Genomic DNA, 144,179 nt, shown 5'->3' with positions numbered 1-144,179 from the left:
TTTCAAGAAAATTGAAATCATACCAAGCATTTTCTCAGACCACAAGGGACTGAAGCTAGAAACCAGCCCCAAGGAAAAAAACTCAAAACACTCAAAATCATGGAGATTAAATAGCATGCTATTAAACAATGAATGGGTCGAGAATGATATTAGGGAAGAAATCAAAAGGTTTCTGGAAACAAATGAAAACGAACTCACAACAACCCAAAACTTATGGGACACAGCCAAGGCAGTCCTGAGAGGGAAGTTCATAGCGATACAGGCCCACCTAAAAAGGCTAGAAACATTCCAAACAAACAACCTAACCCTACGTATACAAGAACTTGAGAAACAACAACAAAGGCAGCCCAGAGCAAGCAGAAGGAAGGAAATAACCAAGATCAGAGCAGAATTAAATGACATAGAGAGTAAAAGCACAATTCTAAGGATCAATGAATCCAAGAGCTGGTTCTTTGAAAAGATAAACAAAATCGACAAGCCTTTAAGCAGACTCATCAAGAAAAAAAGAGAGAAGACCCAAATAAACACAATCAGAAATGAAAGAGGAGAGATTACAACAGATACCACAGAAATACAAAGGATTGTAAGAAATTACTACAAAGAACTGTATGCCAAGAAATTTGAAAACCTAGATGAAATGGACAACTTTCTAGAAAAATATAGTCTTCCAAAACTCAATGAAAAAGAAGCAGAAAGTCTGAACAGACCAATAACAACAAAAGAAATTGAAGTAGTAATCAAAAAACTCCCAACACACAAAAGCCTGGGACCAGAGGGTTACATAGGAGAATTCTACAAAGCATTTAAGGAAGAGCTAACCTCTATCCTTCACAGACTATTCCAAAAAATCCAAAAAGATGGGAGTCTCCCAAACTCTTTTTATGAGGCCAACATCATCCTAATTCCAAAACCAAATAAAGACACAACAAAGAAAGAAAACTTCAGGCCAATATCACTGACGAACATTGACGCTAAAATCCTCAACAAAATACTGGCAAACCGCATCCAACAATACATTAAAAAGATTAAACACCATGACCAAGTGGGATTCATTCCAGGGATGCAAGGATGGTTCAATATTCACAAATCAGTAAATGTAATACATCACATAAACAAAAGAAAAGACAAAAACCACATGATCATATACATTGATACAGAAAAAGCATTTGATAAGGTATAGCACCCATTCATGATAAAAACACTCGGCAAAGTGGGAATTGAGGGAGCATTCCTCAACATAATAAAGGCCATATATGAGAGACCTTCAGCCAACATCATTCTCAATGGGCAAAAATTAAAACCTTTTCCATTAAGATCAGGAACAAGACAAGGCTGTCCACTTTCACCACTTCTATTCAATATAGTACTGGAAGTTTTAGCCACAGCAATCAGACAAGAAAAAAGAAATAAAAGGCATCCAAATCGGAAAGGAGGAAACAAAACTGTCACTGTTTGCAGATGACATGATAGTATACATAGAAAATCCTATAGACTCTACCAAAAAACTGCTTGACCTAATAAATGAATTTGGCAAAACAGCGGGATACAGAGTCAATATCCAGAAATCAAAGGCATTTCTGTACACCAACAATGAAACAGCAGAAGCAGAAATCAAGGAAAAAATCCCATTTGAAATAGCAAAAAGAAAAAATAAAATATCTAGGAATAAACCTAACCAAAGAGGGAAAAGACCTGTATTCAGAAAACTACACAACACTGAAGAAAGAAATCAAGGAAGACACAAACAAATGGAAACATATACGGTGTTCATGGATTGGAAGAATTAATATCATCAAAATGTCCATACTACCTAAAGCAATTTACACATTCAATGCAATTCCTATTAAAGTACCAGTGGCATATTTCACAGCCATAGAACAAACACTTCAAAAATTTATATGGAATTATAAACGAACCCGAATAGCTGCTGCAATTTTGAGAAAGAAGAGTAAAGTAGGAGGAACCACAATACCCGACACTAAACTATACTACAAGGTTACTGTAATCAAAACAGTCTGGTACTGGCATAAAAACAGGCACATGCACCAATGGAACAGAACAGAGAGCCCAGAAATAAACCCAAGTCTCTATGGTCAATTAATATTTGACAAAGGAGGCAGCAACATAAAATGCAGTAAAAATAGCCTCTTCAACAAATGGTGTTGGGAGAACTGGACAGCCACGTGCAAAAAAATGAAACTCGAGCACCAACTTACACCATATACAAAAATAAATTCAAGGTGGATAAAAGACTTAAATATAAAACGTGACACTACTAAAGTCCTAGAGGAGAACGTAGGTAGGAAAATCTCAGATATTTCACACAGAAACTTTTTTACTGACTTTTCCCTTAGAGCAAGGGACAAAAAGGAAAGAATAAACAAATGGGACCTCATCAAAATTAAAAGCTTCTGCACAGCTAAAGAGAACAGTATCAAAATTAAAAGAGAACCAACTGTATGGGAAAACATATTTGCCAATGACACCTCAGACAAGGGTTTAATCTCCAAAATATATAGAGAACTTACAAGAGTGCAGTCGAAGAAGACAAGGAATCCAATTAAAAAGTGGGCAAAGGACTTGAACAGACACTTCTCCAAGGAGGACATACAGAAAATCCAAAGACACATGAAACAATGTTCAATATCGTTAGCTATCAGAGAGATGCAAATTAAAACCACAATGAGATACCACTTCACACCAGACAGAATGGCCATCATAAACAAAGCGACAAACAACAAGTGTTGTAGAGGTTGTGGAGATAAGGGGACCCTAGTGCACTGTTGGTGGGACTGCAGGCTGGTACAACCACTATGAAAAGCAGCATGGAACTTCCTCAGAAAACTAAAAATGGATCTGCCTTTTGACCCTGCAATTCCACTGCTGGGACTCTATCCTAAGAATACTAAAACACCAATTCAAAAGAACCTATGCATCCCAATGTTCATAGCAGCACAATTTACAATAGCTAGATGCTGGAAGCAACCAAGATGCCCATCAGTAAATGAATGGATCAAAAAACTGTGGTACATTTACACAATGGAATTCTATGCAGCAGAAAGAAAGAAGGAGCTCCTACCCTTTGCAACAGCTTGGATGGAGCTGGAAAACATTATGCTAAGCGAAATAAGCCAGGCAGTGAAAGACAAATACCATATGATCTCACCTTTAACAGGAACCTAAATAACAAAACAAAGAAACAAGCAAAATATAACCAAAGACACTGAAATAGAGGACAGGCTGATGGTGACTGGAGGGGAAAGAAGAGGGAATTTAAGGGGACAGTGGGAAGGGTTCACAGGAACAAACTTAAAGGACACATGGTCATAGACTAAGGGAAGGGTGGTAATGGGAGGGAAGTGGGGAGGGTGGGAGAGGGGACTGGATTGGGAGTAAAAAGGAGAAAACTGTATTTGAACAATGATTAAAAAAATAATAATAATAAAAGTAAAAATATATAAAAAAAAGAAAGATAAAAGGGAGATGAATCAAGATGGGAATGTAGAAAGCATTCATTTTAGCCTACTCCGAAGAATCTGCCTACCTTTGTGTCCACACTAGCACAGATTGGTGTGGTACTGTACTGGCCTGTGGGAGTTATACTTAAAATCCCAGGATCTTTGCTGTACTAACTCATGTTGGAACCCTTGTTTCTGGACCAGATTCTGGGGGTAGAAGTGTGTTTCCAACTCCTGCTAGATGATAAAGCAGCAGCTGTATGGGACTCTTCGTAGGAAGCAGCTGCAGTCTGGAAATCGCCGTCATGGGTTTTTTTTTTAGAGACACAAATTCCCTGAAACTAGACATTCACCCTAGGCTTTCTCACAGATCTGGTATGTCTAATCACATGTCCTCCTTTCTCTGCCCCAAGTGCCAGACTGATGGTGGCAATAGTTGTTTGCTCTGGCCTCTTGAAAGGTCCCTCATGCCTCCTTGGTGACCGAATCATTAGAATCCTCATGTATTTCATTTATGTGAGTCATTGTTTGGTCAAAAGAAGAGCTCTCTTCAGGATATGGAAGCAAACCCACTAATAATACAAATTAATCATAGAAAATGTATTTGTTCCTTGGTGTTTGGTAGTAAACTAAATATAAGCTAGGATATTGTATGAAAGTAGATATTCCCCTTTGTTGAACATCATGGAGAATATTTTGACCAAGATTTTCATAAAAATCAAAGTGCACAAGTAATTTCCATCAAAAATTTATAAAGTCAGCATCAGACTGCTCAGGTACTTATATATTCCACAATCAAGTTGTATTGACTTTACTACTAAATCTATGTCTTTCTATTTATTCCAGTATTCTTTTCTAACCCTCAGTAAACTGGTGTTTTTTGTACCATTTTTATTGTGGGTTTTATTTTGGTTTTGGTTTGTTGATTACTCATGTGAATAGGATCTTTTCTCTGTAAAATTTTTAAAAATATAATTGTATTATAATGATATTGAAATTTTCTATATTTATTTATAATTTGTCTCATTACTGTAGTTTCTTTACTATCAAGTGTAGTATTTTTTAACAGTGTGTATTTTTATTTACATTATTACAGTTAGGGATATTTATTATTATTACTTTAACTTTATTAGTTAAAAAACTGAGGTTCATAGCTGTTTTTTCAATATACAGTTAGATGGTAGAACAGATTTTACATTCTGGAGATTACCAGCATCTTTCCCTTGAAAGTTTAAAAGAATTCACCTATAAAAGTCTAGAATTGACACATTTATTGTTGGCAATACCTTGACTTTCTTTCAATTTGCCTTTTGATTAAATATTTATTTCAGATCTTCATTAAACTTTTCTAACTTATATTTTTTAAAGTTTTCAAATTTATTAACTTTGTGCCTTATAAATATTTACCTTCATAGTATTTTATCTATTTGATATCTGTGATTATACACATTTTCTAATGCATGAAATTATGTTTTTTATTTTATTTTAATCATTGTTTTTAAGTGACCTTTTATTTTATGTTAGACAAGCTAAAAATTTGTACTATTAATTATTTATGAATCCTAATTTATTAATTCTGTTTTGTTATTTTTAGATTTTTATTTTTGTTTTATTTTTCTTATATTTACTGTTTTTTTTCTTGTTTTGTTATCTTGTTTATTTTTTTCCAATTCCTAGAGTTAGTACATTTTGTTTTCATTCCTATTTGTCTGGAAATTAAAGTATTTATGAATATAAATTTTTCTTTTATATTGTGTTAGCCATTTCTCATAAGCTTTAACTTGCAGTGTTTGTATTATCATTGCTCTCTAAAAATACATACTTTAAGGACTGATGTTTCCTTTTCTTCCAAGAGCTACTTAGGACAGGACAATAAAATTTTCAAGTGATTCTGGATTATTTTATTAAGTTTTGGTAATTTATTTATAGTTTTGTAGATTCATAGTCAGAATGAATCTACATGGTTCATACAATTCTTTTATTAAATATATTTTATCGATTATGCTATTACAGTTGTCCCATTCCCCCCCCCCTTTATTTCCCTCCACCCTGCACACCCCATCCCACCCACATTCCCCCCAACCTTAGTTCATGTCCATGGGTAATATATATAAGTTCTTTGCCTTCTACATTTCCTATACTGTTCTTAACCTCCCCCTGTCTATTTTATGCCTACCATTTATGCTACTTATTTCCTGTACTTTTTCTCCCATTTCCCCCTCTCCTTTTCCTCACTGATAACCCTCCATGTGATCTCCAGTTCTGTGATTCTGTTCCTGTTCTAGTTGTTTTCTCAGTTTGTTTTTGGTTTTTATTTTAGGTTCAATTGTTGATAGTTGTGAGTTTGTTGTCATTTTATTGTTCATAGGTTTTGATCTTCTTCTATTTCTTAGAGAAGTCCATTTAACATTTCATACAGTAAGGGCTTGGGGACAATGAACTCCTTTAACCTGACCGTATCTGGGAAGCACTTTATCTGTCCTTCCATTCTAAAGGATAGCTTTGCTGGATAGAGTAATCTTGGATATAGGTCTTTGCTTTTCATCACCTTGAGTTCTTCTTTCCAACCCCTTCTTGCCTGTAAGGTTTCTTGTGAGAAATCAGCTGACAATCTTGTGGGAACTCCTGTGTAGGTAACTGTCTCCTTTTCTCTTGCTGCTTTTAAGATTCTCTCTTTACCTTTAATCTTGGGTAATGTAATTAAGATGTGCCCTGGTGTATGCTTCCTTGGGTCCAACTTCTTTGGGACTTTCTGGGCCTCCTGGACTTCCTGGAGGTCTATTTCCTTTGCCAGATTGAGGAAGTTCTCCTTCATTATTAGTTCAAATAAGTTTTCAATTTCTTACTCTTCCTTTTCTCCTTCTGGCATGCCTATGATTCAGATGTTGGAACAGTTAAAGTTGTCCCAAAGGTTCTTAAGCCTCTCCTCATTTTTTTGAATTCTTGTTTCTTCATTCTGTTCTGGTTGAATGTTTATGTCTTCCTTCTGGTACACAACATTGATTTGACTCCTGGTTTCTTTCCCTTCACTGTTGGTTACCTGTACATTTTCCTTTATTTCACTTTTCATAGCCTTCACTTTTTCCTCTACTTTTTGACCATACTCAACCAATTTTGTAAGTGTCCTGAATAGCAGTGTTTCGAAGTGTGCATCTGATAGGCTGGCTATCTCTTCATTGCTTAGTTCTTTTTCTGGAGTTTTGATTTGTTCTTTCATTTGAGCCATATTTCCTTGTCTCAGTCCACCTGTTATGTTGCATGGGGTAGAGCCCTAGGAATTCAGCAGGGCAGGGCAACTCACATCACTGCGTTGTGGCACTGCATGTGGGGGAGGGGTTTGAGAGGGAACAATGCTCCTTGTTCACCTCTCTGCTGGCTTTCAGTAACGTCCCACTTCCTCTACCCACAAACTAATTGAACCCGTCTGGTATTGATTCCCGGGTGGGTGGGTTTGTGTACATTCTAGGACCCTGTGCATCTTTCCAATGGATTCTCCTGTGAGGCTGAGTTTCTCTCACCACTGCAACCCCCACAGGTTTTCTCAGACAGAGGTTTTGAGGCTTTATTCCCCCACATTGGAACCCTGGGTTGTGCAGTCTGTCTCACTCCCTAGTTGTTCCTCCTGGTTTATTCACAGTCAAATGTAGGACTGCCCACTCTACCGGCCACCACCTCATCTGCTTTGCCAGCTGCTTGCCTTGCCTGCCCTAGTCCTCTATTTCCTGCCTTGCCCCGAGTCCTCTCCACCCCTCTGCCTGGCTCCATACCTCCAATAGGTCTGGATGAATGTTTCTTTTTTAACTCCTTTGTTGTCAGGCCTCCATACAGTTCGATATTCTGTTTAGTTTTGGTTCCTTTTTTGTTTTAAAATTTGTTGTTGTCCTTCTTTTGGTTGTGTGAGGAGGCAAAGTGTATCTACCTACACCTCCATCTTGGCTGGAATTCTGGTTCATACAATTCTGTTTAATATATGGCATGCCTATTAAGTTCTCATTACTAATTTTATTATTTAAATTCTGTCTATATGCTTTTACCCCTTGTTTTTCCTATTTGACTTTATAATGGTTAATGACTCAAAAGTAATTATGTTTCTGGTAATTTTTCCTGTAATTTAAAATATTTTTAATTTATCTATTTTAGTGGTGTTTGGAAGGCACAAATATTCCTAATTTTATTTTTCTTTGTGGACACTAATTTGAATTAAGAGTATTCATTTGATATAATATTTTTGCCTTGAATTTTACTTTTGTATTAACATTACAATATTCTTACTTGGCTTGTATTTGCACAATTTATTTTTCCACCCCCTTTATGCTTAGACTATCATTTTAAACAAAATATTTTATTTCAATAATTTGAAAAGTCAAATAGTGTTAAAAAGCACACATACACACAGGTATATATTATAAATATATCATAAATATATGTTTAACTCAACTTTATGCTTACTTCTTCAAGTCCCCAGAAGCAAGTTCTTCAAAGGGTTCTACAAACTTAACTGTTATTGTGATTTAATCTTGGAAAATAATAGATATGCTCTTTTTATTTGTCTATTTCAGAACTTAACTTTTGGCTCCCTATTATTTAGCTCATGTATACCCCCTCTCCCCTTACCCACATTCCCCCAATGTAATTATTATATTTCAATTTTTGTCAAATCCATATTCAGTGTTTTCATTATTATAACTATGTAGATATTTTTTTTACCACCAAACAGACCTTGTACAACTTTTTATTTTTTTCTTGGAGTTAATAATTGCTGCCACTTTTTAATTTGTTTTTGCCAGGCACTTGGGGTATCTGCCAATTTAGCACCTCTATAAATAAAGCTCACAGCTTGAAGTTTTTTGAACCACCCAGATGATGTTAATTTAAATAGCAAGTCTATGAGTGTGCTGGCTTGTGGTTTCATGCTGAGGAGTGGAGGCTGCTCATAAGTTTACTTACTAACTCAGGAGTTTACTTACTCCCCGTAAGGACACAGCTCTATGGGAAACTGTTTCCTATTAGTTTTCCACCTTAGAGGAGTCCTGGGTTTTAATTCTGTCTTGTGGCCTCTTCCTTCTCTATCCCATAGGGATGACCTACTCTCCTCCTCACAATCTAAGTCATCTGTCCTTCCTTGTTCTGCTTTCCATCTTCATATATTGCTGTTACACTTGCTCTACATGTCACCTGGTTTTACCCAAGTAGAATTTGTGATTGTGTCATTTTTTAGTTGTTGAAGCCTTTCTAAGAAGAAAAGAAGGCAAAAACAAAATGCCTTCAGGTTACAATCTTGAAACAGGAATTCCCAATCTCCTCATTTTAAAAAATTATAATATTTTTCTTTTTTATTTTTTTAACTTTTTTGAAGGATATTTTATTGATTATGTGATTGCAGTTTTTCCAATTTTTCCCCTTTATCCCCTCTCCATCCTGCACCCCAAAATCTCCAGCATTCCCCACCATGGACTATGGGTTGTACATATAAGTTATTTGGCTTCTCTGTTTCCTTTACTATTCTTAACTCTCCCCATCTATTTTATGCCTACCAGTTATGTTTCTTATTCCCTGTACCTTTTCCCCAACCATATTTTCCCTCCCCTTTCCCACTGAAAACCCTCCATGTGATCTGCATTACTCTGGTTCTATTCCTGCTCTAGTTGTTTGCTCAGATTTTGTTTTTTAGGTTCAGTTATTGATAGTTGTGAGTTTGTTGTCATTTTACTGTTCATAGTTTTTGATCTTCTTCTATTTCTTAGAAAAGTCCATTTAACATTTCATATAATAAGTGCTTGGTGATGATAAATTCCTTTAACTTGAGCTTATCTAGGAAGCACTTTATCTGCCTTCCATTTTAAATGAGAGCTTTGCTGGATAGAGTAATCTTGGACATAGGTCCTTGCCTTTCATGACTTGGAATACTTCTTCCCAGCCCCTTCTTGCTTGTAAGGTCTCTTGTGAGAAATCAGCTCACAGTTTGATGGGAACTCCTTTGTAGGTTACTGTCTCCTTTTCTCTTGCTGCTTTTAGGACTCTCTCTTTATCTTTAATCTTGGGTAATGTAATTAAGATGTACCTTGGTGTGTGATTCCTTGTGTCCAACTTCTTTGGGACTCTCGGCTTCCAGGACTTCCTGGAAGTCTATTTCCTTTGCCAAATTGGGGAAGTTTTCATTATTTATTCAAATATCTTTTCAACTTCTTGTTCTTCTCCTTCTGGCACCTCTATGATTCTAATGTTAAAGTACTTATAGTTGTCTCAAAGGTTCCTAAACCCCTCCTCATTTTTTTGAATTCTTGTTTCTTCTTCTGTTCAATTTGGATGTTTATGTCTTTCTTTTATTCCCAATCACTGATTTGATTCCCAGTTTCCTTCCCTTCACTTGTGGTTCCCTGTATTTTTTGCTTTATTTCAGTTTGGATAGCCTTCATTTCTTCCTTCATTTTGCAACTGAGGTCAGTCAGTTTTGTGAGCTTCCTGATTACCCGTGTTTTGACCTGTGCATCAGATAGTTGGTTATCTCCTTGTCACTTAGCTCTTTTTCTGGAGTTTTGATCTGTTCTTTCATTTGGGACATATTTCTTTGTCTTGGCACACCTGTTACTCTGTAAGGGGGTCAGAGCCTTAGGTATTCACCAGAGTGAGCCTCTTTGCTGCCTTGTGGTGCTGTGTGTGGGGTAGGGGTCTGAGAAGGAACAATGTTGCTTCCTCAGCTTTTGGTCTGCTCTAGCCCCATTTTCCAATAAACTCTTGTGTAAGACTGGGAGTTTCTCCTGTCATGGAAGCCCCTTCCATAGTTTACAGCCAGCTTTGAGTCTTTAATTTCCCATTCAGCCAGCCTCACCTCTCCCTCACAGTCTGCCACCTTGCTGAGGGTCCTCTCCATTCAGCTGCCTCTCTCCCATCTTTGCCCCTCCTACCAGTCTGGGTGAATGTTTCTTTACCTCCTTGGTTGTTGGAGTTACATGAAGTTTGATTTTCTGGCATTCTTGGTTGTTTTTGTTTTTAGATTGGTTGTTATCCTTCTTTTGGTTGTGGGAGGAAGCAAAGTGTTTCTACCTCCACCTCCATCTTGACTGGAACCTTCCCCATCAGAAATTATATATTTTTTAAATTATAAATATTGATTTCTAAATCAAAAATATTTATTTTGTATAAACAAGAAAAAATAAAAAACAACAAAGCAAATAAAATACATGCTACAGAACATTACATGCAATGTTATATTATTCATGTAAATGTTTTCAAACAAAATATATATGTATGTTTATATATGAGTGCATGTATGTGTGTATCCACATATTACATGTGCTCATATAGTTTATATACATATACTATGTGTTTGTGTATACATATTTACATATGAAAGTATAGAATTGTGGACTGCATATCACCAAATTCTTGATAATATTTGCCTCTGTGGAAGAAGGATGGATGGGAGTAGTTATTTTAGTAATTCAAGCATAACAAGGACCAGCAATTAGTATAAGCAGGAGTAAAGTAGAAATAAATATAAGGACCACTTGTATGGACTAATCTGTAGGACTTAATGGTACTTCATACAAAAAATAAAGAAAGTAATATTTTTAGCTTGGAGATTTGGAGATATAATGATGATAGTTTTTGCTGCTACTAGAAATTTGGAAATGGGACCTGATTTTAGGAAAATGATGGAGAATTTATGTATGTTTATATTTTAATTACAAAAGTCAGTCAACAAATCTTTATTGAGCACCAATGTATATGCAGAACCTAACACAGTGACAGGCAGATATAGCAACTTTTCAAAAATTATGAACCAAATGGTTAAGGATACAAGGTACTATGCTATTGGTTGGACATACAGGGGAAAACCAGGCAGGCTTATTATCCTTGTGGAGCTTTGGAACCTAGAGGATAACAATAGACATTATAAGGACATATACAGGTGTGCTAAAAGAATCTGCAATGTTGCTATAGAGGCCAATGGCAGGGGAAGTGACCCACTCTGGGAGACTCAAGGATGCTTCAGTATGGAAGGAGCCTTTAAGGAGAGGTTGAATGAGACTCTACCTGTTCTGTCTTGGGCAGAGGCTCTATGGGAAAAAGTAAGAGCTGGAGTCAGGTGAAACATGTGGTAGGAATGGCCACCATGTAGAGGAGATACCTTCATGAAGACTCTGAGAACAAAGACAGCAGGCAGATTCTTGGACCCAAGAAGTGTAGGTAGTGCTGAACTAGAGCAGAGACAGTGGACAGGAACATAAAGAGCTTTCTCTTCAACCTTGAGCAAGGCCGTTCCTAGTGCATACCACATGTGGGTTGTGTAAGAGGGTCCTTGCCAAACATAGCGGCACTTGAGTGTCTGGGTGATGATTTATAGAAGAAACTTCAGCCTTCCTAAGGTCAGAGTCCCCATGAATATCAAAATGCTTTGTCCCGCAGTGCGAACATGACACTCAGTGTGTTCTGAGGTTGTCAGTGCCTCGTCAGAGAACTGGGAGCGGGAAAGAGCAAAGGAGGAGAAACAGCTGGGTTCAGTTACACTGAAGATACATATAGTTTAGAAATAAATTATCTGTCAAAGCGTGTTTTGTTTCTTGCTTATTCCAACATGTTTGAAAATGTTTGAATTGTTTGGCTGAGGCCAGAATTCTCTAAGGATCAGGCTTTCACTTCCCTGCCTGTGTCTATTAACACTTGCAGCCCTTTTCTGCTTGGTCTTGCATGATCTGAATCATACAAAGTAAGTGTGTAACCTAACCTACAGCTGATGAAGCCTGAGATACCCAATGTAAACTGTACCAAACTGGCATGTTTCCAACAGCAAAAACTGGTAGCCCTACCTTCAGAGATAATACAGGATCCTGTAGGGAACCCGTTCGAGAGACGTGGAAATGTGGCTCAGCACCCATGTGGAGAATGGGGGGGGGGTGAGTCAGCACACAGGACAACACCCATGGAGAAGTTCTCTGGTGGGAAACCAGGCCTGCATTATACCTAGGCTGCTTTGTGACTTGCTCTTGCTAAAACTCTCTCACCCTGAGTTCAGGCAGCAAGCGCTTGCTGTATTATCTTTAAAGTAACTTCCTGAAGTCTGTGCTAATTCTCCCAAGGACTGAAATGTAACCAGACGTGCTACTCTTGTCATTCCCTTACATTTGCAACATTTTTCAATGGACTGAATTTAGGAGTTTGGGTCATGGCAGCCCTCAGGTTCATCCTTGTCTTAATCCTTATTTGTGCTTCATGATATATGATATCATATAATATATATATATATATAGGTTATTTTCTTAAGATTGCATTTGGAAACATCAAATAGTAGGTTTCACAGACTTAACCACTGCAATTGAATTTAAAAACAAAAAAGGGGAGATGTTGGGAACCTCCCTGCCTGGTTTCAGAAGCTATAACCCCCCCTCCCCATGACTAAGGCTGAGTGAAAGACCTTCGGACCATAAGCCGCTAAGAAGACAAAGCTTATCTCCCCAGCAGAAGCTCCACTTCTGCTCCTTTTACTTCACCCATAACTGGCCCCCAGTACTTGATCGGTTAGCCAATGACAGGTAAGATTCCCCACCGGGGGAATGATCTAAGACAGGCATGATCACAGGAAGGCCCTAAGGAAGGACTTGGGGGGCTATAGCAAAAGGGGGTGATGGACCCTCAACCCTCGGCTTTGACATAGCCTGAGTCCTCATTGTGTCTGCAAGAAGTCTTCTAATCTCTTGGCTGCCTTAGTTCCCCTGCCTGACTTAAGCCTAAAACAATGACAGAGGGTGGTACAGCCCTGTGCCCATAAGCGCAGGTTCCCAGGGTGATCAGGCCTAAGAAAGAATACATAAACTCTGTGAAACCTTTGCTAAGAATGCCCTCAATTAAATGATAAGGGTCTGAGCAGGAGATGAGTTTGTTTCCCAAAGTTTTGTAGCCCCTTAGCTAACAGACCCTGACTCAGAATAAGCCCTCACAGTTCTTTGTATGCCATTGTTTGATCCTTACTGCCTGACAATGATTAATGAGCTTTACCTGTATTTCTGTGCATAATGAAACCTAATAAAAACCTGTCAAGGCAAGGATCAGGGCGCTCTCCCCTTGAGAGAGCAGCCGTGCCGACCCTTTTCCTCCACAGGACTCAGTAGTCCATGTGAAAGTATTCCATCTCATCCATAATGCTGTGGACACTGCGGGCCAGTGTCCATGTCAGAATCTGACAATTCCAAATCACCTCCCTGCCATTACAAGGGTACAGGCCACCATTAACTTTATCTTGATTATTACAATGTGTTCCTAAGTAGTCTCTGCTTGTGCCCTTGACTCCCCTGTGGTCTAAGTTCAGTACAGCAGCCAGAGATTTATTTAAAAGGTTAATCAGATCCTATTCCCTCTCTGTTTATAATCCTCTCATACCAAGGCTCTCCAGAGAAATAGAATCAATAGGATGCATACATACATAGAAAGAGATGTCTTTTAAGGGATTGGCCTATATCATTATGGGGGATGACAACACCAAAATCTTCAGGGTGGGCAAATCTACAGTCTGTAGACTTATTAAAAACAATCTACTGGCAGAATCCTCTTTTACTCAAGAGAGTTCCCTATTTTGTTCTAGTCAGGCCTTCAACTGATTGAATGAGGCCTATCCACATTATGAAGGGCAGTATGCTCCACTCAAAGTCTACCGATTCTAATGTAACCCCTATATGTAAAGCCCTCATGAAATATCCAGAATATTGCTTGACCATATGCCTGGACACCAGTGCCCAGCCAAGTAGACAGACAGAATGATCTTTCACATCTCCTAACAAAGGCCTGCAGGTCCTCAGTGATGGTTCTCAGTCCTGGATGCACAAAGGAATCACCTGGAGGGGTTTAGAAATCACTGATTACTGGGGCCCAACTCCAGAGAGCCTGGACTATGATGTTTTTGAAAGTTCTGCAGGTGGTTTTAAAGTATAGCAAAGTCTCCGAACAATTTCCCTATGTAACCAGCCCCTCCCACCACTATAACCTCCTGTTTTCCTCCTTGTTGGATTTCCCACAGCCAGGCCAACCTATTCTCTGAACACTAAACACACACACACACACACACACACACACACACACACACTCCTACTGCACACCCTTTGCCAGGGCAACATGGCACCTCCTTCAGGGATCTTCTAAATGCCATCTTCTCTGTGAGACCTTTCTTGACCACTCCATACAACATATCAACTGCAATGCCTACCCTGGCTTAATTTTTCTCCTTTACACTACCATCACCTGAAACATTGTTATATTTACTCATTTATTGTTCTTATGTCTGCCTTTTTCTGCCAGAATATAAGTTCTATGAGGATAGAGACTATGTTCAACTTATTGCTGAATTGATCCTCATGCTTAGAACAATCACAAGGTTTTGGTAATTGTTTGTTGAATTAATGAAAGAGTGATGGATGATTGCAGACTTTTCCCCTTTCAACTTTTATATAACCTAGAACACCTTGATGTTATGCATTTGAACCTATTTTTGCTACCACCACAACCCCCCAATGGAATGCCATGCCTTCAAAGAGAATGGAATGGTGGTTGCCAGAGGCAGGATAGAGGGGGAAATGGGGAGGTGTTGGCCAAGGGATCCAAAGTTTTACTTATGCAAAGTGAGTGACCTCTGGAGATCTAATGTACAGCACAATGAGTATAGTTAACAGAACTGCATTGCATATCGTGATGTGCTAAGAAGGTAGATCTTAAGTGTTCTCATCACAAAGAAAGAATGGTAATCATGTGAGATGATGGATATGTTAATCAGCTATATTTTGGTGAACTTTTCACAATGTATACCTACATCAAAACATCAGGTTGTATACCTTAAACATATGCAATTCCTATTGGTTAACTATATGTCAAGAACACTGAGAAAAATAAATAAATAAAAGTTGCCATGCTATCAAAATAGAATCTTAAGTTCTTTCAGCAATACTTACTTTAGCAGAAGCAGGAGCTGAATCAGGGTGAAGTGACTTTTTTTATTTCTACTCCAGAGTCCTTTCTTCCTCAGGCCAAGAGGGGCACATCTCCAATATGTTAAACACCACAGGTAGAAATCTAAATTAACTAGTAACCATATTTCCATTTGACTCCAGTGTGGGCTGGTTGGTTGAACAGGTGTGGCTGCTGTGCTGACTCAAGAACCCAGCTCATTATCACAGCTGGGAAGTCTCCAAAGGTAGGACCCTCCCATTCTGCAACATTTCTCCCCTATTTTTAGCCTATAGAATGTTCTCATTGGGCATTTGTTAAATTTATGTTATACTGTTTAAATGTTTCACAACCTTTCAGAAAGGCTTTGGAAGGAACTAATAACTAGTTAGAGTCAGAACTAGAGCTTGGATGGAAGAATATTGACTCTATCAGTTCACAACACAAAGAAACTTCAGGGCTCAGGGAATTCCAGAATCCCCCTTCAAATGTTCCCTGGGAGGACATTCCTAATAAAAGCCTTGCACAGAATCCTTGACTCGGGTCTGCTAAGGAAACAAACCTAAGACACCTAGTGCCAAATACAAAACAGTTGTTCAGTATATTTTTCCCCATGAGTAAACAAATAAACAAATGATTTTTTTCTTTAAAATGTAAACTAAGTGTAGCCTTGTAATAAAATTTCTCTATTAGGACAATTGGCATAAGTGATAATACACATATAATTGAGAAAGAGGTACTTTTTTTCACAAGCTTTACATGATTACATGCAGCTTTCTTAAAACTTAAGCTTCTCTTTCTACCCTTGTTTGTTCTTTGGTGCATTGTCAAGTGCTGCAAAGTCTATCAAATTATTTATTTACATGAGAGGCTTATCCATTCTGAACTTGGTGAACCATACTACTTTCATGAAAGTAGGATCCATGTAAAGCTGTAGAATAAGAGCATTGGAGATACCTGCCTTCAAACTCATGCTCCATTCCCCCTGACTGCTCTCCTTCAGTTCTAATGCTTAGGGAACTGTCTTGTACCTCTCTCTCATTCTCATCTCTTACTGTCTTCAGCAACAGGTCATCAAGTCAGACTCACCTGTGGAGGATGCAGACTCTGTGTGTGAATGTGTTTATGTTGTGAGTGATGCGAAGATACCAACAATGCATAGAGAGAGATGGCTGAAATTCCAGAACCTTGAATTTGTGGAGCAGTAGGGAGAAAGAGAAATGAGTTCTGAACTAGGGTCTTGAAGAAGAAGATGCTGTGGGTAAATACAAAGATGAGAGGAAGGTAATTTTCAAAACTAGCAACCATATGTGCAAGAATTTGGGATGCACAAAAATGACAGAGAAGTTAGGCTTAAATAGAAGATGAAATAGTTAGAATTTTCCCCTAGGTTCAGTCTTGCTCTGGCATTTCACTCTTCCTCACCCTGCATTTTCATCAACTATCCAGCTCCACCTTCAATGCTTATCTCTCCACCTCCAAGTATGGTAATATGAGCTGATAAAGATCAGACACACAGATTTAAAACCACATCCTTTGTACTTATGATGTGGCCCAGATCACACTTGCCTGATTTTCAGCACAAAGCAGGGAGAAGACACATAGTCAGATCTGTTAAGGAGGAGAATGCCTGTTATCAAATCCTTATAGTGAGGGAAGAAATGTAGACCCGTGAAGGGAAGAAAGGACCAGCTAGACTTTGTGGTTTTTGAAGAGCCAGACATCCAGCAGAGATGTAAAAATGTGAAACAGCCATGGTTGGATAGCTGAGTTGGTTGGAGCATTGTCCCATACACCAAAAAGTTGCTGTTTCAATCCTCTGTCAGAGTACATACCTAGGTCCTGGGTTCAATACCTGGTTGAGGCATATATGGAAGGCAACCTGTTCATGTTCCTCCCTCTCTCTCTCACATTCTCTTTCCTTCCCTTCCTCTCTCTCTAAAATCAATGAAAACATATCCCTGGGTGAGGATTAAAAATAATAATATAATAAATTAAAAAGTGATGCAGTAAAAAAGAATACTGGCACCTGAGAATACAGAAAAGAAGACTCTGAAGTCATGTTGGAATAATCATACTGGGAAAATAAGAAATGACATGACTCCTAGTGCAAATTTACTTGACAGCAGAGTGAATAAAAATGAGAGCAAGGTAGGATTGTATGCATTAACATTTCCAATGGCAGGAATTGTCTGGAGCAAAAACAGTGATGAAAGAAATGAGTGTAATCCATGGCAGGGAATGGCAATGTCTCTGAAGTGGAGGATACCAAAAGGCTGTACCTTGGTGTCCCATATTTACTGAGCATAACAAAGTAATCCAAAGCTCAATAGCTAAAAAACTATAATCAGTCCCTTTATTTGTCTATGATTCTTCAATTAGAGCAATGCTCAGTGTGGACACTTTGCAATGGACTAAACTGTGTTCCCAAAAGAAATGTTTTGAAACCCCAATCCTCAGTATTGAGGAATGTGACAATTGAAAAATGGGTCTTTGCAGATATCATAAAGTCAAGATGAGGTCATTACAGTGGGCTTTAATATGATGGCTGGTTCCATGTGAGAAGAAGGAACTTGAGCACAGACACAGAAGGAAGGTGGCCAGATGAAGGTGGTGGCAGAGATGGAGGGATGTTTCCATAAACTGAGAATGCCCAGAGCTCCAGACTTGGGGGAGATGAAGAAGGCTCCTCAGCTAGAGCCTTCAGAGGGAGCATGGCCCTCTCAACATCTTGATTTCAGACTTCCAGCCTCCAAAGCTGTAAGGCAATAAATTTCTGTTTGTTTTAAGTCACCTGGTTTGTGGGTCCTTGATCCAGCTATGCTAAGAAACTAATACCCAGTTCATCTGTGACCCATGTGGCATCAACTAAGGAGGATAGAGTAGAACACAAGCATCCATGTCCAAGATGGTCACATCCACATAGCTGAATAGTTGGTGTTGGCCACCAGCTGTGGTATAGCTGCAGCTGTTGGCTGGGAACCTGAGTTCTCCACATGAACTCTCAGCATGGATGGCTCAGGCTTCACACAGTCTGAAGGTCTTAGGGTGAGGACTTTTTACATGATGGATGGCTCCCCCCAGACACAAAGCAAAGCTTCTGGGCCTTCAAAAGGCATAGGTGAAGAACTGCATCAGCAGCCATTCTACCACATGCTGTTGGTCACAGGGTAGCCAGATTCAATGGGGAGGACACACTAAAACATAAGTGACAAGACAAGTTCACTGACAAAGGGGAATACAGACAGCCAGAAGACCTCGCTGAAGGAAGGTAACAATGAAGGCTACTGTTGCTTGGATGACCCCTTCGCTTGATGACCTATAAGGGGTCAAGTCCACTGCTCAAAGGCAGTGTCAGCAATTGGCAATAACAAGATTGGTACCCTGGTTTGTCTAATTCTGAAGCTCGTGTTTTTGACATTGCAATGCCTCTTAATTTATCAGACATTGAGTATTCACACCCACCAAACATAATTACATTTGCCTTTTGTACAATATTGTTGATCCTCACCATAACTCTGAAAGATAGTTTCCATAGGTGAAAACTCACAGATCTCAGGTTCCTAAAATTAAAACAGATGAGCATGTCTGGGTCTTGAAACAAATTTCTTGATGAACATTTTTCTCTTGGTTAGAATTCAAGAAATGTGCCTTTGGAATGACAGAATTCAATCCCTCCCAACTTGATCATTAATTCCACTAGATTAGTGGAGTCTAGGTAAGATCCCAAGGAGTTTCTCTCCATTCAGAAGTATCGATGATTGAGTAGCCATAACATGCATTGCCTGGAAGGCTCCACTGGCAGCTAGAAGGTCCAGGCTTTGAATCTAGATCATATAAACTACATCACTGAGAGCTGATCGCTTACCTTCCCTAGATTTCAGTTTTCTGTTCTGTAAATGAAGATAATGATGCCTACATTTGAGATATCACTAAGTGGCTTGAAATCTGAAAAGAGCACAATTTTGGAATCATAGTGATATTCCCATAATGTTTGTTTATGGTTCAAGGATAATAACATCTGCCCTGCCTTTCCCAAAGCATTAGAGAAGAATAACTTGTATGAGCAGCTATAAAAGTATGCATATATGTCAGCTAAATGAGAATGGTCACTGTTTTTACTTTCCTAGATTATAAGTGAAAAAGTATGTTGCAGTTGGCACATTGGGTCAGGATGAAATCCATGAAAAAATGGCAATAAATTAGCTTTTTTTGTATGTATTCTTTAAGTTTCACTAAGAAAGAAGGCTAAGCAGAGCTGGTTTAGACAATGAAAATGAAAAAGAGTCTCTCCCACGCTGGGCATTTTTGAATCAATGCCAAGCGAGAGTGTGGACAAGGGGATGCAAACCCAAAGGAGGTTTCCCAGATATCGGGCCCTGCATCTCCAATCAAGAACTGCCACCACTTCCTCTTTGGGATGAGGCCACAGACCTCCAATAGAGCTCACATATTCTCTCAACTGCCCCTCCCTGCACCCTCTGCAACAGCCCTAGAAAACTGTGGTGGTCACTTTCATAGATGTTTCTCCCATCCTTCATGTTCTTTGTCCCAACATGGCTTTTGAGTTCCTTTAAATTTCAAATGAGAATTATTCTCTTTCTGAAATGTCCAGGCTATTAAAGGAAAGGTTCTAAATGGTTTTAGTCAATTAAGTGCAAGAAACATTTGTGACCACCAGCTTGGAGTCAGGCACTTGAATACTATCTTTGGCCAAAATAAATATATAAGTCCTGTCTGTGATGGCATCCAGCAGCCTCAGAGAGAAAGGCTGTAAATAAATTTACACTTTACTATCACTGATCACTTTCTTCCCCCAGCCCATAAATGTACATTTAACATATAAAATGTTAATGTCCCACATGACTGACTGACAAATAAATATTTGGCAGAAATCAGGATTTGCTTGTACTGAGAAGAGGCCAGGCCAACTGCTTCAGAGTGCCTCCCTACCCTCCTTCAGCTCAGCAGGACAGCCTCAGGTCCCAGGAGTATCTGCCCTTTCCGATGCTGACAAACTAGCACAGTGTGTCTCCAAAGAATGGCACTACAACAGCAGACAGTTTTTCAGAGATGCATGGACGAATGCTTTCTATTTTGATAGTTATGTACTTAATTTAATGTGTGTCTAAAAATTATTACAATCAAATGAAGTCAATTTTATCTTCCACATCATTACTTAGAATCAGGTTAATAAAGTTTGTATGTTCCTACAGAGTCCACTTAGGGAAAAAGATTAAATATTCTTATAGATGGCACAAATAGAAGAAATCATGAAAGTGGCATTTCAGTGACTAAAGGTTTGGGACCATTGCTGTAATGATTTTGCCAAAAGTTGCCACATAATGTTAACATATGTTAAGTGGTCTCTATAGCTGTGCTACATGTGAAAATACCTATACTATGGTGATTATATAGGTCATATATTTTCAATCTTGATTTTAAATCTTCTATGTATTATCCCCATAAATCACTGAAACGTCCTGGAAATTTAGACATTTCAACATTTAAACTACAGTTCTGAGGTAAACAGGTCAAACAGAACATACCTCAGTAAAAAACCCTGTACCCTGAGTTTTGGGAATGTAGGCACATCCACATGAAGTCTTCAAACGTTTGAGGGCTGGAGTTAAAGTTCATTGTAGTTGTGTATGTGGCAAAGTTTCACGTACCTGTTCGACCCACCTACCCCTGGAGCTTCTCCATTCCTCTCATGATAAAGATAAAAGGAGGTTTAATTCACTTTTATTCAAATTAAAATAGTTGTCTTCTTTACTGATTACAAAAGCTAATTATTGTCAGTGTATAAAAATTAGACAACTCATATGAACAGAAAGAAAACCATTTAAAGCACCTATATAATTCCAATACCCAGTTCATCACTTTAAAGATTTTGGTGATTATTCTTTACGATTTCTTACAGCACATGTGTTTCATACACCCATATTCATACAGATCATTTAAATAAGGTTCTTCTGAATTCATTGCCTTGTAACTGGCATTTCTCACTCAGCAAAATGTTGTGCTAATCTTTTAATGTCCTTAAATACATTTGTATACCAGACTGATGTCTCTTTCATGTAGAGGTACCATACATAATTTAAGCAAACTTTCTTGTTGAAGTCATTTCAGTTTTACACTGTTATAAATAATATATCAACAAAATCTTTGTACCCTTATTTATTTCCTCCTGATAAATTCCTAACTGTAGGATTTATGAGTCAGAGGGTTGTTAGGTTGAGTGCCCCAGGAAATAGTTTATGAGTGCAATATAAGTTGTAGGGAACCGTTTGCACGAGGAACATTGTTGAGTGTTGAGGAGAGAGGAACTAGAACTAAAAAAAGGAAGTTGTTGAGCTGTGATGAAGCCATGACAAAGGCCTCAGCAGAGTGCACAGGGAGATTTAGACCTCTGATGGCCCTTCAGAATTGTCCCACACTGAGGCAAGGTGGGCCAGATACCCACCCCACGTTAACCAGTCAGTAACTGCATGTGGCTCCCAACTGGGCTGGTCCTCTTTGGCTGAGGGCAATTCCCATAGAGCAGCCCATCTGAAAACCTGAAGTAGAGTCGGGGCTCCCAATAGCTGGGGAGGTAATTGTCCAAGTCCTGCAGAGGGGCAGGGTCCTGGGGAGGCAGCTCTGGGCTGTGCACCACATTATGGGTGTAGACAGGCAGATATTTTTAAAATTTGATGATATCAAACTGCTCACCCAGAAGGTTCTATCAATTTTCATTGCCATTAATGCATACAAGAATGACCTTTTCCTGCTCCCTCATAAAATCCAATGAGTGGCAAGATAGCAATATGCCCTGGGAGCATGTAGCAGGGGATCGTAACTTACCAGCAACCTCACTCATTGGTCATCCTTTAATGATAGATTCATGGGTCTTACCTTGTTAAAAGAAATGTATGATTATAACCCTCAAATGGAGGCTTAATGCTATTTCCAAGCAATCATATAATATTTCAGTTATTCAGTCTTTCCCTCACTCTCTTAGGCAAATAGATTACACCTCTCTCTTCTCAGCATCCAATATCATAATCTGTCCTACTGCACTGAGAAACTTGAAGAAATCAGTATAAACTTTCAGAAACTCCCACCAAAATATCTCTACATGGACCAGAATCTATAACCTGTATCTCTTCTGTTAAGGCAATAAACTCTGCTTATTCTTATCTAAGGCTGAAATGCACCTAGAAATTTATACCCATTACTCCTTGAATACAGTGGGAAGGATATTGAGGCAGCAAGTGTGCTCTCTCTCCTCTATATCTTCCATTTCCCTCCCCAGGGCCTCATTCCCATCAGGAGAAAAGTTGCAATTATTTTCACAACAACAACAACAACAAAAAAGAGTCTCCCTTGACTCCACTTCTCATCTAACTATTACTCCACTTGTCAACTCTCCTTTGCAGCAAAATAACTCAAAGAAGCTGTTTCTACTCCTTGTCTCCAATTACTCTCTTTAAATTTCCCCTTAAACCTGAGCCAGTCTGACTTTACATACACAACTTCCCTTGACTTTCCTCCTTCTTCTCTGGCTCTATTTTCTCTGTCCCCTGCATTGGCCTCCTCTCCTCCCAACTTATAAATGTTGGAAGCCCTCAGGGCTCAGTCTCTGGAGCACTTTTCTCCCTCTCCATCCCTCCACTGGTGATCTCATTTGGTCTCACAGCTTTGAAGACAATCCATATGCTGAAGATTCCCACAATTACATCTCCAAATTGGGCCTCACCCCTAGACTCCAGGCTTAGGTCCAACTTCCTACTTGGCATCTTTTATCCTATGTCTACTATTTACTTCACATTATAAATATCCAAAACCGAACGCCTGATCTTGCTCATCAAATCTCTTTCTTGTACTTTCTTCCCTATCTCACTTAATAGCAGCTCTATTATTCTAGTTGCTGAGGCCAAAATACTTACAACCCTCCTTCACTCATCTCTGACTCATAATTCAGTCCACAAGGCAATCCTGTGGGCTTTTTCATCAAAGCATATCCTGAATCCATGCACTTCCTACCACTTCTGCTGCAACTACGCTGGCCCCAGCCATCCTCATCATCTCTCTCACAGCTGATTCTCAACCCAGCAGCCAGAATGATGCACTTAAATGTACATCAAGTTACCTCACTCTTCTATTCAAAACCCTCCAATGGCTCAGTAGATGTCCTTACGGGAATGCACAAGGCCTGTATGATCTGTCTCCCACTACCCTTGGCCTCATCTTTTATTGCTCTCACTTATGATCCCTTCATTTCAGCCACCCAGGCAAGCCCAGTCAATATTCTTTGACCATGCTAGGCATCCCCTCACACTGAGGCCTTGGAACTGGGTCTACCTCCACAAAGAGTCCTCTTTTATCAGCTCATCTCCAACCTCTTTCAAGTCCTTGTTTAAATATCACTGGCACAGCAAGGACTGCAATGATCTGTCCACTTTAAATTTCAACCCTGTAGGGGACACACTTGGGGTATGCAATGCCAGTGCCTGCTGCCAGCTTGAACTCAGCCTATTGAAAACACTTCCAGTGTTCTGGCCAAGTACATGTTCGAATACCTCAATGCATTGCTGCTCTGGAGCCACAGAACATCTTTCCTTCTACACAGGTACAGCCTGAAAGTTTGGAGGAGTTCAAGTTCCCCGGGAGCAACCCTTAACCAATGAAGGGTAAAAACCCCCAAGTTCTCCATTTTGCCACAGGACAATTCCTCCAAGGGTTCCCATATGGAGTAACCAGTTCTTCAACGTGCCCTTAATTGGTCTTCCTACTTTAGGTCACTTCCTGGGGTCATCTCCCAAATAAACTCCCCACTATCAGGTGCTGGTGTCAGGCTCTGCTGGGGGGAACCCAAACTAAAGCAAATCCTCCCACAATGCTCCTGAACTTCACACCTAGCTCTTTTCATTTGTTTTGTTTTGTTTGTTTGTTTGTTTGTTTTTGTTTTCTATAGCACTCATTGATGTCCTACCTACAGCGTAACTTACACATTAATTGTTTATTGTCATTCTATTGCACTAGAATAGAAGTGCCATGAGGACAGGGAATTTTGTTTGTTTTGTCCATTGGCCTATCCTTAGTGCCTAAAATACTACCTTGCACATAGTAGGTTCTCAATAAATATGTGTTGCATGTTAAACTACCTTGCCCACTCTTCAAGCAAGGATACCATCTTCTAACACAGTATTAGACAAATCTCACATCCACCACATATTAGCTGGATGACCTTGAATACATTAACCTCTCTGAGACTCACTTTTCTAATTAGTAAAGGGGTGCAATAGTGTTTACTTTGCCATAAATGCCTTTATCAGAAAAAAGAAATCTAGGAAAAGTCTGAGCCAGTAATGACAGTTCCCCTCCCTGTTTTCAACCTGCTCCTGTTGATCAATAAATCATGGTTTAAGTGAGTTAAACCCATGACACAGAATCTTCTCCTTCTATGAATCTTGACTGTGTGAAATTCTTCTGGAGCATCTTCTTACACACAGCAGAGGTCAGGAAGCCGGGCTTCTTCCAATCCCCTAGTGAAATGCCAATTAGAAGGACATTACCAGCAGGAAGAGCTACTGGAGAAAACCACACACTTATTCCAAAACAAAGATCACTCTGTATGTCATAAAAGCTCAGAAATGTCTTCCAGATGTTGCATACTGGGCCTGCACAGATGTTTCCAATGTCAAACCATAAATGTTAGAAACAAAACATTTGTGCCCCACAGATGTAGCGATTTAATTATATAGTGCATGTGATAAATCTTTGGGTAATAAAAGACCACAAACTGGCCACATTACATTTTTTATCTGATTTTTCCCCTCCACACTGGAGTTCTTCTGGGACACTTCAAGGTATTTCTTTGAATTTGAATGCACAATCACAGGGAAAAAGTTGGATGTACATGAAAAGATGTATTACCAACCATACTGAATCCTTTTGATTTGATGTCTACATGGTCTTTGACAGCCAGGAAGCAACATCGTGACTGATGATAGGCAGCTTCAAGGCTTCCAGACGTCAGGCAATGTCCCCTGTGAGAGTGCTGAGTCACGTACACGAAGGTCTAATTGAACACTCTGAGTGCTATGGGAATGAGATCCACTATGAGCTCAGCAGCAGCTCATGATTCCCTGTTGAAGCCACTCTGTTTCTGACATCTAGAAAATGGGACCTTTCATCACCTTCAAGTATGTAAATATATGTGTGTGAACCTATGAGAAGGAAAGACAATACATGTATAAAGTGGAATTGATGTGCTCTCCAACCCCCCCACACACATGCATGCAAACACACAACCACTTCACATGGAGCCAGCACAACCAAAGAAATGTTACCCACCATGTACATGGGAGGTAAGACAAGGAGCAAATACAAATATTGCTACATGGTCTAGCATATTTTCTCAGTGATCTCCCTCTTTCCAACACATTCTCTTCTCCCTTGACCAATTAATGGCTAAAACACTGCATTTATTCTTGTATGCTTTTGTACAACTTCTTCAACATGTGGCAGGGCTGGGAAGTTAATTTCCTGGGAAAGAAATACACAGCCTGGCCGTGGCATTTTACATAGTACCTAGAAGAGCTGAAATAAGTCCACTGATCAAAATTCCATGTACAGTTATCTTTCCAAACTAGGTATGTTTTGCAGAATCTTCACTTAAATGCAAAGGATGGACATACCCCTGAATTCTCAGAAGGCAACCACATCCCTCTGTGTGGAGGCCCTACTGATTTTAGCCAGCCTCCTTCTCTGGTGTACATGTGATGAAAGTGTGGCCTACACAGCACTGGCTGGTTCAGGGAGATTCTCCTCTGAAGCCCACCTCACCCAAAGACATGGCTGGAAATTGCTGGGAACATTTTCAGCACCCTCAAAACCCATCAACAGGAGCTCTTAGCCTGCTTGTCTTCAAACATTATGCTGGCACCAAAAAGTACTTTTGAGAACAGAAAAATGTTCTACAATTGAAGATTAGTCAAACCAATACTAGTTCCCTACTAGTACCAGATAATGCAAGGAGAAAAGGAGAAACTTTAATCAGTCTGAAAACACATTTCTTGCCTCTTTAGGATCCTAACAGGATTAAAAAGCTCTACAAGTTGGCAAGCCCATGGCTATGTTTTCTCAAGATGGCTGACAAGGTCTTCTCCTGGGAGGTTAGCATGTCCAAGGGTAAGGCAGCATCCTTCCCCCAAAACAGGTCCTTCAGGGCTGAAATAAGCAGCCATTTGTGCAGCATTCAGTCCAACCCCATGGCCTTGAAATCGTACACAGATTTGTATGCAGTGGTGCTCTGAGGGGTTTTTGTAAATGATTTCATATGTGGCAGACAGGGCTGGCATCTCTTCCAATGTTGAGTGTGCCTGGCACCGGGTGCCTGTGCTCTGCATATATGATCTTGCTCAGACCTCACAGCCACCTGTTGCTTCCATGACCATGTGGCAATAATAATTCTCTTGTTCTTTATTATGGTCAGTTATGTGAAAGGAAAAGAGACAGAAAAGAAGGGACATTTAAAGGATCTAAAAACACAAAGGAACACCTTAAGAGATACTAATAATACCTGACATGGGTTGTACAAGACACAAAGGCAAGTGCATCACAGAGACTTTCTCATTTATTTCTCACCTGTCCCCCAAATCCCCTGTGATGTAAGGCATGAGGAAAGCATTTTAAAGATAAAGAAATGCGGGCCCATTAAATAATAAAGACATTTAATAATTTGCCTTCTGTCACACAGTTAAAATGCAATATGTCATGGACAGGAAGAGACAGCCCTTCCTGAAAAGTATCCGTAAGCTGTCACCTTTTAAAATACTACATCTATGGACATTCCTTTTTAGTTCTTAACAATAGGACTCTCCAAAACACATCAATCCCCCATGAGACTGTAACCACCACTGAGACACTTACTGTGTTTGTTCATGCTGCCAACACCACCTTCCCAACCCACTGTTACTGACACACAACAGTTACTTAGAAAGTGTTTACTGAGTAAGTAAAATATTATTCATTAACCTCTTCTTACATCTCTTTTGGCAGTCCTTGCACCAATCCTTCCAATGGCTCCTTCAGTGTCCTTTAGCTCTGGACCTTTGTTCCAATGCCTAATGTCATCACTGCCCCAGCAAGACACAGCCCAAGTAGAAAGCAGTTACACGTTGTAAAATTGGTAATGCCCCAAGGGCCATGCACATCTTTTAGCCAAGGATGCAGAAGAGAGAATTGTGCAACAATACAATTCTTGACTCAGTAGTCGCTGTTTCCCATTTTGGTTTGGTCATGGCTGGGAGAGGCCAGAGGAACCTGAATAAGAGAAAACCCAGGTCAGATACAATCATGTAAGGGGAGTATTGACCCTGCAGAACTTTCCTTGCACCCCTGAATGAGGCCCTCTCCCCAGTACCAGCCACCTACCTCAAGACAGAAATTTATAGCCTGAAATATCTACAGGAGAAAAAAATAAAGGCTGAAGATAAATTAAGGACCCATCATAAAAAGCTAGAAAAACAAAAATAAACAAGAAATTGAACACAAAGAAAATGGAGGACTGGAAGTACCTCAGATAAAAAGGCAGAAAAATAAAAAGGTTAAAAGTACAATACAAGACAACCTAGAGCAAATAGAAGGAAGGAAATAACCAAGATCAGAGTAGAATGAGATGACATAGAGACTAAAAGCACAATTCTAATGATCAATGAGTCCAGGAGCTGCTTCTTTGAAAAGATAAACAAAATCAACAAGCCTTTAAGCAGACTCATCAAGAAACAAAGAGAGAAGACCCAAATAAACACAATCAAAAATGAAAGAGGAGAGATTACAACTGACACCACAGAAATACAAAGAATTGTAAGAAATTCCTATGAAGAACTGTATGCCAAGAAATTTGAAAACCTAGGTGAAATGAACAAATTTCTAGAAAAATATAATCTTCCAAAGTGTCGCAGGTTCGATTCCCAGTCAAGGTACATGCCTGGGTTGCAGGCCATTACCCCCAGCAATCCCACATTGATGTTTCTCTCTCTCTCTCTATCTCCGTCCCTTCCCTTTATAAAAAAATAATAAAATAAATAAAATCTTTAAAAAAAGAAAGAAAAATATAATTTTCCAAAACTCAATGAAAAAGAAACAGAAAGCCTGAACAGACCAATAATAGCAAAAGAAATTGAAGTAGTAATCAAAAAACTCCCAACACACAAAAGCCCTGGAACAGATGGTTTCAAGGGAGAATTCTACAAAGAATTTAAGGAAGAGCTAACCCCTATCCTTCACAGACTATTCCAAAAATCCAAAAAGATAGAAGACACCCAAACTGTTTTTATGAGGCCAACATCATCCTAATTCCAAAACCAAATAAAGACACAACAAAGAAAGAAAACTTCAGGCCAATAGCACTGACGAACATTGATGATAAAATCCTCAACAAGATACTGGCAAACTGCATCCAACAGTACATTAAAAAGATCATACACAATGACCAAGTGGGATTCATTCCAGGTATGCAAGGACGGTACAATATTCACAAATCAGTAAATGTAATACATCACATAAACAAAAGCAAAGACAAAAACCACATGACTATATCAATAGATGCAGAAAAAGCATTTGATAAGGTACAGCACCCATTCATGATAAAAACACTCGGCAAAGTGGGAATAGAGGGAGCATTCCTCAACATAATAAAGGCCATCTATGAGAGACCTACAGCCAATATCATATTCAATGTGCAAAAATTAAAATTTTTTCCACTAAGATCAGGAACAAGACAAGGCTGTCCACTTTCACCACTTCTATTCAATATAGTACTGGAAGTTTTAGCCACAGCAATCAGACAAGAAAAGGAAATAAAAGGCATCCAAATCGGAAAGGAGGAAACAAAACTGTCACTGTTTGCAGATGACATGATAGTGCACATAGAAAATCCTATAGACTCCACCAAAAAACTGCTTGACCTAATAAATGAATTTGGCAAAACAGCGGGATACAGAGTCAATATCCAGAAATCAAAGGCATTTCTGTACACCAGCAAGAAAACAGCAGAAGCAGAAATCAAGGAAAAAATTCCATTTGAAATAGCAAAAAGAAAAAATAAAATACCTAGGAATAAACCCTAACCAAAGAGGGAAAAAGACCTGTATTCAGAAAACTACATAACACTGAGGAAAGAAATCAAGGAAGACAAAAAAACAAATGGAAACATATATGGTGTTCATGGATTGGAAGAATTAATATCATCAAAATGTCCATACTACCTAAAGCAATTTACACATTCAATGCAATACCTATTAAAATACCAATGGCATATATCACAGACATAGAACAAACACTGCAAAAATGTATACGGAACCATAAATGACCCTGAATAGCTGCTGCAATTTTGAGAAAGAAAAGCAAAGTAGGAGGGATCATAATACCTGATACTAAAGTGTATTACAAGGCCACTGTAATCAAAACAGCCTGGTACTGGCATAAAAACAGGCACATGCACCAGTGGAACAGAACAGAGAGCCCAGAAATAAACCCAAGTCTCTATGGTCAATTAATATTTGACAAAGGGAACAGCAACATAAAATGCAGTATAAAAATAGCCTCTTCAACAAATGGTGTTGGGAGAACTGGACAGCCATGTGCGAAAACAATGAAACTAGAGCACCAACTTACACCATAAACAAAAATAAATTCAAGGTGGATAAAAGACTTAAATATAAACTGTGACATCATTAAAGTCCTAGAGGAGAACACAGGTAGGAAAATCTCAGATATTTCATGCAGAAACTTGTTTACTAACATGTCCCCTAGACCAAGGGACATAAAGGAAAGAATAAACAAATGTGATCTCATCAAAATTAAAAGCTTCTGCACAGCTAAAGAGAACAGTATCAAAATCAAAAGAGAACCAACTGTATGGGAAAACATATTTGCCAATGATACCTCAGACAAGAGTTTAATCTCCAAAATATATAAAGAACTTACATGACTCCACTCTAAGAAGACAAGCAACCCAATTAAAAAGTGGGCAAAGGACTTGAACAGACACTTCTCCAAGGAGGACATACAGAAAATCCAAAGACACATGAAACGATGTTCAATATCGCTAGCTACCAGAGAGATGCAAATTAAAACCACAATGAGATACCACTTCACACCAGTCAGAATGGCCATCATAAACAAAGCAACAAACAACAAGTGTTGGAGGGGTTGTGGAGAAAAGGAGACCCTAGTGCACTGTTGGTGGGATTGCAGACTGGTACAACCACTATGGAAAACAGTATGGAATTTCCTCAGAAAACTAAAAATGGATCCGCCTTTTGACCCAGCAATTCCGCTGCTGGGACTATATCCTAAGAACCCTAAAACACCAATAAAAAAGAACCTTTGCACCCCAGGGTCCATAGCAGCACAATTTACAGTAGCTAAGTGCTGGAAGCAACCTAGGTGCCCATCAGTAAATGAATGGATAAAAAAATATGGTACATTTACATAGTGGAATTCTATACAGCAGAAAGAAGGAGCTCCTACCCTTTGCAACAGCATGGATGGAGCTGGAAAGCATTATGCTAAGAGAAATAAGCCAGGTGGTGAAAGACAAACACCATATGATCTCACCTTTAACAGGAACCTAAATAACAAAACAAAGAAACAAGCAAAATATAGTCAAGACACTGAAATAGAGGGCAGGCTGACAGTGACCAGAGGGAGGAGAAGAGGAAATTTCAGGGGAGAATGGAAAGGGTTTACAGGAACAAATTTAAAGGACACATGGACAAAAACTAGGGGGAGGGTGGTAATGGGAGGGAAGTGGGGAAGAATGGGTGAGCGTGCTGGAATGGGAGTAAAAGGGAGAAAACTGTACTTAAACAATGATTAAAATAATATTAAAGAAAAAGTACAATACAAATATGATATGAAAACTTTATGCCAATACATATACAAATTTAGGTAAAAGTGAGAATTTCCTAATAAAACCAAAATTATCAAATGGTCAGAAAATATGAATAGTTACATATCTTTTTTATTTTATTTTAATCATTCAATTGTAACTGTTCAATTACAGTTTTCTCCTTTTTACTCCCAATCCAGCCCCCCCTCCCAACCCTCCCCACTTCCCTCCCATTATCACCCTCCCCTTAGTTTATGACCATGTGTCCTTTAAGTTTGTTCCCGTGAACCCAACCCACTGTCCCCTGAAATTCCCTCTACTCTCTTCTGTGGTCACTGTCAGCCTGACCTCTATTTCAGTGTCTTTGGTTATATTTTGCTTGTTTCTTTGTTTTGTTGTTTAGGATCCTGTTAAAGGTGAGATCATATGGTATTTGTCTTTCACTGCCTGGCTTGTTTCGCTTAGCATAATGTTTTCCAGCTCCATCCAAGCTGTTGCAAAGGGTAGGAGCTCCTTCTTTCTTTCTGCTGCATAGAATTCCATTGTGTAAATGTACCATAGTTTTTTGATCCATTCATTCACTGATGGGCATCTTGGTTGCTTCCAGCATCTAGCTATTGTAAATTGTGCTGCTATGAACATTGGGATGCATAGGTTCTTTTGAATTGGTGTTTTACTCTTCTTAGGATAGAGTCCCAGCAGTGGAATTGCAGGGTCAAAAGGCAGATCCATTTTTAGTTTTCTGAGGAAGTTCCATACTGCTTTCCATAGTGGTTGTACCAGTCTGCAGTCTCACCAACAGTGCACTAGGGTCCCCTTTTCTCCACAACCTCTACAACACTTGTTGCTTGTCGCTTTGTTTATGATGGCCATTCTGACTGGTGTGAAGTGGTATCTCATTGTGGTTTTAATTTGCATCTCTCTGGTAGCTAGCGATATTGAACATCGTTTCATGTGTCTTTGGATTTTCTGTATGTCCTCCTTGGAGAAGTGTCTGTTCAAGTCCTTTGCCCACTTTTTAATTGGATTCCTTGTCTTCTTCGACTGCACTCTTGTAAGTTCTTTATATATTTTGGAGATTAAACTCTTGTCTGAGGTGTCATTGGCAAATATGTTTTCCCATACAGTTGGTTCTCTTTTGATTTTGATACTGTTCTCTTTAGCTGTGCAGAAGCTTTTAATTTTGATGAGGTCCCATTTGTTTATTCTTTCCTTTTTGTCCCTTGCTCTAAGGGAAAAGTCAGTAAAAAAGTTTCTGTGTGAAATATCTGAGATTTTCCTACCTACGTTCTCCTCTAGGACTTTAGTAGTGTCACGTTTTATATTTAAGTCTTTTATCCACCTTGAATTTATTTTTGTATATGGTGTAAGTTGGTGCTCAGTTTCATTGTTTTTGCACGTGGCTGTCCAGTTCTCCCAACACCATTTGTTGAAGAGGCTACTTTTACTGCATTTTATGTTGCTGCCTCCTTTGTCAAATATTAATTGACCATAGAGACTTGGGTTTATTTTTGGGCTCTCTGTTCTGTTCCACTGGTGCATGTGCCTGTTTTTATGCCAGTACCAAATCAATCAAATCAATGTTTTGATTACAGTGGCCTTGTAGTATAGTTTAGTGTTGGGTATTGTGATCCCTTCTACTTTACTCTTCTTTCTCAAAATTGCAGCAGCTATTCAGGGTCGTTTATAATTCCATATACATTTTTGAAGTGTTTGTTCTATGTCTGTGAAATATGCCATTGGTATTTTAATAGGTATTGCATTGAATGTGTAAATTGCTTTAGGTAGTATGGACATTTTGATGATATTAATTCTTCCAATCCATGAACACCATATATGTTTCCATTTGTTTTTTGTCTTCCTTGATTTCTTTCCTCAGTGTTATGTAGTTTTCTGAATACAGGTCTTTTCCCTCTTTGGTTAGGTTTATTCCTAGGTATTTTATTTTTCTTTTTGCTATTTCAAATGGAATTTTTTCCTTGATTTCTGCTTCTGCTGTTTTCTTGCTGGTGTACAGAAATGCCTTTGATTTCTGGATATTGACTCTGTATCCCGCTGTTTTGCCAAATTCATTTATTAGGTCAAGCAGTTTTTTGGTGGAGTCTATAGGATTTTCTATGTGCACTATCATGTCATCTGCAAACAGTGACAGTTTTGTTTCCTCCTTTCCGATTTGGATGCCTTTTTATTTCCTTTTTCTTGTCTGATTGCTGTGGCTAAAACTTCCAGTACTATATTGAATAGAAGTGGTGAAAGTGGACAGCCTTGTCTTGTTCCTGATCTTAGTGGAAAAAATTTTAATTTTTGCACATTGAATATGATATTGGCTGTAGGTCTCTCATAGATGGCCTTTATTATGTTGAGGAATGCTCCCTCTATTCCCACTTTGCCGAGTGTTTTTATCATGAATGGGTGCTGTACCTTATCAAATGCTTTTTCTGCATCTATTGATATAGTCATGTGGTTTTTGTCTTTGCTTATGTTTATGTGATGTATTACATTTACTGATTTGTGAATATTGTACCATCCTTGCATACCTGGAATGAATCCCACTTGGTCATTGTGTATGATCTTTTTAATGTACTGTTGGATGCAGTTTGCCAGTATCCTGTTGAGGATTTTATCATCAATGTTGGTCAGTGCTATTGGCCTGAAGTTTTCTTTCTTTGTTGTGTCTTTATTTGGTTTTGGAATTAGGATGATGTTGGCCTCATAAAAACAGTTTGGGAGACTCTCATCTTTTTGGATTTTTTGGAATAGTCTGTGAAGGATAGGGGTTAGCTCTTCCTTAAATGCTTTGTAGAATTCTCCTATGTAACCCTCTGGTCCAGGGATTTTGTGTGTTGGGAGTTTTTTGATTACTACTTCAATTTCTTTTGCTGTTTTTGGTCTGTTCAGGCTTTCTGTTTCTTTTTTATTGAGTTTTGGAAAATTATATTTTTCTAGAAAGTTGTCCATTTCACCTAGGTTTTCAAATTTCTTGGCATACAGTTCTTTGTAGTAATTTCTTACAATCCTTTGTATTTCTGTGGTATCTGTTGTTATCTCTCCTCTTTCATTTCTGATTGTGTTTATTTGGGTCTTCTCTCTTTGTTTCTTGATGAGTCTGCTTAAAGGCTTGTCGATTTTGTTTCTTTTCAAAGAAGCAGCTCCTGGACTCATTGATCCTTAGAATTGTGCTTTTAGTCTTTATGTTATCTCATTCTGCTCTGATCTTGGTTATTTCCTTCTTTCTGCTTGCTCTGGGCTGCCTTTGTAGTTGTTCCTCGAGTTCTTGTAGATGTAAAGTTAGGTTGTTTGTTTGGAATGTTTCTAACCTTTTTAGGTGGGCCTGTATCGCTATGAACTTCCCTCTCAGGACTGCCTTGGCTGTGTCCCATAAGTTTTGGGTTGTTGTGAGTTCGTTTTCATTTGTTTCCAGAAACCTTTTGATTTCTTCCCTAATATCATTCTCGACCCATTCATTGTTTAATAGCATGCTATTTAATCTCCATGATTTTGAGTGTTTTGAGTTTTTTTCCTTGGGGTTGGTTTCTAACTTCAGTCCCTTGTGGTCTGAGAAAATGCTTGGTATGATTTCAATTTTCTTGAAATTCTTGAGGCTTGTTTTGTGTCCTATCATGTGGTCTATCTTTGAGAATGTTCCATGTACATTTGAAAAGAATGTATATTTAGCTTCTTTTGGATGGAGGGCTCTGTATATATCAGTAAAGTCCATTTCCTCAAGGGTACTGTTCAATGCCACAATATCTTTGTTGATATTTTGTTTAGAAGATCTGTCCATTTTTGATAGTGGGGTGTTAAAATCTCCCACTATAATTGTGTTGCTGTCCATATGTTTCTTGAAGTCCTCTAAGATTTTTTTTATGTATTTCCGTGCTCCTATGTTGGGTGCATATATATTTATAATATTTATGTCTTCCTGATGGATTCTTCCCTTGAGTATTATGAAGTGACCTTCTGGGTCTCTCTTTATGGACCTTTTTTGGAAGTCTATTTTGTCTGATATGAGTATTGCTACCCCCGGCTTTTTTTTTCCTGTCCATTTGCTTGGAAGATTTGTTTCCAGCCCTTCACTTTCAGCCTGTGTAGGTCTTTTATCCTGAGGTGGGTCTCTTGTAGATAGCAGATATGTGGGTCATTTTTTCTTATCTATTCAGCTATTCTATGTCTTTTGATTGGAGCATTTAATCCATTTACGTTTAAGGTTATTATTGATAGGTACTTATTCATTGTCTTTTATGTACGTGTGTACCTCTCCCTCTCCCTCTCTCTCTCTCTCTCTCTCTCTCTCTCTCTCTTTTTTCCTTCCCTTCCTTAAAGCAGTCCCTTTAGGATCTCTTGCAGAGCCGGTTTGGTCGAGGCATATTCTTTTAGACTTCTTTTGTCTGGGAAGCTTCTTATTTGGTCTTCTATCTTGATCGAGAGCCTTGCTGGATATAGCAGCCTTGGTTGCAGACCTCTGGTTCTCATTACCTGGAGTATTTCTTGCCATTCTCTTCTGGCTTGAAGTGTTTCCATTGAGAAGTCAGCTGTTAGCCTTATTGTGGCTCCCTTGTATGTTACTTCCTTTTTCTCCCTTGCTGCCTTTAAGATTCTCTCTTTGTCTTGAAATTTGTCATTTTAATTATGATGTGCCTTGGGGTGGGTCTCTTTGGGTTCCTCTTGATTGGGACTCTCTGTGTTTCCTGGATTTGTGTGACTTTTTTCTCTCATCAAATTAGGGAAGTTCTCCTTCATTACATGTTCAACTAGGTTTTCTATCCCTTGCTCTTCTTCTTCTCCTTCTGGTATCCCTATTATACAGATATTATTACATTTCATATTGTCTTGCATTTCTCTTAATCCCTCTTCATTCTTTCTGAGCCTCTTTTCCTTTTCTTGCTCTTTCTGGATGTTGTTTTCTACTTTGTCCTCCAGCTCGCGAATCCGATCTTCTGCTTCATCGATCCTGCTTTTCATTCCTTCTACTGTGTTCTTCAGTTCAGAAATTGTATTCTTCATTTCCTCTTGACCTTTGTTGAGAGTTTCTATTTCCTTTGTCATGTTTATATAGTTTGTAGTGAGGTTGGCGTAGTTTCCCTCTAATTTCTGAAAGCTCATTGTGAGTTCATTGAACTTCCTGGTAATCATTGTTTTGAACTCACTATCAGATAGTTGAGTTGCCTCTATTTCATTTAGCATTTTTCCTGAGGCTTCCTCGTTTCCCTTCAATTGTGGGTTGTTTCTTTGTTTTCTCATTGTTCGTGGGTTTCTTCTTTTTTCTTCTTGTTTCTTAAATTGATCTGTTCTGATTCCCTGAAATTATGGTGTGAACTTCTGTGGTAGAATATTTGTGAGATTCAGTGGTGCAATCTCCTTCGTGTATCCTGGTGTACACAGCTTCCCCTACTCTGTTCATTAAAATTTCTCATGCTCAGGTGTTCAGGCACCGTGCTTTTGCAGACCTGGACCTGGAGTCAGAGACCTGGGATGAAGCGCCAGTTCTGCCTCTTCCTAATTCTTTATCTTCTGAGTCATATCTTTTAAAGAAATTGAGTCCGTAACTCAAAGTTTTCCAGCACAGAAAACTCATCCAAATAGTTTTAGCATTTTATATTGTGAAATATGAAAAAACAAATAACATAGATCAGTCTTACAAATTCTTACAGATAATTGATAACATGTGAAATTCCATAACTCTTGTTATAAGATCAGCATAACGTTCATGCTGATGAGGACAATCTCAGAAAAGAAAATTATGGGTCAATATTTGTCATTAACATAGATACAGTAATCTAGATAAAATATTAGGAAAACAATTAAACATTGATTCAGAAAAAGAATACACAATATATTATGACCAAGTTGAGTTTATTTCAGACATGCAAGGTTTATTCAGCATTCAAACATCAATCCAGAGGAGATAAATGGTAATGGAAGAAATATAATAAATAAAATGATGTAAAAAAATCAATTCAGGTAAATCATACCATTAGCATAATAAAGGAGCAAATTTGTGATCATCTCAAGAGAGGTAGAATAAAATTTTGACAAAATCAACATTCCTTCATGATAAAAATAAAAAAACCCTTGGCAATCTAAGGTACACATGGAACTTTCTTAATCTAATAGAAGGTATTAATCAAAATCCATAGCAAAGATCATACTTAATAGTGAAATATTGAAAATTTTCATCCAGAGGTCCAAAACAAAACAAGCGTGTCTAGATGTATTGTACTACAGCTCATTCAGGTCAATAAAGGGGACATAAAGTACATAGATTAGAATGAAAGAAAAAACTATTCACAGACAACATGGTTTTATACTTAGATAACCTGAAAGAATTTACAGCTACTCTACCAGAGTCACGAACTGATTTTACCAAAGTTGCTGGATACAAGGTCGATATATAAAATAATCAAATGCGTTTCTATATGTTAGTAGAATATATAGGGCGAGTTGGTAAGTTTTGTTACGCAGATTCTGCTGGTGTTGTCTCTGGCTAGCAAGGGTCTCAAGTTGTCCCTGGTAATTAACTTTTGTCCTTGGTAGAGAAGGTGGGGGGCAATTTTACAAACATATGCTTTAGGCAAACATATTTTTAGGCAAATAGGGAAATAGAAGACAGCTTTCTTTGTGTTTTTTCCTTTTAAATTAATTTACTGGGGTGACACAGGTAAACAAAATTATACAGGTTTCAGGTGCACAATTCCACAACATATCATCTGTACACTGTATTGTGTGTTCACCACCCCAAGTCATCTCTGTCCATCATCATTTGTCCCCCTTTATCCTCCTCCACTCCCTGCATCCTCTTTTCCCCTGAGAAACCACCACACTGTTGTCTGTGTCCATAAGTTTTTTTTATTTAATTTTCTCTTTGCTCAATCCCTCCACCCCACTCATGCAATCCCCCCAATAACTTTCAGCATTCACTCTATCTTTGAGTCACTATTCTGCTTATCAGTTCATTTTGTTCAATAAATTCCACATATGAGTGAAATCCTATGGGACATGCCTTTCTCTGACTGGCTTATCTCACTTAGCATAATGTTCTCCAAGTCCATTCATGCTGATGCAAAGGGTGAAATATCCTTTCATTTTATGGCTAAGTAGTATTACTTTGTGTAGATGTACTATAATTGTTTTATCCACTCATCTATAGATGGACACTTGGGCTGCTTCCAAATTTTGGCTACAGTAAATAACACTGCAGTAAACATAGGAATGCATATATTCTTTCAAATTAGTGTTTCAGGTTTCTCCAGGTAAATTCCCAAAAGAAGATTCACTGGATAATATGACAGTTCTATTTTTAATTTTTTGAGAAAACTCCATATTGTTCCCACAGTGGCTGCACCAATCTGCATTCCCACCAAGAGTGCACGAGGGTTCCCTCTTCTCCACATTCTCACCAACACTTGCTGTCTGTTGCTTTATTGATGGTGGCCACTCTGTCAGGTGTGAGGTGGTATCTCACTGTGGTTTCAATTTTTCATTTCTCTGATGATTAGTGACATTGAGCATCTTTTCATATGTCATTTAGTCATTTGTATGTCCTTATTGGGACAGTGTCTATTCAGGTCCTTTGCCCATTTTGTTCATTGGATTGTGTGGTTTTTGGTGTTGAGTTATATGAGTTCTTTATTAATTTAGGAAATTAACCCCTTATCAGATGTATCACTGGCAAATATGTTCTCCCATTCAGTGGGTTGTCTTTTCACTTTGTTAATAGTTTCCTTTGCTGTGCAAAAACTTTTTAGTTTGATGCAGTCCCATTTGCTTATTTTTTGTTTCCCTTGCTAAGGAGATATATCAGAAAAGATATTGCTACAAAACATGTCTGTGATTTTAGTACATGTTTTCTTCTAGGATTTTTATGGTTTCAAGTTTTATCATTTAAATCTTTTAACCTATTTTGAGTTTATTCTTGTGTATGGTGTCAGAAGGTGGTTTAGTTTCATTTTTTTTTTGCTTGTATTTGTCCAATTTTCCCAACAACATTTATTATTAATAAATAGACTATCCCATTGTATATTCTACCTCTTTGGAAAATATTAATGGACCATAAAGATGTGGATTTATTAATGGGTTCTCTACTCTGTTTCATTTGTATAGATCTGTTCTTATAGGTTGACATTAGATAGCATGATTCCTCCACTTTTGTTCTTCTTTCTCAAGATCACTGTGGCTTATCACTTCTCAGCTTTTTGGCTTAGATCAAGTGAAGATTGTTGCAGCTCTTCAGGGTCTTTTGTGGTTCCATACAAATTTTTGGAATATATGTTCTCATTCTGTGAAATACTTCTTGATAGAAATAGCATTAAATCTACAGATTGTTTTGGGTAGTATGGACATTTTAATGATGTTAATTCTATCCATGAATATGGTATATGCATCCACTTATTTTTATCTTCTTCAGTTTCTTTCTTCAGTGTTTTGTAATTTCTGAGTACAGATCTTTCACATCCTTGGTTAAATTTATTCCAAGATTTTTTTAATGCAATTATAAGTGGGATTGTTTTCTTAAGTGCAACTGATTTCTGGATATTTATTTTGTACCCTGCTACTTTACTGAATTCATTTATCAGTTCTAGCAATTCTCTGGTGAAATTATTAGGGTTCTTTCTATATAGTATCATATCACCTGCAAATAATTACTGTTTTACTACTTCCTTTCCAATTTGGATGACTTTTATTTTTTTTCTTCTCTGGTTGCTATGGTGAGGACTTCCAGTACTATCTTGAATAAGAGTGGTGGAAGTGGACAGCTCTGTCTTGTTCCTGATCTTAAGGGAAATAATGGTAGTTTTTGCCTATTGAGTATGATGTTTGTCATATATGGCTTTCATTATGTTGACATATGTTCCCTGTATTCACACATTGCTGAGAATTTTTAAGGTAAATGGGTGCTAGATTTTTATCAAATGCTTTTTCTGTGTCTATTGATATGATCATGTGATTTTTATCCTTCATTTTGTTTATGTGGTGTATCACATTTATTGATTGCAGGTATTTTACCAACCTTGCATGCAGACAATACAGCCGAATTATCCATAGTGTTTGATCTTTTTAATGTATTTCTGGATCCTGTTTACTAATATTTTGTTGAGGATTTTAGTATCTATGTTCATTAGGGATATTAGCCCACAATTTTCTTTCTTTGTAGTGTCTTTATCTTGTTTTGGAATTAAAATAATGTTGAAATCATAAAATGAGCTTGGGAGTCTTCCCTCCTCTTGAATTTTTTGGAATAGTTTGAAAAGAATAAGTGTTAGTTTTGTTTAAATGTTTGCTAAAATTCACCTGTGAAGACATTGGATCCAAGACTTTTGTTTGTTGGGAGTTTATTATTATTATTATTATTATTATTATTATTAGTCCTTCAATTCTACTAGTTATAATCTGTTTATTCAGATTCTCTCTCTGGGATGTCCAATCTTTTGGTGCCTCTGGGCCACACTGGAAAAAAAAGAGTTGTTTTGGGCCACACATTAAATAGATAAACACTAACAAAAATGGATGAGCAAAACAAAGGTTTTAAGTAAGTTTACAATTTTGTGTTGGGCCACATTCATAGCCATCCTGGGCTGTATGTGGCCTGTGGACTGTGGGTTGGACACCCCTTCATCTCATTCTTCTTGATTCAGTTTTGGAAAATATACAATCTTGTATGTTTCTAGGAATTTATCCATTTTTTCCAGATCATCCATTTTGTTGACACATAGTTGTTTGTAATATTTTCTTACAATTTTTTATATGTCTTTGGTGTCAGTTGTAGTTCTCTTTCATTTTTTAATTTAACTTATTTAGGTCCTTCTTTTTTCTTAATGAGTCTAGTTGAAGTTTTTTTCTATCTTGTCTATCTTTTCAAAGAACAAGTTCTTGGTTTCACTGATCTTTTGTAAGTTTCTGAGACCCTATTTTGTTTCTTTCTGCTTTGATCTTTGTAGGAGACCATTCTGCATGGCGTGGGCCCAGCTCCCACTTGGAGATGCACAGAACCCACATCCACGGATAGGTTCTCCCCTGGGGAATCAGGCCTGCATTGTATCTAGGCTGCTTTGAGACTTGCTTTTGCTAAAACTCCCTCACCCTGACTTGAGACAACAAGTGCTTACTGTAACTTCCTAAAATCCATGTGAAACCTTCCAAGGGTGAGTGTAACTGGTTCAACTACTTTTCCCTTTTCATTTGCACATATCCTTCTTCTGTGATGTGATTAGCAGCACTGGCTCCTTTGTTTTCTGTAAAAGGTAACCACCTAAAGCCAACCTGTGCATAATAATTGAGGGCCATCATGTAATGTGCCAAAAACCCAATAAAGGCCAGTCACAGCAAGGACCAAAGCTCTTGCTCCCCTTGAGAGAAAAGCCATGCTCACCCTTTTCCTCCACAGGACTCGATAGTCCGTGTGAATGTCTTGTGTCTCATCCACAATATGGCAGACCCCACGAGCCAGGGTCCACATCAGATCTTTATTATTCCCTTCCTTCTACTCACTTTGGGCTTTGTTGTATTTTTCCATTTCCTTTAAGTGTGAAGTTAGATTGCTTATTTGAGATTTTTCTTGTTGTTAAGGCCTGTGATGCTATGAATTTCTCTTAGGACTGCTTTTGCCGTGTCCCATAGATTGTGGGTGGTTGTGCTCTCATTTTCTTTTGTTTCAAAGTATCTTTTGATTCGTAGCTTATTCTTATTGTTAATCTCTTCATTGTTTAGTAACATATTATTTAACCTCCATGTCTTTGTGTATTTTTCAGTGTTTTCTTTTTGATTGATTTTTGGTTTCATGCCATATTCTCAGAAAAGATGTTTGATATGATTTTAATATTCTTAAATTTATTGGAACTTGTTTTGTGTCCTAACATGTTATCTGTCCCAGACAATGATTCATGTACACTTGAATAAAATACATATTCTGCTGCCCTGGGGTGTAATGCTCTGAAAATATCAATTAAATTTGTCAGATCTATTGTGTCATTTAAGGCCACTTCTTCCTTGTTGGGTTTCTGTCTGGAAGATCTATCCATTAATGTCAATACTGTACTAAAATCTCCTACTATGACTGTGTGAATGTCAATATTTTCCTTTATGTCCATCAAGATTTGCTTTATGTTCTTAGGTGCTCCTATTTGCATGCATAAATGTTTACAGGGTTTATATCCCTTTTTGGATCACTCCCTTTATCATTGTGTAGTATCCTTTGTCTCTTACTATAGCTTCTGTTTTAAAGTCTATTGGGCCCTGGCTGGCATAGCTCAGTGGATTGAGCGCAGGCTGCGAACCAAAGTGTCGTAGGTTCGATTCCCAGTCAGGGTACATGCCTGGGTTTCAGGCCATGACCCCCAGCAACCACACATTGATGTTTCTCTCTCTCTCTTTCTCCCCCCCTTCCCTCTCTAAAAAGTAAATAAATAAAATCTTTAAAAAAAAAGTCTATTGGATCAGATGTAAGTATTGCTACCACAGGATTTTTTTTCCATTTCCATTTGTATGAAATATATTTTTCTATCCCTTTACTTTTAGTCTATCTATATCTCTTGTTCTGAGGTAGTTCTCTTGTACATGGTATATATATGAGTCTTGTTTTTTTTATCCATTCAGCTACCCTAAGTCTTTTGATTGGAGCACCTAAGACATTTACATTTAAAGTGATTATTATGGAAACATGTATTGTCATTTTATTCTTTTAACCATTTGCCTCCAGTTTCTTCTTGTTCTTCTTGTTTTTCTTCCTTTGCTTGTTCTTCTTTTTGTTGTTCTTCTTTTCCTCCTCTTCCTCCTCTTCTTCATTCTCATTCTCATTCTTATTCTTATTCTTCAAGAGGATACTTTAATATTTCTTGTAATACTGGTTTGGTGGTAACAAACTCCATTAGGTTTTTATTGTCTGGAAAGCTCTTTATTCATCCTTTAATTTTAAATGAGAGTCTTACTGGGTAGAATAATCATGGTTGTAGGTCCTGGGTTTTCATCACTTTGAATATTACATGCCAATCCCTTCTAGTCTGAAATGTTTTGGTTGAGAAATCAGCTGATAGTCTTATGGGAACTCCCTTTTAGGTAACTATCTTTCTCTTGCACCTTTATAGATTCTTTCTTTTTCTTTAAACTTTGTTATTTTAATTATTATGTGACTTTGTGTGGGCCTTTTTGGGTTCATCTTGTTTGGGACTCTCTTCATTTCCTGGACTTTCATGTCTTTTCCTTCACCAGGTTAGGGAAGTTTTCAGGCACTATTTCTTCAAATTGGCTCTCAATTCCTTGCTGTCTCTCTTCTCCTTCCAGTATCTTTATGATGCAGATGTTACTTACTTTTCATGTTGTCTGAAATGTCCCTTCAACTATTCCCATTTTTTGTTGTTTTTTTTCATTTTGCTGTTTTATTGGTTGTTTTCTGCTACCTTGTCTTCCAAATCACTAATTCAACCTTCTTCTTCATCCAATCTATTTTTTATTCCTTTTAGAGTATTCTTCATTTCAGATATCATATTCTTCATTTCTGACTTATGCTTTTATGTGGTTTCTATGTCCTTTCTTATGCTTCCTATCTCTATTGAAGTTCTCACTAAGTTTCTTGAGCATCTTTATACCATTTTTTAATCTATATCTGGTCAATTTTTTGCTTTTATTTCATTTGACTTTTCCTCCTGATTTTGGCTGCCTGTTTGTGTTTGTTTCTAAGTATTAGGTAGATCTGCTATGACTCCCACTCTTGGTAAGTTGGCCCTATATAGTAGGTGTTCTATGGGACCCAGTGGCACAGTCTCCCTTTTCACCTGAGTTGGGTGTTCCAGGAATGTCCCTTGTGTGGGTTATGTGGACCCTCCTGTTGTAACTGAGTCTTGATTACTATTGGCTTATTTGTTTGTGGGGTTGACCCTCAGCATGGCTGACTGTGAGGATCAACTTGACCACAGTGCATGAGTTGCTGTGCAGTGGCTGACTACACAAAGCAGAATTTGCCTCAGCAGGGCGTGGTGCCTGCCAAGATGTCATTTTGGATATGCCATTTGTGAAGATAACTGGATCCTGCTTAGATGTGATCTAAAGCTGGTCACTGGGATGCTGGGATAGGGCCTCTTAGGAGGGACTCTGGTGCAATCCAATGTCAGATGTTACCTGTGATTGGCCCTGGGAAACATGTTGGGAGTTGCAAAGTAATCTACAATTTGTGGCTATCTCTGCTGGGCCTTGGTGTGTGGGGGAAGGGCCAAGTTGTGCGCGAAGGCTGGCTTTGACCAACATCAGGCTCAGGGGCTGGCCAGCAAAAGTCCCAAGACACCTGGATATTCGACTCTGTCTGCCTCCACCTACCGGCTGCCTGATAAGCTGAGTAACTGAAAGTGCTTCTTGTGGCACTCAAATTGCATGATGTCAATTCTCAGCTAGCTACCAGGTACAGGTGAATGGCATTCACCAGATTGATGCAGGTTCAAACTTAGTGCCAGTGTTGGATAGCTGCTCAGTAAATGTCCTAGGGCATAGGTGGCAAATACAAGGCCCATGGGCCAAATCTAGCCTTCCACCTTGTTTTATCCTGCCTGGCACCTTGTTTCTACCTGGCAACAGCGCCTAGCTCCTTAACCCTCATTAAGGAGTAGTTACATTTATACAGTCCTAAAATTACATTCGGCCCTTTGAAGGCAACTGCAGGGCTGATGTGGCCGCTAGTGAAAATGAATTTGACACCCCTAGGACCTAGGGTATACCAAGTGTAGCCACCATTTGCCAGATAGATGCCTGCAGAACTTTGTAATGGGCAAGGATTCATAGAATCATCATGGTGAACTCAGCAGCACTTATCAGGCACAAACAGACCAACATTTGGCTGCGTGAAGGGAGGGCTCTGCACCAGATGGTTGTGCAAATGAAAAATGGCCCCTGTTCTAGAGCCACACAAATTAATCTGTTCAAAATTCTGCTAGGAGCCTAAGCTCAACTGGGTGGAGCTGCCAGGAGATGGGAGGGTGGGGCTAATGAATCTCCCATGAGGGGGATTTGCTGGTCAAACCTGGGAGAAGGTGGGAGAAGTGGCCCCTTCCCCAGAGCCACACCACTCAGTCTGTCCTCCATTTTGACCAGACCTCAGCATAGCGGAGCCACCAGGAGTTGAGAAGATGGGCCATCTGGTGCCCAGAAGGTGGAGCTAGAGGAAATCCCATGAAGGGGATGTGTCAGTAAGGTTCATGGGAAAGCGGGAAGAAAGGCTGCCTTCCCAAAACCACACTAGTCACTGATGCCTCCTGAGTCTGCCCAGACCTCTATACACAGGCCCTGACAACCGACTCCTCAGCAGAGCATGAGCTGCACAGAGTGGGGTGACAGGGAGTCTAGAGGGTGGGGCTATTGCATTTCCTCAAGCTGATACCATAAGGAGGGGAGTGTTCCACCCAAAAAAGATGGCATCTGTGCTATGAGAGAAGGACTCAGCACTGGAATCCCAGCAGCTGCTCCCTCAGCTCTCTCCCCAGAGCCACAAACCCCAGTTTCTCCTCACACAACCCTAGTCCACTCCACCTTCCCTCCCACAGAGCCCAGGCTTTATGGCTATTAAATAAAGCCATAAATAAGTGGTTTTATTTATGAATGATAAATAAAATCAAATAAAATTCAAAATAAAGGAGATTCACAAAGAAAAATAAATAGTAAAGATAAATTAATAAAAGTTATAGGTCAAGCTGAATGTGAACATGATTAATTACTATATAAATGGCTGAGATTATCATATTGAATTAAAAAACAAAATCCAGATATGTGTTGTTTATAAGGAACACTCTTAAAAATAAAAAGAAACATTAAAAATAGAGGGATGAGCAAAGATATGTCAAGTAAATGTAAATGAAAAGTAAGCAGAGATGACAATATTAATATCAGACACAGTAGAACTCAAGGTTAAAAGCACTAAACAAAATAAGGAGAACATCATTTAATAATAAAAGACAATTTATAAAGAAAAAATAAGATCATCAACCTGCATGTTCTATGAAAATGTGACACCTAAGTATATAATATTAATTATTAGAGATTGAAAGAATATTTTATTTAAAAAACTGTACTGGAAATTTTTAAGGTTTTTCTTTCAAAATCAGATAGTCTCAGTGTACATAAAAATAAGGGGTTTTTTACACAAAAATAATTGAATAATACATGAAGATTTTTTTCCTCATATTTGTGGCCACTTTTCAAATGTCAGTTACATATTGGCCACAAAGAAATCTCAACAAATTCAAAGAAGCAGAGAGTTCTCAGGCTACATTCTCTGATCATAATCCAATAAAATTAGAAATAAAAAATATGACTGAAAGACTTTCACTACTTGTAAATGAGGAAACACTCTCCTAAGTAACTCTTGGATCAAAGAAATAGGAAATCACAATTGAAATTACAATCTAGTTAGATAAAAAAAAAGAAAAGAACATATCATACCAAATATGTATTGCAGTGGAAGCTATACTCAAGAAAATTAATAGCCCTAACTGCTTTTATTGCTCCAGATAAAAATTAGAATTAATTTGTTTAAAACTAGAAATAGAAGAAAAGTAATAAATAAATCAACAAGTTTAATTTTGGGGAACTATAAATAAAATAGGCAAACTTCTGACAAGTCTAATCAGGGAAAAGGAAGTAACACTAAAGAAAGTGAAATTAGATTCGAGAAATAGAACATAGCAGTAAGTACAAAGTATAAACACCACATTCCAATCAATCCATGAGATTTCTACAACTGATGAAATTTACAATAACATGGAAAAAATAAAACTGCGAAAAGACCTCCTTGCAAACCCTGAAAACCTGAGTAGACTAAGGACTTGAAAATTTTTTCAAAAAATTTGCCATCTAACAAGGCCCAGAGCTAAAATTGTGTCAAGGTGAAAATCAATGTATCAAGTTCCAAAAACTCACAGGAATATATAAACTCTTCAGAATCCTGATTCGTTGACTGAATTTAAAAAATACTGTCACACAAAAGAGAAATTATAGGTCAATCTAATGTATATAAGGCAAAACAAATGAACAAAACCAAGGGAAATTAAATTAAATACTCTGAAAAATAATTCTTCAGATTATTAAAAATACATCCCCCCTTAACCCATTAGGGTCTGGTTAAAGGATGCAAAATGATTCTCAAAGAAGAAATCTGACGATTAAATATATCTCACACTTATATTTCAGCAATGGTAAAACCATCATTGAAATTAACACTCATTATTACAAGAATAGAAACTGTAAAAACCCCCTATAAGGATTACTACTCTTACATTACTTGGTACAATTCTCTGCATATATGGTGGATACCCAATGATGTTCACTCAGGAGAATTGATAGCTGAATGCAAAACGAATGGTCTAGTCAGTATGCAGCTCAAAGGAGAGAGGCTCACCAAAGCCTGCATTGGTCAGGGAAGGGTCTTGGTCAGATTTATAACATTTTCAAAGGAGAGAAGAGGTCATTCCCCAACGAGGAATGTTAGAAGCCCAGAATTTGGACAAGCAGGATGAAGGAATTGTTAGGAGACTGTTCTTTTCTCCTGTGTGCACAGAGAGTCATTAAATGTTAGTCAGAATATGGGATGTACTGCGTTATATTTTACAGAGATTCATCTGAAAGGAGTACATTTTTTAAACATAAGACCTGCAACACGAGAGCAATTAACAATCTAAATTTAATAGTTTGGCCCTGGCTGGTGTAGCTCAGTGGATTGAGTGCAAGCCTGTGAACCAAAGCATCGCTGGTTTGATTCCCAGTCAGGGCACATGCCTGGTTGCAGGCCATATCCCCAGTATGGGGTGTGCTAGAGGCAACCATACATTGATGTTTCATTCCCTCTTTCTCCCTCCCTTCCCCATCTCTCTGAAATAAATAAATAAAATCTAAATAAATAAATAAATAAATACATACATACATACATACATAAATAAATAAATTTAAAAGTTTATGTCAATGCCAGTGGTCTGAAGGAGTAGGAAGAGGGGAGGAAGGTGCCCTTACAGGCTGTAGAGACACGCCCCTCGCTCTGGTTCTCCAAAGCCAGTCCATCACCAAAGCTTCCCGATCTGACACAGAAATCTCTCAAATCGTAGTCCACTTCTCTTTGTTACCATCACTTGCACTCTCTCCCACCTTGACTTTCTTATCTAAACTGTCAATAATTTCTCAAATGTGTTTTCCACATTTACTCCAGTCAGTGCCCTTCAAGTCTGTTCTTCAAACCAAGGCGTGGACAATTTTTAACTGAAAGTATAATATTCTCTCTTTCTCTAGGTTTCTCTCTGTGTGCCTCACTCACTGTCTCACTTTTTGTGTCTGTCTCTGCCTCTTTGTCTCTGTCTCTCTCATGCATATACACAAGCACACTCAACAAGTATTTGTTGAGCTCCTTACATGTTCCAAATACAACACTATACACTGGAAACAGAAATTTTGATTGTCCTTCCCTTCCTCACAGAGATAATATCTAATAGACAAGGCAGCATCTAAAGCCACAGTATAAAAAGTACGCCAGCTATACACAGCTACAATCAGGAGCAATGGAACAGGGAAAGAGGCTGTGGCAGGACAAGGGTAATTTTTTAGTCTGGGAGCAGGGAAGGCTTCCCTGAGCGGGTGAACTTGAACAGGTGATAATTAAATACTTAATGGTGTTGTAAGCACAGATGGAAAGGAGAGGGAAATTGAGGGCTACAGAAGAACATTCACCTTTCCTTTCTGAGAACTTGTAGTTTCACATGGGGCTTCCCTGTTTCTTGGAAGATTTTTAAACCTATAGCTTGACTGCAATCAGATTGATTCCACTTATATTCCAAGCCCTGAGAAGATAATAAAATTCTTCTCGAGACCAAGTGATTGGATTTGCCTTGCTAATTTTAGAATGTTAAAAAATGTTGGACCACAAGAATAGAAACTATATTGGAAACCACATTCTTCAGTTGACCCTTTTTTAGGTAAATAATAGACACTTGGCTCTTAGTGGCTATATTACACATAGTTTCCTTAGATTTTTCTAGTACTAAACCCTTTGGAAATATATATAACTGGCTTAGAAAAATAAAATGTGTCTCTCTTTCTGTCTATCCCTCTGCTGTTGTTGGTTTTTCCACTTCTAGAAGCTTTTATAAAGAATTCTCAGGGAAATTTAAATTAGGTAGAAAGAGCCCCCTCTCTGGCCTGACCTCAGCTTCCAGCTTAATTCCAAAAAAACTTGTCACAGTCCAGATGAGAAAAAGAACCTACAGGGATTCTTTGTCCTGAATGAACATCCTAGAGCCAGTTTTTTGCCTACAGGTGTGTAAATGAAATATGCATTTGATCACTTAATGTGTGAATGTCTTGGGATGTTTAAAAACTTACATATTATACCAAAAAATGGGGCCTTTTCTCAGAGTTGGCATTCTGAAATGTTAATACCGTTGCAATAAAGTTCAATATTCTACTTTTTACAGGATATCCCAGAAAAGATCTTTTGTGAAGGTTTTTCAAGATCCAAAAGAGGAACCATATAGTAAAATATGGGGCTCGGGGGAGGTAAAAAAAAATGGGATAGTTGTTCTAAAACTCATTAGCATCATTTGGAAATGTGGAGGCTATTGTAATCCCTCGGTGAATTTGAAATAAACATTAAAAACCCCAGGTGCTTGAATAAACAATTCCAAACAATAAAAAGAAAGGCTAAATGAAAAAATTTTTTACAAATAGAAATGCAAATGTGGACAACAGGAAGAGCTCCAGAGGTGCTTTCTTACAAATATGCAGCCTTTCATAAAACAAATTTTACCTAAAAACTGTATCTCCCATGATGTATGGAGGTTCTTTATTTATGTATTATTAGGAGAAAAGTTATACCAAAAACAATTTAAAGAACACATTGCAAAAGACCCCAGAGCCAATAAGAAAGGGCTATTATTTCAGGGTGGGTTTTGTTAAGCATATCAAATAAGCCTGCTTTTGGGGTGATGAACATGTTCTAAAACTGATTGTGGGGATGATTTTCATTGACTTACACACTTTAAATTAGAGAATTGTTTGGAATGTGATTTGTATTTAAATAAAGCTAATACCTATATCAACTTTATGTCATATATAAATACATTCCAGCTTACGTGGTTAGAAGCAAAATTTGGGCTGGGAAAGTTTCAAAGAACCCAGAAGTTTACAGGATTGTTTGCTTTTTTTTTAGATTTTTTTAAATTTTTCTTTTTTAGAGAGAAGGGGAGGGAGGGAGAAAGAGAGAGAGAAGAATATCTCTGTGAAAGAGAAACATAGATTGGTTGCTACTTGTTTGCACCAAAACTTGGGAACCTAACCCTCAATTTAGATGTATGCCTTGACGAGGGATTGAACCTCCTACATTTCACTTTGTAGGATGACACCCAAGCCACAGAGCCATGCCAGTCAGGGCCAGGATTGGGGTTTTAACAGCCTTTGAGTAGAGCAAACATTAAGACCATTTGAGTGAGTATCTTTCTGTCTCACGTACCTTCTCTGTATTTTATCTCCTTTTTCCTTGAACGTCTCCTCTCCACTGTGCACCACTCCTTTTCACAGATTCTCTTCCTAGGTAGCACTGTGGTACTTACTGCTTGTTCAGAATATTAAATTGAATAATGGATGTACAACCTGTTTTAAGTATTTTTTTCAAAGTTCTTGATTCCCTAGCCAAACTTGAAGATCTTTTATGATTTTCTTTTTGTTTTGTTTTGTTTTTTTTTTTTAATGAAAAATGATGTTGCAATTTTTCTTCTGGGCAATGACAGAAAGTACGTGTATGTTTCAGGAAACCTCTGTTAAAGACTCATGCCATATTAAACATCTCAGAATTTGATTTTTTTAAATCCACAGGCAGGTTATGTCAATTGGCAAGTTCAGTCTGGTAAAGTGAAACAGGTCACTTTCTTGATTTAAAAGATGCCGGGATTATTCTTGGGTCTCAAATGCTTGTAAGGAATCATCAATATTTGGGCTTTGGCCACAAGAAACTCACTTCACATCATACTTAAACTTCTTAGTCAAAATTCCTCTTTAAATAGAACCTTTTTTCCCCTCAAAATTCAGAGTTCAAACTTAGAGAATAATTTCAACCAGAGGGAGAATACTTGTGAGGTCAAAGGGACTCTCAAGGTCATAGACATCTATGGTAGTGAACTTGTTTCATAAAGCTTGGCCATGTTAATGAAGTCACTGAGCTTCCTGGAAATTGTAACTAAAACCCTCTATTTTATAAGATTGCAGTGCATTTTTTGGAAGGGAAATGAGAGGCTCTCCTCCCTCCCTCCCTCCTTCTCTCTTCCCTCCTCCATCCAGAGCACACTGGCTCCAGGAGAAGAACCTCCCCAAAGGTCCATCATTTCATTAAGGCCTTTTTTTTTCAGGCATGAGCTCATTGCTTTCGGTTAAATAGTAATAAATGATTTGCAAGGAGCAACTTACATCAGTGCCTTATAAATAACCACCAATGGCTGCATCTGACTTACTTAAAATATTGACTCAGACGCTGGATGCACACAAGGGCACCAGCTCTGCAACCTCTCAGTCCCTTTCTGCCAGACAAGTTACAGTAAGTCGACAGCATCTGCCAAAAGGACAGTGGCCCAGCATTCACAGATACAGAGCCATCACTGTGCCCTGGGGAGGAAAGACAAAAGCAGGGGACCATGTTCCTGGGGTAGTTCAGTCCCTGTGAGTTTTCCCTATCAATTCTGTTGTAAATAAGCAAACAAGAGTCTCCTGCCCCACTGCCAGAGCCCTTCATGTATAGAACCCTTCGCAGGCTGCCCTCAAGAGCACTCACATGGAAAGGGCTGATTTGACACTGTCGAATGCTCAGAGAGCCTCTTTCTGCTGCTTGTGCATGAGGAAGAATGTATTTACTTGCAAACAGGGCTAAAATTGAAGGGTCTGGAAGAACAGAACATGGTTTTACAGCTTAATCACATCATCCAATGATGCTGAGAAGTTTTCCAAAAATACTTATTTTTAGGAAGAATGTGAAGGATGGGGACTAAGGGTCAAAAGGCCTGAGCTTAAAAACTGTCTACCCTTTACTAGCAAAGGTGCTGAACGGGCTTACTCCAATTTGATCAAGACATGAAGCCTTGACACAGTTTGCTCAGCTGCCCACTGAGATTGCCTGAAATGCCTCTTCCACCCACTTCATAGGCTTGTTGTAGGGGTCCAATGAGAGTGCCAACAGATAAAGTGCCATGCAGATGTTAGGTAGATAGACTGCATACCCATGTATGCACCTGAAGCCATTCCCAACACATGGGTATAGGACTACTAGAATCGGAACTATATCTTCGATCCTATAGTAGACTAAAGTATTGATCCAGACCCTTCTGTTCCTGCATCCATGCCCTTCACTATATAACTTTGCAACTCTTCTCACTGAAGTCAGAGTATACTTCCCTTATGGTGGCCAATGCTCCTGGTTTTGCATGGATGTGGCTTTCAGTGCTAAAACCAGAAAGGTTACCAGCATCCTGGGATGAGCCACTCAGTGTAAAGAACTTTCCCAAATTTTGCCTTTAGGCCTGGCCATCTAACTTGCTTTGACCAATGAAATTATAGCAAAAATGTCACAAAGTTTGAAATATGCTTGAGTGGTGATATTTGAGCTCCTGCACCTCTGCCATTTCCAAGAGAAGAGCATCCTCCCCTGGATTTCTTGCTGCCACTTCAGCCTGTGTTCCAGACTAAGCATAGGTAAGTGTAACTAGCAGGAAGAAGCCACACACAGATGGACCAGTCTTCATGTGGCTTAGATCAGTTTACTCCCAGCTGACCCACTGATAAGTGAGACAGGACCAACGATGGGTGTTTTAAGATCTGACTATTGGGATGATTTGTTACACAGCAATAATTAATTGTTATACATCATACGTTTTTTTCTACCTCAATTAATCTTACTTTTTCTATCTTCAGATATGAGTCCCAAATTCTACTCCTTTTGAGAAGGGTAGTTTAAGTCCTGCTTTCGTGGTACAGACTTCTCAGCAATTTCCTGTCTGTTGCACAGAAGGAGAATGGCAACCTCACAATTATTCACTTTGTAAAATGAAAGTGTGTGTATATGCTTGAGTGAATGTAAACCTCAACGACACATACTATGAAGGGTTGTGCTATATTCCCCTCAAAGGACTATTCTGAATGTCAGAAACCAGTATGTCCAAAAAACAAGCTTGTGATTTCAAAAAAAGGTAGAGGACAAGAGACATGTGCTTGACACCCCACTCCATAACCCTCCACAAAGGCCTAAGACTAACAAAAAAAGGAAAATTCTTCATCAGTGATAGAAACACAAAATAGAGGGAGTTATTAGTTGTCCCTAAAATGCTCATCTTCTCTTTTTAAATCCTTTTGTTCTTCTGCAACATGTGAACGTTTCTAAAACCTGCACTTCACCTCACCTATATATTTGCGGTGCCAATTCTAGCTTTCCTAAAAAGCAAATTTCTGTAAGTTCTCCAATACAAAGCAAGTGCTGTACACAATTAATGGTTATTATTATTATGTGATTATTAAAATCATGCCTTGAATGTATATGACATAATTTGTTGGGGGGGGGTTCATGACATATTTGGAGAAAAAGTAGGTTAAAAGCAGCATGCCCCCCTTTGGGGAAGTCTCTGTGCATGCAAATTCAGCATAGACTAGGGTGAGGTAAAGGTGGTTATCGCTTAGAGCTACAGAAGCATGTTGTGTTTATTTTCTTCTTTTCACATAATCTTATTTTTCACTTTTTCTCCAAATTATATATTTATACTCTAGGGAACAAATTTTTAAAAACTAAGGTATTTTAATGAATTAAATGTTAATTTCTTGTTCTTCTCTTCCCCAAGACCCCCAGAGGCAAGGACCCTTCCTGCTCACCTGTCTGCTGCACCAGTCCAGGTCTCTCTCCAGCTCAGATTCCATTTTGCTCAACCTCCTCAGAGTCATTCTGGAGCTTTCACTCCATAGCCAGGCAGGGCTCAGAGCTTTGGCAACCCTCTGCTCCCTAATGGGATAGAAACCTCCAGCAATTGTAGAGGGCAGGGTCTCTGATATGGGTGCAGAAAGACTGGGGAGACTTAAGTCACATGGGGGATTGCCCAGAGAGGGTCAGTCTGGGCAATGAGAGTCTGTTTTCAAGTAATCAAACCAGAACTTTTGTCTTTTAAGGTGTGTGTGTATAGGATTAATTCAGTGTCACAGAAAATTGTTAACATTGGCTATGTTTCTGGGTTATTGGAGCCCTAACAAAGAGGAGAAAAATCTGTAAAGGCTCAGCTTAACTGTAAAGAAACACAAATTACAAGCATTTATGTGATCTGGTCACCATTCATTTGTTAAAGCCTCTCAGCACTATAACAGTTATCCATATTGTTAAATATGTGCAAGTTGCCAGATTAATTCTGTTGTAAATTTTAATTAATTGCAACACAAAACTGTTGGCATGTGCTCAGTCCTCCTAGTCAGCCATCCCTGCAGCAGTATCATCTGCTCCCAACCTTGAGAACTTCAGAGAACATTGGTCTTGAGGGCAAGACGGGTCCAAACACTTAAACACACTTCACTTTTTGTGGGAGTATCACTGCGATACCAATCTGGTAAATTTCTCCAAATTTTAAATACAAAAGTTGTTTGGTTTCTTCAGAAGCTAAAATGCCTTTCTTATTGTTTTTGACATTTCCCAATTACTTATTGTTCATCATTTTGCACCAATATACCAACCAGATGGCTTATTTTCATCTTATTTACACTATTTTTTCCAGCCAAACAGTATTAATCCAACAGTATAAACTTATCCATGTAAACTTCTTACTGCCCAAGACCTACAGCAGCCTATTCTCTTCCTTCTTGCCCTGGTTGGGTAACCACGTGGTCCTCCGTCCCCCTGTCCAGATTCTGCACCCTGAGAGCTGTTTCATCTCCCTCCAGGGTCTTCTCCCCTTTCCACTGAAGCCTTGGTGGGTGGTCTTCAGAGTCCAGGCTTGGCACCGCCTCTGTTTCAGAACACTTCCTTCTCTTGAAGTAGCTGTTAAAGAGATCATTTCCTGAGGTAGAATCACTCACATATATAGATGTCCTGACCCAGCAGAATGTGGAACTTACAACATCCATCATTGGTCCTTGTCTTTCACTTTTACTGCCCCTGTTGTTGTGTGACTTAATCAATCAATCAATTAATCGATCCACATTTACTGAAAGGCTAAGAGGTGCCTGGTATTTTGCTTGGACTTTAGAGAATACTAAAAAGCATAGACCCTAATCTAGGGAACCATATATCTATATATGTATTTGGGGAAGGGAAAGTAGGGGGCGGGGGAATTAAAGTGCATGAAACAAAGGGGAAAATCACACACACAAGCACACACACATTCAGTTTGATGGACTATGCATATAGTAAGATACAGTGAACCAAGAGGGGTGACAGGAGGTTAGAGAAAACAGGCTGGAGGAAGATGGATTTAACTGGACTCTGAAAGATGGGTAAGACTTAGATATGAACCCAAAAGAAGTTTGATCTTGATGGAAAAAGTGACAAAAACCCCTTTAGAATTTCTGGTAAAGGAGTGTTCTATGGCAAGCTGAAAGTTCTGTACTAAAAAGACTTCTGTGGTGGTTCTCTGCATGAAATACTGGAGGTAAAAGAATTAGGGAAATTTTAGAATCGCTCCTACTTAAAAAAAAGGCCTCTAACATCTTCTCATTGCCCACCAATTCAAACTCTTGTCTCCAAGCTTTCAAGACTGATAGAAATGGTGGTTGGTTTTCAGGACTGAAATTGAAGCAATTAGATATGGATTTTTACAAAACACCATAGACCACAGAGCTTTGGCATTTAAAGAATAAAGTGACCAACTAATTATTCATCTCATTTTGCAGGTGAAAATGATAATGCTCAAAGAATTTAAACACAACCAAAGTCTTGAGGACTAGGCACCCTGTACTCCAAATCCGTAATATTCCCAAAGGTAGCATGTGGATGACCCTCAGGGTCAGAAGGGAAATACATCCATAAGGAAGATTCTTTATATAAATTATCCTGATAGGAAGTCTTATATGAATTTTCTTAGTTAAAAAACCATGTCAAGAGTTCCCCAACAAAGACAATAGGGATTTCAGCTCTATACAACAGAATAAAATGTTCAATGTAACCAATATTGCTCTTGGTTAAGATAAATATATATGCCTAAACCCAAGTGTTACTTTATGATATGAAGAGTAGAGGAAAAGAAAAAAATTTCAAGAATATATGCCACCAAAGAAAACAGAAGCAAAAAACACCACTATGAACAAAATATGAGAATGTCTTAGGAGACTAGATGAGATAAAGTACTAATTAAGATGATGACATCTTATTTCTACTTCGTTAAGAAAAAGTTCCAGGAAGCAAAATGTTTCTCCTCTTAACTGTTCTTCCTGAAGCCAGAATACATCCTAAAATTGCTAAGAATTCCAGACACTCAAACAAGAGGTTCTTTCTGATAACAAAGACCTTCCTTCATCTGGCTCTATCTTACCTGTCTGCCCACATGTCTCCCAAACCTCCAGCTGGTTGTAGCCTCCATCTAAGTGAACTTTCTCATATGCCCCTACGTATGTTCTGCTTATATCTCCAAGACTTACCCAGCCTTCCTCTTCCAAAATGGCTTGCTCTCTCTACCCTGCCTGTTTAAAACTCCTGGATGCTAGCTCAAAACTAACTTTCTCAGGAAGTCTTACCAGCCTACCTGCCCTGCAGCCAACACTGGTTAAAGTCACCCTGTCGTCTTGTGTTGTTCCTTGACCACACATAACCATCTTTCTCACTTATATACTCTTTCAAGGCAGGAAGAGCAGCTAACATATTTTCCAAATGCCCCAATAGTATGAAGCTCAGCATTAGTCTTCTAGATCATTTTAGTACCAGCCCCATACATAAATCCCCTCAGACATCATCTAGTAAATACTCTCTAAACAGAAACAATAGAAACTTGAGCAGTCTTGAATTTGCTGAGGTTTCCAAATCTTGCACAGAGTTTATTGCAAAACAAGTAATTGAACTAGATCCTTGGTTAAACCTGCTTCAAATCTACAGAACTACATTTAACTCTTTGTTTTAGACTTACAGAGAGGTAACCAAATGTTAGTATCCCTTTTTGCCACTGCAAGAAAAGCAGTCAAATGAAAAGACACTGAAAACAGTATTTGTCAAGGACTGTGATAAAGCCCTTTTCCTAAACATATAGTTTGGATGGCAAGGGGCAAAGAGGAAGAATGAAAGAGAGCTTTACAATAAATCAAAAAAAGGGAGCTGAGTGATATGCAGCAACTCACAGCAGTGCAGGACACTAAGACACAGAACATAACTGACCATTTAAAGGTCAACTGGAAAACTCTTGGGAAATGGAGCACACACTTAGGAGAATTTGCCCAGCTCATGAGCAAGAGCCTGGAATGAGAGAGACTTGATAAAGAAGGACTAGTCAAGAGGGAGAGAATCATTATATCAATATTTAGACTACCACAGGGAGACAGATGAAACCTGGAAGAGAGGGGTGAATTTGTGGTCCAGAAAGAAAGGACTAAGCCACCCGGGGCCTGCAGGAAAGGAAGTGAGCTAGTTGGTTCGAGACCAACTTCAATCTGGAATATTTGAGAGCCACATTAATGCCTTAAGCTGTCTTCAAAGAGTACAGGTAATAATATTATGGGGTTAGTCTACATCTCCCAGACTTCTTCTGACTATGAGATATGTATATTATATATATAATTTTTACCTCATAGTCATAACTAGCACACTTCACTATCTTTGGGGAAGACCCTTGGATGGTAGAACTGAACATACTGCAATCTGGAGTTTCCCTGAAGCTCTTTGCTCCTAGAAGTATCTGTTAAGAGTATTAGTAGCAGCAGCTGTATGTTGATAGTAGTATATAATGCTCCAAATATCATTCTGGCTTCTTCTAATATGGCATTAGTACTGAAGAGGACCCTGGCTGCTCTGAGCAATACTCGCTGAAGTGTCCTCAGGCTGGCTGGCGGCTGCCCTGAGAAGGGCCAGGACGAAGAGCAAGCCACACAGGCTTTGGCAGTGCAGGGCTGGCCACCAGGACAGAGTTCTGCAGGAATGAGCCTGTGATGAAACCACTATAAATCTCTGTTTAAAAATTCTTGTTAAGTTTTTTGTTTTGTTTTGTTTGAATGTTGCTTAAACATCTTCAGTTCTGGAAGAGAAGCGAGCTCTTGAGTTCCTCAGTTCTAAGGAACTCCTCTACTGAAGCCCAGTGTGTCTGATGAAGTATAAGAATCTTGATAAAGAAAACATTAAACAGAAACTAAGTGTTTAATGTAAAAACCTGGCAGCTGCGTGTTCCTGTTACTTAGATCTACCTGTCGAGAGATGGAGGATTTCCCTTTGTTTTGGTTGGAAAATTCCTGTCCTTTGATTGGAAAAAACACTGTCACTGGGGTTCATTTTTTTTCCAGTATAGAGATACATCTTCCTAAATGTTACGTCTCCTGTTTGTACGCCTTAGAGAAAATGCACAGGCTGTCTCAGGGAACACTGGCACAAACCTAATTAAGGGCCAATTAATATCTGCTCAGACTTACTTTTGTTACTTTATGGGAAAATGTACTGGAGGTTCAAGAAGAGAAAAACAAATAGAGACAGCCTTGAGATTAAAGTCAAAACCGAGTCAGATCCTTTGATGCTAAAATGACCTTTAAGGTCAAAGTCAGAGGCGGTGCCTAGAACAGGGTCTGGTCTACAGTAGGTGCTCAATATATGTCTGTTGAATGAGGGAGAGGTCGAAGCTTGAGAATAAAATAAGAGATGCTATGTTCTGTTGAAAGGACTGAACTGGGAAAAGGTACAGGGAAGCAGCATCTAATCGTGAGGTTAGACGTGTATGAGCCTTTGAGCCTTTTAGAAAACACTGACATTATTACATATAGAAATGCTTCCCAGATGTTGCCAAGGTATACACAGGTAGTAACAACACACTGGCTTAGATGAAATGGAATTCACGCAGACCAGGGCAGCTGGCACTGCAGCTGCAGTCACACAGGGCTGCAGCCATCCCTCCCAAGAGCTGAGGACATCAATGTCCTGGCAGATCTGTCACCTTCTTGTGGCACATCATCATGCCTCAGCACACTGTTTGGGAAGCTCTATAATACCATGGGCTTTCACTTCTCTGCTTTTACCTTTTGTAGTGATTCTTCTTAAGACAATGAATGATATTATCGCAGTGCCTAAAGCCCCATCACCACATATTGAAAGTTTCTCCTAATTGCAAGTAAAGTCTCAGAGGGAATGAATTATCCTGAAATTAAATCTAAAAATATACTTGACCCCAGAAAATGTGGTAATTCCACCCCCAACCACCCAATTATTGAATATCATGTTTTTACCAAGAAGAACCTTCAGCTGTTTCTACTTGTGACTTTCTAAATCATCCTTTTTATTTTAAGCCTCAGTTTTTGGATCCAGGGCTCAGGCTGTCCTCTGCTCCTGTCCAGTAAGTATCAATTCTGATGATTTTCACCAAACACCAGTTTCATCTTCCTCTGTCACAGTGCCAGTCCCCATCCCCAGCAGTGTTCTTGCAGTTAATGTAGCCTTGGGACAGGATTCTTGCCATATGACTACATCTGGAACAAAAAATAATAATAACAAATAGATGTGCCTCCTCTCTGCTCCCTCTCCTTGTACATGGGTTTGACTGAGATGCAACATGAAACGAACCTGGGGCCCCAAATCACCCCCTGTAGGAAAGCTGCCCACCTACTAGGACCAGTCGCCTTAAACTGTTATGTGAGTGAAAGATAAACTCCTACTGTCTCTCAGCCCTTGAACAACTTGGGTCTATTGGTTACAGCAGCTAGCATTACCATAACTGACACATCTCCCTTCAGCTGAGCCCTGTGAAGCTTCACTGTCTGAGTCACTCTGTTCTTCATTCCCTGGGCCTTTCCCATAACCACATTGCAGCCATCTCACAGTATGTCCAGGGCACAAGAGCCTGCTGATCAGACCAACCGCAAAGGGTGACTGCCATAGCTGCCCCTAAGTTACCTGGGCCACAACCAAACTCCCAGTCTCCTGGCCCCTTGGACTGACAGCTTTATCCTAGGCCCATTCAAATGAGTGGAATCTCCCATCTGTTTTATTGGCTGACACCATAAAATGCCATGACCTCAAATGAATTTTATGTATTTCTACAAACATAACATTTCTTGCCATTGTTTAATTTGAGATGTCTTAGGGATTTATTAATAGTTTCATAAAGATATTTTCTGTTTTATCTGACTGAAGTATTTGCCTAGGATAAAAAATATTCTTTTTTCCATGCATTTTTTATTCTCTATTTGCTCTTGGCATACATGAGGCATTAACTCCAGTCTTGACTCAAACCCTAGGTAAAACACATCCTTAGGAACACAAAGTAAATGGGTCAGACCCCAAAGAAAGGAAATGAACACAAAAGATGATTGTTTTTCATAAGGTTACTGTACAAATGAAAATAATTTAGAAGCAAGCTGGAACAAGTTATCAGAACTGTCCGAGGGCACACCACTCCAAGTGGGCTGGAATCATGTGAGAACAAGAGGGAAATGCAGACTCCCAGGCCTTTTGAATCAGCTCTGCACTTGAACAAAATCTCCATGTATTCAGTGTGCACATTCAAGTGTGAGAAGTGCTGGTCCAAGTGTCAAAGAGATACGATGGCATAACTGCCCTTCAAATCACATCCTGTCAGGCATCTTTAACCTGAGTAAGAAAAACATCAAGGCCAACTCTCTACCTAACTGATTCTACTGGACCTTAAATCTTTTTGGATGAACTCAACCTAATGGGCCTCCCTGTAACTTAGATCCTGCATCTACACCTTAAAATTATTTCCACTTAAAAATGCAAAGTGACTAGTTAAATGCTGGAGGAATCACCAATTTCCTATCTTTCTGTTATCCATATACATTTGAGGAAACTGTGGATCAGATTTAGGGTGGGGGAGACAGGAACTAATCTTGTGGGGAGGAGGAAAAGAGAAAACAATATTATAAACATGGTGGTATGATCTTTCTAGTTTTTTAATAAGTATTCTTAAGTGGCAAAATGTGTACATAGTGTTTAAATTATTTTTTACTTAACAATATAAACTACAGGACTAACAATGTCCTGTATAAATAAATATATTTTTAGTGGTTGTATGATATTTGTTCAAAGGATTTTCTATAATTTCTTAATCCATACCTGAATGCCAAAGTTAGCTGCTAACTTTTCACTGTTCTAAAAAATACTCCAAGGATCACTCTTGCATGAATTTTAATCCACATCTCTGATTTCTCCTTTGAGATAAATCCTTACAATTCTTTATAGTGAAACTTTAAAGCCATATGAAATTTACCTTGTTTTGAGATATAAAATAGCATTCAATTGTCTTTTAATACTTGCTCCATCACCATTATTAGATAATCCACAGTTTTATGACATAATCAAATACTATAAGCTCTTACCCTTTTGCAACCAACCTCATGCATTTTCCATTCAGTTTTACTTACTGTAGATATGGAACATACTTCTATTTCTAAAAGCAAAGATTTATTTTTTATTAAGTTTATAGGGGTAACTGGGTTAATAACATCATTTTCAGGTATATGAGATTATAATTTGAAATCTGTGTACTCTCTTGCATGCTCATGACCCAGAGTCTGGTTTCCTTCCCTTACTGTATTTTGACCTGCTTTACCCACAGCACTCCCCCCACCTCCATGCTCCTTCCCATCTACTAACCAGCATTTTGTTGTCTGTGTCTATGAGAATGTTTTCATTGGTTTTGTTAGTTACTTTTTGTTTTATATTCTACATATGAGTGAAATCATACAGTTTTTATCCTTTTCCAACTGACTTATTTCATTTAGCACAATGCTCCATGTTGTCACAAATGGGAATATTTTTTTCTTTTTATGGTTGAATAGTATTCCATTGTGTGTATATATACCATATCTTCTTTATCTAATCATCTGTCAGTGGACACTTAGGTCTTTTCCATGTCTTGGCTATTGTAAATAATGCTGCAGTGAACATAAAGATATATAGATAGAGCTTTACAAAGAATGTTTTCACGTTTTGGGAGTAAATACACAAAAGAGGAATTGCTGTATTATATGGTGTCAATTTTTATTTTTTATTTCAAGATACTCTTTGGCTATTTCAATCTCTAAAAAAAATTACTAGATTTTTTTAATTACATTAACATACCAAACAATTGAAGGGGCATTGTCAGTACTATACCTTCTCATTCTGAAATGTGATATCTTCCAATGAAATAAAACCTCTTATGTAGCATAATAACATTTGGTCATATTTTTGTGTATCCTGAACATTTTTTCCTTAAATTTAATTTTAAATATTTATATTGTTTTTGTTATTAAGGATGAGATTATTACCTAAAGTTTGCTCTTGGCATATAGACCAGCTATTGATTTTACACACTTATTTTATAACTGGCCACCTTAGAGACTGTTTTCACAGTAAGTGTTTCTCATTGATTTGCTTGGCTTTCCCTTAAATTACCTACAAAGCTATGACAATTTTGACCTCTCTTTTCTAGTATTTAAACCTCTCTCCCCATTTTCTTCCTTTCTTTTCCTTTTTTCCATTCTTATTTTTTCCTTTTACATTTTCACCATACTTATTTAACTTTGGTTTAAAAAATAGGACTTATATATAGGGTATGGCATTGGTCACTGGTGTGTTTGTTTTTCAAGTTTTAGTATTAGGATTTTGGTATTGTTGGAAAGATATCCATTTTGATACACTTTGGAATCATTGCATTAACATGAAAACATTTTATTTATAGAATACTTGAAAGAACTTGTCCAAATGTTATTTGATTCAGAACTTTGACCACATGTAAAACTATATTAATAGATTTAGTCCAGTTATTTTCAGCCTCAACTTGACTTGATTTTAAGTAGATTTTAATCCTCAAATCTGGACGGCCTAGATTTTTTAACTTTTTAATTGAAAGCTAAATATATTTTAGTTTTTTCCAAGGGCAGTTTATTTCCCTTTATCATATATAATGTATGTTGTCCTTTTGTAACTGAAAAAAAGTGGAGGATCAGCTGCCTGCTGCAACAAGAGCCAGACTCGTGAGGCAGGTGCTTGTGCAGAATGAAGGAGGTTTATTCAGGTGCAGCTCAACCTGGGGAAATATGGGGGATCCCTGTCCCAAAGACTATCTTCTCTCCCTGCTCAAACTGAGGCTCTTATAGGGATAGGGAGGAGAGGGCTTTTTCTTACCCAATTATTTATCTAGCTTTTAGTGTATTGGGCCCTATCTATGCATAGTTTTAGTTTTCGGAGCACTCAGTACAAGAATCTACCCCTGCCACTATCATGGCCAATGGGGAAGACTCCCTGGCACTCCAATCAACTGTTTATGATAACATTTTCTCTGCCTTTCTTCCTTTTATTGCTCTGTTCTTTATCATGCTTCTTCTCTAGCTCTATGGTTCATTTTTTTCTGAACTGATCATACAATTATTATATTTACCTAACAGGTGTTATGTTTCTTTTTCAAAATGAATTCAGTTCACCAGTTTTGATGTGTGGAGGGAGAGTCTTTCCCAAACCATTATGTAATTCTCTGGACACCAGTTGGGTGTCCTACAATTCAACTTAATTCTGACAATCTACCTAGGGGTAGCATCAGATTCCACAGGTTAAGGGCTCAGTCCTATAAGACATCCTCCCCCAACCCCCATTTCAGACACAAATCACAAGTCCCTGTTGTCACCTGTGCTCTTATTGATGGTGTATGGATTGGACGTTCCAATCACCCCTCTCCTGTCCTCTGCCCCCCTCACACATCTTGGGGTTGGTTAATTTGCTAGAGCACCTCACAGAACTCAAAGAAACATTTTACTGACTAGATTACTAATTTATTATAAAACAATATAATTTAGGAAGAGATAGATGCATAGGACTAGGTATGGAGAAAGGTGCAAGGAGCTTCCACACCCTCCCCCAAAATGCCATTCTCCACCTGGTCACCAACCTGGGAATTCTCCAAACCCCATTGTCTTAAGGCTTAATGGAAGCTCCATTTTACAGGTGAGATGGATCATTGCCTATTGGTAATTACTCAGCCTCTATCTCCTCTCTCCTCCCTGGAGGTGGAAGGCAAGTGGTGTTGGGATTGAAGGCTGGTTCTCCAGGCAATTGCCGGTATTCTTTGGATCTCTCCAAAGAATACCTCATTAGCATAACAAAAGACACCTTTATAGCTCTTATCAACTAGGAAATTCCAAAGGTTTTAGGAGCTCTGTGCCAGGAACAGGAGAAAGCCAAATATATATTTTTGTTATAAATCACACTATCACACTGTTCGTGGTTTTTAAAAGGAATAAATGGAAAGTTTAGTATTCTTTTTCTTAAGTTTGTATATAAATATACATGTATGCATACCTGTATCACATATATTAAATATATACTCTCATACTTTTACAAAGCAAGATAAATTTTATTACATACTTATGTCACTCTCACTCTTTTTTCCAAAAGTGTCACTCTTAATAGCAAAAGAGTTTCTAACTTTACAGAGTTTTTCAGTCTCCTGAAAGGACTACCTGGGCATGGGCACTCATTTTTTTAATGCCAGGAGACAGGGTCTTCTCAGTCAAGCAGGAAAACAAAACCCCTTTCCAGTACATTAGCAGAGGGAATTAACACAGGGAGTCTGCTGAGATCACTAAGGAGAGTTAACACTGAGATTAGCCACTGCCAGAGAGGAAGGTGGTGGTATTGGGGATCAGGAGAAGGAACACCAGAGGAAGCCAGGCCATGGAGCGCCTGTCTGATGAGAGCTGGAGCCTAGAACCAAGGCGAAGGGGAAGCCTAGGGGGGCGGTCCATCTGTGATGCAGAGAGAGCAGCCCCAGGGCCAGGAAGGGATCCAAGGGCAAACAGGCACAGGACTGGCACAGGGCCTTAGCAACAAAAAACTATTTTGTTTTTGGCTTTTGGTAGCCTTAGCAACAAAAAACTATTATGTTTTTTGGCTTTCACTATTAAATCAATTTTCAGTCTATTATACTTTTAACTCAACTTTGTTGTTAGGTCAGTTTTACTCTTTTCCCTTAGTTCATAATTGCACTGTACCAAACGAAAGTAGATTCAGCAGGAAGCTCAAGTTCAGGGACCATCACCTACACAGGCACCTTCCACAGTGGTAGTAATGGACTTAGCAACGTGTGTACATGGCTTCTGTTTTGTAAAAATGCAAACTCAATCAGCTGCGAATAATGTCTTCCTTCAATTCTGACTTTCCTGATATCACTGTCACCTTGATGTTAGACCACATGGGGGTGACATTTTTAGAATTATACTAAAACATAGTTTAGTTGAGGATACATGTAGGTTTCATTTAGTGGAATGTGTTTGTGGGATCCAAAGTCACTTTCATGAGTAGTCAAATTATTGCTTGTCATTCTGGCATAGGAATAGATTTTAGGAATACTTCTGTCATCTACTATCCTGACTCAACCCAGCATCATGAAATAAAAATATTAAATGAGAAGCCATATCACAATAGGTATGTGTCCTGAAATGCTTGATATCAGAAATATGTGAATAGAGAAGAAAAATAAGGTCAATTATCTTTTAACCTTCAAATATACAAAATTATAAGAGGATTCATTTATCTTGAACACCTGGTCCAAACTGAAGTTCTCTCCTGTCCAAAATATATTTAATAATGCGCCATATATATTTCTAACTTATTTGATGGGAATAGTATGAAGTATAATTTAGCAGAATTTTTTGTTTGTAAGGGACAGGCTTGTAGAAAAATGCATAGTAACAGTCAGATGAAAAGGAGTGATCAAATAGCTGTTTGCTGGCTGGGGACAAGGAAGTCACAGCAAGCAATGGCAGCAGCAACCAGGTTATCGTGGGTTGAGGAGCAATTAAGAGATGGGATGTCACATTAAAGAATCTTGGACATCAAGAGAAGGAAAAAATCCTGTGATGGTTAGAAATTAAAGGAGATGTGAGATCAGGCATCAAGGATTTTGTTTACATAAGATAAAGGTGACTTATGCATATATTTATGTTGTGATTAAAGAGCAAGTAGAGAAGGAATTGTTGAAAATACAGGTAGAAATGGTGATCTCAATGGTATCCATTTCCTGTATGAACAGAGAAACACACTTTGTGTTTATCTGTAAAACAAGGGCCATGATAGCTGTCTTATCATCCTCCCAGCATTGTTATGAGGATTAAATAGTATATTTTAAGAGCACATGTATTGCAAATTATAAAGCACCTTGTAATTGCTAGTCATGAGCCTTACTTGGGTTGGGTGAGACCTCTTTAGTAGGTTTGTCTAAAAGTTCAACTGTAAAAATTAATATGAAATGAATCAAAATTAATAATTTATAAAGTCAGAGTTTTGCATAGTCTCTAAGACCATAGTTCTCATGACCTGACTGAGTTGTTCAACTGAGTGGAAAATAAGAGTAATGGTGTCAGATTTGGGCAGTTCTCATCCCAATCTCATCTTCTTTAAAAAGTGGCCTGACTCAGACTCAACTTATCCAAACTTTGGTACAAGAATTTAGTTATCACTGGGATGGAAGCATTATAGCCCTCTTATCCTGCTTTTATTAAATTCTTAAGTAACTGCCCACACCCAAAGAAACCATTGGCTGACATTTGGCTTCCCCTGAAATTCTGCATAGAAAGAAAGAACATGTTAGCCAGGCCAATTTGAGGTTTCCTGGTCTCTGTTATAGTAACCACCTGCTCTGACCTGTTATCACCACTCACCATCCTATACACCAAGCCTACACTAACAGAGTCACCACATTACACAAGTTCAGGGACACCATTTACAACATAGTCTACAGGTATCCCCATGGGACATAACTTCGATGGCAGGAACTGCTGGCTAAAATCAATATTTTCCTCTTCTTCCTTGGTTCATATTTAGAATACATGCCCAAGCCTCATTTGCAATTAGGTGTAAGTTTTAGCTGATGGAATGAGAGTGAAAATGACATGGTCACTTTCAGGCTTTGCTCATATAAACCTACCACACATCCTCCTTTATCTTTTCTGCCTTTACTCCTGGCTGCATAAAGACAACTTTCAACATGACCTTGGAAACCATGCCAGGAACTAGAAGAAGCATTTTTGTCCTGGATCTCTGAATGACTTCATGGAGCAGTCTCCCCATTGACCTCCTTTCCTGCCCTTCACTTGTTACATGAACAAAAAATGAACTACTGTTGTGTCTAAGCCATTACACATTGTTTGGTTTCTTCCCTACAGAACTACCCTAATGGAAATAGCATCATGAGCATTTAACCTGAGACCTAACTGATGAGAAGGAGCCAGCTGTTTAAAAACTCCTGTGCAGAAGGGGAAGCAGAGAAGTTTGTCAGGCAGAAGGGACTGCCAGTAGCAAAGTAAGAAGGATCTTAGTATATTGTCTCTCACTGAAATTCACAGATGTCATCTTAGTTTTACCTACTGATCTGAAAAAGTTCTATTAATATAAATCAGCCTCTTAAAAAGATTATCTATATATTAACAAAATTAAGATTCTAAGGCCAAATTTTAGACTACAGTGTTGTTACTCACTTAGTTAAATTTATCTTTATATGGCCACTTGCTAGATTGCTAACAACTCATTGTGCCCAATATTTGATCTTCTATTGTAACATAATTGCACTAAAATTGTTAGGATCGAAAACAGACATGATCTGTGCTACACTGATATCTACAAACTTCTCTGGGTCTCTTGAGCACTTCCTGGATAGGAATTGCTGAGTCACATCTCTTTTTGTTTTCCTCATTCAGATTTTGCTGAGTCACTGTGCTGTCATCTGGGCCATCACAAGCTTGTGATTGTTCTTATATTTTACACAGTTTGAAGAGCTCAGAGCCATGGCTATTAATTTAAAATGTAAGGCAACATGAGAGGAGCAATGTGTTGATACAATTTTTCCATCTAACCACAATCAATGTTTCTTACTATACCAGAAAGCCCATGGTACACTTATAGACCTACAGACAAGGCCAAGATTTTTACATATAATCTCCCCAGAGAGTTCATCAGACTTTCATTTGAGGGAACTGGAGGAGAATTTTCCCAGTTTTTCATTCTATCTCCCCAGTCCCTGCCTCTTTGTAAAGATAAATCTGATGGAAAGCACACCCAGATCATGACCTGAACTCCTAGGAATGATGGCACAGAGCCAACCACACTTAGGGCCTCAGGCAAGTTGTTCAGTCCAGTGCAACTTGGAGAGAAGGGGGTCCCAAGGGACTGGGAAAACTGACAGGCCCAAAGGGTGTCCTCAGCCAAGGTTACAAGCTTCTCATCACCCATTATCCCCTTTAAGTGTTTATTTTGAAATATAAACAAGTGTGTACAGATCACCAGCCTTATGGTTTCTCAGGGTCCCATTGTCCTACAAAGCTAAATTCAAATGTTGCTTGCTCCATGAAGCCTTCTTGGGTGCCACCCATTAGAATTAATCCCTTCCTCCCCTGTGATATCCTACCTATTATTCAGGATTATGGCATTTAACATTTTCTCACATGTCATCAGTGGTTGTTTTCTTTCACTGGATTGAAAGTTTCTTGAGGATAGGAATTGTATTTTGTGATTGTTTGGTCCTGGTAGAATTAATTTTTTTATTAATAGGCATTCAAAAAATGTTTGTTCAACTAAATTAAAATTATATTTAAAATTTGGTCCTAGAGAAACATTTAATTCATTAAAGAATAGTATTTCTTAACCAATTTAAATACCAATACAAAGTCATTTCCTAATTACTAGGAAAAATTTCCTATAATTTGGATATTTTTATTGTTTGAAAATTTTTGTTTTTGTGTGCAGTGCTATGAGGATCAGCCATGTATTTTATCTCTGTGAAAAACTTTTATTGTTCCTACAGTGAACTACCTGGATCACAGGGTATACAACCAGGCCTTAAATTTATATTACCAAATAGCTTCCAAGAAAGTTGTGGTAATATACAGTATCATTAAAAAGTATATGGGAGGTTTTGGCAATGACACTAAGAATTATTATTTTTGGTCAAGCTTTTGCCAATTTTATATGCAAGCAAACAGCATCTTTTGGTTTAATTTGCACTTCTCCATTAACAATCAGGTTAAATTTCTTCTTGGGTACTAGCTTTTTGTATCACTTCCTTTGTGAATTGCCTGATCATGCTCTTTGCCAGTACCTAACAGCAGATGAGGGGAGAGAGGCTGTCTGAGGACTTGAGACTACTATGAGAGTAAAAGGCTTTTAACTCACCTAGATATCTTGCTTTCATTATATCTTAAAACGTCCACCTTAGATTTATCAGTTATTTTCTTTCAGTGGCAAACATCAGAAATCCAACTTAAAATAGTCAAAGCAAAAAAGAAAACAAAAATTGAATTTACTAGTTTTATAAGAGAAATGCCCAGAAGTATGTTGGCTTACCATAGAAAGAAAGCATGTAAATCCTGAGAGAGAGTGTTGGATTAAGATGACCAGACCAGACTTGGAGAGGTGGGTAAAAATTACCATGAAAAGAAAGAGCAGTTTCAACAAGGTGGAAGAGGCTGTCATGATGAGAAAAAGCATGTTCTGTGCCTACATTTTTATCAGGGAAACACTATGAGTAATGATGAATTTGAAAGTGGTTGCCAGAGTGGATGGAAACAGCAAGTGGAAAATGAAGATGTTGAATCCCTGTTAGTCCAGGGAGCTAGAATGATGACAAATGAGTTATCAGAAATTACCAAAAATGATGGCACAGAAGAATGCTAAGCCAGAGAGTGAACTCACTGAGGGAAGTTGTTTGACTTTAGAGAACCACAACCAAAGATGGCACATCATGTGAATGAATCAGAGGTCTCTGAAGGGGCCAGGACTTTGAGAAGCTCTGATGGAACACTGAAGATGTCAGCAGTAAAATTTAAAACAGTCTTCTTAGGGGAAAGGGGAAAAACAATCAAATGGAATGGAAGAAATGAATAACTCAAATTCATGAGAAAAAAAATGAAGAGAACTAGTAATTTTTAATAAGGTTAATATAACAAATTCGGTAAATACATTCTTGATCCCCTCTTTTCCCTCTACTTCTTTAAAAGATGTAAATTTTTTATTTTTTAATTTATTTTTATTTTAATTTTTATTTTTTAATTACAGTTTATTTCCAACATTATTTTTTATTGGTTTCAGATGTACAGCACAGGTGGTTAGGCAATCATACCTTACACAGTTCCGCCCAATATTTCCAGTACCCACCTGGCTTCACACATAGTTATGTCAATATTAATGACTATATTCCCTATGTGTGTTTTATACCCCTGTGACTGTTCTGTAACTGCCAATTTGTCTTTCTGAATCCCTTCACCTCTTTCACCCAGCCCCTTCTATCTGGCCACCACCAGTTCTCTCTCTGCATCTGCAAGCCTGTTTCTATTTTGTTTGTTTATGTATTTCGTTCTTTAGATTTTATATATAAATAAAATCATATGGTATTTGAAAAGACATAAAATTTTATGCAGTAATAATTATAATGATGGATAATTGGGTTTTTAACACACACATGATGTGTATGACAATAATACTATTAAAAGGGGAGGAATAGAGATATATGGAAATAAAGTTTCTATACCTCACTGAAATTAAGTTAATGTAAACCTGAGGTATATTTTAATCAGTTAAGATGTATATTGTGAATGCTAAAACAGCCATTAAGAAAATAACTCAAAATGTATAGTGAAAAAAATTAAAGGAATTAAAATGTTAAACTAGAAAATAATAAGTGTAAGAAAGTCCAAGTGGGACTTCTCCAAGATGGAGGTGTAGGTAGACACACTGTGCCTTCTCCCACAACCAAAATAAGGACAACAACAATTTAGAAACAAAAATCAACCAGTACTGACAGAAAATTGAACTGTATGGCAGTCCAACAACCAAGGAGTTAAAGTAGACATATTCATCCAGATTGGTAGGAGGGGCAGAGTCAGGCTGCTGGGTGGAGAAGGGTCTCAGCAAAGCAGTGGCTGCTGGACCCAGCCAGGTGGTGGATTGTGGAGGGGCACAGTGCACAAGACAGCTGGTGGACTGGGTGGTCCCACATTTGCACACAGATAAACCAGGCAAAATTGTGAGGTGAGACAGACCACGCAACCCAGGGTTCCAGCGCCAAGAAATAAAGCCTCAAAACACCAATTGAAAACACCTGTGGGAGTTGAGACTCCCAGCCTCACAGGAGAGTTTGTTGGAGAGACCCACAGGGACCTAGAACATGCACAAACTCACCCACATGGGCATCAGCACCAGAAGGGCCCAATTTGCTTGAGGGAAACAAGGGAAGTGACTGAAAACTGGCAGAGAGTGGAGCAAGTGCGACTGTTCCCTCTCGGACCCCTCCCCCACATATAGCATCGCAACCCAGAGACTGGGTTGCCCCGCCCTGGTGAACATCTAAGGCTCCTCCCCTCACTACATAACAGGCACATCAAGACAAAAAATGGCCCAAACAAAAGATCAGATCAAAACTTCAGAAAAAATACAACTAAGTGATGAAGAGATAGCCAACCTTTTCAGATGCACAGTTCAAAACACTGGTAATCAGGATACTCACAGAATTGGTTGAATCTGGTCACAAATTAGATGACAAAATGAAAGCTATGCTAAGTGAAATAAAGGAAAATGCACAGGGAACCAATAGTGATGGGAAGGAAACTGAGACTCAAATCAATGGAGTGGACCAGAAGGAAGAAAGAAACAATCAAACAGAAAAGAATGAAGAAACAAGAATTCAAAAAAAAATGAGGAGAGGCTTAGGAACCTCCAGGACACTTTTGAATATTCCAACATCTGAATTATAGGGGTACCAGAAGGAGAAGAGGAAGAGCAACAAGTGGAAAAGTTATTTGAACAAATAATGAAGGAGAATTTCTCCAATCTGGCAAGGGAAATAGGCTTCCAGGAAATTCAGGAAGCTCAGAGAGTCCTAAAGAATTTGGAACCAAGGAGGAACACACCAAGGTACATCATAATTGCATTAGCCAAGATTAAAAAGAAGGATAGAATCCTAGAAGCAGCAAGAGATAAGGAGGCAGTTACCTACAAAGGAGTTCTCATCAGACTGTCAGCTGATTTCTCAAAAGACCTTACAGGCAAGAGGGGGCTGGAGAGAAGCATTCCAAGACATGAAAGGCAAGGACCTACACCCAAGATTGCTCTATCCAGCAAAGCTTTCATTTAGAATGGAAGGGCAGATAAAGTGCTTCCCAGATAAGGTCAAGTTAAAGGAGTTCATCATCACCAAGCCTTTATTATATGAAATGTTAAAGAGACTTATCTAAGAAAAAGAAGATAAAAAACATGCACAGTAAAATGACAGCAAACTCACAATTATTAACAACCACGCCTAAAAAAACAAACTATGCAAACAACTAGAACAGGAACAGAACCACAGAGATGGAGATCACATGGAGGGTTAGCAACAGGGGAGTGGGAAGAGGAGAGAGGGGGAAAAAGAACAGAGAATAAGTAGCATAGATGGTAGGTAGAAAACAGACAGGAGGAGGGTAAGAATAGTATGGTAAATGTAGAAGCTAAAGAACTTGTAAGTACGACACATGGACATGAACTAAATATGGGGGGAATGTGGGTGGGAGGGGGTATGCAGGGCAGAGGGAAGTGAAGGGGGGGAATTGGACAACTGTAATAACTGTAAAAAAAGGAAAGCCCAAGTGGCTATACTATTATTACACAAAATAGAGTTTAAAACAACAAAAAAAGGTTATCAGAGGTAAGGAGTGCTATTTTATAATGATAAAAGTTTTTATGCATCAGGAAGATAAAAGGTCATAAGCATACATGCACCTCACAACAGTGCCCCCAAAATACATGACGGAAAAACCAACAGAATTGCAAATAGAAGCATGATCAACAGCAATAGATGGAGACTTCAATATCTCCCTTACAATAATGGTCAGAACACACAGACAAAAGACAAACAAGAATATAGAAAAATTGAACACTATAACTAGACCTAACTAACATGCAAAAAACACACCACCCATCAGTAGCAGAATATGTAATATTCTCAAGAGCACATGGAACATTTGCCAAAATAGACCATATGCTAAGTTGTAAAACAAGCCTCAATAAATTTAGAAGGGTTGAAATGTTAGAAGTATGTTCTCTCGCCACAATGGAATTCAATTAGGAGTAAAATGGAATTCAATGTAAGGTTTCTGTAGAGAGACTTGAACAGGGGTGGTGTGTGCCACCAAGAAAAGGAACTCAGTTAAGGCTGGGGATGGAAGGTGCTCCAGTGTGAGAGGTAGCGCATGCACAGCAGGGTCACTTAGACCATGATCCATGTGTGGGCGTCAGGAGGGTTAGACTGCTAAAGTTGCGTATGTTTAGTGTAGATTCCTCTACAGAGTGTCCACAACTTTATGAGACTTTAAGGGGTCCATTTCCCAAAAAAGGTTAAAAATCCCTCATGTGCTCCCACAGGATACAATAGAAAGAGAGAGTAGAAGAGTCCCTGAGAGAGAGAGAGTGATGGGAGGCTAAGTGGGACAAGGAACCTGAGTCAGGGAGGGAAGCAGAGGAGTCTGTGCTGAATTTGCATGTAAATTTCAGGATCTGAGGCAGTAGGGGAGGGAGGAGGCAGTAGGGAAGATTTTGGAGTGAAAAATCCTCACACTACTAAATTCTGTGACCACTGGACAAACATCCGTACACGTCTTTGTTGTGTGCTTTGGAAAACAGTGCTGTCTAAAATGTCCAGTGAGTCATCAATCACCCATCAAGAAAGAGGAGCCCCCCACAAGTCAAACTATTATCTAAAATGTCCTTTTTTATCTTGACAATAAAAGGTGAAGAAAGGTTTAAAATATTTATAAAATGTCAGTAGTAATATCTGAAGCACACAAATGAAGACATGGAAATTATTTCCAGCCCTTTCATCTTTGAGCCAAATTTATTTTTTAAACATTCAAATATGTAAAACTTGGAAGTCAGTTGATGCCTTGGAACCATGAAATCTGTAGGGCTGTGCAGTTCTTCCATGTAAACATGTGTCCAACAAATCACAGGGCCCAATTTTCCAACCCTTCAGTCCAAGAAAAGGCCAACAGCAGCTGGGGGCCTGTAGTTCTGTGGAGGGTGCTGGGCTTTGGGGAGACAGGCTTTGCCAAGACACCTCCCAAACAATACTCACGAGTGTTGGCTCTTTCTTATCGGGGAGGTTTAGCAATCCAATCTAACCAGGAAACAAACCCACTAGCATATTTAAAACAGAGGAGCTTCCAGGCAGGAAGTTGGTTCCCCAGGTGATAGATAGATAGATGAGCTGAGAAGCCAAAAGGAAGATAGTGGTGCAACTCAAGGTCAGCAAAGGCAAGAAGTTCCTGGTGCCCCAAACTGGGGGATCAAGGAGAGGAGGTAGTGTGATGGAAGCCCAGGGCTGCGGTCACCTGCAGAAGCTAGCAGCGTGGTAGGCCTGTCTCGTGGCAACTGGAGTCATGGAGGAGATGTAGGGCTGCCAGAGGAGCCTGCAGAAACAGAGAAAGAAGGGAGGCTTCAGAAAATACACTTATTCTAGCCATTTCTCTCACGGAGCCATCCCCCTACCTCCATCACAGAAACGTTTGGTGGGTTTCAGGAGGTTCAAGTCAGACTGTGTAGTACTTGGGAAGAAAGTTCTTTTCCTCCCTTGCCCTTCATTCCTAGCCAAAGTATTTCCTAAAGGAAAAAAAAATACACCTTACTCCACTTTTAATCTCTTAAGCCTCTTAAGGCTCAGATGACCTCCAGGTGGTGGAGACCTGCAGGTAAGGGTCAGCCTGGTGGGCCTGAGGTCAGGGAGTCTGACGAACTGGGAGGTGTATATCAGGAGTCCTGTCTCTGAGGCCCCTAAAGATTCAGTGCATAGCAGGTGCTCGATAACTGTGTGTTAGGTGAATTTTCCTAGAGCCATTGACCACTCAAAAGGGTACATATCAGAAAATGTGGAGGACTTGACCAGCATCTGTAAAAAGCAGGTTCCAAAGCACCCTCAGGTGTCACTGGTGCAGTTGTCTTGAAAGGGCTGAGGTAGGGACTGGGGGACAGGTCTCACCACTGGTGCCACCAAACTTCTCCATGCTAGGGTTTCATTATCATGCAGAAGGAATCTGTCCTCCAAAGGCCTGTCATTTTTATGTTTTGAGGTGTCCCTTGCCGAAACCCTTCCCTTAGCCTCTTCATCAAGATCTATTTGTAATCTAATGATGCAATATGATTATGTACATGAAAGAATTACATAAACTGCCAGACATCACTCAAAGATAAGGTGTTTTCTATTCACTGATATTTTCTATGGGCTGAATTCAAAGGAAAGAGATTCTGGTTCTTTCCATGACTCTAGGAGTAAGAGGATGTGGGCAAAGAACTAGAAAGCCCAGCTCTGCCAGCAGAAGGGCAGCTTATTCAGAAGGAGAGAGTTTTAGAGAAGCAGAAACCTCAGGAGGGAAAATGGGAGGGGAACGATAACTAACAGCTGAGAATATTGATCTCCCCTCACCCAAACTTCTCTACCATCCTCTCTTTTTTTGCAAGAATATTTGATTCTCATTAAAGCATGTCATCCCACCCCACCCTATCCTACCAGACCATCACTCCTTCATGACCACAAGCCAATGCAGAACTGCGTGTCTTTTACAACCAGAGCTCATCCAAGCCTATGGGGTCCTTTTGGTCACTCATATATCTCATATTTAATCCTTTCCAACTTTATTACATATTTCCATCATTGAGTAACTGAAAGCCCAAGAGAGCCACTGCAGGATGTATGGTGTGCAGATGAGGGAAACATATAGCAGTATGGGGAGGTGCTGGGGCTGGGAGGATGCCTGAACCCCTGACTCCAGCAGTCCAACACCACCACTCAGGCTCCAGGCTCCTCCTGCCTTCTTCCACATCCCCAATTCCCATTCTCATTCTGATGATTTGATAGCATCCATTTATTTGAAAGTTCAAGTATCACTATAATGACCAGAGACAATGCAAACACTCCACCTTGGAAAGAGGAAGCTAACAAGCCCATTCCAAGAAGGTGGCTAATTCTAACCAGACTATATGAAGAGTGAAGTGTCATTTGGGCATTAGAAGAGGCTTTCAGACCCAGAGACATTTAGTGACTGCTGATACATCATATATACCCTGCCATGGAGGTGACTCAGTTTCCTACCAAGTTCTGCTTCTAACATTTCTGGTGCTATATAGCAACTGCCTCACCATGTACTTTCAATTCATGGTGAATTCATGTACTTCCACTTACTTATGGTTTCTGATTTCCTATAGTTTCTGCTCAATTTCTGCATCTGCTTACTCATGGTTCCTCATTGGCCTTTGCTATAATATGGCTCAGAATTTAATAACATGGTTTTATATCCATAATACTTATTTTCAAGGTGACCTTTTATTTATGGCAAGTGATGACACTGATCTTTCATTTCTGCAGTAAAGTTTTCTTTGAAATAAATATATTTAGTTTAAAACATAATGGATTAAAACAAAAACATTAAGTAAATGAAAGCCTGACTATTGCACAGACATAATAAAAAAACAAAAATGTGGAAGTAGATGACAAATGACTATAGTTTGGAAATCACTGTCTGGTTTAGTAGAAATCCATGGAATAAAAATTAAATCTTTGGTTTTTTTCCTTTACCCACCAACAAACTATGCAATGCCATACCAACTGTTTAAGCTTTTCTACAACCTTTTTTTCCTCTCTATGCACGAAACCTGGCCTGATTATACTGCTTATTTTACCTTCCTGATGGAGGAACTTTAATGAGATGGAAATATTGACAGTGTTCCATAAAGCCCAGGACACAGGTGGGGACTGGTGGGAGTCAGATGTGGGATGCTGGCTACCTCAAGAGCACAGTCCTCCTATTATTCCATATCAAAGGGGCTCCTGAGGACGCACCTTGCTGCAGATCTGTCCTGTTCCCCATTCCTTCCTTCTATATGCAGGAAAATTATTGCTGGCACAATATTTTTTATAGGAACAATAAAGCCATATGATGTCATTTACAAATTAGTGAAGTGAAATATTGAGAATTCATATACATAATTCTCTCTGGGAAATTAATGTGGGATAAAGTTAAGATGAAAAACACCACTTGTCCCTGCACTATACTAGACACAGCACATTTAGAAGGTTAAACTGTGTGACCCTTGCCCTCAAGGAGGTTCTAACTCAGGAAGAAAAATGTGATGTGACATGATGAAGGAACAGATTCGATGTTGCAGGAAGACAATGTCTCTGGGTGACAATAGTAACATGTCACCTACATCGTGAAGGTTGAGTAACATTTATACATAAACAGAAGGAAGTAAAAGCATTTCTGAGAACAGGAGCACTGTGAAGAGAAACAGAGATAACAAATTTCTGAGCATACACAGCAAACATGGAAAGTTCAGTCTCACAGTGGTACAGGGTGCTAACGCTAGAGAAGAAGGTTGGATCTTGACTGGAAAAGACGTTGAAGACAAGGCTGCAAGGCTGCATTTAGCTGAAGGTGTCTGGGTAGACTGATATCATAATCAAAGATTTGTTTTACAATATGGAATTTCCTCAAAAAATTAAGAATGGAGCTACTGTGTGACACCGAAATCCCTCTTCTTGGTATCTAACCTGGAAAATTTGAAAACACTTATTCATAAAGATATATCTACCACTATGTTCATTGCAGCATTATTCACAGTGGCCAAGACATAGAAATAACCTGTGTCATTTGATGGATGATTGGATAAAGAAGATGTGGTACAGATATACAATGGGATACTACTCGGCTGTAAGAAAAGATAAATACTTCCATTTGTCACAACATGGATGGATCTTGAGGGTATCATGCCAAGCAAAATAAGTCATATAAAAAAGGGCAAGACCCATATGACTTCACTCATATGTGGGAGATAAAACAGAAAGCAACAAACAAACAAATAAACTCGTAGACACAGACAACAGTGTGAAGGTTACTAGAGGGGAATGGGGGTGTGGAAGAAGATGAATAGGGTAAAGGAGATGAGAAATATGGTGATGGAGGGAGACTAGACTGGGGGTGGTGAGCACAATGGTGAGCACAATGGTGAATGCAATATAAGGATGGTGTATTATGGAATTGTACACTTGAAACTTAGATAATGTTATTAACCAATGGCACCCCAGTACATTTAATTTTAAAAATAGATTTGTTTTAGAAAGATTGATCTGATAATGATGTATAGGATAAATGATGAAATAAAGGTTCAAGAATTCATACCAGTGTCAATAAGGTGGTTTAGGAAGTAATAATAATTAAGAAGTGATCATTAGGATGTAATAATTAAGAAATGATAATAACTAGGATGACAATTGTAAGCAGCAGAAGAAAAAGGAAAAGAGTTAAACTTTTACTTGTTAAAGTTTATCTTCACAACTTTTAGAGTAAGTACTCTCCTACATGCACTTTGGATGAAGAAAAAAGCAGTTATATAATAAAGAAGGTTAAAGTCTTGCAAATATTACACAGCTACTCAGTAGTAGGGTAGGAAAAGAAATTAGAAACCAGGTTCCACTCACTATAACTTACCCCTGATGTCTAATTTGTCGTGATACTTTCCAAAAGCAAGCCAAACATCATCAAAAAATAGTTTAATGTTGTTTATCCCAGAGAATTATATTTGCATTCCCAGTGTCGCCATATACATTATCAAAACCATAAGGCCAACCCTCTTGGGAACAATTTTCATCATCCAAATCCCTTTCTCCCTCATTAACATAGTGATGAGAATTGTAAGACAGCAATTGGTTCTACTCAAGTCCACCAGCCACCACCCTGCAACCTCCTGAAGAAGCCTGGCTTTGATTATTTAGGCACAAAAATAATCTCAGCTTGAAGAGAGTTCCCAATCACAACTTTCTAAATAATAGACACCAAAATAACCAATACTCTAAATAGACGGACTCGACCCCCTCTCTTTCTGCAAGAGGCAATGGATGAACATCACAGTGCACTGTGATGCCAAGGACGTATTATGCTTCCCAGATGCACGAATTGACACACTAAGCAAATTATTTATGAAATGTCTCTTTAGGAGTCAAGGAAAACAACAACCTGCCTCCCCCACCATCATCACAAAAGTTAATTGGAGTCATTCTTCTCAGAGTGGCAGGGAGAGCAGACTCTAGGGCTGTGGAGTGGTTTGGTGCAATGGGATTTGCTCACTGTTATTATCTGTGATTTCTCTCCCTAACATTCTAGGTTTTACATTCATTCCAATGTTCCTTAAATAGGTGACTATGTTACTGTTGACAAATTGGATGCAAGACTCCCTCTGACCTTTTCCCCTCCCCACACCATCAGCAATAACCACAGGGAGCTATTATTCTGTACCAAACCCAGATAAACTAAGAATGGGGTCACACTTCCTCCAGCTTCCCAACACACACACCACCAGCATCCCCAGCACCAGTGAGAAACATTTAATAATAACTCATAGATGTTATAGTCACAGGACATAGAAAAGACTTGGACAAATAGTACTCGAAAAGAGACGTACTGACTTCATAAAAACTAACCACTATCTCCCTCACCACCAGGCTGACTGTAACCAAGGGTGTCCAACCCTGCAGCCTGGGGGCCACATGCAGCCCAAGATGGCTATAAATGCAGCCCAACACAAAACTGTAAATTTACTTAAAATCTTTTTGTTCTCATCAGTTTTCATTAGTGTTTGTGTATTTAATGTGTGGCTGAAGACAGCTCTTCTTTTTCCAGTGTAGCCCAGAGACACCAAAAAGAGAGACGACCTTGTGCCTTTTTTCCCCTTTATGGCTGCTCTTGAATAAGGAAATAAGTATGAGGGTAGGATTTTTTATAATTTGTTCTTGGAACTGGTCCTGTAAGGATAGATTTGTCTGGACTCAGGATATCTCAGGATCATGCTCCCTCCACCCACCAGTCACCCTGAGAAACCAAACTACCAGGTGAATTCAAGATTGGAGAGGCATCTACTGTCAAGCCAAGAGATTCCCTCAGGGAACCGAATGCCAGTGCTGTCTTCTTCCACAACCTGCTCTTAACTCCCAAGGGAAGGGAGGAGCTTTAAGCATTCTGCTTAGCTGGTTGCTTAATTTCTGTAGAAACCATAAACAAAAACATTTTTAACATGACAACAGTGAAAATGAATATAAAGAGAGAGAAAATGAGAAATTTATTGTCTAGTCTAGGGTTGTCTCTTTCAACACTCCTCATTCCCACTCTCCCAACATCATCACTAAACTTATTAAGTGTGAATGTTCTTTGAACTAGTAAGAAAGTTAAGAGTAGACAGAGTTCAAACTGATTTGAGAAATGTAGCATTTTTGTATTTACCTTTCCCTATCCTGGAGAATCACAATGCATATTATAAATACACAAACTTCTTTGAAAAGTAGTCCAGTAAATAAACTTGGCTGCTTCACTTTGTTGTTTGATCAGGAAATTTCCTTTACCTGTCACCACACACCTCACACCCTTGTCACTGACCATTAATCATGTCAGGAAGTATGAACAACAGAATACTTTGAGAAACAATGCTCTAATAACCTTGAACTAATTATATAAATTTAATCACTGTTTAAGGAACTGAAACCCTGATCCTCATCTCTATCAAGAACAGCAGGCCCCTTTTAGCAGAATGGTAAAGGGTGCCTGGCCTTAGCTCTGAACTGCCTCCAGCAATGTTGTTATCTCTAACTTCTAAATTGGTCATCAATCATTGTATATGAGGAGAATTTATTTCTTATGGATTGAGAGACATGCAAAGAATGTGGAATTCTATATATTCCTACAAAGAAATCCAAACTCAATATCAAAAATCCACAGGACATAGTCCAAGACCAAGATTCAGAAACAGGTCTCTTTCCTTAAAGTTCTACATAAATCTGACAACCATTTTCCAAAGACCTATTATTTTGTACCTCCAAGAGCATTGAGAAGCCATCACTTGTCCCCATTAATAGAAACCATAAGATCCACATCTATAGTATACATTTAACAACTACACAGAAATTTAGCAATATAAATATAATTCTTCTATTGCTGTGGAAATTGAAAATTTCATCCCTTAAATACTCAAAATTTTTGCCCTGGTTGGGTGGTTCAGATGGTTGGAATGTCATCCCACATACCAATATGTTGTGCGTTCATTCCCAGTCCCCAATCAGGAAGCACATGGGAGGTAAGCAATCTCTCTCTCTGTCTTTCAAATTAATAAAAACATATCTTCAAGTAAGGATTAAAAAACTCAAAGTTTTCCAGGAGGAGTATTTTTGAAATTACTTCTGTGACCCTCTTCAAAGATGATCAATGCATTGGATAAGGAATGGGAACAAGTGTCCTCTTATTGATCAAATATAACTTTGAAGGTCTTCTTGCACAAGGAAATAGGGCTAACTGTGCTTGGCCCTTAGTTCCAGGAAACCAACATAAACACAGAAAAGGGTTTACTAAGTCAAGGATGAAATCTTTTAGATTTCTACTCTGGATATGACCAGTTAGCTTATAGCTTCCATTGATAACAACTATAATAGTTAGTTTTTTGGGAAAAAAAAGTAATTTGTTTAAAGGAATCCAAGAGCTAACAGGGTAGTTAGGAAATAAACTAAGATCACAGATAGAAAAGAGGCTCAGATCATTTGCTATTTTATAAGCACCATTGGGTTGAAAAACTAAGAAACAAGTTGGCCAAAGAAAAGGGCTAAGATCCTATGTAATTTTTCAAACATAATGACCAGTGAGCTGTCAAAAAGTATCAGGTTATAAGGACATACAATGAAAAGAGCAAAAACCACAAGAGAAAAAAGTTAATGCAAACAGACTCACATATGATATTGGAATTATCATCTGTGGCTTCTAAAATTACTAACATTAATATGTCTAGTAAAATATGTTAAGGTGGAGAATTTCAGTAGATAAAATTAAATCTGTGAGAATGAATCAAATGTAAATTCTAGAATTTAAAATTTAATAACTCATTGAGTGGGTTAACAGAGGTTAAGCACAGTGATGGAAAAAACACAGCTATGTTCCCATACTGAAACATAATAAAAAAAATTAAGTTGAAGGTACAAAGAACAGTATGAAAGACAGTTGGGTCATGGTAAAAAGTATAAGTGTGTAATTGAAATCCAAGAAAAAAAAGAAAATGAAGCTGCAATTTTATTTAGAAAGTTTATAAAAGAAAAATTTTCAAAGCTAAAGGAAAACATCAAACCACAAATTCAAGAAACACTATCATATCCAAATAGAATTACAACAAAAAAAGCCATTACTTGACATATCATGGCACTGCAAAAAACCAACAGCAGAGGGAAAAGTAGCCTTTTCTAAAAAAGATCAATGATAATACTTACAGATGACTTTTAAAAAGAAAAAATAGTAATCAGAAGACAATGGAATATTTTATACCAAAGGAGGACCCCAATACTGCTACCCACTGCATCTTTGAATTGGAATCACTAAGGAAAACAAAATACAGTCAAACACTGGACAGAACAGCACTTTACTTACATGGAGAAGAGGCAGAGCAATATCAACTTGAGTAGTGGATATCAGTGCCCCATGGCCAGTGAGTGTCTCATGTTAGCTGATGCAGGCAATTTGCCTACATTCACCCTTCTCATGACACAGTAGAAGGAACCTTGTCCCCTTCCTGGAAGGATAAATATAGCAGTGGGGCTTTCCAAGTCCCATATGATGCATGTGCTCTATCAGATACAAAGAGCATTCATTGAGCATGAAACAGGGAAAGATATTCCCATCTAAGGTAATAAGTGTGGCTTAGCTGTGTGGGTTCCTTCTTGAAAGAACTATTTCAAGCCCCAGGACCATTCTTATATAGCTGAGTAGGGACTGAAAAGCCACATCTTCAAGACTGTCTTTCTCACTTTAGCTGATGTGGTTCAGTTGATTAAATGCTGGCCCATGAACCAAAGCATCACCAGTTCGATTCCTAGTCTGGGAACATGCCTAGGTTGCAGGCCAGGTCCCCAGTAGGGGGTGCAGAGAAGCAACCACACGTTGATGTTTCTCTCCCTTTCTTTCTCCCTCTCTTGCCCTCTCTAAAATAAATAAATAAATAAAATCTTTAAAGAAAACACTGCCTTTCTCAACAAATATCATCCTTTAAAATGCTGAAAGAAAATAATTGCCAAACCAATTAAGTACCTTATGAAAATATTCTTTTAAAAAGGGCAAAGGTAACTCATTTGGTTGGAGCCAGGTGGTTCAGTTGGTTGGAATGTTGTCCTGAGCACCAAAATATTCTTGATTCATTTCCTGGTCAGGGCACATACCTAGGTTGTAGGTTTGATTCCACATCAGGGCATGTACAGGACCACAACCAGTTTATGTTTCTCTCACATTGATGTTTCTCTCTCTCTCTCAATCACTCTCTCTCTCTCTCTCTCTCTCTCTAAAATCAATAAACATATTCTCACATGAAGATTGAAAAAAGGTGAAATGAAGAATATGAAAACAATCCCTCACCAATAGAACTGTTTTTAAAGTAATACTAAAAGAAGGCCTTCAGGAAAGTAGTCTCAGAGGAGAGCCCATAATGCAGGAGGGAATGAAGACCAACAGACAGAATATATATTTGGGTAAATTTAAATGAATATTTGCTGTACAATATAATAATAATAATGTCTTATGTAGTTTAAATATGTGTAAATTAAAACATAAAAAATAACACCAAAGAGGGGCAGAATCTTGTGAAGAAAGCAAAGGAAGTACCAATTTTTATGCACTTGTAAGTCTAGAAAGTGTGCTTTTGTCAGTGAGTAAGTGCTAAAGAGAGTAAAAAGTATAATTACCATTTGATGAAGGAGGAAAAATGGAATAATATAAAACCCTGATATAGCACAAAAAGCAAGAAAACAAAGAAAAAAATAACTCCACAACCAAAATGAGAGATTAAGTACATTTCATTCAGTAACCGATAAAATAAGCAGACAAAATGTTAGTTAAAATACAGAAAATTTGAACAAACTTGATCTGATTGACATTTATAAAGACTGACCTCTACAGTGGCAGAATATGCTTTTTTTTCAAGTTCACATGGAGCGTTCTAAAAGCAACACATATAGCCCTAGCCAGTGTGGCTCAATTGGTTGGAGCATGATCCTGTACACCAAAGGGTTGCTGGTTCAGTTCTTGGTCAGGGTGTATGCCTGGGTCATGGGTTCGATCCGCACTCAGGGTACATAACAGAGGCAATCAATCCATGGTTTTTTCTCTCTCTCCCCCTTCCCTTCTCTCTCTCTCTCTCTCTTAAAAAAAATCAATGAACATGTCCTTGAATGAGAATTTTTTAAGTAGATAATTAATAAATAAAAGTAACCCATACACTATATGCTAGCCCATAAAGTTTCATTGAATTCTGAATCTGAAGTTATGCAGAATATGTGATCTGAGTTCAGTGGAATTACACTAGAAATCAATACACAGCATAACAGACTACCCTCAAATGCCTGAAAATTAAGAAATACTCTAATAAATAACTAATGGGTCAGAGGAAATAAAAATGGACATTAGAACATATGCTCCAGAGAGTGGTTATGAAAATGTGTCACATCAAAATTTTAGGCTACTACTAAAGGAGAAATTGAGGGGAAATTGTAGCCTTAAACACATACACTAAAATAGAAAAAGGCTGAAAACTATTGTTTTAAGTATCCATTTCAAGAGCAGAGAAATAAAAGGCATATTACACCCAGAAAGTAGAAAAAATTATGCGTAGAGGAAAAAAATTCATGAAATCAAAAACAAATGTAAAATCCAATCAATAAAGTTGAGTTGTTTTTTCTACATGACTAAAACAGCTGATAAAAAAGTAATACAACTGGTTGAGAGAAAAGTAAGGTACAAATTTCCAATGCCAGACATCAAACAAAAAGGATTAATACAGATTCTACAGATAATCAATCAGTAAAGAATTAGAAAATATTTTGATCATTATACAAATACATTTGAAATTTCAGGCTATAGGACACATCCCTAGAAAAATATAATTTACAAAACTGGTATAATAAAAAAATAGAAAATCTAAATAATCCTACATCTAGTAAAGAAAGTAAACCCATCATTTAAAATCTCTTCACAAAGAAAACTCCAATGTCAGGGAGCCTCAATATCAAGATCCACTGAATGTTTAAGGAAGAAATATATTTTTGAGAGAGAGAAACATTGATTTGTTGTTCCACCCATCCATGCACTCACTGGTTGATTCTTGTATGTACCTGATGGGGGATGGAACCTGCAACCTTGATGCTTTGGGGAGATGCTCCAACCAACTGAGCTATCCAGCCAGGGCCAGAAATAACAATTCTAATCAAAACTTCTAGGGACTAGAAAAATAAAAGGGATTACCTCCCAAATGATTTTATGAGGCCAATATAATCTTATTACAAAACTTGGCAAAAAAAACTTATAAGTAAGGAAATTCCAGGCCAGGATCTCTCATGAATAAAGTTGCAAATGTTCTGAACAAAAGAGTAGCAAGTCAAATTCAGCAACATAAAATTAATGCATCATGGCACAGTTGGGCTTATTCCAGTAATACAGACCTGGTATAACATTTAAAAATCAATCAGTGGGATTTTCAAAAATCATTTGATCATCTGAAGAGATACACATGGCCCTGGCCAGTGTGGCTCAGTTGGTTGGAACATCATCCAGTAAACTGGAAGGTCACAGGTTCAATTTCCAGTCATGGTGCATGCCTCAGTTACAGGTTTGGTCATCAGTCAGGGCACTCATGGGAGGCTTTCTCTCTGGCATCGATGTATTTCTCCCTTTCTCTTTCCTTCCCTTCCCCTCTCCATGAGCATGTCCTTGGGTGAGAATAAAAAATAATAAATAAATAAATAAATAAATAAATAAATAAATAAATAAATAAAGATACATATGCTAAGCCTCAATATTCAATGATAGAATAGAAGGCAATTTTCTTATCTGCCAAAAGTTATCTACAAAAGAATCTACATCAAAAACAATACTTAACAATAAAATACTGTAGCCCTGGCCAGGTGGCTCTGTTGGTTGGAACATCATCCTGTACACCAAAAGGTTGCAAGTTCAATCATCAGTCAGGGCACATATCTAGGTTGTGGGTTCAATTCCTGGTCTGGCACATATGGGAAGCAACTGATAGATGTTTCTCTCTCACATCAATGGTTCTATCTCTCTTCCTCTCTCTCTCTCTCTCTCTCTCTCTTTCTCTCCCCTTTCTTCTCCCTCTCTAAAATCAATAAACATATCTTCAAGTGAGGATTAAAAATCATGGTAACAATAATAACAAAATACTGTAAGTTTTTCCCTTTATATCATCAACAAAACAATGATGTTTACTCTCACCATTTCTATTCAAATCATACTAAAGGTCCTAACCAATATAGCAAAACAAAATAATAGAAATAAAAAAATGTATAGATTGAAAGAGAAGAAATATTGTCATGGTTCACAGATTGGAGGATTGTGTGTATAGAAAATTGAAAAGAATCTTCGATTAGGTATGGCATTAAAATCACTGAGAGAACTTAGCAAGGTCACTAGATGCAAATTCAATATATAAAAATACATTGTATTTATATTTATTAGCAATGACATTTAGAAAACTGAATATTGAAAACAGTAACACAACAACACCAAAAACAGTAAAATTGAAGGATGCACCATGTTCATGGATTTTAATTCTTGATATGTTCTACACTGAACATGTATATTCTTTCCAGACTGACCTAAAGATTCAGTGCAGTCCTGTTCAATACACACACCAGCAAGGCATGTATGTGTGTGTGTGTGTGTGTGTGTGTGTGTGTATAAGTGAACAAGATGATTCTAATCAAAGGCTAAGACAATGTTGAAGAAGAGCAGAAGGACTGACACTACCATATATCAATATGTTATAAAGCTACAATAATTAAAACAGTATGGTGTTGCTGTAGGGACTGACAATAGACAATGAACTAAAAGAAAATCAGAGAGAAAAAGAAGAGGGGGAAGAGGGTTGATTTTTGACAAATATATCAGTTCACATCAGTGAAGAAATGCTGATCTTCTCATTGAACAGTGGTCAATTGGATATCAACATGGAAAAAAAATGAACCATTAGCCCCTGCCTTATATCATCCATGAAAATATATTCAAGATGAATACTAGCTCTAAATATAAACAGTAAAACAAAAAGCTTTTAGATGTCTTAAATCAGATACAAAAAACCGCACCAACTTCAAAGGACAACAATGATAAACTGGATTACATTAAAATTAAGAATTTCTGTTCATTATTAAATATGTAAGAGAGTAAAAAGGTCCCACACAATGGGAGAAGATTTTATATATATACACACACACACACACATTTTATCGAATTTTATATTCAATAAAATATTTGTATCTATAATGTATATTTTTACAAACTCCTCAAATCAATAAGAAAAAGATAATCTCCAAAAATGGGCAAAAGAACTAAGTAGGTCCTTTACAAAGCAAGGTATTTTAATGGCCAATAAATACATAAAAAGGCTGCCATTTCACTAATCATCAAAAAAATCAAATTATTTCACAATGAGGAACCACAATACACCATCGGAGTAGTGAAATTTAAAAACACTGGCATTGTGAAGCAAATGGAACTTTCATATACTGCTAGATTAGTATAAATTTATGCAATCACTAAGGAAAACTTTTTCATTATCTTCTTTTTTCTTTTCAAATCATTTTTTATTTGTTATTCTATTACATTTGTACCTATTTGCCCCTTTGCCCTCCTGTGTCCATCCTACCCCCCACTCTCACAGTCAATTTCCACACTGTTGTCCACGTCCATGCATCATTCATACATGTTCTTTGACTAGACTCTTCCCCTTCTTTCCACCATTATCCCCCTCCCCCTCCCTTCTGGTCACTGTCAGTCTGTTCCATGTTTCCACACCTATGGTTCTATTTTGTTCATTAGTTTATTTTGTTCATTAGATTCCCCTTATAGGTGAGATCATATGATATTTGACTCATTTCATTTAGCATAATAGTCTCCAGTTCTGTAGACTCAACTGTCACAAAAGGTAGGAATTCCTCCTTTCTGCTGCATAGTATTCCATTGTGTAAATGAGCCACAGTTTTTTGATCTATTCATCTACTGATATGCACTTAGGCTGTTTCCAGCACTTGGCTATTGTAAATAGCACTACTGTGAACATAGAGATGCGTAAGTTCTTTCAAATTGGTGGTTCAGGATTCTTAGGGTATTTCTAAAGTTAAATAAGTCCAAATCCTTTTGTGCAACAATTCTACTCATAGGATACCTGAACTTATGTGCAAATAAAAAGGTATGTAAACAGTTCATAGCAGCACCATTAGTAATAGAAACTGAGAGAAGTTTCATCTATAGTAAAAGAAGTTGTGTATTCACACAACAGACAAATAGCATTGAAAGTGAATGGACTACAACCATTTATAACAAAATAAATGACACCTACAAACATAATCTGGGTCAAAAAAAGTAGACATTAAATATATACTATATAATTCCATTAATATAGAATTAAAAGCCAAACAAAATGACAGATGGTGATAGAAGTCAGAATAATGGCTGGTTATCTCAGAGAAGGAAATGGTTGTAGTGACTGGAAAGGAAGCAGACAGAGGGCCGAGCATAGTCAACACAGTCAACAGCTGGCTCTTGATGACTTTGTTGGAGCCCTTAGATCAAATCCATTTGAATATACTTTCCTCTACCTGAACTCTTGAGTTCCACGGGACTTTAGTTTCAAATGAGTTTTTGCCATTCGCACCATCTTGACCTCTGGCTGGAAGCCACCTCCCATTGGAAATTGAAAACTGAAAAGATGACTTCTCTCCTATTATAAAGGAGAGAAAGAGTGAACTACAGGTCACTAATAAAGACGACTTTTTTTGTAAACCCAGCTGCATGAAGCCTCTATGCCTCTCCAGGACTTGCCTTTCCTCACTCTGTGAAAGCAAAAGATTATATGGGTATAGCTCTAGTTGTTAAGTGCACCGGGTGCAGTGTGGTAGCAGTGAGTTAATCTTTTCTCCATCGGTACCCCGGAACCTGCTCCATCATATCTCCCTTCTTTACCCCTGAATAACAAATTCAGGCAGAACCAGTAGTTTTTTCTTGGCTCTTTCAGGTTTAGAGAACAGTCTCACTTTTAGATATTAAGAAGTCCAATCTAAACTAATGCCAAAATGTCTGTCATTTAGCCACATCCAAGCATCTCCCTTTGTGTAATGGGTTGAATTGTGTTTCCCAAAAAGATATATGTTGAAGCTGTAACCCTTGAAATCACAGCATGAGACATTATTTGGAAGTAAGGCCGTTGTATATGTAATCAGATAAGATGAGGTCATGTTGGAGTAGAGTGGACCTTAATTCAATATGACTGGTGACCTTACAAGAAGACTATGTGAAGACACAGGGAGAGAACAACATGTGATGAGGAGGCAGAGGTTGAAGGGGTGGATCCTAGCCAAGGAATGCCAAGCATTGCTGGCAACACCAGAGGCGAAGAGAAAGGCATGGAACAGGTTCTTCCCTAGAGCTTAGAGAGAGCGAGGCCCTGCCGACATCTGGATTTCAGACTTCTGACCTCCGGAGTGACAAAAGAATAAATTTTTGTTGTGTTAAGCTACCCAGTGTGTGGTACTTGTTGTGGAAACCCTAGGAAACCAGTGCATCTCCCCACTGCTGAGGCCTATTCTAGGGTTCCTCAGACCAACAGCATGGGAGGGGAATGGAAATTTAAACATGAAATAGGTAACCTTAGATGCTATAGCTTTTGCCATGAGTCTTTTCAGAGTACATAGCATTTGTCTCTAACTTATTCCTGACCTCCTGCTCCATCATTCATCCCCCTGATAACCACATCAAAATCCAAGACCAGATTCACAGAGTTACTAATAGACGTTGGTGGGTGGCTAGTAGAGAGCAGTCATATAGTTTCTTAATTTTCCCAGTGGTTGTTTGCTACTGAATGAGGTGAGTCCAAAGCGTGAACGGGGTCCAAAGGGTCATAAATAGGGTGACTGTACTGCCTACAGGGCATGAAATGAAATACTCAAAAGCTCTTCATCCAACCCTTCTCCCTTTCATTGAGGGCCTGACATGCCACTCTTAGCCCCTCCTATAAGTTCAAAAATAACAGGCCCTGGGTACAACAGGGGGAAAGCATCTTATCTGACGACCCAAGTGAGAGGCTGGTCGGTTTTTTTCTCTTTCTTTATTGGGGACTCCTAACAGGCAGCCTTGGCCAGAGGCACCCTGGAAGACTGGAGGAGAGAGCATGTGATTAGTGGACAGCTTTGGTAGTGAAAAGAAATGACTTTGATAAAGGAATTCTGCAAAATCCTGGTGTGGATCTTATAACAGATTAAGTAGGATAAATTCACTGTTAGGTAAAAGAAAGAAAGAAGTAAAGTAAAAGTAAGGCCTGTTTTTCTGGAATTTGCCAAATAGGCTCAGGGTGGGAGTAGCGGAGCTTTACTTTAACTCAAAACACATTTCTTAAGCTCCTGTGAAGCCCAAGATGCTATGAGGTTGGATACTAAAGGATGAGCAGATAGAACCCCTGCTCTGGAGATGACGTTTTCCATCTAACAGGGAAGCGAGTCACATGTCTAACTCAGAATATGAGGCAGAGAGGGAGGAGGACCACTACAGAGGTATAAGCAATAGCTAGCACTTATGTTGAGTGCTCACTATGTACCAAGCAAAACCTTCAGCAGTTTATGTCTATTGACTACTTTTATGCACAGCACAACCCTCTCGTACTATCATGATCCTTATTTGACAATTTAGATCAGAGAGATTAAGTTACCTGCCCAAGGAGCACAGCCAGCAGGCAGCCTGGCAGAAATTTGAACATCTGGCCAGGGGTGTCCAACCTTTGGGCATCTCTGGACCACACTGGGAGAAGAAGAGTTGTCTTGGGCTGCACATTAAATACACAAACACTTACGAAAATTGATGCGCAAAAAAAGGTTTTAAGTGAATTTATGATTTTGTGTTGGGCCACATTCATAGCCATCCCAGGCCACAGGCAGCCTAGGGGATGGACATCCCTGCCCTTGAGCCCACATGCCAAACACTGAGATACCTGACTGGCCGGACTGGAGGCATCAGGATAGCTCCAATGGCTGAGAATGCCTTGGAGAGACACTTGGAGACAAAGGAAGGCACGATGGGTCCCCCAATCAGGGATGAGGGAGGGCCTCTCTTTCTGCACCTGAGATTCTAAATAATCATGTGGCATTCAAACATAGAGTCTACCTTAGAGGAAATAAATCAATTGCCAAAGTCCCTTCAATTTCCAGGACCATGAATCTTTAAATCCCAGAATGCCAAAGCCATCAGGCTGCAAGGGAGCCTGTGTTCCTTACTCCAAGACAAAGAAAGGGAGTTCATGGGACCACCGTGGCTTGTGGGCTGGTGAGATTTTCTGTAGGGGTGTACTAGTGAAACTGCCAATTTAACTTTGACTTCAAGTGATACAGTCCATGTCAGAAAATTGTCAGTCTCTTATCATCTCTGACAATTTTTTCAAAGATACCTTTCCAGGTAAGTGTTATGTTGAGAAACTTTTTCACTGGAAGATTTTGTTGAGTGTGTGACATAAACATACACAAAGTAACCTAGTTTTAAAAGCATGGGTCCAATTCTCTGACAAAACACATAATTCAGGCATTCTGAAGGTAAATGACTAGAAGGGAAAAAACAGAAACCCAAGGATGTGATTCTTTTGGGTGTCATTTAGTGTAGACCAGCTCTGATCTTAGAGGGCACAGGAACTGTTAGTTCCTTGTTTTTCCTCCTGGGTCGAGGACCCAGTACCACCACGGGGTTGACATTCGCTCCAGTTCTTTATTTAGCAAAACGAAAACTCCGTGAATACTCTGGCACTAGGAGGCATGAGTTGGCTCCTCCAAACGGAGACCTCTGCTATTTAGGGACCCTACAAAACAGAAAAATGTGTATTACCAAATAACTATTTAGAGAAAATATTGAAAAAATATCTAGAGAGAACTGTTTGTTTTAATATGGTCTGTTTACAATGCATTACTGCTGGACGGGAGGGTGTGTGCTAAGGGAACAAAAATGCATTTGCATTTTTTCAGGGTCAAAATAGCCATGTTCAGACAGCACACAGAAATCTCTCTTGCAGTTATTTTTCTTCTCTCTCTTTTTCTGGCATTTGATAGATTCTAGAAGTTCATCTAACTTGGCCTTTGGCTAAACTGCCATTGTTGCTATGAAAATATATTCTCCCTCAAATGAGGCCTCTTTCTCATAAGGAGTCAGTTTTTCTCAGCCAATAGTTCCAGACTTTTGCCTGTCCCAGAAACTCCTGAAGGTCTGTGAAACTGCCGAGCAGGTCCCAGTCCTAGATTTTCTGATTTGGTGGGTCTGGGCAAGGGCCCAGTATTTTCTTCTTTACGGGTTCCCAGGTGGCACTGATGGTGGTGATCCCCAGGCCACACTTTGAGACGTGCTGGTCTATATACCATACAGAGGGGTGTGGTTGTGGACATGCTGAGATGATACAGAATAGAGTGAGAGGCCTATCTGAAAGTCCTAGGCCTCTGTAAACACTGATCTAAACTCACTAGTGTACCCCATCTCCCCATCACTGGGATTGGTGTGAAAATGTCATGTGGTCAATGGGCCAGGTCTGAGCTTTTGCTTTACTGCTGGGAGAGAAAGCTCTCTCTTTTCCTCCCAGTATGAAGCTCAAAGAATGTGATAACAGGACCAAACACAACCATCTTGTGCCCATGAAAAAACAAACTAGGTGAGAATGAACCGATGCAGCATGAAAAACAGAACCAAGTTAGAGATGAAGAAAATCTGATTCTCTTGGCAACATTGACACTTGTGCATCAAGCTGAACCCTGGCCTTACCAATTATGTGAGCCAGTGAATGGCCTTTTCTGCTAAAGTAGTGTGGGCTGGGTTATCTGCAGTTTGCAAGAAAAGAATCCTGGATGGAAAAGAATCCAACATCACTTGTTTTATAGCACAGGGTCCCTTTGCTTTTGTCCTTCTGTCATTGTTGCCAAAGAGGACTGCCAGCACAATAGCCTAGAATCTATCTGTAAGAATTCCTGCTCCCAAGTCTATCACTTACTTACCTTTATCTTTTCTCAGTAATTAATCCAACTCAGGAATTTGCACCATACATGCTTACACTTCCCAACCTTGAACTGCATTTTTCTGGCTATAGGCATAGGCATGTTTGAACTCTTATGTTCTTTACTCCCTGGGTTTCTCATACTCTGAAACATAACACCATGAAAATACTTATCAAAAACAGGAACACTCACCCTGATCTGTGTGGCTCAGTTGGTTGGGCGTCATCATGCAAAGTGAAAAGTCCCTTGTTCAATTCCCAGTCAGGGCACATGCCTGGGTTGGGGGTGTGTGAGAGGCAACTGATCAACATTTCTCTCTCACGGCAGTACTTCTCTCCCTCCTTTCCCCTCTTTCTAAAAATCAATAAATAAAATCCTTTAAAAAAACAGAAACACTGAACTTCAGTTTAGTGTGATAAAGTTGAAGACTTCTGATTACTATATTTCACATTCTTGATTCAATCTATTTAGCCAAAAGCACCAATAAAGTTAGCTTTTGAATATTTCTGAGGTTTTTATATTTGCAAATTTTTGTGATTGATCCAGAGACCCTTTTATCCAAACCTTCTTGCTAAGTACATCCCAACACATTCCAGGGTTGGGGTGATTATCTTAGCAGTCATGCCACCTGAGTGGGTGTCTATGAGTGTGTAAGATACTATGCTCCATAGCATGCTGCCCTGGACAGACTTAGTCAGAGTGGAACTACATCAATTTAATTAGGCATGTCCTTAGTGCCCATAAAATACATGAAATTCTAAATACACAGTGGCATAAAGACAATCATCCTTATTTTAAGGAAAAAAGCAATTTATTAAGGAACATGAGATAAAATATTAACTAAATAAAGGCACTACTGGTATTTTTAAATGAAGTGCCAGAGTACATATGATTAAATCAATGCCTTCTTGAAATATTCTAAGGAGGCTACCACTATTTACTGTGACTCTTTTTTGGAACTGTCTTCTTAGCCAGCCTACCACCATTCCTTTTTGTGACAGACACAGTTGGTGGCCTACCACATTTGCATTTCATCCATGTCATCAGAAGCCCTATTTTGTTTGAGAAAGGAATGTGCTCCAATCCAGCTGTGGATCCTGATTGGTCTAAGTCAATCACGACATAACTGTCTCCTACTTCCCCAATGCTCTTGCTGATGGGATGGCATTGTGACCCTATCTGACCAATAACCTTGGAGTGATCATTGGTTTTCTTGATAACTAAGGAAGACACTGACATAGCTCCTTGCTCTTTCCCTTTCTTCCAGCCTGACACATAGAAGTTATCCCTGAAAACAAGCCAGCCACCTTGTGACCTTGGGGCAGTAGTCGTGAGTGAGAGACCAAAGAGTCACAGCAATGCCAGTGCTGACATCATGGAGCAACTAAAATGTGTGCCAGCAGCCTCAAATTGCTTAATATGTCAGAAAAATTAATTCATTTGTTTTATCCACCATAAGTGGATTTTTATGTTACTTGAAGCTAAATGCAATACTGTAAGTGATAAAACATTATAGTCTCATTTTTTATTATTCTGGAGGATCTGGCAAACATACTCCCCAAACTGTAATCCAAATTTTTTCAGACTGTTGCCAAAACTTATATCCTCCTTCAGAGGAATGTATTGTCAGCCCTGAAGGCAAATGGACAAGACAATTTTGAGGGTTGTTTTAAACTGTGGCAATCCTATGACAATGAGGGGCAGAAGTAAATGGAACAATACTCATTTTGGTCATAAAAGTTTCAAGAAAGAACCATTTATTTTGAGTCTCATGTCACAGTTTATAACTAAAACAAAAACCATATTGCTGATTAAAACCATAGAAAGACCCTGGCTGGGGGTCTCAGTTGGTTGGAGTGCCATCCTCTACACCAAAAGGTTGCAGGATCCATTCCAGTCAGGGCATGTATGAGAGGCAACCAATCAATTTCTCTCTCTCCTCTCTCTCTCTCTTTCTCTCTCCCACTATTCCTCTCTTTCTAAAAAAAAATCAATAAATATGTCCTTGGGTGAGGATTAAAAAAACATAGTAAGAAGATCTGTGAGTCTAATAATAAATTAGCTTCTTAGTTTTAGTTCAGTTGTCAAGAAAAATATTTGATTAGTTTAAAACTATGCGTGAGTGTTGTTGGGCTGAATTTGGACTCGGGTTTGTTTTCATTCTATCTCACCGAGAATGTTGAGTCTTTTTTGGGTTAATTTCCAAAACATAACTTGTGTTTTAAGTTTTCAGTGGGAGATTTTAAATTTGACTAGATGAAACTAGTTTGATATTCTATTGAATTTGTCCTATGATATTGTCCTAACCTGGTGGTTCTTCATTTTATTAGTGCAGAAATTAAATTGTTTAGTCATAGATATTTGGAAAATATAAAATGAAGAAAATCAAGGGTATATCCACATTCCCATTACAGAGCTATCACCAAGGAATAATTTTTCAAATAATAGAGCATATTGGAGTCCTTTTTCTGTTGTTTTGTTTTAATCCTCAGCCAAGAGTATGTACATTGATTCTAGAGAAATAGAGAGAGAGAAATGTGAGAGAGAAACAGTGATAGGCCACCTTCTGCATGTGTCCCAATAGGGGATTGAACACACACTCTTGGTGAATAACACTCCAATCAATCAAGCCACTTGGCCAGGGCAATTTAGAATTTTAATGACAAAGAATGCTCTTAAATAAGTTCAAGAAGAGGTAGAGTAATATACAACCAGTAATAATATCAGAGTACTGTCTGATCATAAGGTAGAGGAAAACTAAGCATAAAATTAGAAAAAGAAAAATTAGAAAGAAATGGACAAATATGACTGCATTATAAAAATATTTAAATTTATGTATATCACAAGTTACCAAAAATTATGAAGTAATAATAACAAACTAGGAAAATAATTTGTAACAAATAGATTGAGAAAAACATGGTATTGTATTATAAACAATAGAAAGAACTGGGCAAGGCCATGAGTATGAATTTTAGCTGAGAAGAAATACAAGTTACCCAAAAGCATTTATTTAACAAATGCCAAATATGGGAATAGAACAGACTGTGTAGCTCTACCACTTACAGATGATAAAAACAATTATGGTATAAGTGTATTTAAACTATATAGGACACTATTGGAAAAACTAAAAAATACATATAACTACAACAGAGTGTTAGAAGAAATGAAAGAATGAAAATATATTATCACTGTTATAAATAAGATTCAAAAGCTACCATCTAAACAAATAAATTAAATATATAGAGTTTAAAACAAGCATAGAAAAGCAACAAAGAAACAAATTTGAATTATCAGAGGGAACATAAACATTCACATATAAACAAACACATGCAAAAGAAAATTCTAGAGGACTTCCAGCCAAGATGGAAGCCTATGTAGATATATTTTGCCTCTTTGCACAACCAAAAGAAGGACAATAACAAATTTAAAAACAACCTGAACTGCCAGAAAATCGAACTGTATGGAAGTCTGACAATAAAGGAGTTAAGAAGAAATATTCATCCAAGTAGGAGGGGCAGAGATGGGCAGCCATAGTAGAAGATCATGCCTGATGAGATGGAAGCCAGAGGACTGGACTGGCAAGACAGCTGGCTGTCCCATATTTGCATATGGATAAACCCGGAGGAACAACTGGGGAGCAAGACAGACAGAGCAACCCAGGGTTCCAGTGTGAAGAAATAAAGCCTCAAAACCTCTGGCTGTTAAAAACCTGTGGAGGTTGCAGTGGTAGGAGAAACTCCCAGCCTCAAGGGTGAGTTTGTTGGAGAGACCCACAGGGTCCTAGAACATACACAAACACACCCACCCAAGAATCAGCACCAGAAGGGCCCAGTTTGCTTGTGGGTAGCAGGGGGAAGTGATTGAAAACCAGCCAAGACCAAGCAAGCAACATTGTTTCCTCTCTGACCCCTCACCCACATACAGTGCCACAATGCAGCGTTGAGAGTTGCCCCACCCTGCTGAATACCTAAGGCTCCAACACTTAGAACATAGCATGTGCACTAAGACAAAGAAATATAGCCAAATGAAAAAAAAAAAACAGATTAAAGCTCCAGAAAAAGAACTAAGCAATGAAGAAATAGTCAACCTATCAGATGCACAGTTCAAAACAGATATTCAGGATGCTCACAGAATTGGTTGAATATGGTCACAAAATAGAGGAAAAAGTGAAGGTTATGAAAAGGGAAATAAAGCAAAATATACAAGGAGCCAAGAGTGATGAGAAGGAAACTGGGACTGAAATCAACAATTTGGGCCAGAAGGAAGAAATAAACCTTCAATCAGAACAGAATGAAAAAACAAGAATTCAGAAAAATGAGGAGAGGCTTAGGAACCTCTAGGACAAGTTTAAAAGTTCCAACATCTGAATCATAGGAGTGCCAGACAGAGAAAAGGAAGAGCAAGAAATTGAAAAGTTATTTGAAAAAAAATAATGAAGTAGAACTTCCCCAATCTGGCAAAGGAAATAGACTTCCAGGAAGTCCAGAAAGCTCAGAGAGTGCTGAGGAAGTAGGACCCAAGGAGGAACACACCAAGGCACATCATAATTACATTCCCCAAGATTAAAGATAAGGAGAGAATCTTGAAAGCAGCAAGAGAAAAGGAGACAGATACCTGCACAGGAGTTCCCATAAGATTGTCAGCTGATTTCTCAAAATAAACCTTACAGTCAAGAAGGGGCTGGAAAGAACTCATGGTGATGAAAAGCAAGAACCTACATCCAAGATTACTAAATGATAGCAAAGCTATCATTTAGAATGGAAGGACAGATAAAGTGCTTCCCAGATAAGGTCAAGTTAAAGGAGTTCAGTGTCCCCAAGCCCTTATTATATGAAATGTTAAAGGGACTTATCTGAGAAAAAAAAAGATAAAAAATATGAACAGTAAAATGACAACAAGCTCACTGAACCTAACTATCAACTGAACCTGAAAAAAACAAAAACACATTAAGCAAACAACTAAAACAGGAACAGAATCACAGAACTAGAGACAACATAGAGGGTTATCAGTGAGGAAAAAGAGAGTGGGGAATGGGGGAAAAGGTACAGGGAATAAGAAGCATAAATGGTAGATACAAAATAGGGAGAGGTTAAGAATAGTATAGGAAATGTAGAAGCTGAAGAACTTATATGTATGATCCATGTACATGACCTAAGGGGGCAGGATGCTAGTGGAAGGGAGGTGCAGGGCAGAGGGGAATGAAGAGGAGAAAAAATGGGACAACTATAATAGTGTAATCAATAAAATACACTTAAAAAAGAAAATTCTAAAGGCAAGAGGATTTTAAAAGAGAAGCAAGTGCTCCCAAAGAGTTTTCTCTCCCTCTCTCTCTCTCTGTCTCTCTCTGTCTCTCTCTCTCTACTTCCCCCCCCACCCTCTTTCTCTGTCTGTTGTGGAAACTCTTATCACCACTTCTTTCCCATTATATACCTTTATTTCAGTATTTATCCACCAAAATAATATAATTGATTCCTTCCCTTTGACTTCATAATCATAATACACTGTGAGGCACAGATCAGCCATTAATTTAAAATCTTACTGCATGCCTGAATCAAATCTTACAGTTAATGCAAGAAATTGTTTTGGCTGCCTAACTCTTGAAAAATCTCTTTCATGAGTTTCAGCCACATTGGTTACATACATATGCATATGAATGTGCATATATATGTTCGCTCCTTCATAACTTATGCACAAAATGGCCTTAAATGATAACTTTGCTGTAGTTAAAATACAATAGATTCAGGACAGTTATCCAGAGTTGTATTAAAAAATAGTCTTTGGAGGGAACAATATTTTGGTTCTCATTATCCAATTAAATAAGACAAAGAGAAGAAATAAAAAAAGACATAATATGAACTAAACCCAAGTATACCTATCATATAGATATATGTAAATAAAGATTCCATATCAAGAAAAAATTATCTGATTAAAGCAAAGAGCAAAACTCAATTATGTACTCCACTGTATATGAGGCTCAAACCTAAAGCAAAGTGAGTAAGCATGGTTTTATTCAACAGGCAAATACTATCAAGCAATATACACAAAATGATTTTTCAACCATGTAAGTTTGAATTTATGACAAAAGGTATTAAACAAGACAAAGAAGGCCAATTTATATTTATAAAGAATAATTCCACAATAAGCTCTTCCAGTAATTAATAACTGCATCAAAAAAGAAAACATCAAAATTATTAAGCAAAACCCACTGGGAATCAAAGCAAAATACATCAGTAAAGGGAGATTTTAGTTTACCTCTCTCAGTTCAAAATATACTAAGCATACAAAAAATTACTAAAAATATGAATAATATAGTAATAAAAAGCTAAGAGAAATCTAATTTACATAGCAATTCCATAATCTGGAAACAAAATAGGTATTAGAAAGTCTTCATGAAACTGACCCTAGAACAGCCCACATTGAAATCTTCATGAAAATCCAAAATATAATGAAATAGTATCTACATTCTCTGATTTTAGTGCAACAAAATAAAACTTAATAAAAATACTACCAAACCACATTTTTTATTGGTGTCCACTATTACTGTTACTATTTAAGTTTGATCTGGAAATTCTAACTAAAACAATTAGATACCAAAAAAAAAAAGTGCAGCATTAAACTTGGAAAGAAGGAAGTTCATTATTATTTGCAAATGATGTGATTTTATGCTGAAGTACACAAAAGAATAACCTTTAAAATGTTTAATAGCCAGTTAAAAATAAATTAGTTAGGTAAACATATATGAATAATAATATTTGATATACAGTGATGCCTCACCTATCTCAGGAGTTGTGTTCCAGAGACCCCCACGATAGGTGAAAATTCGGGAAGTACCAGCATTATATTTATTTTATTATTTATTTATATTTTAAGGCTTTATAAACCCTTCCACACTCCTATAAACCTTTCCCACACTCTTATAAACACTTCATATGCTCTTAAGCACTTTCTACACTCTTAAACCTACATAATTTTAACAACATATAAAATTCTCTATGGGTACTCACCAGTAAAGTATACAGTCATCCCTCACTGTATCGCGGTCCACTTATTGTAGCTTCACTGTTTCACGATGCAGTGAAGCCACAATAAGTGAACCACGATATATCGAGGGACAACTGTATAAACTACAAAGAATTAGGAAACAATTGAAAACTTATTTTACTTATAGCAGCAACACAAAGAATAAGATACCTAGAAATAAATGTAATTTAAAATATATAATATCTATATATCAAGAAAAATTTGAAATGAAACCAACAAAGTTTTTAAAAACCAAGTAAATGAAAAGTTCTTGGTCAAGAACACTCAATATTATAAAGATGTCAAGTGTTTCTAAATTAAACCATAACAAATGCAACACATGGTAAAAACAGGGTTTTAATAACACTAGAAAGATATATTCCAGAATTTTATAGAAAAATAAATTTGCAATAATAGGTGGGGCACTTATGAAATAAGAACGGGAACCAAGACTATCACAGTGAAAAAATTACATAAAGCTGCAGTAACTGCAACTTTGCGGCACTCATGATTGAAGACAAGTAGATTGATGGAAAAGATTGGGGAGTATAAATAAATCCCCCAAATTGGAGTTTTATAAATGATAAAGATATCACTGCAAATTAGTGACGAAGAAAATGAGCCATTTGTCAAATGATCATCATAGCCTATTTAAACGTTAAAAAACTAGAAACTGAAGAAAACGTGAGAAAATTTTAAATAATCCTGAAGTGAGAAAGACTTTTCTAATTATGGCTACTCCCTCCCAAAAGTCAAAAAGCCCTAAAAGAAAAGTCTGATATATTTGACTCCAGCAAAATGAAACATTCTAAAAAAGAATCAGAAGTCCTGAATGCAAAAATACCATAAACAAACTCAAAATACATGTAACATACTGAGGGAAAAATTTGTTCACACATATAAACAGTACACATAAACCATAGGTAGAACATAATAATAATAAATGCAATAATAATAATAATAATAATAATAATAATAATAATAATACAAAAACACTAAACCAAGATACATTTTCCCTGTATCAAGAGGCAAGAATAAACCTTGGCTACCCTACTTGTTGGTGACCATGGGTATTGGCACTGGTGTGAGGAAAGAGATACCAACTTTGGTGGTAGTAGAATAGATTGTAACAACCTCCGTGGGCAATGCAGAACAGCCAATGAAATCACAACTACCCATGCCCCTTGTCCTAGCAATTCAAAGCACTCAGGTATGAAATGATGTAATCAATCGACATTCCACTGGATAAATATTTATTAAGAGCCTACTGTGTATCAGGCACTATTCCGACTGCTAATGATACAGCAGAGAATACAACAAAATCCTTCCTCGGGGAAGGAGATAATCCTTGGTGAAGACAGACAATAAACAAAAGGTGCCAACAAAATAAATTCTGGCTAACACATTCAGTGGAATACAATATAAAGCTGTTTTAGAAAATGAAACAGCTTTATACATATTGACATAAAAGGAAGTCCAAGCCATAGCCAATGAAACAAGCAAAGTGCAGGAACATAGGCATAGTCATTTCCATTTGTGTAAACACATATGCACACAGTAAAGGACATGCAAGAAGCTAGAAATAGCTGTTTCTGGGTGTTTAGGGAGTTAGGATAGGAAGAAGACAAGCTTTTCTGTATATCCTTGTGTATCTTTGGAATTAACGTGCTATATGCATGTATTAAATACAAAATAATGCATGAAAATTGCTACCAAAAGTATCAATACATAGAAATGATTAGGTGGAAACATGTTCAAACAGTAGTTGAATCTGAGTTTACTCTTATACCAAGTAATAGAAAATTTTAAAAGTATAAGAAAAAAATAATCCAAATCTACAAATATAAACAGTGCTTTGTGTCATTAACCCATGCTGGCAAAATTCCAGTTCAACTCCTAGCTACATGTGTTTTGTTGATTCCCTGCTCTTTTTTTCTTGGGTCTACTTATCTTCTGTATCTATGCCATGAAATGAATGATAGCCTGCCCCTGGCTACTTCATCACCACTACAGAGGTCTAGCAGGACTCATATTGCACTGGCCCTTTATTTTTTCGGTGTCTCTCAGAGTGACCAGTGAACAGATGGGCTGCCTGGATGCCTCAACTATTTATTTCCAAAACCAGCAGGTTTATCTTCTTCCCCAATATCATTCCTTTCCTAGTTCTCTAATAATTTTTAGTAATGTCAGGTCTCCATTAGTTCTAGTTGTTTCTTATGAGTTTTTTAAAATCAGTATCAGGTAAATGACTATTATAGACTGAATGTTTATGCCCCCCTCATTTGTATGTTGAAGCCCTAACCCAGTGTAGTGGCATATGAAGTTTGGAGATGGGGTGTTTGGGAGGTAATTAGGGTTAGATGAGGTCATAAGGGTGGGGGCCTCATGACAGGATAAGTGCCCTCAGGAGAAGAAACCCCAGAAAGCTTGCTCTCTCTTCATCGCATCCAAAAAGAGGTCATGTGAGCACATAGCAAGATGGCACCTGTCGACAAGCCAAGGGAAGGAGCCTCAGAATGAAACTTATTTTGGGGGCACCTTAATCTTACACTACCCAGCCTCGAAAAGTGTGAGAAATAGATTTTTGTTATCTAAGCCCCCCAATCTATGGTATTGTGTTATGGCAGCCTGAACTGGCAAATAAAATCAATTTCTAGGCTACGCTCTTAGAAATGATTAAAATGGTAAATTTGATTTTATGTAATTTTTACAACAAAAAAGTCAACTCACTTTCTTCCCCACTTTCCCAAAGGACAGACACATCTATAGCCCCTCTGTGGAATGGGATACTATAGGAAAGATGCTTATCATGTAGTTATTCAATGTTTGAAAATAGTACTTTGAAAAAAAAACACATAGTCATGAGGTTTGGGGGGTAAATTAACTGTCACACTGTAAGTTAATAACTCCCAGGAATCCGGGAGGCTTTTTTAAAACACTGTATTAAGAGTAGTAGAAGGATTTTCGATATAGATCCAAAATACTAGATACTTGGAGAAGAAAGTGCCCAGCTCACTATCAAAGGCAAAGAAACTGGAACAGCAGCCCTGGGAAACACTGAGAGAAAGACAGGGGATGATGCCTCAAAATGCAGAGGTTTTGGCGGAGAGTAGAAGAGCAGGCAGGGCATGAAATAAAGAGCCTTAGTACACTCATCACTACCATGATAGGAGCTTGTTAGGAGCCACCTGAACTAAACTGCTAGTCTCTGGCTCAAAGCCTTGTTCCAGGTGACTTGCTGCATTGGCTGATTATATTTTTAATATGTATGTTTCATAGCATTTATACAGCTCTCCTGGGACAGAATATCAGTAGGTCCTAGCTCCTAGTGGAATTTTCCATTCAGCAGTGTGTGCTTCTCTGTTTCATTCCCTTGCTGAAGGAGGATGGAGAAGTATGCCACTCAGAGACAGAAGACAGAGGTTCACACTGTGCCTGTGGTCTCTGATAGGCAGTGTGGCTAATGTGCAATTCCTATTGGAGAAAGCCAGAGAACAGGTCATTTTTTGCTACTGCTATATCTGGGAGGACATCCAGCTTTTCTGAACCTGATCATCCTCGACTTAGAAATGTGGATAACACTGGATGGCACCCCACACCTGTTGTGTGCTCTGAGGAGTACATGAACCCATGGGCTTAGTGAGAGAACATCTTGAAATATTCATCTTTGTGCCCCTATATCCCCACACTCTTGTTCCCCTCAGCAGTCATCCATCAAGGGGAGCAGCATTGTTCTGAAAATGAGAAGAACCAGGAAGAGCCCAACAGGGTACTTCAAGAAGCCTTCCTTGGGGTAGGAGCCCGAGTGGGAAGGAGGAATGATGTGTCTACAGAGAACAGTCTTATAAAATGCACTTGGTGGCTGTAAACTACAGAGTATAAAATTATAAGATGCAAAGTCTGTAACTAAGCACCAATTAAAATTACAATTGATGCCAAAGGCCACCAGGTGCATAATAACAGAAGACTGAAAAAATGTTGAACTATTGACACAAGACTAAAAATATAATGTACTAAGTCATTTTGTTTTGTTACATATAATGGTAGTGGCTAGAAAATATTTGCACTACACTTACCTTAAACTTATGGAGAATTTAAACATTAAGCCAGTTCCTTGGAAAGTCCTTGATTCTGTGTCTTGTCATAATAAAATTCAGTAGTTTGTTTATGGGAAGCTGTCCTATGAAATTGTACTTTAACTGCAATGGTTACTTATTAAGTTTTCATATCATCCCTAACTCCATAATATTCATTTACTTCTTTGAGACAGAAAATCACATTAAATCATTAAGAGAGTTACAATTAATTTCAACAGTATAAAAAAATTGATCAGATCCTCTTGAGACTGGAAAAAATGTTTTCTTCCTATTTCAATTACAATAGAAACATTTTTAAACACAGTGCAGAGTCTTGGTCTTTTCCTCAACAAATTCATGCTGTCAATCTTATTTCTATTTATTTAATGTCTATAAATCGTCTGTAATATCTTTAGTAAAGTTTTCATAAATTATTAAGTTCATACAGCGTGGGGGAGCTTTGCCTGCAGAACCCCCTGTTTGCCGCAGATGAGAATGAGTCTACCAAGACATGATCTGCTTGGGGAGGAAAGGTGGCCAATCTCTCAAAGAAGGACCAGGAACCTGTTCCTCAATGGGATTTTGAGTTTAATTTGCATAGGAATACAGGGTGTATATGTAAAGCTCATCAATCATTGTCAGGCAGAAATGATTAAACAATAGATAACATTCAAAGAACTCTGAAGGTTTATTTTGAGTCAGGGTCAGATAGTTAAAGGGCCATAAAATTTGGGGTAACAAACTCACTTCATGCTTGGATCCTTATCATTTAAATTAAGGGTATTAGCAAAGTAGGCTTCATAGGATTTTATGCATGCTTTCTTAGGCCTGATTGTCCCAGGGATCCCACCCTTTCCAGCACAGGGTGGCACCCACCATCTGTCATTGTTTCAGGCATAAGTTGGGCAGGGGAAGTAAGGCAGCCAAGAGATTAGGAGGCTTCTTGCAGACAGAATGAGGACTCAGGCTATGTCAAAGCCAAGGGGTAAGGGCCCATTACCCCCTTTTTCTATAGCCCCCCAAGTCCTTCCCTGAGGGCCCCTTCCTGACCATGCCTGTCTTAGGTTGTCCCTCCTTTGAGGGATCTTAGCTGTCATTGGCTAACCAGTCATCCACCCAGTGCCAAGCAGGGTGAGGTGAAAGGGGGCAGAGATGGTGCCCCTACAAGGAAGATAAGCTTTGTCTCCTAAGTTGTTTATGGTCCCAAGGTCTTTTTACTCAGCTTTAGCCATAAAGGATTACAGTTTCTGAAACCAGTTAGGGCCGTTCCCAACAACATACAATCCTTCCATCAGAATGAAAGTTTATAGAGCACATAAAGAAAAGTTCTTGTTTTAAGTGCTTGTTAAAAGTGCTAAGATTTTTTTGTTTTTTAATATATTTTATTGATTATGCCATTAAAGTTGTCCCATTCCCCCTTCACTCCCCTCTGCCCTACACACTCCCTCCCACCCACATTCTCCCCCTTTAGTTAATATCCATGCGTTGTACATATAAGTCCTTTGGCTTCTACATTTCCTATACTATTCTTGCCCTCCCCCTTCCTATTTTCTACCTACCATCTATGCTACTTATTCTCTATACCTTTTCCCCCTCTCTCCCTCTCCCACTCCCCTGTTGCTAACCCTCCATGTGATTTCCATTTCATGTTTCTGTTTCTGTTCTAGTTGTTTGCTTAGTTTGCTTTTGTTTTTGTTTTAGGTGTGGTTGTTAATAACTGTGAGTTTGTTGTCATTTTACTGTTCATATTTTTAATCTTCTTCTTCTTAGATAAGTCCCTTTAACATTTCATATAATAAAGACTTGGTGATGATAAACTCCTTTAACTTGACCTTATCTGAGAAGCACTAAAAGTGCTAAGTTTTAACTCAAGGCTTAAGGAAGGTCAGGGGCAAAAGAACTGGTTGAAAAATGAATTAGCAAACCACAGGCAAGGTATGGAGGAGGTTGTTAAAGAAAGCCAGCTAAGCCATTGCGGTGTCCAGGCAAAATCAGGTCCTTGATATAAGGCCTGGGGGTGGGAGACAGGTTCAACAATGTTGTCCTGTAACCTGGCTACCAGTTCTAGTCAAGTCTTAGGCCAAATTCCAGAAGCCTGTGAACAAGCAGACATAAACTTTAGCTTGAGGGAAGCAGCCCCAGGCTCCGTAGGCCCCCCACAACCCACAGGCAGAACATGCTCCCTTACAAGAGGGTCCTGTAGTCAGAAGGGACAGCAAGGCCCATTTTGATGTGTAGATGTATGGCTGGTGGGCTCTAGATGTTAAATGCTCCATAATCTACACAGACTTTGGGGTTGGCTGGTTTCTTATTCATGCAAGGTTGGTAGAGTGTTACACTATTTCTCATTAATCATATAGCTTAAACACTGCTAATTTCATTAATCTAAAATTATTTCTAACCAACATTTATACTTGTTAGACTAAGCTAGTATTAATTCTGATTAGAATATTTTACAGGCTAATTAATCACTCTAGAGGGTTAATAGAAATAACTTGTGGTTACATATAAACTACTCATGATAAATTACTTAATATGATAATACAAATAATAAAGTCATTGTTTTAGATCAAGCAGAGGGGTCAGGGCTCACAATAATTTAAAAGCAACATTTTTAAACACTACCCATGTACTAAGTATTATGCCACAGATCTGCCCTACCTTATTTAATAATTGCAACAACCCTGTGAATTGTTTGAATTATCCTCATTTCACAAATGAGGAAACTGAGGCTTAGAGAGATTGGATAACTCACTCAAGGTCAGCTAATTAACTAGCATTAGAGCCACAGTTTAAATCCAAGCTTGCTTAACACCAGAACATGAACTATGCAGGAAAGGAAAGGCATCCTCAGTGCTAAACTGAGTAATTTGAATTTAGACCCCTGACCAAGTTGTCTATAGGAGAAACTATTTTTTCCAGCATAAGTACAGAAATGGGCAGAAATCTGTTCCATATATTAGGTATGAGAATGTGAGGACAACTAAGAGAGTAATCTAGAAACTCAGATTCGGGGAGTTAAAAGCTCCCTAATTAGGAAACTGTAGACATGGAAGGGAGACATTAGCCATGTAGAAGAAATTGGGCAAGCTTCATGAACAACCAGGTAAATGAGTTTTTATTGTCAATATGTTGTGCTTCCAGCTGTGTCTGCCTATAGAATGCCTACTAGAGAGTACAAATTCTATCTGGGGACAAGTGTTTCTCCCTTATCCACTGAGGATGGAGGTGTAACCTGGTTCTTTGTTATATGCTCTGTAAGACAAATACTAAGAGCCAACAAACCAATAAATACTGAAGGAATAATGACATTTACTCAATTCAGCTTTAAATGATGTCTACCACAGTGAGATGGTGGAGGAATTTATGGCCTGCAATGCAATGCATTAAGTGCACTGACAGAGCACCCAGCACATGGAAGGACATAGGATGGAGCTAGCAGCTTGGGAAAGGTGACTCATAAGTGACCTTTGAAGAATATGCAGAGTGGTCCAGGTGGAGCACACTCCACCTCTGAATGAATTATACTACAGGGACTGGGGGGAGATGATGGCCAAAATGCAGACTGGCCAAGATGCTGACATGCTTTGGGTTCAAATGTGGGCAGTTTGAGCTTTCACTATGGGAGTGGGGAAGTGTGGGTTGCAGAGCTGGCCCCTACAATATTTTATGCTAACAAATTTACCACTTCTACAAAGCCAGATTTCTTGGAAATAACAAGGCCGGCCCTATGGTGTAAGGGAAATTAGGTGGGAAGGACTAACACCGATTGAGATTTCTGTGGATGGACCCAGAAAAAGTGCATGTGTCCTATCAGGAAAGGAAGAGCTTTAGAGCTGTCTGCTTCACAGAACCCCAGAGCAATGCTTGCAGTCTACAGTGTGTGGAATACCTCTCCTGTGAAGCAGTGGGATCTTTTGGGATTTGATGCTCCTACCAGGAGAGCCCCTGGCACTTCCAATGCACACAAGTGTTTCTGTGCTTGGACTCTAAATCATGGAGACCAGGGCTCTTTCTCTCCTGCTCACCCACCACTGTGCCTAACCCCATGCATCCTGCAATTAGGCACAGACATGCAATTAATGAGAACTACACCCCTGATAGAAGTTCCAAGCCGCCAATCGGTAAACATATTTGCGTTAACATCTAAGATTTCTGTATTGTTTTTACTCCTCTGTGGACGCCCCACAGGAGCAGATGTTGTTATTCTGAGCCTGGCATGTTATTGGAACGATTTAACTGTGTCTTCTATTGCCAGCTCATTGTGTTCAGGGTTTGAAGGCTCTGTAGTGTTTCCTTTTCTTCTTTTGACTAGAATGATGTGCCAAAAGCCATATAGAAATCAGAGACCATAAGTCTTTCAAGACCCCATCTTTGCAGAAGCAAAGAGGTGAATAGCAGGGCCTGATCTCCCTCTGTCTTTTTTTTCCCCTTGGCAGAGCTGGCTCCTAACGTGCTCTCCTCTGGTGCAACTTGACATGCCGTGTCTAACTGCAGGAACGTGGGCTCACATGAGGAAGGGAGGGGCAGGCCCAAGGGTCCAGACCCCAGCATTTGGACTTGATATATCTTTTCAACAGAGAGCTTCTGTCCACAGTGGAACACTTAGGAGTGTTCTCACTTTGTCTCTCTCATTATGATCTCTGCCATTTTTCTTCAAACATGCAGCCCTCTCAGCCCATCTTTTGTAGTCCCACATTTGACATTGACACAAGTAGTATATTTTTATGCTGAGCTATTTTTCAGCTGTGCTAGCACAATAATAATGGGCCATGGGCCATTCACCTAGGGGGTGAACGGGGCTTGAAGGAATGGTGGATGATGTGGTGAACTGGAGAGCAAGCAACTACTACCCCACTTTAGCTAATCTTGGCTTCATGGGCCTGGCCAATAGATACAGTTTTAGTAACTCTTTCCACTGTCTTTTGAAAGAAACTGTGCTTAGGAGAAGTATACTGGCTTTTAAATGTTGGGTTGGGGGGAAGGATTTTTAACTGTGAGGTACATGGCTATGGAATGGATTTTGTTTACAGGGTCCCTGGTGTTTTAGTTATGATCTAGGTCCACTGGCCAGTTTTGCAGATGAGAAAACTAAAGTTGAGAGAGCTGAGCAGACCCTCTCCCAGTCCTAGACTGAGCAAGAAGCCAGAAAGGCAGAGCAAGTACCCTGGTTAGTGCCTTGTGTCCCAGGCCAATCTTATGTCAGCCCCTATGATTAAACAGCTATTCCTACACATGTGGCTTGCTTTGCAGTTATATTATAAGCAGCTTCATATAGCTATAGGTAGATATAGGTAGCTCTTTTGTATCTTCTATAGGTCCTAAGATAGTGTTAGGTTAGGTACATAGTAGATGTTCAATAAATACATGGATGGATGGATGGATGGATGGATGGATGGAAAGATGAGTAAGCAAATAAATGGACAGACAAGGATGGATTGGTACAACAGTAAGTGAACAAAAAATAAACATAGTTTCATAATGAATACTATCAATTCGATTGTGAGAACAGGTTGATGCAAGAACAGAGAGCTCTAATTTCTGGCTTATTTTAGACTCAGGTTAATTGAGCCAAATGACGATGTATCACTCAAAGTCTCATCAGAGTCCACGTGTGTCCTCACCCACCCCCCTCACCCCAGGCAGGGAACTCCTTCAGGTTCATTAGACTATGAAATGATGTAAATATGAATGCTTACTGTAGCAATATTTATGTAAAAATAACTGGAAACAAAGTGAATGTAACTTAGTGGAAGAACCATTATATACACTATAGTCCATCTATTCCATGCAATATTACACAGCTGCTGAAAATAATAAATTAGAGTGGTTCGATGGACCTGGAAGGAGTTCATAAATCATAAGTGAGTGAAAACATCAAAATGCAGAAAAGAATGGTATCTCAATTTTTAAAAACTCAACCCCCATATGTGTATGTTTTTTGTACTTATATCACTTGTTTTAAGTTATATGTGTGCAGAGAATATATAAAATGTATGCATTAACACATTAATAAAGATTACCTTGTCATGGGAGACTAATGAGAGGAAAAGAGGTATTGGGGGAAGGGGTAACCAGGCAAAAAAGTAAAAGTAAAAATGGCTTCTCTTTCAGCCACTTGAGGAAGAAAGGGTACAGGGGATCTCAAGAGCAAAATAGCTCTATTAATAAAGGATGAAGAAAGTCAGAGTGCTGTTGTTGTATATCTGAATAGCTATTGTTGAACAGAAAGAGTTTGTCTACCCAGAGCTAGCAGAGCCAAACACAAAACACTGAGAACTGCAATGGAGAAAGATGGGTGATTTTATTATGAATGGTGCCACCCAGGAGAACAGGGAGCACAAACTCCCCAATCCAGGCTTTGGGCAGGTTTCTAAAAGGCCCATGGGGAGCAGGTATGCAGAAGCACTGGTGGGGCAAGTTCAATTGGAGGACCATGGAGCTTGACCATGCACATTAAGGGGCATCAGCACCACAACTTCCTGCACAATGAGACTTCTTCTGAAAGTGTTTCAGTATTCAAGTTTCAGTTATGTCCTGGTCCTCTGGTTCTGCTGGTGGAGGAGAGGGTGGGGAGGGGCAGACTTCGGTTCTGGGTGCAGCTGGAGGTCAAAGTTCTCTCCTGTGCACATGCTCCTGCTGTGTGACTTGTGGTTCCGGTCTGTTGCCTCTGAAGAGCAGTTCAGTGTCTCATTAGACAGGACAGGACCAATTCGAGCTGGTTCTGTGGTTACATAAAGTTGTATACACTGGCCTACCTATACTTTATATTTTCACATCATAAACTACATCATTCTGTTTTATATTGATGAAACAGTAAGAAGTTCACACAGATAATGTGCCATGCTAGTACGATTTTATTTTATGTACATGTCAGTTTTTCCAAACATGTTTCCCAAAGATGTAGAATATTCTAGCAGCTTGAAAAAGAAAATACTTCATTTAATACTTGCTTAGTTCACTCTTAGAATTACACAGCAAGTCCCACCTGTGCTGTTGTCATGTCAGTGTACATCAGAACAAAACCCTCTAGCAGAGCTCAGCCTCTGTCTCACCTATGTACCATCCCCTTCCCCAAACAGAACCCCTCCCCCACCAGGTGCAGTTTGCAGCCTGACCTTTATCTGTAATTACCTTCTTCCTTCTTTCCCCAGGCTGCAGAGCAGAAACATTTACTCTGCCCCATCATTTGCTTCCCTGTACATTTTTTCCTATATCCCAGTCTCCAGTCTTTCTCTTAGGTTTCTTTAGTAATGCCTCAGAATCTTTCTATCACTGAAACATCCCTCATCTCCCCAACTGGTGGGAGGAACTGAGGTCTCATTTTATTCACTCACCTAAATCTCGGTGCTCTAGCACCCATCTGTTTGGAAACTCGATCTTTTCTGTGCAATAATCTCCCAAAATATTGTCAAGCTAGCGAGGTTTACTTACCCCATTCTGAAAGTCAGTCCTGGCTCTTCCTGACTGCCCACGATGAAGCAGCTTATTATAAAAGGATATAACTCAGAAACAGCCAGATGGAAGCAATGTGTAGACAAGGTATGGGGAAAGAACACAGACCTCCTATGCCTTCTCTGAGCCTGTCACTCTCCTGGAATCTCCATATGTTCAGCGACTTGGAAGTTCTTTGAGCCCCTATCCTTTTGAGCTGTTACAGAAACTTCATTACATAGACATGATTGATTAAATCACTGGCCATTGGCAATTGATTGATTCAATCTCCAGCCCTTCACCCTCCCCAGAGATCAGGAGTGGGATTGAAAGTTCCACCCCTCTAATTACATGGCAGGATCTTGGATCTGCTGGAAACTAGTCCTAATCCTTAGGTTACCTAGAGGATTTCCAAATCACCTCATTAACATAACAAAATATACCTTTAGGCTCTTATCACTTAGGAAATTCCAAGGATTTTAGGAGTTCCATGCCAGGGACAGGGACAAAAACCAAATATATATTTTTTATTATGAATCACAATATCACACCTTTATTTTCTGCCTTTAACATAAAATAGAATGATACAGTGTTCTTCCTCCCCAAGCAGGTCATGTCTTGGTAGACTTATTCTCATCTGTGGCAGATGGGGGCTCCACAGACAAAACTCCCCCGCAAGTACTGGTTGTTTTATTGCTTCTAAATTTTTTTGTCCTTATTTTGGTTGTGCGAGGAAGCAAGGTGTGTATACCTAAGCTTCCATCTTGGCCGGAAGTCAGCAAGAGCTTTTTAAACCTTGGGTTATGTTATCTTGAGCTTGAGAAGGAGCAGACACCCTTTCAAACTTACCAGTCCACTTCCCAGTCTTTCACAGGCTTCACTGCATCCTTCCACTAACCAGTCCATTTCCTAGATCTCCTGGGGTCTTGTGTCCTTTATCCAATCTGATCCTTTCCCAAAGCTAGACAGACAGACTTCTGTGATCACCATCTTGGTTCCTACCATGCATGCCTCAAAGTGGAAGCACCTTGTTCTGCACCATCTTAGCTTCTCCTGGACATGCACTCAGCAGAGGAATTCCCCCTTTATTGTTTTACCCCTCCCCTGGTATCTGCAGGGAATGGACCAGTTGTACCCTGGGGAAATTGGAAAGCTGGTCCTTTCTCCCTACACAGGGGAGGGAGGGGTGTTAATCCCCTCAATGGGAAAATGCTGCGCTACCCTGTAGTGCCTAGGAATGCTGCAACCTGCTAGTGAAGCAGGCCTTTGCTCCTTTCCTTTATTAATATCAAGCTACGTATGTTCCCAGTTGTGGGGCAATCCATACTGATGCCAAGTACACCCTTCCACTGCTACCTCGATAATAGCAAAATGAGATCAATGACAAAGCATAAAGTTCTGTTAGTCCTTTTTTTCAAAGTTTTTTTTTTTATTGAGGACTTCCAGCCAAGATGGAGGCTTAGGTATACACACTGTGCCTCCTCACACAGCCAAAATAAGGACAACAATAATTTAGAAACAATAGAACAACCAGTACTGACAGAAAATTGAACTGTATGGAAGTCCGACAATCAAGAAGTTAAAGTAGACACATTCATCCAGACTGGTAGGAGGGGCAGAGCCGGGCAGTGGGGTGGAGAGGACTCAAGGCAAAGCGGCAGCTGGCAGACCCAGTGAGGCTTCGGGTTGTGGGGAGGGGCACAGTGCACAAGGCGGCTGACAGATCGGGTGGTCCCATATTTGCGTGCAGATAAACCAAGCAAAACTGTGGAGCAAAACAGACTGCACAACCCAGGGCTCCAGCTCAGGGAAATAAAGTCTCAACCCACCGATTGAAAACACCTGTGGGGTTTGAGGTGCTGAGAGAGACTCCCAGCCTCACAGGAGAGTCTGCTGGGAGAGACCCACAGGGTCCTAGAACATACACAAGCCACCCACTCAGGAATCAGCACCAGAAAGGCCCAGTTTGCTTGGGGGAAGTAGCAGAAGGGACTGGAATCTAGCAGAGAAGGGAGCAAGCACCATTGTTCCCTCTTGAACCCCTCCCCCACATACTGCGTCACAACCCAGAGACTGGGTTGCCCCACCTTGGGGAACACCTAAGGCTCTGCCCCTCACTACATAATAGGCACATCAAGACAAAAAAAAAATGGCCCAAATGAAAGAACAGATCAAAGCTGCAGAGCAAAGACAGCTAAGCAACAAAGAGGTAGCCAACCTATCAGATGCATAGTTCAAAGCACTGGTGATCAGGATGCTCACAGAATTGGTTGAGTTTGGTTGCAAATTAGATGAAAAAATGAAGGCTACGCTAAGTGAAATAAAGGAAAATGCACAGGGAACCAGTAGTGATGGGAAGGAAACTGGGACTCAAATCAATGAAGTGGACCAGAGGAAGAAAGAAACAACCAAACAGAAAAGAAGGAAGGAACAAGAATTCAAAAAAAATGAGGAGAGACTTAGGAACCTCCAGGACACCTTTAAATGTTCCAACATCCCAATTATAGGGGTACCAGAAGGGGTAGAGGAAGAGCAACAAGTGGAAAAGTTATTTGAACAAATAATAGAGAATTTCCCCAATCTAGCAAAGGAAATAGACTTCCAGGGAGTCCAGGAGGTTCAGAGAGTCTCAAAGGAGTTGGACCCAAGGAGGAACACACCAAAGCACGTCATAATTACATTAGCCAAGACTAAAATGAAGGACTGTGACAGATATTGGCCAGCATTATCCATTGCTGCTGCAGATGCTCAAGATGTGAGAAAACATACACACAGACTATCAAGTCCTGTGGGGGAATAGGAACGGCATGGCCACTCTCTCTAGTGGAGAACGCCCCGAGTTGCTGCCTGAGTAGGCTTTTATTAAGAATACAGATACAGTTTGTGGATTACAGTCTGGCAGGAAGATCAAATGAATAGGTAGCTTTCAAAGGGACTGGCAGAACTCCCGCTGGGATTCTGGGCTGAGATTTTGAGGTTTTATCACTTAAAAAGACTATGGGATCTAAAAGGCCAGTTTCATTTCCTGCCCATGCCTTCATATTCTAATTCAAGAGCACCCTCCAGCAAGCAGATCTCACAGGATCTTGCATATTCTATGTCCCAGGTCTGATTTTCTCAGGGGTCTGCTGACTCTGGTCTGGACTGCACCACCCCTGTTATTTCCACAAGCCTGAGTCAGGCAGAGGAGACAAAGGCAGCCAGGAGACTTGGATTTCTCACAACTAAGAACAAGGACTCAGGCTTTGACAAAGCCAAGGGGGCAGGGGTTGATGTTGATCACCCCTTCATTTCCAAAGTCCCTCAAGTCCTTCTCTGAAGGCCTCCACATGATCATGCCTGTCTTAGGCAATTCCCCCCATGGAAAATCTTACCCATCATTGGCTAACTGATCAAGCATTGGAGGCCAGGCAAAGAGCAGAAGCAGCGCTCCTGCCAGGTAAATAAATTTTGTCTCCTTAGTGTCTCCTGGTTCGGAGGTCTGTCACTCAGCCTTAGTCATGGGGTGTTACAGCTTCCTGAGACCAGTCAGGGTGGACCCCAACAAAGGAGAGAATCCTAGAAGCAGCAAGAGATAAGGAGGCAGTTACCTACAAAGGAGTTCCCATCAGATTGTCAGCTGATTTCCCAAAAGAGACCTTGCAGGCAAGAAGGGACTGGAAAGAAGTATTCCGAGTCATGAAAGGCAAGGACCTACACCCAAGATTGCTCTATCCAGCAGAGCTTTCATTTAGAATGGAAAGGCAGATAAAGTGCTTCTCAGATAAGGTCAAGTTAAAGGAGTTCATCATCACCAAGCCCTTATTATATGAAATGTTAAAGGGACTTATCTAAGAACAAGAAGATAAAAAACATGTACAGTAAAATGACAGCAAACTCACAATTATTAACAACCATGCCTAAAACAAAAACAAAAACAAAAACAAAAACAAATTAAGCAAACAACTAGAAAAGGAACAGAACCACAGAGGTGGAGATCACATGGAGGGTTAGCAACAGGGGAGTAGGAGGAGGAGGGAGGGGGTAAAGGTACAAAGAATAAGTAGCATAGATGGTAGGTAGAAAATAGACAGGGGCAGGGCAAGAATAGTATGGGAAATGTAGAAGCTAAAGAACTTATAAATATGACACATGGACATGAATTAAAGGGGGAGAATGTGGGTGGGAGGGGGTATGCAGTGTGGAGGGGGAAATGGGACAACTGTAATAGCATAATCAATTAAATATTTTTAAAAAATGAAAAAAAAATAATAAAAATTTAAAGCTCTTGCTCTCTGGCGCCTGGTAACACACAAAATTAACCCTCTAGTTCACACGTTCTCTCTCCATAGCAGTCATGCAGCCCTAGCCACTGCCTGCAGTCCAGTGACCCCTCAGGCCAGAAACATGGGCCTAGATAGAGCAGCACAGTGCTGGGCCTAGTACAGCCAGGAACAGACTACCCTGGCCTAGTGGGGACAGGCGTGGATTAAACTGGGCTAATCTTCTACATGTCACAGAACTTTGTGACCTCTGCAGTTGTGCTGGGCTTTTGAATACAAAGTTAGACTTATTTCACAGAGGGACACAAGGAGATAGGACATGAGGAACTTGGGGGTAGCCTTCTATTTCCACCCCAGTTCATCTTACTGCTAGACCTCATTCTCCCATGTGGGTCCCCAGAAATGTTTTTCTCACAACACTGTGAGGACCCCATTTCCACTGGCAACAGGACCAGCAATAAGTCTCCCACTTAGATCCCCTCTGCCTAGGGTTAGTTCCCTTTCGGAGGCTTGGGAATTTTTCCTACAATTTGGTCTCATTCTGGGCCTACTTCAGTCTGCCAAATAGACCCCTAAAATGTAGTGGGATGAGTGTCCACTGTATATATTCCCAGATAGAACCCTCAATTTCTTTGCCATTGACTCAAGGCAGCTCCACTCCTAACCCAGTTGTGGTCAGAAGTTGAAAAACAAATAAACAGAGATTGACTTCCCTGGCTGGGTGGCTCAGTTGGTTCGAGTGTCATCCTGTACACTAAAGGGCTGTGTGTTTGATTCCCAGTCAGGGCAGATACCTAGGTTGTGGGTTTGATCCCTAGTCAGGGTGCATACAGGAGGCAATCAATCAATATTCCTCTCTTATATCGATGTTTCTCTACCCCCCACTCTCTCTAAAATTGTTAATAAAAAATATCCTTGGGGGACAGAGAGATTGACTTCACTCTCTAGAGGTGTCTCCACCCCGATTCCTACCCAGCTGAAGTACCTGATTACCCCCTCTCCACTCAAATCAAAATCTTCAAATGTGACACAAAAAGTCTATGAAAATAAATTTTCAAATTTTAGGAATTCAAACAAGAAGGGCCTTCTTTGGGGAAGATTATTAGCTAATCCACAGAGTCTTAGTGGGGTGAGGTAGGGCAGAATGAGGGGAAAATGAGACTTGGGATATGAAAATTCTCTGAAGTATCAGTAGAAACAGCCAGCTTTTATGTGGTGATAGTAGTTTATACACCTTTGTGAGATTATAAGTACTGCCCCATGAATTTCAATGCTCAAACACTTGACCTACTGAGTAATCACATACTTGTACTTTTTACCCCAAGTATTGTGACCCTATTGTTCACCAAAGGCCCTCAAATCATCTTAATCATGTAGGAAGATAAAAACTCAAAGAGATTAAAACTGAGGAATATAGAATCCTGAAAAGTTATTAATATGTTTTAAAAGAATGCTATATGATGAAAATAAATTAAAAGGAAGATAAATAAAAAATATTTCTAGAATATCAGGCACAGCTGAGTAGGGAGAATCATCCAGAACATCATACACCAGGACTATAAAAGTCAGTCATGGGTCTAATCTACTTTTTTGGGGAAACCCTACTAGTTGGAGCATCGTTTGAACTGCTCCTTATACCCTAAAATCTCAGAGTTTCAAGAACGCCCAACAAACAACCAGAAAATTCCCTGAGAAACTGCCTATGTGATAATTTATCAATAAAATTGGAAAAAGCCAAAATGTATACTGATCATAAAAATTTAATTTTGAAATGCCATATCCCTCAGCTACCAAGAGAAGGAAAAGCAGAGAGGCAGATGTAATCCTTTGTTATGCAAGTTTAGCCAAAGTATCCATTTTATAAACTGCTAACCTTCGGAAGATAAGAGAGCTATGAGCAATAAAGAAGCCTGGGGAATACCTAAAGAAAGTATTTGCTAGATACCTCTCAGAAAATTATATATTAGCCAGTGCATGGACTGTGAGGAAGCTATTTAGACCTGTGCAAAGCTCACAATGTTTCCTGAGAAGGGAATGCCTCCCTCCATGTGACCATGAGAATTCTCCACTGCGACAGGGTGGTTGTAGAAGGCTCTGGATGCGGCAGGCACACGGACTTCAGGGTGTGAGTAGATTTGTCCTGCTTCACAGTGCCAGCCCTCCCAGACTCTGGAAACGTAGCCCCACCTTCATGAAAGCATTCAATTTCCCCATGCCATTCAGCACAGTTCGGCAAATTTTATCTTTACAGGGGGCAAATAGTAAACATTTGAGGCTCTGTGGACCAAGAGACTGTAACCAAACAGAGGTTCAGCCACCTGTGGCAAAGAAAGCTAAACTCATGAGGCTGGTGCAAGAGGAAAGAGGTTTATGCAGGTGCCAGGACCTGGGAGAGCAGTGGACTCCCATCTCAAAAACCATCTTACTTCCTGCTCAAGCCCACCATTCTTATCCAATTATTTATCTAGCTTTCAGTGCTCTCAGGGCCTATGCATTGATCTTTCTAGCTTTCTGGTGCACTGGGGCCCTATCTATCTATCTTTCTAGCTTTTGGCTGCTCAGTGAGAGAACCTCCCTCTGCTGTCATCTTGGCCAACGGGGGGAGACTCCCAGGTGCTCCCACTGTTTAGAGTAACAAGACCACACCATTTCTGTCGCAGCCACTCAATTCTGCAACTGGAGAGTAAAAACAGTCATAAACAACATGTGGATTTGGCCTGTAGTTATACTTTGCAGAACCTGGACTATAGATAGGATAAATTTCAAAGTATTTAGTTTGATGTTGAAGACTCTCCACTCTCAGGCCCTTATCTGCTTTCATAATCTCATAGACCATCATTTCTTTCAGCAGATAGTGATCAAGTCCCTGTTATGTTTCAGGCACTGTGCTTAGCAGTGGAGATACACAGAGAACATGGCAAACCCCCTGCATTCAGGGGCTTACCATTGTTTGTGGATCAAAAATGAATACATCTGTATGATGATATTATGGTGGATGCATGTGTCCACACCCACAGAATGTGCAACACCAGGAGTGAACCCTAATGCAAACTATGGATGTTGGATGATAATGTGTCATTGTAGGTTTGTCAGTTGTAAAAAACGTACCAGTCTTGTGGGGGATGCAGACAGTGGGGGAGGTGGTGCCTGTGCAGGAGCAGGGGCATATGGAAAACCTCTGTGCTCCAAATAAACTGAGGAAGAGTTTATTCTGTGTGCCTATTTTCCAGTGCCTAATAGAAGGAGAAAGAAAAATATCAGGGAATAGAGAGCAGGAGCTTTGAATATTCAAAAGCAAAAATCCTAAATCCATATTAAATAAATCAATAAACAACAAAAATTAGTTTCATAAATACAGATTGAGGGTAAATACCCTTTTTAAATAGATAGAGGCAAATATAGCTACCTAGATCAAGGGCTGGCAAACTTTTTCTGCAGACGGTCTGATAGTAAATGGTTGAGACTGTGTAGGCCACACATAGGTCTCTGTCGCCCTCCACCTTCTCCTCCTTTGCCTACTTCTCTTTCTTCTTCTTCTTTTACAACCTTTAAAAATGTAAAAACCATTCTTAGACTAGCAAAAGCCTGCCATAGAACCTGCAGATGGCTGAGCCTCTGATCTCCATAGATGGAACAATACAATGGAGAGCTGTCAATTACTCCTATCTGATTCAACTGGGAAGGCCGTGGGGAGGAGGAGGTGGTATTTTGAGACCTTGAGTGAGAGCCGAGCCTTGGCTTGGCCACAAGGTAGCAGGGGAGCAGGATGACCTAATGGAAAGGAGCTGGGCTGAGAGTCAGCAGACCTGAATAGGAGTCCTGGCTCTACCACCGTCTGTGCAGCTGTGGCCAAGTCGCCCCTGAGCCTCCAGTGACTTCTGTGAGTTATCGCCATGAAAAATGAGCAGAAAAGCAACTTATTGTGAGAATAGGATGAGATCATATCAGAGCACTTTGGAAACTGACAAGTATCCCAATAAGACCTTGATAAAATTAGTAAAAGCCAAAAATGTAAGCTAAACTTAAAGATTCCAAATTTGAAATGTCACATTATTTAGCTAGCAAGAGAGGAGGCAAAATGTGAGTCAAATATTATTCTTTATTGTATGGCCCTAGCCAAAATAGCTGTTTTATAAGCTGCAAGCCTTCAGAAGATAATAGAGTTGTAAGCAGTAAAGATAGCTGGGAATCCCTGAAGAGGCTACACGGACCCACTGGTGTGACAGCACAAATGTGTGGAAAAGCTCACAGCCCTCACACGACACAGTCTCCTGCAAAAGTCTCCAGGCTGCCCTAGGGTTGTGCTCCTTTCGTCCAGTGCCTGATGCAGAGGTGTGTTAGGGGTAGGTCTGGGATGGAAACCTGCTAATCTTCAGACGAGAAAAATATAAAAGGCGAGAGAGAGAGAGGAGGGTGGGGAGAGAGAGAGAGAGGGAGAGAGAGAGAGAGAGAGGGAAATCCTGGAGACAAAACAACTTCTGGTTTATAACTTTGAGCTTTTAACTAGCAGAACCTGATAGAGCCCCTCTCCTCTTCCCAGAAAAATACTATTAAAGGCCAAAAGAGCCCAAAATTCCCCCCCCACCACCAAAAAACTTAGTATTGGGAGGACTGAAACAGTCTATTTACAGAATTTGAGAAAAACTGTATACTAACTGAGAAGGCTGATGGCATTAACTGAGAAAGGCAGTTGGTGGCCTACCCACCGATGTTGCATGGCACAGAATGCCCTCAGTCCAGATGACAGTAAAGAAGTCCTTCCAACTTTCTTTCTGTTGGCAGTCTGACTCAGTGTTATGGGTTGAATCGTGTCCCCTCAAAAGGGTATGTGGGATTTCCAACTCCCGGTACCTTAGAATGTGACCTTATTTGGACATGGAACCTCTATAGAGGTAAACAATTTACAGTGGGTAAGCAAGACGGGCCCTGATCCAGTATGACTGGTGTCCACATAAAAAGGGCAAATTTGGATGCAGGGGCAGGCATGAAGAAGGAATACAAAGTGAAGGGACACAGGACAATATCATGTGAAGGTTAAGTGATGAAGTGAAGCAGCTACAAGCCAAAGAGTGCCAGGCAAACAACCAAAAGCTAGGAGAGGGGCTTGGAACAGATCTTCCCTTGCAGCCCTCAGAAGGAATAAGCCCTGCTAACACCTTAATTTCAGACTTCCAGCCTCCACAACTGTGAGACGATGCATTTCTGTCATTCCAGCCACTGAGTTTGTGGTACTTCATATGCCTCAGGAAACTAATATCAGATACACAAGACTTGTAACAATGAGCCAGTCAAGATGGCAAATAGGGAAATGCAGTACTCACATCCTGCCAAGACCACAAGAAAATTACAACTAAGTTACAGAACCGTCATTGAGAACCACTGGAGTCTGGATGAACAGTTCTATCCTATATCTAAGGATACACAGAAGCAGCCATGTGGAGACTGGGAGGAGGAATAGAGACTTGGAATGAGCTGGTTCAACACCCACATGTGGCAGTTAAAAATCAGAAAGGATACCTCAGCTGTGGAGATCCCCTGTGAGGATCAAGGAGTCCCAGCCCCACACCAGGATCCCTAGGCCAGGGTTCCAATGCTGGAAGAGAAGTCCCTATAACTTTTAGCTGTTAAAACTAGTGGAAATTGTAGCTGAGTGGGGTGGAGGGCTTCTGAAGTTCCAGCCATTCCTCTTAAAAGGCTGCACACAGATTTACTCAGACTCACCCTCTCTGAGCTCCAGCACTGGGGTGGCAGCTTGAAAAGATCAGGGACGTACAGGAGGAGCTGAATTGCCTGGATTTAGGGGAAGGGCTGGATGGGCAGCTTTCTCCAAGACCAAAATGTTGGCAGAGGCCATTGTGTATTTGCTGAGCTCTCCCCTTACAGGCACAGTGTGTATCAGAGCCTCCACCAACCTAGCTAATACCATTGGCAGGTGTGTATCAGGCAGGTGTGTATCAGAGCCTCCACCAACCTAGCTAATACCATTGGCCCACTCTGGTGATGGGTTGCCTGAGACTTTGCCCCACCCAAAAACTAAACAAAATGGAGACAAGCAATCTATCAGATGCAGAGTGCAAGATACTGGTTATAAAGATGCTCAATGGACTCAGGGGAATAATAGATCGATTTAGTCAGAACTTCAACAAAGAGATATGAAACATAAAAATAAATACAAAAAAATAAAAAGAATCTGTCAAAAATGGAAAATACAATAATTGAAATTAAGAATACACTAATAGGAAACAACAGGAGATTAGATGAAGCATGTGATTAAAACAGCAATTTAGAAAATAAGGTAACAGAAAATATCCAATCAAAAGAGCAAAAAGGAAAAAAATTAAAAAAATGAGGATAGTTGAAGGGGCCTCTTGGACAACATCAAATGAAACAACATCTGCATCATGGGGGTACCAGAAGGAGAAGAGACAGAGCAAGGAATTAAAAACTTTTTGAAAAAAATGACAGAAAACTTCCCTAACTTGATGAAGGAAGTAGACATACAAGTCCAGGAAACACAGAGAGTCCCAAACAAGATGAACCCAAAGAAGCCCTCGCCAAGACACATCATCATTAAAATGCCGAAGTTAAAGACAAAGAAAGAATTTTAAAAGCAGCAAGAGAAAAGCAGTTACTTACCTACAATGGATCTCCCATAAGACTATCAACTGATTTCTCAACAGAAACTTTGCAGGCCAGAAGGGATTCGGATAAATTATTCAAGGACCTACCACCAAGATTACTCTACCCCTCAAAGCTATCATTTAGAATCAAAGGACTGATAAAGAGATTCCCAGACAAAAAAAAAAGCTAAAGGAGTGAGTCACATCAAACCAGCATTACAAGAAATGTTAAAGGGTCTTCTTTAAGAAAAAGAAAAAGATTAAAAATATGAAAAATAAAATGGCAACAAATACTTATCTATCAACAATTACTTTAAATACAAATGGGTTAATACTCCAAAGACACAGGATGGCTGAATGAATAAGGACTGTGACATATATTGTCCACAAGAGACTCACTTTAAAGCAAAAGACACATACAGATTGAAAATAAAGGAATAGAAAAAGATATTTCATAAAAATTAAAATCTTTTTTAAAAGCAGGGGTAGAAATTCTTATATCAGACCAAATAAACTTTAAAACAAAGGTTATAATGAGAGACAAAGGAGGACCCAGGAATTCCACTTTTGGGTATCTGAAGAAACCCAAAACACTAATTTGAAAAGATATATGTATCCATTTGTTCATTGAAGCATCATTTACAATAACCAACATATGGAAACAATCTAAGTGCCTATGAATAGATAAATGGATAAAGAAGATGGATAAAGAATATATATGTAATGGAATATAACTCAGCCACAAAAAAAGAACAAAATCTTACCATCTGTGACAACACTCATGGACCTAGCAAGTACTGTGCTGAAGGAAATAAGTCAGAGAAAGTCAAATACCATATGATTTCCCTTATATGTGGAATCTAAAGAACAAAATAAACAAATAAAAAAAATAGACTTATAAAAACAGAATATTTTGACAGTTGCCAGACAGGGTCTGGGTGAAAAAGATAAAGGGATTAAGAAGCACAAGTTGGTACTTACAGAATAGTCATAGGAATGTAAAGTACAGTATGGGGAATATAGTCAGTAATATTGTAATAACTATTTATGGTGTCAAATGGGCATGAGATTTATTGGGGTGATCACTTTGTAAGTTATATAAATGTCTAATCACTGAGTTGTATACCTGAAATAGACAAAATATTGTATGTCAATTGTAATTGAAAAATAAAAAATTATTTTATAAACAGACTTTTTAACAACAGCAGCTTTCTTTCCACTGAGTAAGAAATACCTCTTTGAGGCAGCAGAATACTCTTCTCCCAACTCCATTCACATACAGCAAGAGGACTGTCAAGAACACACCAACCTAAGCCAATAGCTGAAATAATTTGAGGTCCATGAGAGCTCTTGGTCTGCCTCAACCTCACCTCTTGATTACAGTGTAATTGGAAGTCTCAAATGAAACTCTAGCACACATGAAAATATATACTGATGACCAGGAACAAACACAGATATACAACTGGATGAAGTTCCAGCCCTCTGTCCTTTAGGCACTTGATCAGTACTTAGCATGAAATTTTCAGTTAAGTCAAAGACTGTGATTCTAGAGGCAGAGTTTAGCTAAAGATCTATTCTGGCCAAATGATGGAACCATCCATCAAGTGATGGATTCAGATCTAAATCAAGTCCCAGTCTAAGGAGACACTGCAGAGTTGACTCAAGAAGTATAAATCCTGATTTGAAAATTAAGCCCATAAGAAAAACTGGGGCAGTTACTACAGCATTGCTTGCTAAAAAGAAGTTCACCCAGGCAGTGTTATTGTCAAGTTGGTTCAAACTTTCAAGGAACAGATAACCCACATGCAATGTAAACTGTTACTGAAGAGTTAAGAAATAAAATAGCATTTTAAATGTCCACTATAGCTAAGAATCATCTTGATACCAAAACCTCACAAAGACAGCACACACCAAAAAAAAAGCCCTATAAACCAAACCAACCATGAACACAAATTTTTAAATACTAAATAAAACATCAGTCAACTGAATAAAGTTATATATTGAAAGATCAGAAGAAAATGAGGACAACTGTAATGAACAATAAAAAATATAAAAAGAAAGAAAGAAAGATCATCTATTATTTTATATATTTATCTTTAATTGAATTTATTGGGGTGACATTGGTTAATAAAATTATATAGGTTTCAGGTATACAATTCTATAATACATCACCTGCATATTAAATTGTGTGTTTACTACCCAAGTCAGGCCCTCTTCCATCACCATTTATCTCCTCATACCCTCTTCTACCTGCCCTCACCCCCTTCCCTCTGGTAAACACTATACTGTTTTCTGTGCCCCTGAGTCATTCTTTTCTTCTTTGCTTAATCCTTTCACCCTTCTCAACCAGCTGTCGGTCTGTTCTCTGTATCCATGAGTCTGTCGCCACTTTGTCAGTTTATTTTGTTCATTGAATTTCTCATGTAAGTGAAATCATATGGTATTGTCTTTCTCTGATTGGCTTATTTCACTTAACATAATACTTTCCAGGCCTATCTATGCTGCTACAAAAGGTAAAATTTCCTTCTTTTTCACAGCTGAGTAGAATTCTTTGTGTAAATGTACCACACCTTTTTTATTTACTTAGCTCCTGATGGGCACTTGAGCTGCTTCCAAATCTTGACTATTATAAATAGCACTGCAATGAACATAGGGGTCCATGTATCTTTTCAAATTAGTGTTTTGGCTACTTAGGATTTATTCCCAGAAGTGGGATCACTAGGTGATAAGTCAGTTTCATTTTTAATTTTTTGAGGTAATTCCAAACTGTTTTCCACAGTGGCTGTAGCAATCTGTGATTTTTATTTTAATATTAGAAAACCAATTAACAAAATACCTTCTAGATAGATGTGCAATAATCTCAGTAGACACTGAAAAGGCACTTACAGAAATGAAACACGTATTCAGAATGAAAACTCAGAAAAGTAGAAGCAGAAAAAGATCATAACAAGTCATATCTTCAGAGTCAAACTTTGGACACTTTCCTATAAGAATCAGGAAACAACAAAAATCTTGGCTATCACCATTATTATTTAACATTTTTATGAAAATCTGGCTGATTAAATGAGTTATAAGATGGAAATTAATTATAATAATAGCAGAAAAGTAAAATTATTATAGAAATCTAATTATATACCTAGAAAATCCAAAACTACTTGAATATGAAAACTTAATAAAGTGACCAGATAACATATATGGATACAAAGATCTGTAGATTTCCCATGTACCATTCACATGTACTTAGATAGCGTGATGCAAAAGTTTGCATTCACAATAACAAAAAAATGCAAAATATTTTGGAAATGCCTAACAAGACATGTACAGATTCTTTATGCAGGAAACTATCAAATATTACTGGGACCTATGTAAATAGTGGCTAGCAGCACTTCCTACAGACATTTTCAATTTCCTGTAAGTGTCATGAGAGAAGGGCCTATGTGTGTGTTTTGGATCTTAATTAGACATACAATAGATAAAACAGGGCCTGATACACAATACTAATCAGCTGTTACTAAGTACTGCTGCATTAACAAACAAGACCAAAATCTCAGAGGCTACAGTGACAGAGGTGTGTTTCCCCCTCACATTATATGTTCTTAACGCTTTGGCTGTGGTGTTCCATGGTGAGTCTATGCAGGGATTTGGGGTAAAGGAGTGGGCCTTCTCTGGACATGCATTTCTTACAGCCAAATAGGAAACAATGGCAGATTCTGCATGGCACTCAAAGCCTGGTGCTGAGATGTGGCACATGTCTAATCACATTCTGTTGACCAAAGCAAGTCATGTGATAAAACCCAATTTCTTTGAGGTTGAAAAAATAGCCCTCTCCCAGGGAGGTACACACATACTTATAAATGGTTTCTCATGAATACATATCCAGTGTTCAATGGAGTCACATGGAAGAAGTCTTCCATAGATATAAATGAAGGATTAAATAAAGTATTAAGGAAGAAGCACAAATATAGGAAAATATGAAAACTCACCTAGCAATAATAACCAAGACTGAACTAGTTTTAGAATATGGTCTAAAGTTCTTCTAATATAACAGCAACCAAACCAAACTAAGATAAATTAAGCCATACTGTCCTTTGCAGCATCTTAGAGAACACAACTAAAGAAACATTGGAAGACTGGCTCCACTGATGGAACGCAGAGAGTGAAAACTTGGAAATGCAAGGAGGACCAGACAAAACCACTGTGTCAGGGGGAGTGGTTACTGTAACACCTTCAGGCTTTATCGGTCAAGTAAACCAAACACACATACACACACGGGTGAAAAAAGGAAATCCTGCAAGTTTTCAAGTAGTAGAAACAATGCAGACTGCATTCTCACATTCTCTAACCACAGTGTAATAAACCAAGAAATTTGTAACAGGAAAGCTGTTACAAGCATGAGAAATGTTAGACACTATTAAATGGCTCTTGAGACAAAGAAGAAATCAAAACTACAAGTCTATACTATTTTATAAATTGTGGCAGTAAGAACAAAACATATAAAATGTAGGAGCTCTGACCACAGATATACTGAAGAAAATTAACAGCACTGAGGTCTGACTATTAAACAGGAAAGACTGAGACTATGTGAACTAAGTGTCTAATGCACTAAGCTGAAAGAGATTGAGGAAATAAGCTTTAAAAATTAAGGTGGAAGAAATAGATACATTTAAAATATTTTTAAAATTTACTTAGAAAACTGAAAAGCATTTAAATTGATAAAGAACTTTTTAAAAAATAATAGAGCAAGTTCTGCACAAGATTAATTGCACAAAAAGAAAATCATTAAAGCTCCCTTAATAAATAGGCATATATTATTTCTATGTCAGAAATAAGGAATAGAAGTTCAACTTTTAAAAAAGTAATAGCAAAAACACAAATACAAAACATCAGGGATATAAAAGCAACATAACCACAATTATAAAAAACAGATTATTTAGAGTTGATAAGAAATATTATTAATTACTATGTGCTACTAGATTTTAAAATAAGCATTTTATCAAAAACATTTTAACTATGAAAATTTTTCCAATAGCCCTGGCTGGTTGGTTCAGTGGATTGAGTGCCAGCCTGCTAACCAAAGTGTCGAGGGTTTGATTCCCAGTTAGGGCACATGCCTGGGTTGCAGGCCAGGTACCCAGTGGGGAGGGGGGGAACACGGCGCAGGAGAGACAACCACACATTGATGTTTCTCTCCCTCTGTTTCTCCCTCCCTTCTCCTCTCTCTAAAAACAAATAAAATCTTTAGAAAAAAATTTCCAATAAAAAATAAATAATGATGGAAGAACGTATGTGTGCATGTGTGTAACAACTAGTCCCCAAATGCCATTTTTCAAACATTCATATTTGAAAAACAAGTATCCCATACAGGTTGAACTTTGCCAACATATTAAAAAACAAAACATGGACTACCCAAGTGTTACTCAATGGAGCTGACAAACTGTGCTAGCGAACCAGAAGAGTGAAAGGAGCTGATCCAGTGAGCACACCCACCGAGAGCTGTGCAGCCTCAGAAACCCTGCACGTGGGCGGGCCCTAAATGCCTGGGGTTAATCTGAGGAACAGAAAGAGACCTGCACCACGGTGCGCAAGCAGTGCACAGCACATGACAGTGATACACATCTTCAAATGATTCAGTCAAATGAACAAACGCACATTCAAAATTCAAAAACAGTTATTAATATTAGGGGTTGGGGGGATGGGAAAGAGAACAGGGACTAACTCAACTCTCTACACCAGGGATTATATAAACTAAAAAAAAAAAAACGAAAATCTAAGAAAACTATAGACTAAATCTCTTTTATGAATATGGATGCAGAATGTTAAACATTGACAAATATCATACACAAAGCCAAGTAGAGTTTATATAGAAATTAGAGTATAGCTAAATATTTAAAAATTGATTTATCAAGTTTGTCCTTGATAGATGCAAATGAACATTAAACAATTTTTCTATTAAAGTCAATACCAAATTAGTGCATATGTGGAAAATTAAAGTGAACCAGCTGAAAATATTTTAGATTAATAAGTAATACAAAAATTAAGTGTTTGACATTGTAACTATGCATGTCCTTTTGAATTTATTGTAATTTAACTGCAAATTTAATATAATTCTTTGAAAAATGTAATGGGATGGAGGATTCATTTTGAAGATTACAAAAAAGCACAAATGTACAAGGTACGGCAAAAAATATATAATAAAGTACTAACTAGCTACCAAAATAAAATTTAACTCATAGCCATTAAAATAATATGGTCCAAATATAGGTCGGTGCAGAGGATAGAAAGCCCACAGACAGCTAAGTAGATATGACAATTTGGTACCATATTTCTTGATTGTGATAATACTGTTATCAGGACGTGATTCGAGAGTTTTAAATCATTAGGGTTTTTAAATCAGAGGTGAATCTCAAGGCCAACTGCATCTGAGAATCAAGGAAATAAATTACATGAGATTCCAAACCAAGTTGAAGAAGAATAGATATTGAACAAATTGTTCTGGGACAATAGGTTAAACTTTTAGGAAAAAGAGTAACTTTCTTCCTTATGCCATGCATCAAAATAAATTCATGTGCTCCAAGGAAATAAACTTGAAAAAGGAAAAAGACAAACAGACAATGTGCAGTGTCCTTATTTTCATGAGACTAAGTTATTTACCTGAAGAACTTGTAGAAGACATCAGGCAATTTTTTTTGGCTGCCTAGTAGGTAGACATCCCTTTGTCACTCTGTGTTGCTTACAGGAGCAGAGTCCCCTCCCACTGCGAGCACCAGAAAGCTCCCAAAAACAGGGATGGTGAGGTAAAGTGTCCGTATCCCTATGACATTGCATACACCACTACAAATCAGGGTTTGGAAAAATAGCTGAGTTTATAAGAAAGTGTTCAAAATACAATGCTTGGCTAAAGAAGTGGTATGTGATCAAATTTTTATAATATATACTCACATGCATACACACATGTATATGCACATATTTTTAAATGACTGAAAAAGTCACAAAAACATTAATGGTGTTTATTAATGAGTAACAGTATTTGTGGTGATTTTTGCTGTCTTTGATATTACTTTCTTTTTTTAAGACTTTTATTTATTTACATTTAGAGAGGGGGAAGGGAAGGAGAAAGAGAGGGAACAGTTGCTAGAGATACATCAATTGGTAACCTCTCACACACCCCAGCTGGGGACCTGGCCCACAACCCAGACATGTGCCCTGACCAGGAATCAAACCCACAACCTTCTGGTTCACAGGCTGGCACTCAATCCACTGAGCCACACAGCCAGGGCTGATATTACTTTCTAAATGTAACTGAAGTTCCTCATTATCTGCCCACACCTAAATATTAAAGAAGGAACCGACCCAACGTTTCGGCATTTATGGCAGAGCCTGTGTGCAAAGCCATGCTCAAACAGAGATAAGAGTTACTGGCTGAATAAATCAGGTTCTCTCTCTGCACAGTGTGAAGTGGAAAATGTCACACAAATGGTATGTGGAATGAGGGGTCATGAGGTAGAAAGGGGCTGTGAGTGAATCACATCAAGCCATAATATAAGAAATGAGAAGGTACATGTGAGAGAAGACACTAGCAGGTAGAGCAAAACTGAGCTTGGCAATTAGCTGTGGGAAGAAAAGCAGACAGACAGAAAGGGGAACAACACGCGAAGAACAAAGACCTCAAACTTCAGCGCTTTGGATCTTACAAGTACATTGGATCTCATACCAGTGCTGGAGACTCACCAATACCACGGCTAGTGGTTTTAGATGTTTATGAAACATCTTTATTCTCCTTTTGACCTTGACAATTAAAAAAAGACAGTTTACAACATATAAAAATGGTATGTTTTGTACAAAAAGTGAAAAAAAAATCAAATGTATAAGCCCACTAAAAAAGACAGGAAACTCTCAAATGTTAATGTTAACATTGGTTATCTCTAAGTAGTGAAATTGTAAGTGACTTATTTTTTAATGCTTTTGGCATTTTTCAAGTTTTCCACCCCGAACATATAGTACTTTTATAATCATTTATAAAACAAATAAATACTATTTTAAATGGCATGTGTGTGAATATGTTCTATTGACCTCACTCTGATAAAAACCTTCATAAATTTCACCACTAGTTTCCTTGCTAAACAAAGACCAAGACCTTTGCTGATATGCATCTATTTCCCACATTTTTTTACAACTAAACTAAATAACCAAGTGTAGTTGTTCTGGGACAAAGTTTGTATCCAAGGTCAATAGATTTCCCCTGCAGTGACTGAGTGAGTCCAACATACTTAGAATGGTCACCCACTGACTCATCTAATAAGCATTGGCAGTTCTGGAACAGGAAACATGTATCCATTTAAACACTAAGGGCCTCTGTTTACTGAGTAGTCGTCTTGCTCTAAGAATCTGTGTTGAATAAGGTTGTAGAAGCAGGGTTCATACACATCAGAGAGCAGGGCCCTCTGCCCGTGTGACACACTTCTGAGTCCTTTCCTCCCAAGTCCCTTTTCACACACTCTTCCAAAGCGGAGAAGCAACCCCAAACAGACATCTAAAATAGAAACTAAAAGAAGGTACTCCCTGTGAAAGGAAGTGTTCAGCCTCTTTCTCCACTTCCCAAAACTGCCACCACCCTCGCCACATCCAACCCTGAGTCCCCGTGCTGTGACCCTGAGCCCATCACATAGGCTTCTTTTGGGGATGAAATGGATGGGGTGGAAGCTCAAAGAAGTTCGAAAACTAAGGTGTGTGAGATCTTAAGGAAGGCATTTGACCTTTCTGAGCTTCTACTTCATCTGTAAAATGCAGGAGTTGAGCTTGTAACAAGGTGATCCAGAATGTTGCAGCAGCTCGAAGATCTATGCCTAACTAGCTATAAAAATAAGCAGGGCCTACCAGGGAAGACACAGGTGCCATGATGCTGCCCAGGCCTCTGTCTCTGGGAGTGTTTGATGCAACCCGGATGACACTCCTATAAACACAGAAACCCCTCCGTTACCTCTCAGGAAAGCTGCTCTCCCTGTGTACTTCTACTGTCCTTGGCCTGCACATTTGCTGTTAAAAATACACCGATGAGAGAGATGGGAGTTTGCTATATCCAGAGGACCCTCCAAATGCTGAGTTTTGATCTTATTAAAACTTTTGATATGTGTTTTCAAGGCACAGTTAGCAAAATAACTATCTGGTTCTAAAAGTCCTAAACTTTAAAAGGCTTCTCAAGTACCAACTCATGCTCCAAAGATAAATTTGAAAGGAGTGAAGTCAAAATGAATCATAAACATGTGGATTAAATTTCCCACAAGTACCCAACCTTTTGAAAACTGAGAGAATTATGCTTGGGGCGGGGGGGGAGTCTTGATTCTACCAAACTCAAAATCATCTCCAAAGGAATGAGGCATTTGCCAAATGCATGAGTAAAGGGGGCAGCACAGCAGTTTAATCTCCTTTGATCTGATCTGCAGAGTCGGATAATCCAAATGGCTGTTCACTCTGTTTTGCAGATCCTTGTGAATTCCTGCTATCATGAGACACAACCTCGGGGTCCCAAGATGACATGAAAACACTGCGCTGGGAGCCCACCCTGCAGCGCGGCGTGCCAAGCTGCTCATCGGCCCAAGAACCCCACTCACCCTGGGGCAATTCTGAGCACCATAATGGTCAGGTCCAGTCTAGATTTCTAAATTTAAGGTTGTCAATGATGACATAAGGAAATGAAACAGCACCCTCAGGCTCTCAGAGTTTAGGAAACACATGCCACAGCAATGCAGTGGACAAAAAGGAATACATCCAGAAGCTTAGCACCACCCAAATCAGGTTCCAGCCACCTTTGTTTTCTCTACTAGCAAACAACTCAGAAGAGTCTTCCATAGCCTTTACTAGCAAACAACTCATCAGCCATGCACTCCACTTTCTGAAATCCAGCTCCTGACCCAATATTTCTCTGTCGTCTTTACCTCTTGGAAGCACTGGACACATCAAACCACTGTCTACTTTTTGAATCTCTGTCTTGTTTCTAGACAGCACACAGTCCTTCTGATCCTCCTCTCTTTCTGTCATGTTTCTGCTCTTGCTGTCCTTGTTGTGTCTCCTCTCTCGTCCATTTCCTTTCCTGGAATGACCAGCATGGCTTACCCATAAAGTCACATGGCTCACTCAGACCTTCAGGGACCTCTGCCATCCTGCCCACCCCCTTTCTCCAACCTTATTTGTTATTTCTTCTCCTCCTGTGGTTTACTCTCTGACTACACTGGACCTCCTGCGCTTTCCTCCTTATGCCACAAGTTGACTTTTATCCCTTATCTGCACTGTGAAAAATCCTACCAATTCACCCAGATCACCCTTAAATACCAGATAACTTCCTGATAATTACCAGTTTGCACTCCCCTGACAAAGCATCAATTTCCTAAATACCCAAACCCCAACACAACGAATTTTGTTTTATTCTCTCACTTACAGCTCTTACTGGACCAAATATTGCAGTTGTTTGTTCTAGCTCCTTTATCATGAATAATGCTCCCTGAGGACAATAACATCGGCCTAAGAAGTGTTGTAGCCTACCAATGGCCAAACACCATGCTTTGCATACAATGGTATTTGTTAAAAAGAAAAAGTCCTTTTTTTTCAGGACATCAGCCTCCTCAGCTATAAAAATGGCAGGTTTAGCAGAATGTGCTCCAAAGTCACTGCCAGCACAAGGGTTCTATGGGCCAGAGCCATTCCAGCCATCCTTGCTCCTATTAGAAGCTAGAACACCAAGTGGGACACAAACTTGAAATGGCATAACAAGGTAGCGATAAAAAACATTGAGATTTGAAGCCTACTGGTAAATATTTCATGAAGGTTTCCCCTGTCCTTTCACAGTGGCATACCAAAGTTGAACTCCCTGCCTATAAGAGAGTGCAGAGTCTAAAATTCACAGTGCTGTTTTGTTGAATGAACCACACACCCTAGTTGGACAGGGCAAGATAAGGTGAACAGGGTCCCATTCTGCACAAAAGCAACTTCTCTAAATAGCCTCAAATTGATTTGCTAAGAATGAACCTATAAAAGTTGTTTTCTGAGCCTTCCAGATAGACTCAGTCTATTTTATAAACACTTCCTCAGATTTATGTCTGGCCTATAAAAACCAGGCTGGGACTGTGGTTGAGGGCCGGGAGAATCCTATTTGGCTCCAGTACCCTGGAGCTCCACTATAATGCTATTTGTGAAGCCAATGCTGGGGGCCTTCCCTCTAGGTGAAACTTCCTAATAAGGAGGTCTTTTCTTATACCTCAGTCACTATCCCCACTCTGGAGAGCAACCAAGATGGATTGTCCATATACCTAGCTCTATAGCCAAGAGAGATATAGTGAGGTCCCAGTTTATTTAGACAAAGCTTTGATAGCCAGAGTCAACTATTCTTTCTCAGCCCAAGGCTTATAGTGTAGCCAAAAGTCTGCAAGGAACAAATGCACTTGTAAAACATCTACTTTGTGAGCCCTGGGGGAAAATGTCACCTGCAAAGCTGCACCTGCATGTCCTACCTGAGTCATCCAGGTTATAAGAAGGAACTTGGGATCAAAGATGCTGGCTGTGGTAGGTATAATGACTCCTACCTAGTGAGGCCACAGGGAACATGGTCAGGTCTTGAGGGAAAATAAGACTGTTCCTGCTGGTCTCTGTGGGGATCCACCTAAAAGACATTTTAAGATGGAAATATAGGGCAAGTATCACTGACAGAATAACAAATGCGATGTACTTGAACTCCCTTCATTTAGAGATTTCTCTTCTTATAGCCTGGGTTGCTTTGTTGTTCATTTTAGAAAGCATTAATCCATAACTGTGTGCTCCAGGAAGGCTAGTTTTTTGGTTTTTTGGAAGTAGCTAAGCAGAGAGGAAAACTCAAAACCATAGTCACTGGAAAATAAAACCCAAATGGACGCTCCATCTCCAGACCTAGATGCTACAGTGAGCTCACACTGCAACATTTTCCTCCCGCCCCTAACCCTGAGCTTGCCAGAAGAAAACAAAGTAGCTCATAAGTATACTAAAAACCATGGGTCCCCTCCTCAGAGGACCAGAAATTAGTATAAAATACTACAAGAGACACAACAAAGATAATTGGTAGAAGAGCACAGATGCAGCCTCCCACTCCCCCGCAGCCTGCCCCACCAACACTTCATGGTCTTGTTTAAGTTTTAAGACAAAAACTCAAACTCTGTTACTCACCAGTTCTCCATAAGACCCCCACCAGGAATAATCTGTCATGCCCCCCACCCCATGTGGGTCACAGTCCCTTCCAGGTCGCCAAGCTAAAACAATCCATTATCCCTGGGACATTTTTCCCTACATTGTGTGTTCTCTCCAACCTGATGCAACACACCACCCAATCTCTTGGTTTCTAACCCTCTCAAGGTTATCTCTGGAACTCCTGATGTGTCCCCTGAATGCTCTCCTAAACCCTCAACCTCTTGGGAAGCCCTTGCCTCTTCCTTACCCAGGTGAAACCTTGGTGTCCCCTGACAGTACTGCTCTTTCTGCAGTTCTTTTCAAGTTGCTGTTTTCCTCCTAAGACCATATTCACCAAGACAAAAAAAAAGTCTTCCTTTCTCCCATTGCTACTTTCATTTTTCCTGCTTCAAAAACCCAAACTTGATGCATGGAAATGTACAGCAATTCTCTTCTGCCATCTTTGTCACAGTTCCATCTCTCTAGATAAAACAGGAAGGATTTGCACCAAAATGTTAAAAAGGAGCATTTGTGCATGATGAGATATATGGGTGGTTTTATTTTCTTCTTTGTATTGTTCTGCTTTACTGAATATGCATTGCTTTTGTTCACCTTTATTATTTCTCTTTTTGTTCAATTGATTTCTCCTACATAAAATTTTTTCCTTTGGTTTTCTCTTTTGATGAATGTATGAGTTTAATGACTAATTCATTCATTTTTCAATATTTCATGATTTTTTCTATTATATAAATCTGAGTCTCATGTTTGACACATATTGTGATAATTCTTATGTGATTCTAATTATTTCATAATTTCTAATACAACTTTTTCTTTAACCACTTTTTGTAAGTGTATTTATTTAGTTTCCAAAGAATAGAAGATTTTTATTTTTACTTTTTAATAAAATGTACATTGTGGTTGAGGGATATATTCTATATGATATCAATTATGTGGTATTTGTAATCAGTAAACATAAAGGTTTCATGGGTTTAAAAAATGGGGAGGAGGTTGTGTCCAGGAATATATATGTGGACATTGTCATCTTTGTTAATCATATTGTTCACATCTGGTATAGCCTTACTATTATTTTGTCTTTCATTTCATCAGTTTCTGATAACAACCTGTTAACATTTCTTATCATAATTAGAGTTTGTTAATTAACTTTTCTTTGTCATTCTGTCCATTAATATTTGAGTTTAGGTCATTACACTAGAATTGCTATAACTTGTGAATATTTTCATTTATCAGGCAGTATAATCTTCTTAATCTGCATCAATACATTTTACCTTAAAATTAACTTTGTCTGATAAGAATTTCATCAAACAAATTTCCTTTAGTGTTTTCCTGGTACATACTTTTTCCCCTCTTAATTTAAACCTTTTTCTCTTTTCTTGATTTTTAGTAAATGATTGTTACCTTTATTTCCATTTTCCACTTTACCAGCTTGAATTTTATATATTGTATTTTATTCTTTTAGATACTTAAAATGCATACTTGACAGTTAAGAAAAATCAAAATCTCTGTCCTCCAGGTTTTGGAACTGTTCAGCTCTGATCTCTCTCTTCCCATCTTCCATGTTATTGCTTAGTATTTTAATTACTCCTTATTTGTAAGCTGCTCTTACAAATTAGTGCTTTGTTTATTAGTCAATGTGTATTTAGCATTATTAAAATATTCACCAATTTGTTTCATACCACCCTAATTTCAAGCCCTCTCTTAAGCTCTGTGTTTAGTTGTTGACTTACTGATGAGCATGCTTCTGTGGTTATTGTAGCAAGGGTCAAATGAGGGTTTTCTTGAAAATGTTCTTATTTGGCCCTCATTCTTGAATGATACTTTTAGCAGGGTATAGCACTCTAGGATGATGGTTCTTTCCATTAGCCAACTGAAGGAATAATTACATTGTATTTTCATATAGTGTTACTTATAAAAGTCATATATTATTATTTATTAAAAGTCTGCTGTCAGTCTTATAGTTGTTCTTTTAAGAATATTCTATCTTTTATTCTATTACTATGTTTGGGATTTTTTTTCCCTTCCCAGTGTTTTACAGTTTTACCCCAATGTGTCTAAGTATAGATTATTTTTTTTTATTCTGCTTGGGACTTTTTATATTATTTTAATGTGAACATTTTTTTTAAGTCTAGAAAATTCTCTGCCATTGTCTTTTTAAATAGTACCTCTTTTCCATTGTCACTATTTTCTCCCTTTGAAATGCCTATTAAATACATCCCAGGCCATCTCATTCCAAATTTTAATTACTTTTATACAACTTTAACTTCATCATCCCTTATGGTTTCCTCATCTTTGTCTTCTAAATCTAACTTATCCTTATAGTTTTTTTGTTTTTGTATTTAGTTGCTACATTTTTCATTTCTTGAAGTGGTAGTTGTTTTTCAAATCTGGCTAATTTTAAGCATCCCTTGATTTTTTTGCATGCTTCTCACTCCTTTTACTTTTAATAATTTTAAACATTTATTTTATAGTCTCCTTTATATTTTCCTATCTTTTCCAAATATTTTTATATCACTTCTCTTTATAGCATTTGCTTTTTCAAAAATATTTGAGTACAGCCCTGGCTGGCATAGCTCAGTGGATTGAGTGCGGACTGGGAACCAAAGTGTCCCAGGTTCGATTCCCAGCCAGGGTACATTCCTGGGTTGCAGGCCATAACCCCCAGCAACCGCACATTGATGTTTCTCTCTCTCTCTCTCTCTTTCTCTCTCTCTCCTTCCCTTCCCTCTCTAAAAAAATAAATAAATAAATAAATAAAAATCTTTAAAAAAAAATATTTGAGTGCCTACTAAGTCCTAGGCATTGCTCTTGGGACTTAGAATGCATTAGTCAACAGAAAAGACAAAGTTTCCTGTGTTCATGGGGTTTGCATCCTAGTGGAGGGAGAGAGACAATCTATTAAGATACACAGCAACTATAGTATGTCAGATGATTATTAAGCTGGGGAGGAACTAAAGCTCAAAAGGAAGAGGGAAGGAGTTAAGGCTACAATTTTAAATAGGGCTGTCATGGAAGACATCTGTGTACAGTGGGGACAAAAACAAACAAACAAACAAAACAAAAACCCTGCAGTTATCGGAGAGAAGGCTCCTAGCGGGGGGGACCATGATTGTAAATGGCCTAAGACAGGATTGTTCCTTGCCTGTTGGACTAACAATAATGACTACAGTATAGCTAGAGAAAAGGGAGCGAGGTAGATGTTAGAAAGTGAAGAACAAGCAACAAGGGGCTTCAGAGCTCCTGTAAGAATTTTGACTTCTATCTTCAGTGGTAGGGGAAATCATTAGAGGGGTTTGATCAGAGAAGCAATACAATCTGATTTGTGCTGTTAAAAGCTAACTCTGGCTGCTTTCTTGTGAATAGACTGAAATTGGACAAAGTTAAAATTAGGGAGAGCAATAAGAGCTATTGCAGTAATCTAGTCACTAGATGGTAGTGGCTCAGACCAGGATAGTATCTATGGAGGTGGTGACAAGCAGTCAGATTATGGATATATTTTCAAAGATAGAGTCAACAGGTATTTGCTGAAAAACTAGATGTGAGATGTGAGAAAAATAGGGAAGATCATCATTCCAAGTTGATGCCTCCCTGGCCAGGTGGCTCAGTTGGTTGCAGTGTTGTCCTGTACACCAAGAGATATGGGAGGCAACCAATCAATGTTTCCCTCTCTCTCTCTCTTCCCCTATCCCCCTCTCCCCCTCCCCCTCTTCCCCTCTCTCTCCCTCCTTCCTCTCTCTCTAAAAATCAATATACATATCCTCAAGTGAGGTAAAAAAAAGATGACACCAAAGTTTTTGGCCTGAGCTTTGGAAGGATGAAGCTACCATTTCCAAAAACAGGAAAGGCTACAGGAGGAGAAGGTTTGGGGGTAAACAAAGTTTGTTTTGGCTGTGTTATATTCATTATCCATTCTGCATAATAAATTACACCCCAAATTTAGCAGATTAAACAACAAACCTTTATTATCTCATAGTAGAATCTGACCTCAGTTTACCTGGATGGTTCTGCCTCAGGGTGGTGATGAGACTGCAGTTAGGCTTTAGCCAGGACTGCAATGAGCAGAAGATACGGCTGGAGCTGGAAGACCTGTTTGCAGAGTGGTTCAGTCACCTGCCTGTCAGCTTCACACTGGCTGCTGGCTCAGGCTTCAGTTCCTCACCACAGGGCTGCCTAAATGTCAAGGTCATGGCAGCTGGCTTCCTCCAGAGCAAGTAACCTGGCAGAGAGCAAGAGCAACCCAAAGAGAAGCCACAATGTTTGTATAACCTAATCTCAAGAGTGAAATAATGTCACTTCTGATACTCCACTGACCACACTAACCAGCTCCTAGTGTAATGTGTGTGGGTGTGTGTGGGGAGGGGGGACACAAGGTATGAACTTATATTTTCACGGTCATCTTGGAGGCTAGCTGCTGCCCATATTGTATTTGAAATTCTCATCAGAAACTTCAGAGGAGCTACATCTTGAAGGTAGTCTGGGCTAGAGGACAGTCTAGAGTTAAGAGGAGAGCTCCAGGCTGATATATAAACATAGAAATTATCAGTATAAAGGAAGTATTTAAATAATATTGCATGATACCACCTAAGGTGTGATTTTATATAGAGTATAAGGCATATATAGAGACTCTCCCTCATGGTGTATCATTCTCCATTTCCCCCGTGGACATTCTTTGTGCCATGAGCTGTGGAGCAGTATTGAGCTTCTTTATGGTGAAGTCCCAGAGGATTCATTCTTTCTTAAAGAGTTTTTCGCATTAATGTCTTGGCTTAGTCTTTCACACCAAATGATCTTCCATCAATTACATTTACATTTGTGGTTTGATTTTCTCCAGGCTGGCTTTATGTTTCTCCCACCCAAGGGCACAACTTCCTTGCTGCTTCCCCAGACTAATAAGTGGGGAGATTTAATGGAGGAGTGTCTGCTCCAGCTCCCCAAGGCCCTCAGGCCCCGCCCATCTCTTCTGCCCCACTGTCAGCTCCAGCTCCTCACGTCTGCAGCCCCGCCCACCTTCCCTGCTTATTGTTCTGGCTTAGATTTATCTCAATTATTTTCATCTTGTGCTTTCTTTTTCTTTTAATTTGATTAGAGGTTACAAAGTATCTTTTGTAATAATCTATCCAGCATTTTTAGATGTTAGTGACAGGAAAGGGACCTTGTCCAAGTTAGGAAGATCCACCATTTTGTTGGGAAACTTTCTACCTATTACTTTTCTATTAAGAAAAAATTAATCTAAAACTTGTTTTGTATTTCTAACTCTCTAGTAAAACTATACGACCCATCATTCTTCCCATATAATTCACAGACACCATCCTGAATGTTTCCCACCTTAAAAGACCTTTTTCAGAAATGATCTCATATCTCTCCTTTTTGTTGGACTACAATTAAGAAGCAAGTCCATCTTCTGAAATCATTTGTAAAAGAAGGAAAGAAGTACAGAAGAGATATTTCAACCCTTCTTTCGAACAAACTCTGGTTCTTTTGTTTTTCAAGTCACATATGTGTGGAAATTTCTTTTGTAAGTTATATTTACTGACCTGCCTTTTCTGCATAGCTATAAATGGTAGGAACCAAAGTTACTTCTATCAAAGGTTTGTAGGCAGTTTAACCTTTTATTCAGCTGAGAAAACATTCTTTTAGTTTATTATTAGGGAGAAATGGTCCTTTTCTTCAAACCATGAAACAAAATTGTGAATCTATTTGGAGAATTAGAATCTATTTAGATAATGGAACTGAATCTCAAAGCCTGTTTATACCTGGCAGCAACCAAACGTCAAGCCTGACTTGTACTGCCTGGACTTTACCAATCATTATTGTTCAGCAAACCACCATTTAAACCAACTTCCAAAAAGGAGAATTTCTCCTCTCAGAGGCTAGTCCCTGTCATCGCTGCAGAACGTTGGCATGTGTTGTCAGGCTCCTATCGTGGCCCTCACACCGCTAGCAGCAGGCAGGAAGGAGGGTCCCAGAGTTCCAACTGTAATGTTCTGTTTCCAGGGTGCACAACACCAGAAGCAGAGTGAAGATGGGGGCCTGGAGTCCACCACATGCTCCAGGGAAAGGCCCATTCACCATGGCCCCATTGTAAGTGGCCTCACTACCACAGTCGATCTTGGCATGCATGATGGCCTGTCCCCCATTAGAGTTGGTCCCTACAGAAAGCCCATGATTCTCTGGTCATCCTCCTTCACACTTCCACTCTGGACACATCTCAGTCCAACCCTCTCTCTCACACTGCTTCTCCTCCCCATACTCATCCAACACTAGCAAATTCCCTATATCCCAAACCCTCCTCTGACCGTTCCCATCACTTTCTAGCTGTAACCGAAACCTGGCTCACCCCTGAGGACTCAGTTTTCTCCACAGGCTTCCAAAGCGTTAGCCACTTTCTCTGTCATATTCCTCATGTCCCTGGACCTGAAGTTAGGCTTATGTTCTCACAGGTGCTTCTAAGCCATTGTCCCTCTCTCCTCCCCAATACCCTTAACTGCAAAGCTCATGCCTTCAGATTTTACCCTTGGGTATCCCTCAGGTTTTAGACATCCACAGACTTCTAGAAGACTCCCCCTCATTCTTTGAAGATTGAATTCTTAGTTCTCTCCAATAATACTCCTTGTTACTTCGATATCCAAGTGGATAATCCTTCCAAAATCCTGTCCTCTTATATCCTCATCATCCTCATCTCCAATGATATTGTCCTCTGCCTTTTCTCAGCCACCTGCTTCATAGTTCTGCACTAGACCTAGTTACTACCCATAACTGCACCCACAGCTCCACAGTCCTAAGTGCTTCTGTCCAGTGACCTCTCATGACTTCCACTTGCTTTCCCATCTTGTTCTCTTGAATTGTGCTGATACCAACAATCCTGCAACCCCACCAGGACCTCCGGCCATTCATTCAACAAGCCTTCTCTGTCCCTCATTCTTCTCTCTTCCCCACTTACCCTCTCATCTAGCTTAAACCCCATACTCCATTGTTACAATCACTTACTTGCCTATCACCCCAGCTCCTTTCCTTCTCCTCTCTTTATTTATTGCCCTCTTCTCCTTCTCTGAGCTGACTCGTGTGTCATGGCTGGATAAAAACACCTGATCGTGATGACCAGAGTCACTTCAAATGAATGGCCATCCAATTGAATTGACCGTTTGGTGCTTTCCAGCCATCCTACCACATTGCCCTAAAGTAGTCACCCTCCCAGGCTACTGGGGGACTCCTTCCATCATCACCTTCGCCCTCAAATCTTAAACAGGGCCCTTCATTCCCTGTTAGTGCTCTTGTTTTTAATTTTCCTGAAAAAATAGATTAAACAATCCCTCATACACACACGCAAAAAACCCTTCCTTGTGCTCTTACTACCCTATCTTCCAAGCTACTTATATCCATACCTATTATAACCTCCCTCCCTGGCCTGCCTTCCTGTTTATGTGAATGACTTACCTGTGCTCATGGATAAAGCTAATCCTTCTGTCTGATGCTGGATCCCACAACTTTTCACCTATTCAAAGCTTCTTCAACTCTTTGGCCACCTCTCCTCATCATTATTTTTCCCTCTCTCCTACAGAAGTCTTTATTCTTCTTCAGCTCTATTCATTCCTTAGCTGATTAAGCTGCAAACTATGGCTTTATAGACCATCTATATTGACAACTTCCTTTCTGTTTTATTTTCTGATATTCTCCATCAAAATATAAAATGCTATATTATCTTGCATTTTTTATAAAAGGGTCCCTCCCTTGGCATCACATTCACCTTTAGTTACAGGACTTTCTCTGCTTCTCTTAAAGGTAAATGTTTAAGAGAGTTGGAGACACTGAGCATGGACAGTCACCCTCCCAGGCTCTCTGGAACCCACTATAATCTGGTTTAGAGACCATTTGCTCCCCCCAAAATGTTCATGTGGAGGTCACTAGTGACTTCCACATTGCCAAATCCTGGGCTCAGTTCCTATTGCTTGTCATATTCAACACAGATTCCCCCACCCCACTGAAAAAACTCTTCAGTTATGTCATGGAACCACTCTTCCTGGTTCTCCTCTATGCATTTCCTGTCTCTTCCCCCTGTTCTACTTCACCTCCCAGCCTATAACTGCTGGACCACCCAAGAATTGGTCCTAAGTCTTTTTTTCTCCCCCAGCTCTATTCATTCCCTAGCTGATTAAGCTGCAAACTATGGCTTTATAGACCATCTGTATTGACAACGTCCTAAACTCTAGATTATATCTCTAAATGCCTACTATCTCCACTTCTTTGCCAAAAAATCACCTCAAACTTAACACATCTTAAATCAAACTCTGTTTCTATCTCACCAAAACCTACTCTCCACTCCAACAAATGGCAAATCCATTCTTTCTGTTGCAGAAGCCAAAAGCCTCAGGGTCATCCTTCAGTCTCCTCTTGCTCTCAGACAGTCTTTTTCCAATCCATCCCCAAGCCCATTGCCCATTCCTTGAAAATATATTCCAGTCCAACCAATTCTCAACCCACTTCTGTCACTCCAGCTCTGGTCCAGGCCACCATCAATTATCTCCTACTGTGGCCTCCCTGAGTCCATCCTTGCCTTTTTGATATATTCACAAGAGATGTGCTTGAGGGGTCCTTTCAAAATGTACACACAGTTAGGACTCATGGCAACTCCAATCCACAGTGGCTCTTCATTTTACTTACAGGGAAAACCCCACTTGGGCCCCATGTCTCTCCTCTCCTCTCCTCCCCTCCCATCCCCTCCCCCCACCTCCTCTCCTCTCCTGGCTTCTGTTGCATAAATGGGCTCCTGCTGTTCCTGGAACATGAGCAACATTCTCTCACTCTGGCCTCTGCCTAGAAAGCAGATCTCTGTATGGCTCACTCCCTCAGTTCCTTCAAGTTCATAGTTAAATGTCACCTTATCAGGTCTCACCTGACCACCCACATAAAAGAGCAGCTCACCAATTACTTAACCCTTGATATGGGTTGAATTGTGTCTCCCCGAGCTGTTAGAGTCCCAAACACTGTGGAATGTTTATGCAGATGGTCAAGTTAAGATGAGGTCATTGGAGTGCACCCTAGTATGACTGATGTCCT

General features: G+C 39.0%; 1 pseudogene; it reads right to left on the bottom strand.

Moving 5' to 3' along the window:
* Positions 1–26,370: 26,370 nt before the first annotated feature.
* Positions 26,371–26,740, bottom strand: LOC123809513 (annotated as a pseudogene).
* Between the last annotated feature and the right edge of the window lie 117,439 nt (positions 26,741–144,179).

This window comes from Phyllostomus hastatus, unplaced genomic scaffold (genome assembly GCF_019186645.2).
Source record: "Phyllostomus hastatus isolate PE091 unplaced genomic scaffold, TTU_PhHast_1.1 phas_scaffold_55, whole genome shotgun sequence".
NCBI classification, from domain to species: Eukaryota; Metazoa; Chordata; class Mammalia; order Chiroptera; family Phyllostomidae; genus Phyllostomus; species Phyllostomus hastatus.
The sequence above is the reverse complement of the archived record's forward strand: the minus strand, read 5'-3'. Positions and strand labels throughout refer to the sequence as shown.